The sequence below is a fragment of the Pristiophorus japonicus genome, unplaced genomic scaffold (genome assembly GCF_044704955.1).
Source record: "Pristiophorus japonicus isolate sPriJap1 unplaced genomic scaffold, sPriJap1.hap1 HAP1_SCAFFOLD_217, whole genome shotgun sequence".
Taxonomy (NCBI): domain Eukaryota; kingdom Metazoa; phylum Chordata; class Chondrichthyes; family Pristiophoridae; genus Pristiophorus; species Pristiophorus japonicus.
The window spans coordinates 4,656-148,834 of record NW_027251876.1 but is presented as its reverse complement, the minus strand read 5'-3'; positions in this window follow the sequence as shown (position 1 = coordinate 148,834).

Here is a 144,179-nt window from a genome sequence, read left to right as displayed (position 1 = left end):
CCTGCTCACTGTCCATTACCGTTAATATCCCACCCAGTCTAATCCCAACCTCCTGCTCACTACCATTACTGTAAATATCCCACACAATCTAATCCCAACCTCCTGCTCACTGTCCATTTCCGTTAATATCTCACCCAGTCAAATCCCAAACTCCAGCTCACTGTCCATTACTTTTAATATCCCTCCCAGTCTAATCCCAATCTCCTGCTTACTGTCCATTACCGTTAATATCCCACCCAGTCTAATCCCAACCTCCTGCTCGCTGTCAATTACTGTAAATTTCCCACCCAGTCTAATCCCAACTTCCTGCTCACTGTCCATTACTGTTATTATCCCACCCAGTCTAATCCCAACCTCCTGCTCGCTGTCCATTACTGTAAATTTCCCACCCAGTCTAATCCCAACCTCCTGCTCACTGTCCATTACTGTTATTATCCCACCCAGTCTAATCCCAACCTCCTGCTCACTGCCCATTACTGTTAATATCCCACCCAGTTTAACCTCAACCTCCTGCTCACTATCAATTACTGTTAATATCCCACTCACTCTAATCGCAACCTACTGCTCACTGTCCATTACCGTTAATATCCCACCCAGTCTAATCCCAACCTCCTGCTCACTACCATTACTGTAAATATCCCACCCAATCTAATCCCAACCTCCTGCTCACTGTCCATTTCCGTTAATATCTCACCCAGTCCATTACTTTTAATATCCCTCCCAGTCTAATCCCAATCTCCTGCTTACTGTCCATTACCGTTAATATCCCACCCAGTCTAATCCCAACCTCCTGCTCACTACCATTACTGTAAATATCCCACCCAATCTAATCCCAACCTCCTGCTCACTGTCCATTTCCGTTAATATCTCACCCAGTCAAATCCCAAACTCCAGCTCACTGTCCATTACTTTTAATATCCCTCGCAGTCTAATCCCAATCTCCTGCTTACTGTCCATTACCGTTAATATCCCACCCAGTCTAATCCCAACCTCCTGCTCACTGTCCATTACTGTTATTATCCCACCCAGTCTAATCCCAACCTCCTGCTCGCTGTCCATTACTGTAAATTTCCCACCCAGTCTAATCCCAACCTCCTGCTCACTGTCCATTACTGTTATTATCCCACCCAGTCTAATCCCAACCTCCTGCTCATTGTCCATTAATGTTAATATCCCACCCAGTCTAATCCCAACCTCCTGCTCACTGTCCATTACCGTTAATATCCCACCCAGTCTATTCCCAACCTCCTGCTCACTGTCCATTACCGTCAATATCCCACCCAGTCTAATCCCAACTTCCTGCTCACTACCTATTACTGTTAATATCCCACCCTGTCTCATCCCAACCTCCTGCTCACTGCCCATTACTGTTAATATCCCAGCCAGTCTAATGCCAACCTCCTGCTCACTTCCATTACTATTAATATCCCACCCTGTCTCATCCCAACATCCTGCTCACTGCCCATTACTGTTAATATCCCACCCAGTCTAAACCCAACCTCCTGCTCGCTGCCCATTACTGTTAATATCCCACCCAGTTTAACCTCAACCTCCTGCTCACTATCAATTACTGTTCATATCCCACCCAGTCTAATCCCAAACTCCTGCTCACTGTCCATTACTGTTAATATCCCACCCAGTCTAATCCCAACATCCTGCTCACTGCTCATTCCTATTAATATCTCACCCAGTCTAATCCCAACGTCCTGCTCACTGTCCATTACTGTTAATATCCCACCCAGTCTCATCACAACCTCCTGCTCACTGTCCATTACCGTTAATATACCACCCAGTCTAATCCCAACCTCCTGCTCACTACCATTACTGTAATTATCCCACCCAATCTAATCCCAACCTCCTGCTCACTGTCCATTTCCGTTAATATCTCACCCAGTCAAATCCCAAACGCCAGCTCACTGTCCATTACTTCTAATATCCCTCCCAGTCTAATCCCAATCTCCTGCTTACTGTCCATTACCGTTAATATCCCACCCAGTCTAATCCCAACCTCCTGCTCACTGTCCATTACTGTAAATTTCCCACCCAGTCTAATCCCAACCTCCTGCTCACTGTCCATGACTGTTAATATCCCACCCAGTCGAATCCCAACATCCTGCTCACTGCTCATTCCTATTAATATCCCACCCAGTCTAATCCCAACTTCCTGCTCACTGTCCATTACCGTTAATATACCACCCAGTCTATTCCCAACCTCCTGCTCACTGTCCATTACCGTCAATATCCCACCCAGTCTAATCCCAACCTCCTGCTCACTACCCATTCCTGTTAATACCCCACCCTGTCTCATCCCAACCTCCTGCTCACTGCCCATTACTGTTAATATCCCACCCAGTCTAATCCCAAACTCCTGCACACTTTCCATTACTGTTAATATCCCACCCAGTCTGATCCCAACCTCCTGCTCACTGCTCATTCCTATTAATATCTCACCCAGTCTAATCCCAACGTCCTGCTCACTGTCCATAACTGTTAATATCCCACCCAATCAAATCGGAACCTCCTGCTCACTGTCAATTACTGTTAATATCCCATCCAGTCTAATCCCAAACTCCTGCCCACTGCCCATTACCGTTAATATCCCACCCTGTCTATTCCCAACCTCCTGCTCACTGCCCATTACTGTAAATATCCCACCCAGTCTTATCGCAACCTGCTGCTCACTGCCCATTACTGTTGATATCCCACCCAGTCGAAGCCCAACTTCCTGCTCACGACCCATCACCATTAATATCCCACCATCTAATGCCAACCTGCTCACTGCCCATTACTGTTAATATCCCACGCTTTCTAGTCCCAACCTCCTGCTCACTGCCCATTACTGTAAATATCCCACCCAGTCTTATCCCAACCTGCTGCTCACTGCCCATTACCGTTGATATCCCACCCAGTCTAAGCCCAACTTCCTGCTCACTACCCATCACCGTTAATATCCCACCCAGTCTAATCCCAACCTACTCACTGCCCATTACTGTTAATATCCCACACAGTCGAATGCCAACCTCCTGCTCACTGTCCATTACTGTTAATATCCCACCCAGTCTAATCCCAACCTTCTGTTCACTGTCCATTACTGTAAATATCCCACACAGTCTAATCCCAACCTCCTGCTCACTGTCCATTACTGTTAATATCCCACCCAGTCTAATCCCAATCTCTTGCTCACTGTCCATTACTGTTAATATCCCACCCAGTCTAATCCCAACCTCCTGCTCACTGTCTATTACCGTTAATTTCCCACCCAGTCTAATCCCAACCTCCTGCTCACTGTCCATTACCGTCAATATCCCACCCAGTCTAATCTCAACCGCCTGCTCACTGCCCATTCCTGTTAATATCCCACCCAGTCTAATCCCAAACTGGTCACTGCCCATTACTGTTAATATCCCACCCAGTCGAATGCCAACCTCCTGCTCACTGTCCATTACTGTTAATATCCCACCCAGTCTAATCCCAGCCTCCTGCTCACTGTCCATTACTGTTAATATCCCACCCAGTCTAATCCCAACCTCCTGCTCACTGTCCATTACTGTTAATATCCCACCCAGTCTAATCCCAACCTCCTGCTCACTACCATTACTGTAAATATCCCACCCAGTCAAATCCCAAACTCCTGCTCACTGTCCATTACTATTAATATCCCACCCAGTCTAATCCCAATCTCCTGCTCGCTGTCCATTACCGTCAATATCCCACCCAGTCTAATCCCAACCTCCTGCTCACTGTCCATGACTGTTATTATCCTACCCAGTCTAATCCCAACCTCCTGCTCATTGTGCATTAATGTTGATATCCCACCCAGTCTAATCCCAACCTCCTGCTCACTGCCAATTACTGTTAATATCCCACCCAGTCTAATCCCAACCTCCTGCTCACTGCCCATTACTTTCAATATCCCACCCAGTCGAATCCCAACCTCCTGCTCACTGTCCATTACTGTTAATATCCCACCCAGTCTAATCCCAACTTCCTGCTCACTGTCCATTACCGTCAATATCCCACCCAGTCTAATCCCAACCTCCTGCTCACTACCCATTCCTGTTAATACCCCACCCTGTCTCATCCCAACCTCCTGCTCACTGCCCATTACTGTTAATATCCCACCCAGTCTAATACCAAACTCCTGCACACTTTCCATTACTGTTAATATCCCACCCAGTCTAATCCCAACCTCCTGCTCACTGCTCATTCCTATTAATATCTCACCCAGTCTAATCCCAACGTCCTGCTCACTGTCCATAACTGTTAATATCCCACCCAATCAAATCGGAACCTCCTGCTCACTGTCAATTACTGTTAATAACCCATCCAGTCTAATCCCAAACTCCTGCCCACTGCCCATTACCGTTAATATCCCACCCTGTCTATTCCCAACCTCCTGCTCACTGCCCATTACTGTAAATATCCCACCCAGTCTAATCCCAACCTCCTGCTCACTACCCATTCCTGTTAATACCCCACCCTGTCTCATCCCAACCTCCTGCTCACTGCCCATTACTGTTAATATCCCACCCAGTCTAATACCAAACTCCTGCTCACTGCCCATTACCGTTGATATCCCACCCAGTCTAAGCCCAACTTCCTGCTCACTACCCATCACCGTTAATATCCCACCCAGTCTAATCCCAACCTACTCACTGCCCATTACTGTTAATATCCCACACAGTCGAATTCCAACCTCCTGCTCATTGTCCATTACTGTTAATATCCCACCCAGTCTAATCCCAACCTCCTGTTCACTGTCCATTACTGTAAATATCCCACACAGTCTAATCCCAACCTCCTGCTCACTGTCCATTACTGTTAATATCCCACCCAGTCTAATCCCAATCTCTTGCTCACTGTCCATTACTGTTAATATCCCACCCAGTCTAATCCCAACCTCCTGCTCACTGTCCATTACCGTCAATATCCCACCCAGTCTAATCTCAACCGCCTGCTCACTGCCCATTCCTGTTAATATCCCACCCAGTCTAATCCCAAACTGGTCACTGCCCATTACTGTTAATATTCCACCCAGTCGAATGCCAACCTCCTGCTCACTGTCCATTACTGTTAATATCCCACCCAGTCTAATCCCAACCTCCTGCTCACTGTCCATTACTGTTAATATCCCACCCAGTCTAATCCCAACCTCCTGCTCACTGTCCATTACTGTTAATATCCCACCCAGTCTAATCCCAACCTCCTGCTCACGACCATTACTGTAAATATCCCACCCATTCAAATCCCAAACTCCTGCTCACTGTCCATTACTATTAATATCCCACCCAGTCTAATCCCAATCTCCTGCTCGCTGTCCATTACCGTCAATATCCCACCCAGTCTAATCCCAACCTCCTGCTCACTGTCCATTACTGTTATTATCCTACCCAGTCTAATCCCAACCTCCTGCTCATTGTGCATTAATGTTGATATCCCACCCAGTCTAATCCCAACCTCCTGCTCACTGCCAATTACTGTTAATATCCCACCCAGTCTAATCCCAACCTCCTGCTCACTGCCCATTACTTTCAATATCCCACCCAGTCGAATCCCAACCTCCTGCTCACTGTCCATTACTGTTAATATCCCACCCAGTCTAATCCCAACTTCCTGCTCACTGCCCATTCCTGTTAATATCCCACCCAGTCTAATCCCAAACTGGTCACTGCCCATTACTGTTAATATCCCACCCAGTCGAATGCCAACCTCCTGCTCACTGTCCATTACTGTTAATATCCCACCCAGTCTAATCCCAACCTCCTGCTCACTGTCCATTACTGTTAATATCCCACCCAGTCTAATCCCAACCTCCTGCTCACTGTCCATTACTGTTAATATCCCACCCAGTCTAATCCCAACCTCCTGCTCACTACCATTACTGTAAATATCCCACCCAGTCAAATCCCAAACTCCTGCTCACTGTCCATTACTATTAATATCCCACCCAGTCTAATCCCAATCTCCTGCTCGCTGTCCATTACCGTCAATATCCCACCCAGTCTAATCCCAACCTCCTGCTCACTGTCCATTACTGTTATTATCCTACCCAGTCTAATCCCAACCTCCTGCTCATTGTGCATTAATGTTGATATCCCACCCAGTCTAATCCCAACCTCCTGCTCACTGCCAATTACTGTTAATATCCCACCCAGTCTAATCCCAACCTCCTGCTCACTGCCCATTACTTTCAATATCCCACCCAGTCGAAACCCAACCTCCTGCTCACTGTTCATTACTGTTAATATCCCACCCAGTCTAATCCCAACTTCCTGCTCACTGTCCATTACCGTCAATATCCCACCCAGTCTAATCCCAACCTCCTGCTCACTACCCATTCCTGTTAATACCCCACCCTGTCTCATCCCAACCTCCTGCTCACTGCCCATTACTGTTAATATCCCACCCAGTCTAATACCAAACTCCTTCACACTTTCCATTACTGTTAATATCCCACCCAGTCTAATCCCAACCTCCTGCTCACTGCTCATTCCTATTAATATCTCACCCAGTCTAATCCCAACGTCCTGCTCACTGTCCATAACTGTTAATATCCCACCCAATCAAATCGGAACCTCCTGCTCACTGTCAATTACTGTTAATAACCCATCCAGTCTAATCCCAAACTCCTGCCCACTGCCCATTACCGTTAATATCCCACCCTGTCTATTCCCAACCTCCTGCTCACTGCCCATTACTGTAAATATCCCACCCAGTCTTTTCGCAACCTGCTGCTCACTGCCCATTACTGTTGATATCCCACCCAGTCTTATCCCAACCTGCTGCTCACTGCCCATTACCGTTGATATCCCACCCAGTCTAAGCCCAACTTCCTGCTCACTACCCATCACCGTTAATATCCCACCCAGTCTAATCCCAACCTACTCACTGCCCATTACTGTTAATATCCCACACAGTCGAATGCCAACCTCCTGCTCACTGTCCATTACTGTTAATATCCCACCCAGTCTAATCCCAACCTCCTGTTCACTGTCCATTACTGTAAATATCCCACACAGTCTAATCCCAACCTCCTGCTCGCTGTCCATTACTGTTAATATCCCACCCAGTCTAATCCCAATCTCTTGCTTACTGTCCATTACTGTTAATATCCCACCCAGTCTAATCCCAACCTCCTGCTCACTGTCTATTACCGTTAATTTCCCACCCAGTCTAATCCCAACCTCCTGCTCACTGTCCATTACCGTCAATATCCCACCCAGTCTAATCTCAACCGCCTGCTCACTGCCCATTCCTGTTAATATCCCACCCAGTCTAATCCCAAACTGGTCACTGCTCATTACTGTTAATATTCCACCCAGTCGAATGCCAACCTCCTGCTCACTGTCCATTACTGTTAATATCCCACCCAGTCTAATCCCAACCTCCTGCTCACTGTCCATTACTGTTAATGTCCCACCCAGTCTAATCCCAACCTCCTGCTCACTGTCCATTACTGTTAATATCCCACCCAGTCTAATCCCAACCTCCTGCTCACTACCATTACTGTAAATATCCCACCCAGTCAAATCCCAAACTCCTGCTCACTGTCCATTACTATTAATATCCCACCCAGTCTAATCCCAATCTCCTGCTCGCTGTCCATTACCGTCAATATCCCACCCAGTCTAATCCCAACCTCCTGCTCACTGTCCATTACTGTTATTATCCTACCCAGTCTAATCCCAACCTCCTGCTCATTGTGCATTAATGTTAATATCCCACCCAGTCTAATCCCAACCTCCTGCTCACTGCCAATTACTGTTAATATCCCACCCAGTCTAATCCCAACCTCCTGCTCACTGCCCATTACTTTCAATATCCCACCCAGTCGAATCCCAACCTCCTGCTCACTGTCCATTACTGTTAATATCCCACCCAGTCTAATCCCAACTTCCTGCTCACTGTCCATTACCGTTAATATACCACCCAGTCTATTCCCAACCTCCTGCTCACTGTCCATTACCGTCAATATCCCACCCAGTCTAATCCCAACCTCCTGCTCACTACCCATTCCTGTTAATACCCCACCCTGTCTCATCCCAACCTCCTGCTCACTGCCCATTACTGTTAATATCCCACCCAGTCTAATACCAAACTCCTGCACACTTTCCATTACTGTTAATATCCCACCCAGTCTAATCCCAACCTCCTGCTCACTGCTCATTCCTATTAATATCTCACCCAGTCTAATCCCAACGTCCTGCTCACTGTCCATAACTGTTAATATCCCACCCAATCAAATCGGAACCTCCTGCTCACTGTCAATTACTGTTAATAACCCATCCAGTCTAATCCCAAACTCCTGCCCACTGCCCATTACCGTTAATATCCCACCCTGTCTATTCCCAACCTCCTGCTCACTGCCCATTACTGTAAATATCCCACCCAGTCTTATCGCAACCTGCTGCTCACTGCCCATTACTGTTGATATCCCACCCAGTCGAAGCCCAACTTCCTGCTCACGACCCATCACCATTAATATCCCACCATCTAATGCCAACCTGGTCACTGCCCATTACTGTTACTATCCCACGCTTTCTAGTCCCAACCTCCTGCTCACTGCCCATTCTTGTAAATATCTCACCCAGTCAAATCGCAAACTCCTGCTCACTGTCCATTACTGTTAATATCCCACCCAGTCTAATCCCAACCTCCTGCTCGCTGTCCATTACCGTCAATATCCCACCCAGCCTAATCCCAACCTCCTGCTCACTGTCCATTACTGTTATTATCCCACCCAGTCTAATTCCAACCTCCTGCTCATTGTCCATTAATGTTAATATCCCACCCAGTCTAATCCCAAATCCTGCTCACTGCCCATTACCATTAATATCCCACCCAGTCTAATCCCAACCTCCTGCTCACTGCCCATTACTGTTAATATCCCACCCAGTCTAACCCCCACCTCCTGCTCACTGTCAATTACTGTTAATATCCCACCCAGTCTAATCCCAAACTCCTGCTCATTGTCCATTACTGTTAATATCCCACCCAGTCTAATGCCAACCTCCTGCTCACTGCTCATTCCTATTACTATCTCACCCAGTCTAATCCCAACGTCCTGCTCACTGTCCATTACTGTTAATATCCCACACAGTCTAATCACAACCTCCTGCTCACTGTCCATCACTGTTAATATCCCACTCACTCTAATCGCAACCTCCTGCTCACTGCCCATTACCGTTATTATCCCACCCATTCGAATCCCAACCTCCTGCTCACTGCCCATTCCCATTAATATCCCACCGAATCTGATCCCTACATCCTGCTCACTACCCATTACCGTTAATATCCCACCCAGTCAAATCCCAACCTCCTGCTCACTGCCCATTACTGTAAATATCCCACCCAGTCTAATCCCAACCTCCTGCTCACTGACCATTACCGTTAATATCCCCCCCAGTCTAAGCCCAACTTCCTGCTCACAACCCATCACCGTTAATATCCCACCCTCTAATTTCAAACCTGCTCACTTCCCATTACGGTTAATAGCCCACACTTTCTAATCCCAACCTCCTGCTCACTGCCCATTACTGTTAATATCCCAGCCAGTCAAATCCCAACCGCCTGTTCACTGCCCATTACTGTTAATATCCCACCCAGTCTAATCCCAACCTCCTGCTCACTGCCCATTACTGTTAATATCCCACCCAGTCTAATCCCCACCTCCTGCTCACTGTCAATTACTGTTAATATCCCACCCAGTCTAATCCCAAACTCCTGCTCACTGTCCATCACTGTTAATATCCCACTCACTCTAATCGCAACCTCCTGCTCACTGTCCATTACCGTTAATATCCCACCCAGTCTAATCCCAACCTCCTGCTCACTACCATTACTGTAAATATCCCACCCAATCTAATCCCAACCTCCTGCTCACTGTCCATTTCCGTTAATATCTCACCCAGTCAAATCCCAAACTCCAGCTCACTGTCCATTACTTTTAATATCCCTCCCAGTCTAATCCCAATCTCCTGCTTACTGTCCATTACCGTTAATATCCCACCCAGTCTAATCCCAACCTCCTGCTCGCTGTCAATTACTGTAAATTTCCCACCCAGTCTAATCCCAACCTCCTGCTCACTGTCCATTACTGTTATTATCCCACCCAGTCTAATCCCAACATCCTGCTCGCTGTCCATTACTGTAAATTTCCCACCCAGTCTAATCCCAACCTCCTGCTCACTGTCCATTACTGTTATTATCCCACCCAGTCTAATCCCAACCTCCTGCTCATTGTCCATTAATGTTAATATCCTACCCAGTCTAATCCCAACCTCCTGCTCACTGCCCATTGCCGTTAATATCCCACACAGTCTAATCCCAACCTCCTGCTCACTGCCCATTACTTTCAATATCCCACCCAGTCAAATCCCAACCTCCTGCTCACTGTCCATTACTGTTAATATCCCACCCAGTCTAATCCCAACCTCCTGCTCACTGTCCATTACCGTTAATATCCCACCCAGTCTATTCCCAACCTCTTGCTCACTGTCCATTACCGTCAATATCCCACCCAGTCTAATCCCAACTTCCTGCTCACTACCCATTACTGTTAATATCCCACCCTGTCTCATCCCAACCTCCTGCTCACTGCCCATTACTGTTAATATCCCAGCCAGTCTAATGCCAACCTCCTGCTCACTTCCATTACTATTAATATCCCACCCTGTCTCATCCCAACATCCTGCTCACTGCCCATTACTGTTAATATCCCACCCAGTCTAAACCCAACCTCCTGCTCACTGCCCATTACTGTTAATATCCCACCCAGTTTAACCTCAACCTCCTGCTCACTATCAATTACTGTTAATATCCCACCCAGTCTAATCCCAAACTCCTGCTCACTGTCCATTACTGTTAATATCCCACCCAGTCTAATCCCAACATCCTGCTCACTGCTCACTCCTATTAATATCTCACCCAGTCTAATCCCAACGTCCTGCTCACTGTCCATTACTGTTAATATCCCACCCAGTCTAATCACAACCTCTTGCTCACAGTCCATCACTGTTAATATCCCACTCACTCTAATCGCAACCTCCTGCTCACTGTCCATTACCGTTAATATCCCACCCAGTCTAATCCCAACCTCCTGCTCACTACCATTACTGTAAATATTCCACCCAATCTAATCCCAACCTCCTGCTCACTGTCCATTTCCGTTAATATCCCACCCAACCTAATCCCAACCTCCTGCTCACTGCCCATTACTGTTAATATCCCAGCCAGTCTAATGCCAACCTCCTGCTCACTGCTCATTCCTATTAATATCTCACCCAGTCTAATCCCAACGTCCTGCTCACTGTCCATTACTGTTAATATCCCACCCAGTCTAATCACAACCTCTTGCTCACAGTCCATCACTGTTAATATCCCACTCACTCTAATCGCAACCTCCTGCTCACTGTCCATTACCGTTAATATCCCACCCAGTCTAATCCCAACCTCCTGCTCACTACCCATTCCTGTTAATATCCCACCCTGTCTCATCCCAACCTCCTGCTCAATGCCCATTACTGTTAATATCCCACCCAACCTAATCCCAACCTCCTGCTCACTGCCCATTACTGTTAATATCCCAGCCAGTCTAATGCCAACCTCCTGCTCACTGCTCATTCCTATTAATATCTCACCCAGTCGAATCCCAACGTCCTGCTCACTGTCCATAACTGTTAATATCCCACCCAATCAAATCTGAACCTCCTGCTCACTGTCCATTACCGTTGATATCCCACCCAGTCTAAGCCCAACTTCCTGCTCACTACCCATCACCGTTAATATCCCACCCTCTAATCCCAACCTGATCACTGCCCATTCCTGTTAATATCGCACGCTTTCTAATCCCAACCTCCTGCTCACTGCCCATTACTGTAAATATCCTACCCAGTCTAATCCCAACCACCTGCTCACTGCCCATTACTGTTAATATCCCACCCAGTCTAATCCCAACCTACTCACTGCCCATTACTGTTAATATCCCACACAGTCGAACGCCAACCTCCTGCTCACTGTCCATTACTGTTACTATCCCACCCAGTCTAATCCCAACCTCCTGCTCACTGTCTATTACCGTTAATTTCCCACCCAGTCTAATCCCAACCTCCTGCTCACTGTCCATTACCGTCAATATCCCACCCAGTCTAATCTCAACCGCCTGCTCACTGCCCATGCCTGTTAATATCCCACCAAGTCTAATCCCAAACTGGTCACTGCCCATTTCTGTTAATATCCCACCCAGTCGAATGCCAACCTCCTGCTCACTGTCCATTACTATTAATATCCCACCCTGTCTCATCCCAACATCCTGCTCACTGCCCATTACTGTTAATATCCCACCCAGTCTAAACCCAACCTCCTGCTCACTGCCCATTACTGTTAATATCCCACCCAGTTTAACCTCAACCGCCTGCTCACTATCAATTACTGTTAATATCCCACCCAGTCTAATCCCAAACTCCTGCTCACTGTCCATTACTGTTAATATCCCACCCAGTCTAATCCCAACATCCTGCTCACTGCTCACTCCTATTAATATCTCACCCAGTCTAATCCCAACGTCCTGCTCACTGTCCATTACTGTTAATATCCCACCCAGTCTAATCACAACCTCTTGCTCACAGTCCATCACTGTTAATATCCCACTCACTCTAATCGCAACCTCCTGCTCACTGTCCATTACCGTTAATATCCCACCCAGTCTAATCCCAACCTCCTGCTCACTACCATTACTGTAAATATTCCACCCAATCTAATCCCAACCTCCTGCTCACTGTCCATTTCCGTTAATATCCCACCCAACCTAATCCCAACCTCCTGCTCACTGCCCATTACTGTTAATATCCCAGCCAGTCTAATGCCAACCTCCTGCTCACTGCTCATTCCTATTAATATCTCACCCAGTCTAATCCCAACGTCCTGCTCACTGTCCATTACTGTTAATATCCCACCCAGTCTAATCACAACCTCTTGCTCACAGTCCATCACTGTTAATATCCCACTCACTCTAATCGCAACCTCCTGCTCACTGTCCATTACCGTTAATATCCCACCCAGTCTAATCCCAACCTCCTGCTCACTACCCATTCCTGTTAATATCCCACCCTGTCTCATCCCAACCTCCTGCTCAATGCCCATTACTGTTAATATCCCACCCAACCTAATCCCAACCTCCTGCTCACTGCCCATTACTGTTAATATCCCAGCCAGTCTAATGCCAACCTCCTGCTCACTGCTCATTCCTATTAATATCTCACCCAGTCGAATCCCAACGTCCTGCTCACTGTCCATAACTGTTAATATCCCACCCAATCAAATCCGAACCTCCTGCTCACTGTCCATTACCGTTGATATCCCACCCAGTCTAAGCCCAACTTCCTGCTCACTACCCATCACCGTTAATATCCCACCCTCTAATCCCAACCTGATCACTGCCCATTCCTGTTAATATCGCACGCTTTCTAATCCCAACCTCCTGCTCACTGCCCATTACTGTAAATATCCTACCCAGTCTAATCCCAACCACCTGCTCACTGCCCATTACTGTTAATATCCCACCCAGTCTAATCCCAACCTACTCACTGCCCATTACTGTTAATATCCCACACAGTCGAACGCCAACCTCCTGCTCACTGTCCATTACTGTTACTATCCCACCCAGTCTAATCCCAACCTCCTGCTCACTGTCTATTACCGTTAATTTCCCACCCAGTCTAATCCCAACCTCCTGCTCACTGTCCATTACCGTCAATATCCCACCCAGTCTAATCTCAACCGCCTGCTCACTGCCCATGCCTGTTAATATCCCACCAAGTCTAATCCCAAACTGGTCACTGCCCATTTCTGTTAATATCCCACCCAGTCGAATGCCAACCTCCTGCTCACTGTCCATTACTGTTAATATCCCACCCAGTCTAATCCCAACCTCCAGCTCACTGTCCATTACTGTTAATATCCCACCCAGTCTCATCCCAACCTCCTGCTCACTGTCCATTACTGTTAATATCCCACCCAGTCTAATCCCAACCTCCTGCTCACTACCATTACTGTAAATATCCCACCCAGTCAAATCCCAAACTCCTGCTCACTGTCCATTACTGTTAATATCCCACCCAGTCTCATCACAACCTCTTGCTCACTGTCCATCACTGTTAATATCCCACTCACTCTAATCGCAACCTCCTGCTCACTGTCCATTACCGTTAATATCCCACCCAGTCTAATCCCAACCTCCTGCTCACTAACATTACTGTAAATATCCCACCCAATCTAATCCCAACCTCCTGCTCACTGTCCATTTCCGTTAATATCTCACCCAGTCAAATCCCAAACTCCAGCTCACTGTCCATTACTTCTAATATCCCTCCCAGTCTAATCCCAACATCCTGCTCACTGCTCATTCCTATTAATATCTCACCCAGTCTAATCCCAAACTCCTGCCCACTGCCCATTACCGTTAATATCCCACCCAGTCTATTCCCAACCTCCTGCTCACTGCCCATTACTGTAAATATCCCACCCAGTCTTATCGCAACCTGCTGCTCACTGCCCATTACTGTTGATATCCCACCCAGTCTAAGCCCAACTTCCTGTTCACTACCCATCACCGTTAATATCCCACCCTCTAATGCCAACCTGCTCACTGCCCATTACTGTTAATATCCCACGCTTTCTAGTCCCAACCTCCTGCTCACTGCCCATTCATGTAAATATCCCACCCAGTCTAATCCCAACCACCTGCTCACTGCCCATTACTGTTAATATCCCACCCAGTCTAATCCCAACCTGCTCACTGCCCATTACTGTTAATATCCCACCCAGTCGAATCCCAACCTCCTGCTCACTGCCCATTACTTTCAATATCCCACCCAGTCTAATCCCAAACTCCTGCTCACTGTCCATTACCATTAATATCCCACCCAGTCTAATCCCAACCTCCTGCTCACTGTCCATTACTGTTAATATCCCACCCAGTCTAATCCCAACCTCCTGCTCACTGTCCATTACTGTTAATATCCCACCCAGTCTAATCCCAACCTCTTGCTCACTGTCCATTACTGTTAACATCCCACCCAGTCTAATCCCAACCTCCTGCTCACTGTCCATTACCGTTAATTTCCCACCCAGTCTAATCCCAACCTCCTGCTCACTGTCCATTACTGTAAAAATCCCACCCAGTCTCATCCCAACCTCCTGCTCACTGTCCATTACTGTAAATATCCCACCCAGTCCAATCCCAAGCTCCTGCTCACTGTCCATTACTGTTAATATCCCACCCAGTCTAATCCCAACCTCTTGCTCACTGTCCATTACTGTTAATATCCCACCCAGTCTAATCCCAACCTCCTGCTCACTGTTTATTACCGTTAATTTCCCACCCAGTCTAATCCCAACCTCCTGCTCAATGTCCATTACCGTCAATATCCCACCCAGTCTAATCTTAACCACCTGCTCACTGCCCCTTCCTGTTAATATCGCACCCAGTCTAATCCCAAACTGGTCACTGCCCATTACTGTTAATATCCCACCCAGTCGAATCCCAACCTCCTGCTCACTGTCCATTACTGTTAATATCCCACCCAGTCTAATCCCAACCTCCTGCTCACTGTCCATTACCGTTAATATACCACCCAGTCTATTCCCAACCCCCTGCTCACATTCCATTACCGTCAATATCCCACCCAGTCTAATCCCAACCTTCTGCTCACTACCCATTCCTGTTAATATCCCACCCTGTCTCATCCCAACCTCCTGCTCACTGCCCATTACTGTTAATATCCCACCCAGTCTAATCCCAACCTGCTCACTGCCCATTACTGTTAATATACCACCCAGTCTATTCCCAACCTGCTGCTCACTGTCCATTACCGCTAATAAAGCACCCAGTCTATTCCCAACCTCCTGCTCACTGTCCATTACCGTCAATATCCCACCCAGTCTAATCCCAACCTCCTGCTCACTACCCATTCCTGTTAATATCCCACCCTGTCTCATCCCAACCTCCTGCTCACTGCCCATTACTGTTAATATCCCACCCAACCTAATCCCAACCTCCTGCTCACTGCCCATTACTGTTAATATCCCAGCCAGTCTAATGCCAACCTCCTGCTCACTGCTCATTCCTATTAATATCTCACCCAGTCTAATCCCAAACTCCTGCACACTTTCCATTACTGTTAATATCCCACCCAGTCTAATCCCAACCTCATGCTCACTGCTCATTCCTATTAATATCTCACCCAGTCGAATCCCAACGTCCTGCTCACTGTCCATAACTGTTAATATCCCACCCAATCAAATCCGAACCTCCTGCTCACTGTCCATTACCGTTGATATCCCACCCAGTCTAAGCCCAACTTCCTGCTCACTACCCATCACCGTTAATATCCCACCCTCTAATCCCAACCTGATCACTGCCCATTCCTGTTAATATCCCACACAGTCGAACGCCAACCTCCTGCTCATTGTCCATTACTGTTAATATCCCACCCAGTCTAATCCCAACCTCCTGCTCACTGTCCATTACCGTCAATATACCACCCAGTCTAATCTCAACCGCCTGCTCACTGCCCATGCCTGTTAATATCCCACCAAGTCTACTCCCAAACTGGTCACTGCCCATTTCTGTTAATATCCCACCCAGTCGAATGCCAACCTCCTGCTCACTGTCCATTACTGTTAATATCCCACCCAGTCTAATCCCAACCTCCAGCTCACTGTCCATTACTGTTAATAACCCACCCATTCTAATCCCAACCTCCTGCTCACTGTCCATTACTGTTAATATCCCACCCAGTCTAATCCCAACCTCCTGCTCACTACCATTACTGTAAATATCCCACCCAGTCAAATCCCAAACTCCTGCTCACTGTCCATTACTATTAATATCCCACCCAGTCTAATCCCAATCTCCTGCTCGCTGTCCATTACCGTCAATATCCCACCCAGTCTAATCCCAACCTCCTGCTCACTGTCCATTACTGTTATTATCCCACCCAGTCTAATCCCAACCTCCTGCTCATTGTGCATTAATGTTAATATCCCACCCAGTCTAATCCCAACCTCCTGCTCACTGCCCATTACTTTCAATATCCCACCCAGTCGAATCCCAACCTCCTGCTCACTGTCCATTACTGTTAATATCCCACCCAGTCTAATCCCAACTTCCTGCTCACTGTCCATTACCGTTAATATACCACCCAGTCTATTCCCAACCTCCTGCTCACTGTCCTTTACCGTCAATATCCCACCCAGTCTAATCCCAACCAGTCTAATCCCAACCTCCTGCTCACTACCCATTCCTGTTAATACCCCACCCTGTCTCATCCCAACCTCCTGCTCATTGCCCATTACTGTTAATTTCTCACCCAGTCTAATCCCACCCTCCTGCTCACTGCCCATTACTGTTAATATCCCAGCCAGTCTAATGCCAACCTCCTGCTCACTGCTCATTCCTATTACTATCTCACCCAGTCTAATCTCAAACTCCTGCACACTTTCCATTACTGTTAATATCCCACCCAGTCTAATCCCAACCTCCTGCTCACTGCTCATTCCTATTAATATCTCACCCAGTCTAATCCCAACGTCCTGCTCACTGTCCATTACTGTTAATATCCCACCCAATCAAATCCGAACCTCCTGTTCACTGTCCATTACTATTAATATCCCATCCAGTCTAATCCCAAACTCCTGTCCACTGCCCATTACCGTTAATATCCCACCCTGTCTATTCCCAACCTCCTGCTCACTGCCCATTACTGTAAATATCCCACCCAGTCTTGTCGCAACCTGCTGCTCACTGTCCATTACCGTTGATATCCCACCCAGTCTAAGCCCAACTTCCTGCTCATTACCCATGACCATTAATATCCCACCATCTAATGCCAACCTGCTCACTGCCCATTACTGTTAATATCCCACGCTTTCTCGTCCCAACCTCCTGCTCACTGCCCATTCTTGTAAATATCCCACCCAGTCGAATCCCAACCTCCTGCTCACTGTCCATTACTGTTATTATCCCACCCAGTCTAATTCCAACCTCCTGCTCATTGTCCATTAATGCTAATATCCCACCCAGTCTAATCCCAAATCCTGCTCACTGCCCATTACCATTAATATCCCACCCAGTCTAATCCAAACTCCTGCTCATTGTCCATTACTGTTAATATCCCACCCAGTCTAATGCCAACCTCCTGCTCACTGCTCATTCCTATTAATATCTCACCCAGTCTAATCCCAACGTCCTGCTCACTGTCCATTACTGTTAATATCCCACACAGTCTAATCACAACCTCCTGCTCACTGTCCATCACTGTTAATATCCCACTCACTCTAATCGCAACCTCCTGCTCACTGCCCATTACCGTTAATATCCCACCCAGTCGAATCCCAACCTCCTGCTCACTGCCCATTCCCATTAATATCCCACCGAATCTGATCCCTACATCCTGCTCACTACCCATTACCGTTAATATCCCACCCAGTCAAATCCCAACCTCCTGCTCACTGCCCATTACTGTAAATATCCCACCCAGTCTAATCCCAACCTCCTGCTCACTGCACATTACCGTTAATATCCCCCCAGTCTAAGCCCAACTTCCTGCTCACAACCCATCACCGTTAATATCCCACCCTCTAATCCCAACCTGCTCACTGCCCATTACGGTTAATAGCCCACCCTTTCTAATCCCAACCTCCTGCTCACTGCCCATTACTGTTCATATCCCACCCAGTTAAATCCCAATCGCCTGTTCACTGCCCATTACTGTTAATATCCCACCCAGTCTAATCCCAACCTCCTGCTCACTGCCCATTACTGTTAATATCCCACCCAGTCTAACCCCCACCTCCTGCTCACTGTCAATTACTGTTAATATCCCACCCAGTCTAATCCCAAACTCCTGCTCATTGTCCATTACTGTTAATATCACACCCAGTCTAATCCCAACCTCCTGCTCACTGCTCATTCCTATTAATATCTCACCCAGTCTAATCCCAACGTCCTGCTCACTGTCCATTACTGTTAATATCCCACCCAGTCTAATCACAACCTCTTGCTCACTGTCCATTACTGTTAATATCCCACTCTCTCTAATCGCAACCTCCTGCTCACTGTCCATTACCGTTAATATCCCACCCAGTCTAATCCCAACCTCCTGCTCACTACCATTACTGTAAATATCCCACCCAATCAAATCCCAACCTCCTGCTCACTGTCCATTTCCGTTAATATCTCACCCAGTCAAATCCCAAACTCCAGCTCACTGTCCATTACTTTTAATATCCCTCCCAGTCTAATCCCAATCTCCTGCTTACTGTCCATTACCGTTAATATCCCACCCAGTCTAATCTCAACCTCCTGCTCACTACCATTACTGTAAATATCCCACCCAATCTAATCCCAACCTCCTGCTCACTGTCCATTTCCGTTAATATCTCACCCAGTCAAATCCCAAACTCCAGCTCACTGTCCATTACTTTTAATATCCCTCCCAGTCTAATCCCAATCTCCTGCTTACTGTCCATTACCGTTAATATCCCACCCAGTCTAATCCCAACCTCCTGCTCGCTGTCCATTACTGTAAATTTCCCACCCAGTCTAATCCCAACCTCCTGCTCACTGTCCATTACTGTTATTATCCCACCCAGTCTAATCCCAACCTCCTGCTCGCTGTCCATTGCTGTAAATTTCCCACCCAGTCTAATCCCAACCTCCTGCTCACTGTCCATTACTGTTATTATCCCACCCAGTCTAATCCCAACCTCCTGCTCATTGTCCATTAATGTTAATATCCCACCCAGTCTAATCCCAACCTCCTGCTCACTACCCATTGCCGTTAATATCCCACACAGTCTAATCCCAACCTCCTGCTCACTGCCCATTACTTTCAATATCCCACCCAGTCAAATCCCAACCTCCTGCTCACTGTCCATTACTGTTAATATCCCATCCAGTCTAATCCCAACCTCCTGCTCACTGTCCATTACCGTTAATATCCCACCCAGACTATTCCCAACCTCCTGCTCACTGTCCATTACCGTCAATATCCCACCCAGTCTAATCCCAACTTCCTGCTCACTACCCATTACTGTTAATATCCCACCCTGTCTCATCCCAACCTCCTGCTCACTGCCCATTGCTGTTAATATCCCAGCCAGTCTAATGCCAACCTCCTGCTCACTTCCATTACTATTAATATCCCACCCTGTCTTATCCCAACATCCTGCTCACTGCCCATTACTGTTAATATCCCACCCAGTTTAACCTCAACCTCCTGCTCACTATCAATTACTGTTAATATCCCACCCAGTCTAATCCCAAACTCCTGCTCACTGTCCATTACTGTTAATATCCCACCCAGTCTAATCCCAACGTCCTGCTCACTGTCCATTACTGTTAATATCCCACCCAGTCTAATCCCAACCTCTTGCTCACTGTCCATCACTGTTAATATCCCACTCATTCTAATCGCAACCTCCTGCTCACTGTCCATTACCGTTAATATCCCACCCAGTCTAATCTCAACCTCCTGCTCACTACCATTACTGTAAATATCCCACCCAATCTAATCCCAACCTCCTGCTCACTGTCCATTTCCGTTAATATCTCACCCAGTCAAATCCCAAACTCCAGCTCACTGTCCATTACTTTTAATATCCCTCCCAGTCTAATCCCAATCTCCTGCTTACTGTCCATTACCGTTAATATCCCACCCAGTCTAATCCCAACCTCCTGCTCGCTGTCCATTACTGTAAATTTCCCACCCAGTCTAATCCCAACCTCCTGCTCACTGTCCATTACTGTTAATATCCCACCCAGTCTAATCCCAACATCCTGCTCACTGCTCATTCCTATTAATATCTCACCCAGTCGAATCCCAAACTCCTGCACACTGCCCATTACTGTTAATATCCCACCCAGTCGAATCCCAACCTCCTGCTCAGTGCCCATTACTTTCAATATCCCACCCAGTCTAATCCAAAACTCCTGCTCACTGTCCATTACCATTAATATCCCACCCAGTCTAATCCCAACCTCCTGCTCACTGTCCATTACTGTTAATATCCCACCCAGTCTAATCCCAACCTCCTGCTCACTGTCCATTACTGTTAATATCCCACCCAGTCTAATCCCAACCTCTTGCTCACTGTCCATTACTGTAAATATCCCACCCAGTCTAATCCCAACCTCCTGCTCACTGTCCATTACTGTTAATATCCCACCCAGTCTAATCCCAACCTCTTGCTCACTGTCCATTACTGTTAACATCCCACCCAGTCTAATCCCAACCTCCTGCTCACTGTCCATTACCGTTAATTTCCCACCCAGTCTAATCCCAACCTCCTGCTCATTGTCCATTTAGGTTAATATCTCACCCAGTCAAATCCCAACCTCCTGCTCACTGTCCATTACTGTTAATATCCCACCCAGTCGAATCCCAACCTCCTGCTCACTGTCCATTACCGTTAATATCCCACCCAGTCTAATCCCAACCTCCTGCTCACTACCATTACTGTAAATATCCCACCCAATCTAATCCCAACCTCCTGCTCACTGTCCATTTCCGTTAATATCTCACCCAGTCAAATCCCAAACTCCAGCTCACTGTCCACTACTTTTAATATCCCTCCCAGTCTAATCCCAATCTCCTGCTTACTGTCCATTACCGTTAATATCCCACCCAGTCTAATCCCAACCTCCTGCTCGCTGTCCATTACTGTAAATTTCCCACCCAGTCTAATCCCAACCTCCTGCTCACTGTCCATTACTGTTATTATCCCACCCAGTCTAATCCCAACCTCCTGCTCGCTGTCCATTGCTGTAAATTTCCCACCCAGTCTAATCCCAACCTCCTGCTCACTGTCCATTACCGTCAATATCCCACCCAGTCTAATCCCAACTTCCTGCTCACTACCCATTACTGTTAATATCCCACCCTGTCTCATCCCAACCTCCTGCTCACTGCCCATTGCTGTTAATATCCCAGCCAGTCTAATGCCAACCTCCTGCTCACTTCCATTACTATTAATATCCCAACCTGTCTTATCCCAACATCCTGCTCACTGCCCATTACTGTTAATATCCCACCCAGTTTAAACCCAACCTCCTGCTCACTGCCCATTACTGTTAATATCCCACCCAGTTTAACCTCAACCTCCTGCTCACTATCAATTACTGTTAATATCCCACCCAGTCTAATCCCAAACTCCTGCTCACTGTCCATTACTGTTAATATCCCACCCAGTCTAATCCCAACGTCCTGCTCACTGTCCATTACTGTTAATATCCCACCCAGTCTAATCACAACCTCTTGCTCACTGTCCATCACTGTTAATATCCCACTCATTCTAATCGCAACCTCCTGCTCACTGTCCATTACCGTTAATATCCCACCCAGTCTAATCTCAACCTCCTGCTCACTACCATTACTGTAAATATCCCACCCAATCTAATCCCAACCTCCTGCTCACTGTCCATTTCCGTTAATATCTCACCCAGTCAAATCCCAAACTCCTGCTCACTGCCCATTACTTTCAATATCCCACCCAGTCGAATCCCAACCTCCTGCTCACTGTCCATTACTGTTATTATCCCACCCAGTCTAATCCCAACCTCCTGCTCATTGTGCATTAATGTTAATATCCCACCCAGTCTAATCCCAACCTCCTGCTCACTGCCCATTACTTTCAATATCCCACCCAGTCGAATCCCAACCTCCTGCTCACTGTCCATTACTGTTAATATCCCACCCAGTCTAATCCCAACTTCCTGCTCACTGTCCATTACCGTTAATATACCACCCAGTCTATTCCCAACCTCCTGCTCACTGTCCTTTACCGTCAATATCCCACCCAGTCTAATCCCAACCAGTCTAATCCCAACCTCCTGCTCACTACCCATTCCTGTTAATACCCCACCCTGTCTCATCCCAACCTCCTGCTCATTGCCCATTACTGTTAATTTCTCACCCAGTCTAATCCCACCCTCCTGCTCACTGCCCATTACTGTTAATATCCCAGCCAGTCTAATGCCAACCTCCTGCTCACTGCTCATTCCTATTACTATCTCACCCAGTCTAATCCCAAACTCCTGCACACTTTCCATTACTGTTAATATCCCACCCAGTCTAATCCCAACCTCCTGCTCACTGCTCATTCCTATTAATATCTCACCCAGTCTAATCCCAACGTCCTGCTCACTGTCCATTACTGTTAATATCCCACCCAATCAAATCCGAACCTCCTGTTCACTGTCCATTACTATTAATATCCCATCCAGTCTAATCCCAAACTCCTGTCCACTGCCCATTACCGTTAATATCCCACCCTGTCTATTCCCAACCTCCTGCTCACTGCCCATTACTGTAAATATCCCACCCAGTCTTGTCGCAACCTGCTGCTCACTGTCCATTACCGTTGATATCCCACCCAGTCTAAGCCCAACTTCCTGCTCATTACCCATGACCATTAATATCCCACCATCTAATGCCAACCTGCTCACTGCCCATTACTGTTAATATCCCACGCTTTCTCGTCCCAACCTCCTGCTCACTGCCCATTCTTGTAAATATCCCACCCAGTCGAATCCCAACCTCCTGCTCATTGTCCATTACTGTTATTATCCCACCCAGTCTAATTCCAACCTCCTGCTCATTGTCCATTAATGCTAATATCCCACCCAGTCTAATCCCAAATCCTGCTCACTGCCCATTACCATTAATATCCCACCCAGTCTAATCCAAACTCCTGCTCATTGTCCATTACTGTTAATATCCCACCCAGTCTAATGCCAACCTCCTGCTCACTGCTCATTCCTATTAATATCTCACCCAGTCTAATCCCAACGTCCTGCTCACTGTCCATTACTGTTAATATCCCACACAGTCTAATCACAACCTCCTGCTCACTGTCCATCACTGTTAATATCCCACTCACTCTAATCGCAACCTCCTGCTCACTGCCCATTACCGTTAATATCCCACCCAGTCGAATCCCAACCTCCTGCTCACTGCCCATTCCCATTAATATCCCACCGAATCTGATCCCTACATCCTGCTCACTACCCATTACCGTTAATATCCCACCCAGTCAAATCCCAACCTCCTGCTCACTGCCCATTACTGTAAATATCCCACCCAGTCTAATCCCAACCTCCTGCTCACTGCACATTACCGTTAATATCCCCCCAGTCTAAGCCCAACTTCCTGCTCACAACCCATCACCGTTAATATCCCACCCTCTAATCCCAATCTGCTCACTGCCCATTACGGTTAATAGCCCACCCTTTCTAATCCCAACCTCCTGCTCACTGCCCATTACTGTTCATATCCCACCCAGTTAAATCCCAATCGCCTGTTCACTGCCCATTACTGTTAATATCCCACCCAGTCTAATCCCAACCTCCTGCTCACTGCCCATTACTGTTAATATCCCACCCAGTCTAACCCCCACCTCCTGCTCACTGTCAATTACTGTTAATATCCCACCCAGTCTAATCCCAAACTCCTGCTCATTGTCCATTACTGTTAATATCACACCCAGTCTAATCCCAACCTCCTGCTCACTGCTCATTCCTATTAATATCTCACCCAGTCTAATCCCAACGTCCTGCTCACTGTCCATTACTGTTAATATCCCACCCAGTCTAATCACAACCTCTTGCTCACTGTCCATTACTGTTAATATCCCACTCTCTCTAATCGCAACCTCCTGCTCACTGTCCATTACCGTTAATATCCCACCCAGTCTAATCCCAACCTCCTGCTCACTACCATTACTGTAAATATCCCACCCAATCAAATCCCAACCTCCTGCTCACTGTCCATTTCCGTTAATATCTCACCCAGTCAAATCCCAAACTCCAGCTCACTGTCCATTACTTTTAATATCCCTCCCAGTCTAATCCCAATCTCCTGCTTACTGTCCATTACCGTTAATATCCCACCCAGTCTAATCCCAACCTCCTGCTCACTACCATTACTGTAAATATCCCACCCAATCTAATCCCAACCTCCTGCTCACTGTCCATTTCCGTTAATATCTCACCCAGTCAAATCCCAAACTCCAGCTCACTGTCCATTACTTTTAATATCCCTCCCAGTCTAATCCCAATCTCCTGCTTACTGTCCATTACCGTTAATATCCCACCCAGTCTAATCCCAACCTCCTGCTCGCTGTCCATTACTGTAAATTTCCCACCCAGTCTAATCCCAACCTCCTGCTCACTGTCCATTACTGTTATTATCCCACCCAGTCTAATCCCAACCTCCTGCTCGCTGTCCATTGCTGTAAATTTCCCACCCAGTCTAATCCCAACCTCCTGCTCACTGTCCATTACTGTTATTATCCCACCCAGTCTAATCCCAACCTCCTGCTCATTGTCCATTAATGTTAATATCCCACCCAGTCTAATCCCAACCTCCTGCTCACTACCCATTGCCGTTAATATCCCACACAGTCTAATCCCAACCTCCTGCTCACTGCCCATTACTTTCAATATCCCACCCAGTCAAATCCCAACCTCCTGCTCACTGTCCATTACTGTTAATATCCCATCCAGTCTAATCCCAACCTCCTGCTCACTGTCCATTACCGTTAATATCCCACCCAGACTATTCCCAACCTCCTGCTCACTGTCCATTACCGTCAATATCCCACCCAGTCTAATCCCAACTTCCTGCTCACTACCCATTACTGTTAATATCCCACCCTGTCTCATCCCAACCTCCTGCTCACTGCCCATTGCTGTTAATATCCCAGCCAGTCTAATGCCAACCTCCTGCTCACTTCCATTACTATTAATATCCCACCCTGTCTTATCCCAACATCCTGCTCACTGCCCATTACTGTTAATATCCCACCCAGTTTAACCTCAACCTCCTGCTCACTATCAATTACTGTTAATATCCCACCCAGTCTAATCCCAAACTCCTGCTCACTGTCCATTACTGTTAATATCCCACCCAGTCTAATCCCAACGTCCTGCTCACTGTCCATTACTGTTAATATCCCACCCAGTCTAATCCCAACCTCTTGCTCACTGTCCATCACTGTTAATATCCCACTCATTCTAATCGCAACCTCCTGCTCACTGTCCATTACCGTTAATATCCCACCCAGTCTAATCTCAACCTCCTGCTCACTACCATTACTGTAAATATCCCACCCAATCTAATCCCAACCTCCTGCTCACTGTCCATTTCCGTTAATATCTCACCCAGTCAAATCCCAAACTCCAGCTCACTGTCCATTACTTTTAATATCCCTCCCAGTCTAATCCCAATCTCCTGCTTACTGTCCATTACCGTTAATATCCCACCCAGTCTAATCCCAACCTCCTGCTCGCTGTCCATTACTGTAAATTTCCCACCCAGTCTAATCCCAACCTCCTGCTCACTGTCCATTACTGTTAATATCCCACCCAGTCTAATCCCAACATCCTGCTCACTGCTCATTCCTATTAATATCTCACCCAGTCGAATCCCAAACTCCTGCACACTGCCCATTACTGTTAATATCCCACCCAGTCGAATCCCAACCTCCTGCTCAGTGCCCATTACTTTCAATATCCCACCCAGTCTAATCCAAAACTCCTGCTCACTGTCCATTACCATTAATATCCCACCCAGTCTAATCCCAACCTCCTGCTCACTGTCCATTACTGTTAATATCCCACCCAGTCTAATCCCAACCTCCTGCTCACTGTCCATTACTGTTAATATCCCACCCAGTCTAATCCCAACCTCTTGCTCACTGTCCATTACTGTAAATATCCCACCCAGTCTAATCCCAACCTCCTGCTCACTGTCCATTACTGTTAATATCCCACCCAGTCTAATCCCAACCTCTTGCTCACTGTCCATTACTGTTAACATCCCACCCAGTCTAATCCCAACCTCCTGCTCACTGTCCATTACCGTTAATTTCCCACCCAGTCTAATCCCAACCTCCTGCTCACTGTCCATTTAGGTTAATATCTCACCCAGTCAAATCCCAACCTCCTGCTCACTGTCCATTACTGTTAATATCCCACCCAGTCGAATCCCAACCTCCTGCTCACTGTCCATTACCGTTAATATCCCACCCAGTCTAATCCCAACCTCCTGCTCACTACCATTACTGTAAATATCCCACCCAATCTAATCCCAACCTCCTGCTCACTGTCCATTTCCGTTAATATCTCACCCAGTCAAATCCCAAACTCCAGCTCACTGTCCACTACTTTTAATATCCCTCCCAGTCTAATCCCAATCTCCTGCTTACTGTCCATTACCGTTAATATCCCACCCAGTCTAATCCCAACCTCCTGCTCGCTGTCCATTACTGTAAATTTCCCACCCAGTCTAATCCCAACCTCCTGCTCACTGTCCATTACTGTTATTATCCCACCCAGTCTAATCCCAACCTCCTGCTCGCTGTCCATTGCTGTAAATTTCCCACCCAGTCTAATCCCAACCTCCTGCTCACTGTCCATTACCGTCAATATCCCACCCAGTCTAATCCCAACTTCCTGCTCACTACCCATTACTGTTAATATCCCACCCTGTCTCATCCCAACCTCCTGCTCACTGCCCATTGCTGTTAATATCCCAGCCAGTCTAATGCCAACCTCCTGCTCACTTCCATTACTATTAATATCCCAACCTGTCTTATCCCAACATCCTGCTCACTGCCCATTACTGTTAATATCCCACCCAGTTTAAACCCAACCTCCTGCTCACTGCCCATTACTGTTAATATCCCACCCAGTTTAACCTCAACCTCCTGCTCACTATCAATTACTGTTAATATCCCACCCAGTCTAATCCCAAACTCCTGCTCACTGTCCATTACTGTTAATATCCCACCCAGTCTAATCCCAACGTCCTGCTCACTGTCCATTACTGTTAATATCCCACCCAGTCTAATCACAACCTCTTGCTCACTGTCCATCACTGTTAATATCCCACTCATTCTAATCGCAACCTCCTGCTCACTGTCCATTACCGTTAATATCCCACCCAGTCTAATCTCAACCTCCTGCTCACTACCATTACTGTAAATATCCCACCCAATCTAATCCCAACCTCCTGCTCACTGTCCATTTCCGTTAATATCTCACCCAGTCAAATCCCAAACTCCAGCTCACTGTCCATTACTTCTAATATCCCTCCCAGTCTAATCCCAACATCCTGCTCACTGCTCATTCCTATTAATATCTCACCCAGTCTAATCCCAAACTCCTGCCCACTGCCCATTACCGTTAATATCCCACCCAGTCTATTCCCAACCTCCTGCTCACTGCCCATTACTGTAAATATCCCACCCAGTCTTATCGCAACCTGCTGCTCACTGCCCATTACTGTTGATATCCCACCCAGTCTAAGCCCAACTTCCTGTTCACTACCCATCACCGTTAATATCCCACCCTCTAATGCCAACCTGCTCACTGCCCATTACTGTTAATATCCCACGCTTTCTAGTCCCAACCTCCTGCTCACTGCCCATTCATGTAAATATCCCACCCAGTCTAATCCCAACCACCTGCTCACTGCCCATTACTGTTAATATCCCACCCAGTCTAATCCCAACCTGCTCACTGCCCATTACTGTTAATATCCCACCCAGTCGAATCCCAACCTCCTGCTCACTGCCCATTACTTTCAATATCCCACCCAGTCTAATCCCAAACTCCTGCTCACTGTCCATTACCATTAATATCCCACCCAGTCTAATCCCAACCTCCTGCTCACTGTCCATTACTGTTAATATCCCACCCAGTCTAATCCCAACCTCCTGCTCACTGTCCATTACTGTTAATATCCCACCCAGTCTAATCCCAACCTCTTGCTCACTGTCCATTACTGTTAACATCCCACCCAGTCTAATCCCAACCTCCTGCTCACTGTCCATTACCGTTAATTTCCCACCCAGTCTAATCCCAACCTCCTGCTCACTGTCCATTACTGTAAAAATCCCACCCAGTCTCATCCCAACCTCCTGCTCACTGTCCATTACTGTAAATATCCCACCCAGTCCAATCCCAAGCTCCTGCTCACTGTCCATTACTGTTAATATCCCACCCAGTCTAATCCCAACCTCTTGCTCACTGTCCATTACTGTTAATATCCCACCCAGTCTAATCCCAACCTCCTGCTCACTGTTTATTACCGTTAATTTCCCACCCAGTCTAATCCCAACCTCCTGCTCAATGTCCATTACCGTCAATATCCCACCCAGTCTAATCTTAACCACCTGCTCACTGCCCCTTCCTGTTAATATCGCACCCAGTCTAATCCCAAACTGGTCACTGCCCATTACTGTTAATATCCCACCCAGTCGAATCCCAACCTCCTGCTCACTGTCCATTACTGTTAATATCCCACCCAGTCTAATCCCAACCTCCTGCTCACTGTCCATTACCGTTAATATACCACCCAGTCTATTCCCAACCCCCTGCTCACATTCCATTACCGTCAATATCCCACCCAGTCTAATCCCAACCTTCTGCTCACTACCCATTCCTGTTAATATCCCACCCTGTCTCATCCCAACCTCCTGCTCACTGCCCATTACTGTTAATATCCCACCCAGTCTAATCCCAACCTGCTCACTGCCCATTACTGTTAATATACCACCCAGTCTATTCCCAACCTGCTGCTCACTGTCCATTACCGCTAATAAAGCACCCAGTCTATTCCCAACCTCCTGCTCACTGTCCATTACCGTCAATATCCCACCCAGTCTAATCCCAACCTCCTGCTCACTACCCATTCCTGTTAATATCCCACCCTGTCTCATCCCAACCTCCTGCTCACTGCCCATTACTGTTAATATCCCACCCAACCTAATCCCAACCTCCTGCTCACTGCCCATTACTGTTAATATCCCAGCCAGTCTAATGCCAACCTCCTGCTCACTGCTCATTCCTATTAATATCTCACCCAGTCTAATCCCAAACTCCTGCACACTTTCCATTACTGTTAATATCCCACCCAGTCTAATCCCAACCTCATGCTCACTGCTCATTCCTATTAATATCTCACCCAGTCGAATCCCAACGTCCTGCTCACTGTCCATAACTGTTAATATCCCACCCAATCAAATCCGAACCTCCTGCTCACTGTCCATTACCGTTGATATCCCACCCAGTCTAAGCCCAACTTCCTGCTCACTACCCATCACCGTTAATATCCCACCCTCTAATCCCAACCTGATCACTGCCCATTCCTGTTAATATCCCACACAGTCGAACGCCAACCTCCTGCTCATTGTCCATTACTGTTAATATCCCACCCAGTCTAATCCCAACCTCCTGCTCACTGTCCATTACCGTCAATATACCACCCAGTCTAATCTCAACCGCCTGCTCACTGCCCATGCCTGTTAATATCCCACCAAGTCTACTCCCAAACTGGTCACTGCCCATTTCTGTTAATATCCCACCCAGTCGAATGCCAACCTCCTGCTCACTGTCCATTACTGTTAATATCCCACCCAGTCTAATCCCAACCTCCAGCTCACTGTCCATTACTGTTAATAACCCACCCATTCTAATCCCAACCTCCTGCTCACTGTCCATTACTGTTAATATCCCACCCAGTCTAATCCCAACCTCCTGCTCACTACCATTACTGTAAATATCCCACCCAGTCAAATCCCAAACTCCTGCTCACTGTCCATTACTATTAATATCCCACCCAGTCTAATCCCAATCTCCTGCTCGCTGTCCATTACCGTCAATATCCCACCCAGTCTAATCCCAACCTCCTGCTCACTGTCCATTACTGTTATTATCCCACCCAGTCTAATCCCAACCTCCTGCTCATTGTGCATTAATGTTAATATCCCACCCAGTCTAATCCCAACCTCCTGCTCACTGCCCATTACTTTCAATATCCCACCCAGTCGAATCCCAACCTCCTGCTCACTGTCCATTACTGTTAATATCCCACCCAGTCTAATCCCAACTTCCTGCTCACTGTCCATTACCGTTAATATACCACCCAGTCTATTCCCAACCTCCTGCTCACTGTCCTTTACCGTCAATATCCCACCCAGTCTAATCCCAACCAGTCTAATCCCAACCTCCTGCTCACTACCCATTCCTGTTAATACCCCACCCTGTCTCATCCCAACCTCCTGCTCATTGCCCATTACTGTTAATTTCTCACCCAGTCTAATCCCACCCTCCTGCTCACTGCCCATTACTGTTAATATCCCAGCCAGTCTAATGCCAACCTCCTGCTCACTGCTCATTCCTATTACTATCTCACCCAGTCTAATCTCAAACTCCTGCACACTTTCCATTACTGTTAATATCCCACCCAGTCTAATCCCAACCTCCTGCTCACTGCTCATTCCTATTAATATCTCACCCAGTCTAATCCCAACGTCCTGCTCACTGTCCATTACTGTTAATATCCCACCCAATCAAATCCGAACCTCCTGTTCACTGTCCATTACTATTAATATCCCATCCAGTCTAATCCCAAACTCCTGTCCACTGCCCATTACCGTTAATATCCCACCCTGTCTATTCCCAACCTCCTGCTCACTGCCCATTACTGTAAATATCCCACCCAGTCTTGTCGCAACCTGCTGCTCACTGTCCATTACCGTTGATATCCCACCCAGTCTAAGCCCAACTTCCTGCTCATTACCCATGACCATTAATATCCCACCATCTAATGCCAACCTGCTCACTGCCCATTACTGTTAATATCCCACGCTTTCTCGTCCCAACCTCCTGCTCACTGCCCATTCTTGTAAATATCCCACCCAGTCGAATCCCAACCTCCTGCTCACTGTCCATTACTGTTATTATCCCACCCAGTCTAATTCCAACCTCCTGCTCATTGTCCATTAATGCTAATATCCCACCCAGTCTAATCCCAAATCCTGCTCACTGCCCATTACCATTAATATCCCACCCAGTCTAATCCAAACTCCTGCTCATTGTCCATTACTGTTAATATCCCACCCAGTCTAATGCCAACCTCCTGCTCACTGCTCATTCCTATTAATATCTCACCCAGTCTAATCCCAACGTCCTGCTCACTGTCCATTACTGTTAATATCCCACACAGTCTAATCACAACCTCCTGCTCACTGTCCATCACTGTTAATATCCCACTCACTCTAATCGCAACCTCCTGCTCACTGCCCATTACCGTTAATATCCCACCCAGTCGAATCCCAACCTCCTGCTCACTGCCCATTCCCATTAATATCCCACCGAATCTGATCCCTACATCCTGCTCACTACCCATTACCGTTAATATCCCACCCAGTCAAATCCCAACCTCCTGCTCACTGCCCATTACTGTAAATATCCCACCCAGTCTAATCCCAACCTCCTGCTCACTGCACATTACCGTTAATATCCCCCCAGTCTAAGCCCAACTTCCTGCTCACAACCCATCACCGTTAATATCCCACCCTCTAATCCCAACCTGCTCACTGCCCATTACGGTTAATAGCCCACCCTTTCTAATCCCAACCTCCTGCTCACTGCCCATTACTGTTCATATCCCACCCAGTTAAATCCCAATCGCCTGTTCACTGCCCATTACTGTTAATATCCCACCCAGTCTAATCCCAACCTCCTGCTCACTGCCCATTACTGTTAATATCCCACCCAGTCTAACCCCCACCTCCTGCTCACTGTCAATTACTGTTAATATCCCACCCAGTCTAATCCCAAACTCCTGCTCATTGTCCATTACTGTTAATATCACACCCAGTCTAATCCCAACCTCCTGCTCACTGCTCATTCCTATTAATATCTCACCCAGTCTAATCCCAACGTCCTGCTCACTGTCCATTACTGTTAATATCCCACCCAGTCTAATCACAACCTCTTGCTCACTGTCCATTACTGTTAATATCCCACTCTCTCTAATCGCAACCTCCTGCTCACTGTCCATTACCGTTAATATCCCACCCAGTCTAATCCCAACCTCCTGCTCACTACCATTACTGTAAATATCCCACCCAATCAAATCCCAACCTCCTGCTCACTGTCCATTTCCGTTAATATCTCACCCAGTCAAATCCCAAACTCCAGCTCACTGTCCATTACTTTTAATATCCCTCCCAGTCTAATCCCAATCTCCTGCTTACTGTCCATTACCGTTAATATCCCACCCAGTCTAATCTCAACCTCCTGCTCACTACCATTACTGTAAATATCCCACCCAATCTAATCCCAACCTCCTGCTCACTGTCCATTTCCGTTAATATCTCACCCAGTCAAATCCCAAACTCCAGCTCACTGTCCATTACTTTTAATATCCCTCCCAGTCTAATCCCAATCTCCTGCTTACTGTCCATTACCGTTAATATCCCACCCAGTCTAATCCCAACCTCCTGCTCGCTGTCCATTACTGTAAATTTCCCACCCAGTCTAATCCCAACCTCCTGCTCACTGTCCATTACTGTTATTATCCCACCCAGTCTAATCCCAACCTCCTGCTCGCTGTCCATTGCTGTAAATTTCCCACCCAGTCTAATCCCAACCTCCTGCTCACTGTCCATTACTGTTATTATCCCACCCAGTCTAATCCCAACCTCCTGCTCATTGTCCATTAATGTTAATATCCCACCCAGTCTAATCCCAACCTCCTGCTCACTACCCATTGCCGTTAATATCCCACACAGTCTAATCCCAACCTCCTGCTCACTGCCCATTACTTTCAATATCCCACCCAGTCAAATCCCAACCTCCTGCTCACTGTCCATTACTGTTAATATCCCATCCAGTCTAATCCCAACCTCCTGCTCACTGTCCATTACCGTTAATATCCCACCCAGACTATTCCCAACCTCCTGCTCACTGTCCATTACCGTCAATATCCCACCCAGTCTAATCCCAACTTCCTGCTCACTACCCATTACTGTTAATATCCCACCCTGTCTCATCCCAACCTCCTGCTCACTGCCCATTGCTGTTAATATCCCAGCCAGTCTAATGCCAACCTCCTGCTCACTTCCATTACTATTAATATCCCACCCTGTCTTATCCCAACATCCTGCTCACTGCCCATTACTGTTAATATCCCACCCAGTTTAACCTCAACCTCCTGCTCACTATCAATTACTGTTAATATCCCACCCAGTCTAATCCCAAACTCCTGCTCACTGTCCATTACTGTTAATATCCCACCCAGTCTAATCCCAACGTCCTGCTCACTGTCCATTACTGTTAATATCCCACCCAGTCTAATCCCAACCTCTTGCTCACTGTCCATCACTGTTAATATCCCACTCATTCTAATCGCAACCTCCTGCTCACTGTCCATTACCGTTAATATCCCACCCAGTCTAATCTCAACCTCCTGCTCACTACCATTACTGTAAATATCCCACCCAATCTAATCCCAACCTCCTGCTCACTGTCCATTTCCGTTAATATCTCACCCAGTCAAATCCCAAACTCCAGCTCACTGTCCATTACTTTTAATATCCCTCCCAGTCTAATCCCAATCTCCTGCTTACTGTCCATTACCGTTAATATCCCACCCAGTCTAATCCCAACCTCCTGCTCGCTGTCCATTACTGTAAATTTCCCACCCAGTCTAATCCCAACCTCCTGCTCACTGTCCATTACTGTTAATATCCCACCCAGTCTAATCCCAACATCCTGCTCACTGCTCATTCCTATTAATATCTCACCCAGTCGAATCCCAAACTCCTGCACACTGCCCATTACTGTTAATATCCCACCCAGTCGAATCCCAACCTCCTGCTCAGTGCCCATTACTTTCAATATCCCACCCAGTCTAATCCAAAACTCCTGCTCACTGTCCATTACCATTAATATCCCACCCAGTCTAATCCCAACCTCCTGCTCACTGTCCATTACTGTTAATATCCCACCCAGTCTAATCCCAACCTCCTGCTCACTGTCCATTACTGTTAATATCCCACCCAGTCTAATCCCAACCTCTTGCTCACTGTCCATTACTGTAAATATCCCACCCAGTCTAATCCCAACCTCCTGCTCACTGTCCATTACTGTTAATATCCCACCCAGTCTAATCCCAACCTCTTGCTCACTGTCCATTACTGTTAACATCCCACCCAGTCTAATCCCAACCTCCTGCTCACTGTCCATTACCGTTAATTTCCCACCCAGTCTAATCCCAACCTCCTGCTCATTGTCCATTTAGGTTAATATCTCACCCAGTCAAATCCCAACCTCCTGCTCACTGTCCATTACTGTTAATATCCCACCCAGTCGAATCCCAACCTCCTGCTCACTGTCCATTACCGTTAATATCCCACCCAGTCTAATCCCAACCTCCTGCTCACTACCATTACTGTAAATATCCCACCCAATCTAATCCCAACCTCCTGCTCACTGTCCATTTCCGTTAATATCTCACCCAGTCAAATCCCAAACTCCAGCTCACTGTCCACTACTTTTAATATCCCTCCCAGTCTAATCCCAATCTCCTGCTTACTGTCCATTACCGTTAATATCCCACCCAGTCTAATCCCAACCTCCTGCTCGCTGTCCATTACTGTAAATTTCCCACCCAGTCTAATCCCAACCTCCTGCTCACTGTCCATTACTGTTATTATCCCACCCAGTCTAATCCCAACCTCCTGCTCGCTGTCCATTGCTGTAAATTTCCCACCCAGTCTAATCCCAACCTCCTGCTCACTGTCCATTACCGTCAATATCCCACCCAGTCTAATCCCAACTTCCTGCTCACTACCCATTACTGTTAATATCCCACCCTGTCTCATCCCAACCTCCTGCTCACTGCCCATTGCTGTTAATATCCCAGCCAGTCTAATGCCAACCTCCTGCTCACTTCCATTACTATTAATATCCCAACCTGTCTTATCCCAACATCCTGCTCACTGCCCATTACTGTTAATATCCCACCCAGTTTAAACCCAACCTCCTGCTCACTGCCCATTACTGTTAATATCCCACCCAGTTTAACCTCAACCTCCTGCTCACTATCAATTACTGTTAATATCCCACCCAGTCTAATCCCAAACTCCTGCTCACTGTCCATTACTGTTAATATCCCACCCAGTCTAATCCCAACGTCCTGCTCACTGTCCATTACTGTTAATATCCCACCCAGTCTAATCACAACCTCTTGCTCACTGTCCATCACTGTTAATATCCCACTCATTCTAATCGCAACCTCCTGCTCACTGTCCATTACCGTTAATATCCCACCCAGTCTAATCTCAACCTCCTGCTCACTACCATTACTGTAAATATCCCACCCAATCTAATCCCAACCTCCTGCTCACTGTCCATTTCCGTTAATATCTCACCCAGTCAAATCCCAAACTCCTGCTCACTGCCCATTACTTTCAATATCCCACCCAGTCGAATCCCAACCTCCTGCTCACTGTCCATTACTGTTATTATCCCACCCAGTCTAATCCCAACCTCCTGCTCATTGTGCATTAATGTTAATATCCCACCCAGTCTAATCCCAACCTCCTGCTCACTGCCCATTACTTTCAATATCCCACCCAGTCGAATCCCAACCTCCTGCTCACTGTCCATTACTGTTAATATCCCACCCAGTCTAATCCCAACTTCCTGCTCACTGTCCATTACCGTTAATATACCACCCAGTCTATTCCCAACCTCCTGCTCACTGTCCTTTACCGTCAATATCCCACCCAGTCTAATCCCAACCAGTCTAATCCCAACCTCCTGCTCACTACCCATTCCTGTTAATACCCCACCCTGTCTCATCCCAACCTCCTGCTCATTGCCCATTACTGTTAATTTCTCACCCAGTCTAATCCCACCCTCCTGCTCACTGCCCATTACTGTTAATATCCCAGCCAGTCTAATGCCAACCTCCTGCTCACTGCTCATTCCTATTACTATCTCACCCAGTCTAATCCCAAACTCCTGCACACTTTCCATTACTGTTAATATCCCACCCAGTCTAATCCCAACCTCCTGCTCACTGCTCATTCCTATTAATATCTCACCCAGTCTAATCCCAACGTCCTGCTCACTGTCCATTACTGTTAATATCCCACCCAATCAAATCCGAACCTCCTGTTCACTGTCCATTACTATTAATATCCCATCCAGTCTAATCCCAAACTCCTGTCCACTGCCCATTACCGTTAATATCCCACCCTGTCTATTCCCAACCTCCTGCTCACTGCCCATTACTGTAAATATCCCACCCAGTCTTGTCGCAACCTGCTGCTCACTGTCCATTACCGTTGATATCCCACCCAGTCTAAGCCCAACTTCCTGCTCATTACCCATGACCATTAATATCCCACCATCTAATGCCAACCTGCTCACTGCCCATTACTGTTAATATCCCACGCTTTCTCGTCCCAACCTCCTGCTCACTGCCCATTCTTGTAAATATCCCACCCAGTCGAATCCCAACCTCCTGCTCATTGTCCATTACTGTTATTATCCCACCCAGTCTAATTCCAACCTCCTGCTCATTGTCCATTAATGCTAATATCCCACCCAGTCTAATCCCAAATCCTGCTCACTGCCCATTACCATTAATATCCCACCCAGTCTAATCCAAACTCCTGCTCATTGTCCATTACTGTTAATATCCCACCCAGTCTAATGCCAACCTCCTGCTCACTGCTCATTCCTATTAATATCTCACCCAGTCTAATCCCAACGTCCTGCTCACTGTCCATTACTGTTAATATCCCACACAGTCTAATCACAACCTCCTGCTCACTGTCCATCACTGTTAATATCCCACTCACTCTAATCGCAACCTCCTGCTCACTGCCCATTACCGTTAATATCCCACCCAGTCGAATCCCAACCTCCTGCTCACTGCCCATTCCCATTAATATCCCACCGAATCTGATCCCTACATCCTGCTCACTACCCATTACCGTTAATATCCCACCCAGTCAAATCCCAACCTCCTGCTCACTGCCCATTACTGTAAATATCCCACCCAGTCTAATCCCAACCTCCTGCTCACTGCACATTACCGTTAATATCCCCCCAGTCTAAGCCCAACTTCCTGCTCACAACCCATCACCGTTAATATCCCACCCTCTAATCCCAACCTGCTCACTGCCCATTACGGTTAATAGCCCACCCTTTCTAATCCCAACCTCCTGCTCACTGCCCATTACTGTTCATATCCCACCCAGTTAAATCCCAATCGCCTGTTCACTGCCCATTACTGTTAATATCCCACCCAGTCTAATCCCAACCTCCTGCTCACTGCCCATTACTGTTAATATCCCACCCAGTCTAACCCCCACCTCCTGCTCACTGTCAATTACTGTTAATATCCCACCCAGTCTAATCCCAAACTCCTGCTCATTGTCCATTACTGTTAATATCACACCCAGTCTAATCCCAACCTCCTGCTCACTGCTCATTCCTATTAATATCTCACCCAGTCTAATCCCAACGTCCTGCTCACTGTCCATTACTGTTAATATCCCACCCAGTCTAATCACAACCTCTTGCTCACTGTCCATTACTGTTAATATCCCACTCTCTCTAATCGCAACCTCCTGCTCACTGTCCATTACCGTTAATATCCCACCCAGTCTAATCCCAACCTCCTGCTCACTACCATTACTGTAAATATCCCACCCAATCAAATCCCAACCTCCTGCTCACTGTCCATTTCCGTTAATATCTCACCCAGTCAAATCCCAAACTCCAGCTCACTGTCCATTACTTTTAATATCCCTCCCAGTCTAATCCCAATCTCCTGCTTACTGTCCATTACCGTTAATATCCCACCCAGTCTAATCCCAACCTCCTGCTCACTACCATTACTGTAAATATCCCACCCAATCTAATCCCAACCTCCTGCTCACTGTCCATTTCCGTTAATATCTCACCCAGTCAAATCCCAAACTCCAGCTCACTGTCCATTACTTTTAATATCCCTCCCAGTCTAATCCCAATCTCCTGCTTACTGTCCATTACCGTTAATATCCCACCCAGTCTAATCCCAACCTCCTGCTCGCTGTCCATTACTGTAAATTTCCCACCCAGTCTAATCCCAACCTCCTGCTCACTGTCCATTACTGTTATTATCCCACCCAGTCTAATCCCAACCTCCTGCTCGCTGTCCATTGCTGTAAATTTCCCACCCAGTCTAATCCCAACCTCCTGCTCACTGTCCATTACTGTTATTATCCCACCCAGTCTAATCCCAACCTCCTGCTCATTGTCCATTAATGTTAATATCCCACCCAGTCTAATCCCAACCTCCTGCTCACTACCCATTGCCGTTAATATCCCACACAGTCTAATCCCAACCTCCTGCTCACTGCCCATTACTTTCAATATCCCACCCAGTCAAATCCCAACCTCCTGCTCACTGTCCATTACTGTTAATATCCCATCCAGTCTAATCCCAACCTCCTGCTCACTGTCCATTACCGTTAATATCCCACCCAGACTATTCCCAACCTCCTGCTCACTGTCCATTACCGTCAATATCCCACCCAGTCTAATCCCAACTTCCTGCTCACTACCCATTACTGTTAATATCCCACCCTGTCTCATCCCAACCTCCTGCTCACTGCCCATTGCTGTTAATATCCCAGCCAGTCTAATGCCAACCTCCTGCTCACTTCCATTACTATTAATATCCCACCCTGTCTTATCCCAACATCCTGCTCACTGCCCATTACTGTTAATATCCCACCCAGTTTAACCTCAACCTCCTGCTCACTATCAATTACTGTTAATATCCCACCCAGTCTAATCCCAAACTCCTGCTCACTGTCCATTACTGTTAATATCCCACCCAGTCTAATCCCAACGTCCTGCTCACTGTCCATTACTGTTAATATCCCACCCAGTCTAATCCCAACCTCTTGCTCACTGTCCATCACTGTTAATATCCCACTCATTCTAATCGCAACCTCCTGCTCACTGTCCATTACCGTTAATATCCCACCCAGTCTAATCTCAACCTCCTGCTCACTACCATTACTGTAAATATCCCACCCAATCTAATCCCAACCTCCTGCTCACTGTCCATTTCCGTTAATATCTCACCCAGTCAAATCCCAAACTCCAGCTCACTGTCCATTACTTTTAATATCCCTCCCAGTCTAATCCCAATCTCCTGCTTACTGTCCATTACCGTTAATATCCCACCCAGTCTAATCCCAACCTCCTGCTCGCTGTCCATTACTGTAAATTTCCCACCCAGTCTAATCCCAACCTCCTGCTCACTGTCCATTACTGTTAATATCCCACCCAGTCTAATCCCAACATCCTGCTCACTGCTCATTCCTATTAATATCTCACCCAGTCGAATCCCAAACTCCTGCACACTGCCCATTACTGTTAATATCCCACCCAGTCGAATCCCAACCTCCTGCTCAGTGCCCATTACTTTCAATATCCCACCCAGTCTAATCCAAAACTCCTGCTCACTGTCCATTACCATTAATATCCCACCCAGTCTAATCCCAACCTCCTGCTCACTGTCCATTACTGTTAATATCCCACCCAGTCTAATCCCAACCTCCTGCTCACTGTCCATTACTGTTAATATCCCACCCAGTCTAATCCCAACCTCTTGCTCACTGTCCATTACTGTAAATATCCCACCCAGTCTAATCCCAACCTCCTGCTCACTGTCCATTACTGTTAATATCCCACCCAGTCTAATCCCAACCTCTTGCTCACTGTCCATTACTGTTAACATCCCACCCAGTCTAATCCCAACCTCCTGCTCACTGTCCATTACCGTTAATTTCCCACCCAGTCTAATCCCAACCTCCTGCTCACTGTCCATTTAGGTTAATATCTCACCCAGTCAAATCCCAACCTCCTGCTCACTGTCCATTACTGTTAATATCCCACCCAGTCGAATCCCAACCTCCTGCTCACTGTCCATTACCGTTAATATCCCACCCAGTCTAATCCCAACCTCCTGCTCACTACCATTACTGTAAATATCCCACCCAATCTAATCCCAACCTCCTGCTCACTGTCCATTTCCGTTAATATCTCACCCAGTCAAATCCCAAACTCCAGCTCACTGTCCACTACTTTTAATATCCCTCCCAGTCTAATCCCAATCTCCTGCTTACTGTCCATTACCGTTAATATCCCACCCAGTCTAATCCCAACCTCCTGCTCGCTGTCCATTACTGTAAATTTCCCACCCAGTCTAATCCCAACCTCCTGCTCACTGTCCATTACTGTTATTATCCCACCCAGTCTAATCCCAACCTCCTGCTCGCTGTCCATTGCTGTAAATTTCCCACCCAGTCTAATCCCAACCTCCTGCTCACTGTCCATTACCGTCAATATCCCACCCAGTCTAATCCCAACTTCCTGCTCACTACCCATTACTGTTAATATCCCACCCTGTCTCATCCCAACCTCCTGCTCACTGCCCATTGCTGTTAATATCCCAGCCAGTCTAATGCCAACCTCCTGCTCACTTCCATTACTATTAATATCCCAACCTGTCTTATCCCAACATCCTGCTCACTGCCCATTACTGTTAATATCCCACCCAGTTTAAACCCAACCTCCTGCTCACTGCCCATTACTGTTAATATCCCACCCAGTTTAACCTCAACCTCCTGCTCACTATCAATTACTGTTAATATCCCACCCAGTCTAATCCCAAACTCCTGCTCACTGTCCATTACTGTTAATATCCCACCCAGTCTAATCCCAACGTCCTGCTCACTGTCCATTACTGTTAATATCCCACCCAGTCTAATCACAACCTCTTGCTCACTGTCCATCACTGTTAATATCCCACTCATTCTAATCGCAACCTCCTGCTCACTGTCCATTACCGTTAATATCCCACCCAGTCTAATCTCAACCTCCTGCTCACTACCATTACTGTAAATATCCCACCCAATCTAATCCCAACCTCCTGCTCACTGTCCATTTCCGTTAATATCTCACCCAGTCAAATCCCAAACTCCAGCTCACTGTCCATTACTTTTAATATCCCTCCCAGTCTAATCCCAATCTCCTGCTTACTGTCCATTACCGTTAATATCCCACCCAGTCTAATCCAACCTCCTACTCGCTGTCCATTACTGTAAATTTCCCACCCAGTCTAATCCCAACCTCCTGCTCACTGTCCATTACTGTTAATATCCCACCCAGTCTAATCCCAACATCCTGCTCACTGCTCATTCCTATTAATATCTCACCCAGTCGAATCCCAAACTCCTGCACACTGTCCATTACTGTTAATATCCCACCCAGTCGAATCCCAACCTCCTGCTCAGTGCCCATTACTTTCAATATCCCACCCAGTCTAATCCCAAACTCCTGCTCACTGTCCATTACCATTAATATCCCACCCAGTCTAATCCCAACCTCCTGCTCACTGTCCATTACTGTTAATATCCCACCCAGTCTAATCCCAACCTCCTGCTCACTGTCCATTACTGTTAATATCCCACCCAGTCTAATCCCAACCTCTTGCTCACTGTCCATTACTGTAAATATCCCACCCAGTCTAATCCCAACCTCCTGCTCACTGTCCATTACTGTTAATATCCCACCCAGTCTAATCCCAACCTCTTGCTCACTGTCCATTACTGTTAACATCCCACCCAGTCTAATCCCAACCTCCTGCTCACTGTCCATTACCGTTAATTTCCCACCCAGTCTAATCCCAACCTCCTGCTCACTGTCCATTACTGTTAATATCCCACCCAGTCTAATCCCAACCTCTTGCTCACTGCCCATTACTGTTCATATCCCACCCAGTGTAATCCCAACCTCCTGCTCACTGCCCATTACTGTTAATATCCCACCCAGTCGAATCCCAACCTCCTGCTCACTGTCCATTACTGTTAATATCCCACCCAGTCTGATCCCAACCTCCTGCTCACTGCCCATTACTGTTAATATCCCACCCAGTCTGATCCCAACCTCCTGCTCACTGTCCATTACTGTAAATATCCCACCCAATCTAATCCCAACCTCCTGCTCATTGTCCATTTAGGTTAATATCTCACCCAGTCAAATCCCAACCTCCTGCTCACTGTCCATTACTGTTAATATCCCACCCAGTCGAATCCCAACCTCCTGCTCACTGTCCATTACCGTTAATATACCACCCAGTCTAATCCCAACCTCCTGCTCACTGTCCATTACCGTCAATATCTCACCCAGTCTAATCCCAACCTCCTGCTCACTGTCCATTACTGTTAATATCCCACCCAGGAAAAACCCAACCTCCTGCTCGCTACCCATTACTGTTAATATCCCACCCTGTCTCATCCCAACCTCCTGCTCACTGCCCATTACTATTAATATCCCACCCAGTCGAATCCCAACCTCCTGCTCACTGCCCATTACTGTTAATATCCCACCCAGTCTAATCCCAACCTCCTGCTCACTGCCCATTACTGTTAATATCCCACCCAGTCTAACCCCCACCTCCTGCTCACTGTCAATTACTGTTAATATCCCACCCAGTCTAATCCCAAACTCCTGCTCATTGTCCATTACTGTTAATATCCCACCCAGTCTAATCCCAACCTCCTGCTCACTGCTCATTCCTATTAATATCTCACCCAGTCTAATCCCGACGTCCTGCTCACGATCCATTACTGTTAATATCCCACCCAGTCTAATCACAACTTCTTGCTCACTGTCCATTACTGTTAATATCCCACCGAATCTGATCACAACATCCTGCTCACTGCCCATTACTGTTAATATCCCACCCAGTCTAATCCCAACTCCTGCTCACTGTCCATTACTGTAAATATCCCACCCGGTCTAATCCCAACCTCCTGCTCACTGTCCATTACTGTTAACATCCCATCCAGTCTAATCCCAACCTCCTAGCTCACTGTCCATTACCGTTAATTTCCCACCCAGTCTAATCCCAACCTCCTGCTCACTGTCAATTACCGTCAATATCCCACCCAGTCTAATCCCAACCTCTTGCTCACTGTCCATTACTGTTAATATCCCACCCATTCTCATCCCAACCTCCTCCTCACTGCTCATTCCTATTAATATCTCACCCAGTCTAATCCCAACCTCCTGCTCACTGTCCATTACTGTTAATATCTCACCCAGTCAAATCCCAAACTCCAGCTCACTGTCCATTACTTTTAATATCCCACTCTCTCTAATCGCAACCTCCTGCTCACTGTCCATTACCGTTAATATCCCACCCAGTCTAATCCCAACCTCCTGCTCACTACCATTACTGTAAATATCCCACCCAATCAAATCCCAACCTCCTGCTCACTGTCCATTTCCGTTAATATCTCACCCAGTCAAATCCCAAACTCCAGCTCACTGTCCATTACTTTTAATATCCCTCCCAGTCTAATCCCAATCTCCTGCTTACTGTCCATTACCGTTAATATCCCACCCAGTCTAATCCCAACGTCCTGCTCACTACCATTACTGTAAATATCCCACCCAATCTAATCCCAACCTCCTGCTCACTGTCCATTTCCGTTAATATCTCACCCAGTCAAATCCCAAACTCCAGCTCACTGTCCATTACTTTTAATATCCCTCCCAGTCTAATCCCAATCTCCTGCTTACTGTCCATTACCGTTAATATCCCACCCAGTCTAATCCCAACCTCCTGCTCGCTGTCCATTACTGTAAATTTCCCACCCAGTCTAATCCCAACCTCCTGCTCACTGTCCATTACTGTTATTATCCCACCCAGTCTAATCCCAACCTCCTGCTCGCTGTCCATTGCTGTAAATTTCCCACCCAGTCTAATCCCAACCTCCTGCTCACTGTCCATTACTGTTATTATCCCACCCAGTCTAATCCCAACCTCCTGCTCATTGTCCATTAATGTTAATATCCCACCCAGTCTAATCCCAACCTCCTGCTCACTACCCATTGCCGTTAATATCCCACACAGTCTAATCCCAACCTCCTGCTCACTGCCCATTACTTTCAATATCCCACCCAGTCAAATCCCAACCTCCTGCTCACTGTCCATTACTGTTAATATCCCATCCAGTCTAATCCCAACCTCCTGCTCACTGTCCATTACCGTTAATATCCCACCCAGACTATTCCCAACCTCCTGCTCACTGTCCATTACCGTCAATATCCCACCCAGTCTAATCCCAACTTCCTGCTCACTACCCATTACTGTTAATATCCCACCCTGTCTCATCCCAACCTCCTGCTCACTGCCCATTGCTGTTAATATCCCAGCCAGTCTAATGCCAACCTCCTGCTCACTTCCATTACTATTAATATCCCACCCTGTCTTATCCCAACATCCTGCTCACTGCCCATTACTGTTAATATCCCACCCAGTTTAACCTCAACCTCCTGCTCACTATCAATTACTGTTAATATCCCACCCAGTCTAATCCCAAACTCCTGCTCACTGTCCATTACTGTTAATATCCCACCCAGTCTAATCCCAACGTCCTGCTCACTGTCCATTACTGTTAATATCCCACCCAGTCTAATCACAACCTCTTGCTCACTGTCCATCACTGTTAATATCCCACTCATTCTAATCGCAACCTCCTGCTCACTGTCCATTACCGTTAATATCCCACCCAGTCTAATCTCAACCTCCTGCTCACTACCATTACTGTAAATATCCCACCCAATCTAATCCCAACCTCCTGCTCACTGTCCATTTCCGTTAATATCTCACCCAGTCGAATCCCAAACTCCAGCTCACTGTCCATTACTTTTAATATCCCTCCCAGTCTAATCCCAATCTCCTGCTTACTGTCCATTACCGTTAATATCCCACCCAGTCTAATCCCAACCTCCTGCTCGCTGTCCATTACTGTAAATTTCCCACCCAGTCTAATCCCAACCTCCTGCTCACTGTCCATTACTGTTAATATCCCACCCAGTCTAATCCCAACATCCTGCTCACTGCTCATTCCTATCAATATCTCACCCAGTCGAATCCCAAACTAATGCACACTGCCCATTACTGTTAATATCCCACCCAGTCGAATCCCAACCTCCTGCTCAGTGCCCATTACTTTCAATATCCCACCCAGTCTAATCCCAAACTCCTGCTCACTGTCCATTACCATTAATATCCCACCCAGTCTAATCCCAACCTCCTGCTCACTGTCCATTACTGTTAATATCCCACCCAGTCTAATCCCAACCTCCTGCTCACTGTCCATTACTGTTAATATCCCACCCAGTCTAATCCCAACCTCTTGCTCACTGTCCATTACTGTAAATATCCCACCCAGTCTAATCCCAACCTCCTGCTCACTGTCCATTACTGTTAATATCCCACCCAGTCTAATCCCAACCTCTTGCTCACTGTCCATTACTGTTAACATCCCACCCAGTCTAATCCCAACCTCCTGCTCACTGTCCATTACCGTTAATTTCCCACCCAGTCTAATCCCAACCTCCTGCTCACTGTCCATTACTGTTAATATCCCACCCAGTCTAATCCCAACCTCTTGCTCACTGCCCATTACTGTTAATATCCCACCCAGTGTAATCCCAACCTCCTGCTCACTGCCCATTACTGTTAATATCCCACCCAGTCGAATCCCAACCTCCTGCTCACTGTCCATTACTGTTAATATCCCAGCCAGTCTGATCCCAACCTCCTGCTCACTGTCCATTACTGTAAATATCCCACCCAATCTAATCCCAACCTCCTGCTCATTGTCCATTTAGGTTAATATCTCACCCAGTCAAATCCCAACCTCCTGCTCACTGTCCATTACTGTTAATATCCCACCCAGTCGAATCCCAACCTCCTGCTCACTGTCCATTACCGTTAATATCCCACCCAGTCTAATCCCAACCTCCTGCTCACTACCATTACTGTAAATATCCCACCCAATCTAATCCCAACCTCCTGCTCACTGTCCATTTCCGTTAATATCTCACCCAGTCAAATCCCAAATTCCAGCTCACTGCCCATTACTTTCAATATCCCACCCAGTCTAATCCCAAACTCCTGCTCACTGTCCATTACTGTAAATATCCCACCCAATCTAATCCCAACCTCCTGCTCATTGTCCATTTAGGTTAATATCTCACCCAGTCAAATCCCAACCTCCTGCTCACTGTCCATTACTGTTAATATCCCACCCAGTCGAATCCCAACCTCCTGCTCACTGTCCATTACCGTTAATATCCCACCCAGTCTGATCCCAACCTCCTGCTCACTGTCCGTTACTGTAAATATCCCACCCAATCTAATCCCAACCTCCTGCTCATTGTCCATTTAGGTTAATATCTCACCCAGTCAAATCCCAACCTCCTGCTCACTGTCCATTACTGTTAATATCCCACCCAGTCGAATCCCAACCTCCTGCTCACTGTCCATTACCGTTAATATCCCACCCAGTCTAATCCCAACCTCCTGCTCACTACCATTACTGTAAATATCCCACCCAATCTAATCCCAACCTCCTGCTCACTGTCCATTTCCGTTAATATCTCACCCAGTCAAATCCCAAATTCCAGCTCACTGCCCATTACTTTCAATATCCCACCCAGTCTAATCCCAAACTCCTGCTTACTGTCCATTACCATTAATATCCCACCCAGTCTAATCCCAACCTCCTGCTCACTGTCCATTACTGTTAATATCCCACCCAGTCTAATCCCAACCTCCTGCTCACTGTCCATTACTGTTAATATCCCACCCAGTCTAATCCCAACCTCTTGCTCACTGTCCATTACTGTAAATATCCCACCCAGTCTAATCCCAACCTCCTGCTCACTGTCCATTACTGTTAATATCCCACCCAGTCTAATCCCAACCTCTTGCTCACTGTCCATTACTGTTAACATCCCACCCAGTCTAATCCCAACCTCCTGCTCACTGTCCATTACCGTTAATTTCCCACCCAGTCTAATCCCAACCTCCTGCTCACTGTCCATTACTGTTAATATCCCACCCAGTCTAATCCCAACCTCTTGCTCACTGCCCATTACTGTTAATATCCCACCCAGTGTAATCCCAACCTCCTGCTCACTGCCCATTACTGTTAATATCCCACCCAGTCGAATCCCAACCTCCTGCTCACTGTCCATTACTGTTAATATCCCACCCAGTCTGATCCCAACCTCCTGCTCACTGCCCATTACTGTTAATATCCCACCCAGTCTAATCCCAACCTCCTGCTCACTGTCCATTACTGTAAATATCCCACCCAATCTAATCCCAACCTCCTGCTCATTGTCCATTTAGGTTAATATCTCACCCAGTCAAATCCCAACCTCCTGCTCACTGTCCATTACTGTTAATATCCCACCCAGTCGAATCCCAACCTCCTGCTCACTGTCCATTACCGTTAATATACCACCCAGTCTAATCCCAACCTCCTGCTCACTGTCCATTACCGTCAATATCCCACCCAGTCTAATCCCAACCTCCTGCTCACTGTCCATTACTGTTAATATCCCACCCAGGAAAAACCCAACCTCCTGCTCGCTACCCATTACTGTTAATATCCCACCCTGTCTCATCCCAACCTCCTGCTCACTGCCCATTACTATTAATATCCCACCCAGTCGAATCCCAACCTCCTGCTCACTGCCCATTACTGTTAATATCCCACCCAGTCTAATCCCAACCTCCTGCTCACTGCCCATTACTGTTAATATCCCACCCAGTCTAACCCCCACCTCCTGCTCACTGTCAATTACTGTTAATATCCCACCCATTCTAATCCCAAACTCCTGCTCATTGTCCATTACTGTTAATATCCCACCCAGTCTAATCCCAACCTCCTGCTCACTGCTCATTCCTATTAATATCTCACCCAGTCTAATCCCAACGTCCTGCTCACGATCCATTACTGTTAATATCCCACCCAGTCTAATCACAACCTCTTGCTCACTGTCCATTACTGTTAATATCCCACCGAATCTGATCACAACATCCTGCTCACTGCCCATTACTGTTAATATCCCACCCAGTCTAATCCCAACTCCTGCTCACTGTCCATTACTGTAAATATCCCACCCGGTCTAATCCCAACCTCCTGCTCACTGTCCATTACTGTTAACATCCCACCCAGTCTAATCCCAACCTCCTGCTCACTGTCCATTACCGTTAATTTCCCACCCAGTCTAATCCCAACCTCCTGCTCACTGTCAATTACCGTCAATATCCCACCCAGTCTAATCCCAACCTCTTGCTCACTGTCCATTACTGTTAATATCCCACCCATTCTCATCCCAACCTCCTGCTCACTGCCCATTACTGTTAATATCCCACCCTGTCAGATCCCAACCTCCTCCTCACTGCTCATTCCTATTAATATCTCACCCAGTCTAATCCCAACCTCCTGCTCACTGTCCATTACTGTTAATATCCCACCCAGTCTAATCCCATCCTCCTGCTCACTGCCCATCACCGTTAATATCCCAACCTCTAATCCCAACCTGCTCACTGCCCATTACGGTTAATATCCCACCCTTTCTAATCCCAACCTCCTGCTCATTGTCCATGACTGTTAATATCCCACCCTTTCTAATCCCAACCTCCTGCTCACTGTCCATTACTGTTAATATCCCACCCAGTCTGATCCCAACCTCCTGCTCACTGCCCATTACTGTTAATATCCCACCCAGTCTGATCCCAACCTCCTGCTCACTGTCTATTACTGTTAATATCACACCCAGTCTAATCCCAACCTCCTGCTCACTACCATTACTGTAAATATCCCACCCAATCTAATCCCAACCTCCTGCTCATTGTCCATTTAGGTTAATATCTCACCCAGTCAAATCCCAACCTCCTGCTCACTGTCCATTACTGTTAATATCCCACCCAGTCTAATCCCAACCTCCTGCTCACTGTCCATTACCGTCAATATCCCACCCAGTCTAATCCCAACCTCCTGCTCACTGTCCATTACTGTTAATATCCCACCCTGTATCATCCCAACCTCCTGCTCACTGCCCATTACTATTAATATCCCACCCAGTCTAATCCCAACCTCCTGCTCACTGCCCATTACTGTTAATATCCCACCCAGTCTAATCCCAACCTCCTGCTCACTGTCCATTACTGTTAATATCCCACCCAGTCTAATCCCAACCTCCTGCTCACTGTCCATTACCGTCAATATCCCACCCAGTATAAACCCAACCTCCTGCTCACTACCCATTACTGTTAATATCCCACCCTGTATCATCCCAACCTCCTGCTCACTGCCCATTACTATTAATATCCCACCCAGTCTAATCCCAACCTCCTGCTCACTGCCCATTACTGTTAATATCCCACCCAGTCTAATCCCAAACTCCTGCTCATTGTCCATGACTGTTAATATCCCACCCAGTCTCATCCCAACCTCCTGCTCACTGCTCATTCCTATTAATATCTCACCCAGTCTAATCCCAACGTCCTGCTCACGATCCATTACTGTTAATATCCCACCCAGTCTAGTCACAACCTCTTGCTCACTGTCCATTACTGTTAATATCCCACCGAATCTGATCACAACATCCTGGTCACTGCCCATTACTGTTAATATCCCACCCAGTCTAATCCCAACTCCTGCTCACTGTCCATTACTGTTAACATCCCACCCAGTCTAATCCCAACCTCCTGCTCACTGTCCATTACCGTTAATTTCCCACCCAGTCTAATCCCAACCTCTTGCTCACTGTCCATTACCGTCAATATCCCACCCAGTCTAATCCCAACCTCTTGCTCACTGTCCATTACTGTTAATATCCCACCCATTCTCATCCCAATCTCCTGCTCACTGCCCATTACTGTTAATATCCCACCCTGTCTGATCCCAACCTCCTTCTCACTGCTCATTCCTATTAATATCTCACCCAGTGTAATCCCAACCTCCTGCTCACTGTCCATTACTGTTAATATCCCACCCAGTCTAATCCCATCCTCCTGCTCACTGCCCATCACCGTTAATATCCCACCCTTTCTAATCCCAACCTCCTGCTCATTGTCCATGACTGTTAATATCCCACCCAGTCTAATCCCAACCACCTGCTCACTGCCCATTACTGTTAATATCCCACCCAGTCTAATCCCAAACTGGTCACTGCCCATGACTGTTACTATCCCACCCAGTCGAATGCCAACCTCCTGCTCACTGTCCATTACTGTTAATATCCCACCCAGTCTAATCCCAACCTCCTGCTCACTGTCCATTTAGGTTAATATCTCACCCAATCAAATCCCAACCTCCTGCTCACTGTCCATTACTGTTAATATCCCGCCCAGTCTAATCCCAACCTCCTGCTCACTGTCCATTACCGTTAATATCCACCCAGTCTAATCCCAACCTCCTGCTCACTGTCCATTACCGTCAATATCCCACCCAGTCTAATCCCAACCTCCTGCTCACTGTCCATTACTGTTAATATCCCACTCACTCTAATCGCAACCTCCTGCTCACTGCCCATTACCGTTAATATCCCACCCAGTCGAATCCCAACCTCCTGCTCACTGCCCATTCCCGTTAATATCCCACTGAATCTGATCACAACATCCTGCTCACTGCCCATTACTGTTAATATCCCACCGAGTCTAATCCCAACTCCTGCTCACTGTCCATTACTGTAAATATCCCACCCAGTCTAATCCCAACCTCCTGCTCACTGTCCATTACTGTTAATATCCCACCCAGTCTAATCCCAACCTCTTGCTCACTGTCCATTACTGTTAACATCCCACCCAGTCTAATCCCAATCTCCTGCTCACTGTCCATTAGCGTTAATTTCCCACCCAGTCTAATCCCAACCTCCTGCTCACTGTCCATTACTGTCAATATCCCACCCAGTCTAATCCCAACCTCTTGCTCACTGTCCATTACTGTTAATATCCCACCCTGTCTCATGCCAACCTCCTGCTCACTGCCCATTACTATTAATATCCCACCCAGTCTAATCCCAACCTCTTGCTCACTGTCCATTACTGTTAATATCCCACCGAATCTGATCACAACATCCTGCTCACTGCCCATTACTGTTAATATCCCACCCAGTCTAATCCCAACTCCTGCTCACTGTCCATTACTGTAAATATCCCACCCGGTCTAATTCCAACATCCTGCTCACTGTCCATTACTGTTAACATCCCACCCAGTCTAATCCCAACCTCGTGCTCACTGTCCATTACCGTTAATTTCCCACCCAGTCTAATCCCAACCTCCTGCTCACTGTCCATTACCGTCAATATCCCACCCAATCCAATCCCAACCTCTTGTTCACTGTCCATTACTGTTAATATCCCACCCATTCTCATCCCAACCTCCTGCTCACTGCCCATTACTGTTAATATCCCACCCTGTCTGATCCCAACCTCCTCCTCACTGCTCATTCCTATTAATATCCCACCCAGTCTAATCCCAAACTCCTGCTCACTGTCCATTACTGTTAATATCCCACCCAGTCTAATCCCATCCTCCTGCTCACTGCCCATCACCGTTAATATCCCACCCAATCTAATCCCAACCTCCTGCTTATTGTCCATGACTGTTAATATCCCACCCAGTCTAATCCCAACCACCTGCTCACTGCCCATTACTGTTAATATCCCACCCAGTCTAATCCCAAACTGGTCACTGCCCATGACTGTTACTATCCCACCCAGTCGAATGCCAACCTCCTGCTCACTGTCCATTACTGTTAATATCCCACCCAGTCTAATCCCAACCTCCTGCTCACTGCCCATTACTGTTAATATCCCACCCAGTCTGATCCCAACCTCCTGCTCACTGTCCATTACTGTTAATATCCCACCCAGTCTGATCCCAACCTCCTGCTCACTGTCCATTACTGTTAATATCCCACCCAGTCTGATCCCAACCTCCTGCTCACTGTCCATTACTGTTAATATCCCACCCAGTCTAATCCCAACCTCCTGCTCACTCCCATTACTGTTAATATCCCACCCAGTCTGATCCCAACCTCCTGCTCACTGTCCATTACTGTTAATATCCCACCCAATCTAATCCCAACCTCCTGCTCATTGTCCATTACCGTCAATATCCCACCCAGTCTAATCCCAACCTCCTGCTCACTGTCCATTACTGTTAATATCCCACCCAGTATAAACCCAACCTCCTGCTCACTACCCATTACTGTTAATATCCCACCCTGTCTCATCCCAACCTCCTGCTCACTGCCCATTACTGTTGATATCCCACCCAGTCTCATCCCAACCTCCTGCTCACTGCCCATTACTGTTAATATCCCATCCAGTCTAATCCCAACCTCCTGCTCACTGCGCATTACTGTTAATATCCCACCCAGTCAAACACCCACCTCCTGCTCACTGTCAATTACTGTTAATATCCCACCCAGTCTAATCCCAAACTCCTGCTCATTGTCCATTACTGTTAATATCCCACCCAGTCTAATCCCAACCTCCTGCTCACTGCTCATTCCTATTAATATCTCACCCAGTCTAATCCCAACGTCCTGCTCACTGTCCATTACTGGTAATATCCCACCCAGTCTAATCACAACCTCTTGCTCAATGTCCATCACTGTTAATATCCCACTCACTCTAATCGCAACCTCCTGCTCACTGCCCATTACCGTTAATATCCCACCCAGTCGAATCCCAACCTCCTGCTCACTGCCCCTTCCCGTTAATATCCCACCGAATCTGATCACAACATCCTGCTCACTGCCCATTACTGTTAATATCCCACCCAGTCTAATCCCAACCTCCTGCTCACTGTCCATTACTGTTAATATCCCACCCAGTCTAATCCTAACCTCTTGCTCACTGTCCATTACTGTTAACATCCCACCCAGTCCAATCCCAACCTCCTGCTCACTGTCCATTAGCGTTAATTTCCCACCCAGTCTAATCCCAACCTCCTGCTCACTGTCCATTACTGTCAATATCCCACCCAGTCTAATCCCAACCTCTTGCTCACTGTCCATTACTGTTAATATCCCAACCATTCTAATCCCAACCTCCTGCTCACTGCCCATTACTGTTAATATACCACCCTGTCTGATCCCAACCTCCTCCTCACTGCTCATTCCTATTAATATCCCAACCATTCTAATCCCAACCTCCTGCTCACTGCCCATTACTGTTAATATCCCACCCAGTCTAATCCCAACCTCCTGCTCACTGCCCATTAATGTTAATATCCCAACCAGTCTAATCCCAACCTCCTGCTCACTGCCCATTACTGTTAATATCCCAACCAGTCTAATCCCAACCTCCTGCTCACTGCCCATTACTGTTAATATCCCACCCAGTCTAACCCCCACCTCCTGCTCACTGTCAATTACTGTTAATATCCCACCCAGTCTAATCCCAAACTCCTGCTCATTGTCCATTACTGTTAATATCCCACCCAGTCTAATCCCAACCTCCTGCTCACTGCTCATTCCTATTAATATCTCACCCAGTCTAATCCCAACGTCCTGCTCACTGTCCATTACTGTTAATATCCCACCCAGTCTTATCCCAACCTCCTGCTCATTGTCCATTACTTTTAGTATCCCACCCAGTCTCATCCCAATCACCTGCTCACTGTCGATTACTGTTAATATCCCACTCAGTCTAATCCCAACCTCCTGCTCACTGTCCATTACTGTTAATATCCCACCCAGTCTAATCCCAACCTCTTGCTCACTGTCCATTACTGTTAACATCCCACCCAGTCCAATCCCAACCTCCTGCTCACTGTCCATTAGCGTTAATTTCCCACCCAGTCTAATCCCAACCTCCTGCTCACTGTCCATTACTGTCAATATCCCACCCAGTCTAATCCCAACCTCTTGCTCACTGTCCATTACTGTTAATATCCCAACCATTCTAATCCCAACCTCCTGCTCACTGCCCATTACTGTTAATATACCACCCTGTCTGATCCCAACCTCCTCCTCACTGCTCATTCCTATTAATATCCCAACCATTCTAATCCCAACCTCCTGCTCACTGCCCATTACTGTTAATATCCCACCCAGTCGAATCCCAACCTCCTGCTCACTGTCCATTACTGTTAATATCCAACCCAGTCTGATCCCAACCTCCTGCTCACTGTCTATTACTGTTAATATCCCACCCAGTCTAATCCCAACTTCCTGCTCACTGTCCATTACCGTTAATATCCCACCCAGTCTAATCCCAACCTCCTGCTCACTGTCCATTACCGTCAATATCCCACCCAGTCTAATCCCAACCTCCTGCTCACTGTCCATTACCGTTAATATCCCACCCAGTAGAAACCCAACCTCCTGCTCACTACCCATTACTGTTAATATCCCACCCTGTCTCATCCGAACCTCCTGCTCACTGCCCATTACTGTTAATATCCCAACCAGTCTAATCCCAACCTCCTGCTCACTGCCCATTACTGTTAATATCCCACCCAGTCTTATCCCAACCTCCTGCTCATTGTCCATTACTTTTAGTATCCCACCCAGTCTCATCCCAATCACCTGCTCACTGTCGATTACTGTTAATATCCCACTCAGTCTAATCCCAACCTCCTGCTCACTGTCCATTACTGTTAATATCCCACCCAGTCTAATCCCAACCTCCTGCTCACTGTCCATTACCGTCAATATCCCACCCAATCTAATCCCAACCTCCTGCTCACTGTCCATTACTGTTAATATCCCACCCTCTGATCCCAACCTGCTCACTGCCCATTACGGTTAATATCCCACCCTTTCTAATCCCAACCTCCTGCTCACTGCCCATTACTGTTAATATCCCACCCAGTGTAATCCCAACCTCCTGCTCACTGTCCATTACTGTTAATATCCACCCCAGTCTAATCCCAACTTCCTGCTCACTATCCATTACCGTTAATATCCCACACAGTCTAATCCCAACCTGCTCACTGTCCATTTCCGTTAATATCTCACTCAGTCAAATCCCAAACTCCTACTCACTGTCCATTACTGTTAATATCCCACCCAGTCTAATCCCAATCTCCTGCTCACTGGGGTCGGGGCGGGTGTAGCCACTGAGGGAGTGGTGGGTGCAGACACTGGGGGAAGTGGGGTGCAGACACTGGGGGAGAGGTGGGTGCAGAAATTGGGTAGTGGTGGGTGCATACACTGAGTGAGAGGTGGGTGCAGACACTGGGGGAATGGTGGATGCAGGCACTGGAGTAGAGTCGGCGCAGAAGCTGGGGGAAGTGGGGATGCAGACACTGGGGGAAGGGGGGGTGCAGACACCGGGGAGGGGTGGGTGCAGACACGAGGGGAAGCTGGGTGCAGAAATTGGGGGAGGGGAGGGTGCAGGCACTGGGGGAAGGGGTGCAGACACTGGGGGAGGGGTGGGTGCAGACACTGCGGGAGGTTCGGCTGCCGACACTGGGGGAGGGTGGATGCAGACACTGGGGGAGGGGTGGGTTCAGACACTGGGGGAGGGGTGTGTGCAGAAACTGGGGGAGGGTTGGGTGCAGACACTGGGGGAGCAGTAGGTGCAGACACTGGGGGACGGTTGTGTGCAGACACTGGTGGAGGTGTGGGTGCACACACTGGGGGAGGGGTCGGTGCAGACACTGCAGGAGGGGTGGGTGTGTTAATTCCTGGATTCTTTTACTTCAATCTGGTTCAGTAAAATTACTGAGTCGAATACCTCTTGTGCTTTGAACAAAGCAGTCTTTATTACCGGCCAGTAAGACCTATCAGACAGAAGATATACTCTCTGGATAGAGCGTACACACTCCCTACGGATAGGTGAAGTTACATCGTAAAGCGTTAACAGTTATACAGTTTTGAAATCAGATAACAAAATACAAATGGATTGACAGTCTAACTCAGCCACTCATTAGTCAATCTATATGAGATGTTCTTCTTGAAAGCTCAAGTATTGCCTCTAAATGTTTCAATCTAATGGTGTGACTATTTACTGAGACCTTGCAATTCTGCAGATGTATTTCATGTTACAATTATATATTATTGGCAGGATTAGTGACTTGAAACCTTGAGACAGACTGTTAGCTATGCTGATGTTGCACTATTTGCAATCTGACATTCTCCCAGCTATTCTTCCATGGCTTATACATTTTCATATATCCCGTTTACTTTACTGTCCTTAATTCCATATATTCCGTTCAGATATCCACATCCCCCCTTTTATCATTCTATGATAACATTTAGGATCATTCTATGAGTATTGCATTGTTGAGCAGTTCTCTAGTTTGTTGGATCATAACCCGGGAACCCTTGACCACAAGAGGGTCTGCTAACCTTGTCATTGCTTTACAGCAGAGGTTAAGGCAACCAACAATCAAACAGCAGGTAATTATTATGATGAGAACAATTGCGCCATGTATTAGATAGGATCTCCAAGATCCACCCAGAAACCAATCAAACCTGCTAAGTTCTTTTGCTGGTGTGGATAACTTTTTCACCTCCCTCCTTATGTGATCGGCAAGGTGGGTTATGTTTTCTGAACTATCAGGAATGTAAGTGCAACATTCAGATCCTATCAGGGCACACGTTCCCCCTTTCTCAGCTAACAGGTAATCGAGGGCCATTCGGTTTTGTAATGCTATGGTCCTTATCGCTACCATTTCAGCTGTGATGCCTTCCAGAGCTTCAGCAGTACGGTTAGCTACCTGTTCCAATATCGTTTCTTTGAATCCATCTAACAGTCTCAGTTAGGGTCAGGGGAACGGTGCGCAAAGGAATTCCCCCTTTGGAATGTATAGGGATATGTGAACACACCCAGCATCTAGTGAAGTGCCCTTTTTCCGCATAAACGTAAGACATATACAAAAAGGTGTTTACATGGAGCTCTCGCCTTTGTCTTCCTTCCCGTGCACCAAAACTGTCATATATCAACACTATTATGCAGACAGTAGCATACAGACACAGTCTCATCTTATAAATAGTCCAATTATTTAGCTGATAAAAAGAGTTCTGTTTTCACGTTTCCCTTCAGGTCTCCGTCAGTGTATTTGGCTGTCTGACAGGTAAGAGTTCAAACTGATCCTCCTTCAACTGCCTTGTTCAGCTATAGGGAGGAGGAGATCTGGAACAGAAACAGGAATTAGACTAACCAGCAAAATTTGTTTAAATGGTGATGAGCTTGCTGTGGTGCAGGTGAACCCAGGCACTTTTCCCCTCAACCTTGGCTGCAGTGGGGGTAGTGAGTGACACCTAAAAAGGCCCCTCCTATTGTGGCTCTAATCCCTTCCGAATCCATACTTCCCTGGTGCCACGAGGGACAATTCGGGTAAAACTGGGAGGTCGAGGTGAGCATCTTGAACCTGGTTGTGAACTAGTCGCAGAGCCTGAGTCAGAGAAAGAACATAGGTGGTCATCAGTCTAGCTGAGATCTCATATCTAGGAACAATTTCCCTCATTAACACCTTAACAACAGTCTGAGTCTTATTGTCCAGGTTAGGGTAGGCTTCAATCCATCTGCTAAACACATCTACTATTACTAACACATATCTGTAACACTGAACTTTTTGCAACTCAATGTAGTCCAACTGAAATGTCTCAAAGGGACCTTCGGGTAGGGGCGTTTTACCCCAATCACAGGGGACTCCCTTCCCTGGATTATGTTGCTGGCCAACCAGGCAACGACTACTGATGTTCTGGGTGAGCGCCTGGAGTTTAGGGTGCCACCAAGTAGCCAAAAGTGTGTCACTCGTGGTCCTTGCTCCACAATGAGTAGCAAAATGCAGACATTCTATAACCCATGAGGCCAACTCGTCAGACATGCAAGTCTGTTCCGCGGGAGTGGTCCAGAGTTTAGAAACATTGTCATAAGTACATGCATAATATTTCCACAACAGTTTATCTTTTTCAGGAGCGTCCCCCTGTGCTTTTATAACATCTTGGATGGTTGGCATTGATTTTTCCGAGGCTAACTTATCCTTCGCAGGATTTTTAATCTGACTCATAATTTTGGGCACTACCATCTGTTGGTCACGAGAGGCCTGTTTGGCCTCTTGGTACAATGGCAATGCGTTTGGGGAACATGAGGGCTTGCAACAAATCAGATACTAGCTGTTTCTGAGATATCTCATTCCCCTGTGAGGTTAGGAATCCCCTATTTTTCCATAATTGTCCGAAATCATGCGCCACCCCAAAGGCATACCTAGAGTCGGTATAGATATTGACTTTGAGATCTTTGGCCAAGATACAGGCTTGGGTGAGGGCGAATTGTTGAGCAGAATTCCAAGACCTGATTCTCCTGGTTTACTATGGCGTATCCTGAGATTCGTGTATCTTCTGGATTAATAGAAGTACTTCCGTCAACATACATAAACAATCATGACTGGGTTCTTCCTCATCTTGGGGTGGCTCAGTAAGAATACAGTCTGGATCTTCCATCAACTAAATCTTCCCTGACTGATGTGGCCTCTTAAATTAAAGATAAGCAATCATGACTGGGTTCTTCCTCATCTTGGGGTGGCTCAGTAAGAAAACAGGCCGGATTAATTGCAGTACAGTGCCGAAAAGTCAGTTTAGGATTGCCTGTGATTTCAGTGGGTTCTGTCGGATAGAGGGCCAGTCCACATTGCCCTGCACTGGGATCTCAATTAATGGGAGTATAACCCACTTGGGAGGGGTCCTCTGCCCACACATGAGGATCCACATAGTCAGGTATGTCCGAGCCAGTATGATGCTGTAGAGTCGTTAAGACCTTCTCGGGGTCCCCATGAAATTGGACTGTTCGGCCATGTTTTACGATTTGCACATCCCGGATGGTAGGGTCAGCCTCATCTATGGCCTTACGTACCATAACTCCCAAATCTTTAGCATGGTGAGGGGCTAATACTTCACGAGCAATATGCGGTGCCATTGTTAGGGGCTGTTTCCACAGATTCATATCCACTTCCACAAAATCTGCCTCTCTTTCCAGTCCAGTCACTCTAGCCCTTAATAGAATTCCCTTCACTTCCCCTTCGTGATCCTGATAAAAGTTCTGCAGGTCCTGATTCTTTCCACTGGGATCGTATGCTAGGGTCACGTGATAGGGTGCCTGCGGCAGGTCCAGAGACCACCACTGAGGGGTTCTAGTGGTATAATACTGCCGCTTAAGGGTTTCCTGTTTTACAATAATCCCATTATCTCCACACTCCAAATGCAACTGGAATTTGCAAAGGAGGTCTCTAGCCATCAAGTTACAGTCCAGATTGGTTGTGATAACAACTCGATGTTCCACCGATTCTTCCTGGTAACCCATTTTAACCGGTTCTGACACTGGGAATGTCGAGATTTGTCCCAGGAATCCTGAAAGTTCCTATGTTTCAGTAGAAGCAGGGAGTTTAAGCTTTGATTGTACAGAAGACATGAAGGCTCCCGTATCTATCAAAAAGGGTTGCCACTCATTCAGAATGGGTTCGTCGTCCGGGGAGGATCCCTGCACAATCAAGTTGCGTAGTCAATCGGGGGACAATTGACCAAAGGGGTTGTTCTGGGAGAAGTTAGTGTAAGATCCTCCTCTCCCCACTTGCCCCCCTCCTCTTCCTCCTCTTCCTTTTCCATGCTGACGGTAGGGGCAATTTTTATTCCAATGTCCTTCCTGCCCACAATTAAAACAGTCAATTCCTCTTACCCAGTCCCGGCCTCTTCCCATACCATGCCGGGGACAATAGGGAGGTTTATTAGCAGGGCTCGGGCCGTTTGGTTGTTTAGTATAACCGTATCCTTGCTTATCCATCCAATCCTGTATGCAACACTGCGGTTCTATTGATCCTTCCTCCCGAGATGGCTCTTCCTTTCTAGTCACGTATTCAGTCTTGACCCGGGTTGGGGGCGCACCTCCCCCCTCCCCTTTCTTTTTCTGCTAATAATATCTAACTGCCCTTTCCATCTGTCCGGATAGCGTGAGCAATCAAATAGTTGTTTGAAGATCACAGACATCTATAGAGAGGTGGTCTGCAGCTTGTTGTGCATCAGGGTTTGGCATTGGTCTGACAGGGAATTGGTGTCGGGACTTTGGGATCTTGGAAATCATTTCTAGGCCGGAGGATGTTTCAGAGCTGTCTGACTGCTTGACAGTTCTGCGTCTCGATCGGCGGGGGTGTTTGCTATGTCTTTCACAACTTGGACTGGTAGGTTGACTAGAAAATTTACGGGACTGTTTGTGATGTCGAGATATAGTTCTGCCCTTTCGAGTGTGAGATCTGGTCCTTTCGGCTATATTGCTTGTAAACTGGGGATCCGAATCGCTATCAGAGGATGAGGAGTCAGTTTGGGTTTGTTGCTTTGGTGATATGTGGTTGTTCCTAACTCTTTTTACCGGAGTGTTAGGTGGAGGGTGTTGGGAAGAGGACTGGAGCAAGAGGCCAGGGGGTGCGGGAGGCGCCGTTGGGCGCTGAGTCAGTGGCCACTCATCAATTTCATCATCAGCCTCGGTTAACACAAAGCCAGCCATTTTAACTTGTAGTTGATCAATACCTTTCTCAGAGGTCCCAGAGGATCTCTTAGCAAGTTTCTCGTGCGCACATTCATTCTTTTTTTTTAAAGACGTCTACAGTTTTAACATGTGTTCCCTCTGTCAATGCAAGTCCTAATTTAATAGCATTTGTTTGCCAACTCGATAGAAGTGATGCATCTTTTAATTTCTGACAATAATGTCGCCAGGTTGCAATTAAATTTTTTTATCCCCTTTTCCTCGTCCCCTTCTCCAAATTAATCCCTGTGTTTTTTTTTTTAACCTCTACGCTTCTAGTGTCACCTAGAGGCCACTGGTCATCCCCTAATAATTTGTTCAGGGCTCCTGATAATTTTCTAAAATCTTCAGCTCTTTCAGGGAATTCCTCACATAGCTTTTGTAGCGGATTATCCGCATCCGTGGTTTTATCTAACTGATTACCCATTTTCACACTGCCCCTCGTATTACTGTGTCGCTACGCGTTCGTGTCGTCATGCAATTTAAACAAACTTAAAAATAGACACAGACTTTACAGAACTAACACGGACTTTAACTAACTCCAAATAACCAAACTTTACTAATGCTAACACTTACCCGCGTCGCCGCGCGATTTCAATACTAAACTACCACGTCGCCTCGCAGTTCACGTCGCCGCGCAATCCGCGTTGCCTCGCAGTTCACGTCGCCGCGCAATCCGCGTCGACCCGTGGCTCGCGTCGCCGCGCGAGTTAAGATACTTTAAACTTTAAAAGATAAACAAGGACTTCTAACACTTACCCGCGTCGCCGCGCGGTTCGCGTCACCGCGCGATTTACAAAATAGACAAAGACTTCTAACACTTACCCACGTCGCCGCGCGGTTCGCGTCGCCGCGCGATTTCAATACTTAAAACTTTACTTAAAACTCTAAACACTTTAAGACTTACAGACTTACTGCCATTAGCACTGACTTTCGCGATTCGCGTTGCTGCGCCTCTGCGTCACTACGCGTCGGCGTCACTGCGCGTTTACGTCACCGCGCATCTACGTCACTGCGCGTTGACGTCACTGCGCGTTCGCTTCACTGCGCGTTTACGTCACTGCGCGTTCGCTTCGGCCCTTCTCCTCTCGGCCGCGCGTTCGCGTCGACCCTACCTTCCGAGTTGCTGCGGGTTTTTTTTTAAATTCAATCAGAGCCTAGACGGGCCAAGTGATATACAAGGTCGACGTCGTACCTGAGTTGAACACCTATCTTCTATTTAAATCCCCATTTTATTCCCTGTGAGCCTAATTTTCTAAATTTGATTTCTTATGAGCCTCAATTAATTTCTTTCAGTCTCCAAATTTCCCTATCCTTTTGCGTTACTGCGCAGTTTAAATTCAATCAGTCAATGAAAGCCCTAATTTAATGGAGTTTTTCTGCCAATTGGACAGGAGTGATTTTATATTTTTCATAATTTAAAATCTCAGAACATTTTTTTCTTTCAGCACCTATTTAGTACGTTACTTTTTTTTATAACTAGAGAGAAGTCTGGCACGTAGGCTGTGGACTGCTTTTCGTTATCTCAATTGTTCCAGCCTCAAGGTCGTGTTATTTAATATAATTTTTTTTTAAAAATCCTTTTGAATCCATCTCAGTTGTTTTGCTGTGCCTTCTCTGAATGTTTGCTTTCAACAAGTTTTTCTTTTTTTTTTTAACCACCGGGACCATGTAATTTTTTCTTTTTTAACAAATCTATCCTTTGGGCATTTCCTGGCTCCGCAACTTATCATCCGAATATACGTAATTCAATAAGGTTCACACTCTTAAACTTCCCACATACAGGACAACACTACGAAGGGTTAAAACAAACTTTCATTCTGTTTGAGATAAAACAAACCACAACTCCCCGGCTTTTTTTTTACAGTAAAAGTCACAGAAGCATTTCTCATTTAAACAGACATTCACAAGAGTCTCTTTTCTTTCCTATTAATTTTTTTTGGATCCATGATTGATCATCTATCCCTATCTAGCTCTAACTATCTTTCCAAGTCGCCGCTTGGTTTGCGTCATCGCACAATTTCCCTATCTCTATCCCTATTCTAAGTTTGAAAGGTATTCACCAGATTGTCCTGGATCTCGTTCAGACACTACCTGAGAACCAGCGAGTGGCTAAACTTTCCTCAGACTTTTGAAACCGGGGGAAACTGGAGCAGTATTGAAATCATACTCACTCCAGTGGCCATTTTCCCCTCGTCTCGTCCAAGGCTAGTCTGGCTCTTAATTCGCAAGTTTTCGGCAGTCGTCCGTTGAGATCCCACTTCTGACACCAAATGTTAATTCCTGGATTCTTTTACTTCAATCTGGTTCAGTAAAATTACTGAGTCGAATACCTCTTGTGCTTTGAACAAAGCAGTCTTTATTACCGGCCAGTAAGACCTATCAGACAGAAGATATACTCTCTGGATAGAGCGTACACACTCCCTACGGATAGGTGAAGTTACATCGTAAAGCGTTAACAGTTATACAGTTTTGAAATCAGATAACAAAATACAAATGGATTGACAGTCTAACTCAGCCACTCATTAGTCAATCTATATGAGATGTTCTTCTTGAAAGCTCAAGTATTGCCTCTAAATGTTTCAATCTAATGGTGTGACTATTTACTGAGACCTTGCAATTCTGCAGATGTATTTCATGTTACAATTATATATTATTGGCAGGATTAGTGACTTGAAACCTTGAGACAGACTGTTAGCTATGCTGATGTTGCACTATTTGCAATTTGACATTCTCCCAGCTATTCTTCCATGGCTTATACATTTTCATATATCCCGTTTACTTTACTGTCCTTAATTCCATATATTCCGTTCAGATATCCACAGGTGCAGACACTGCGGGAGGGTCGGCTGCCGACACTGTGGGAGGGTGGATGCAGACACTGGGGGAGGGGTGGGTTCAGGCACTGGGGGAGGGGTGTGTGCAGAAACTGGGGGCGGGTGTGTGCAGACACTGGGGGAGGGGTGGGTGCAGACACTGGGCGAGGGGTGGGAGCAGACAATGGGGGAGGGGTGGGTGCAGACACTGAGTGAGGGGTGGGTGCTGACACTGGGAGAGGGGTGTGTGCAGACACTGGGGGAGGGGTGTGTGCAGTCATTGGTGGAAGGTGGGTTCAGACACTGGGGGAGGGTGGGTGCAGACACTGCGGCAGGTGTGGGTGCAGACACTGGCGGAGGAGTGCATGCAGACACTGAGGGAGGGGTGGGTGCACGCACTGGGGGAGGGGTCGATGCAGACACTGGGGGAGGGGTGGGTGCAGACACTGGGGGAAGGGGGGTGCAGACACTGGGAGAGGGGTGGGTGCAGACACTGGGGGAGCGGTGTGTGCAGACACTGAGTGAGAGGTGGGTGCAGACACTGGGGGAATGGTGGATGCAGGCACTGGAGTAGAGTCGGCGCAGAAACTGGGGGAAGTGGGGATGCAGACACTGGTGGAAGGGGGGGTGCAGACACTGGGGAGTGGTGGGTGCAGACACTAGGGGAAGGTGGGTGCAGAAACTGGGGGAGGGGAGGGTGCAGACATTGGGGGAAGGGGGGTGCAGACACTGTGGGAGGGGTGGGTGCACACTCTGGGGGAGTGTTAGGTGCACACACTGGGGGAATGCGGGTGCAGATACTTGGGGAATGGGGGTGCAGGTACTGGGGGAAGGGGTGCAGACACTGGGGGAGGGGTGGGTGCAGACACTGGGGGAGGGTGGGTGCAGACACTGGGTGAGGGGTGGGTGTACGCACTGGGCGAGGGATGTGTGCTGACACTGGGGGAAGGGGGGTGCAGATACTGCGGGAAGGCGTGGGTGCAGACACTGGAGGAGGGGTGGATGCAGACACTGGGGTAAGTGTGGGTGCAGACACTGGGGGAGTTGTGGGTGCAGATACTGGGGGAAGGGTGTGTGCAGACACTGGGGGAGGGGTGTATGCATATTCTGGCGTAAGTGTGGGTGCAGATACTGGGGGAGGGGTGGGTGCAGACACTGCGGGAGGTGTGGGTGCAGACACTGCGGGAGGTATAGGTGCAGACACTGGGTGTGGTGTGGGTACAGACACTGGGGGAACGGTGGGTGCAGACACTGGGGAAGTGTAGGTGCAGACACTGGGGGAAGTGTGGGTGCAGACACTGGAGTAGGTTATGTGCAGACACTGGGGGAATGGGCTGCAGGCACTGGGGAGAGATGGTGCAGAAACTGGGGGAGGTGTAGGTGCAGACACTGGGGGAAGGGGATGCAGACACTGGGGGAAGGGGGTGCAGACACTGGGGGAAGAGGGGTACAGACACTTTGGGATGGGGATGCAGACACTGGGGGATGGGTGGGTGCAGACACAGGGGGAAGGGTGAGTGCAGACACTGGGTGAGGGTGGGTGCAGACACTGGGGGAGGGATAGGTGCAGACATTGGGGGAAGGGGGGGTGCAGACACTGGGGGAAGGTGGGTGCAGACACTGAGGAGGGGTGGGTGCAGACACTGGGGGAAGGGGTGGATGCAGACACTGGGGGAAAGGGGCGTGCAGACAGTGTGGGAAGTGCTTGCAGACACTGGGCGAAGGTTGGGTGCAGACACTGGCGGAGGAGTGGGTGCAGACAGTGGGGAGGGTTGGGTGTGGACACTGTGGGAGATTGTGGGTGCAGTCACTGGTGGAGGGTGGGTGCAGCCACTGGGTGATGGGTGGTTGCAGACACTGGGGGAGGGTTGGGTGCCGACACTGGGGCAGGGGTGGGTGCGGACACTGGGGGAAGGGAGTGCAGACACTGGTGGAGGGGTGGGTGCAGACACTGGGTGAGGGGTGGGTGCAGTCACTGGTGGAAGGTGGGTTCAGACACTGGGGGAGGGTGGGTGCAGACACTGCGGCAGGTGTGGTTGTAGACACTGGCGGAGGAGTGCGTGCAGACACTGAGGGAGAGGTGGGTGCAGACACTGGGGAAGGGGTGGGTGCAGACACTGGGGAAGGGGTGGGTGCAGACACTGGGGGAAGAATAGATTCAGACACTGGGGGACGGGTGGGTGCAGAAACTTGGGGAGGGGTGGGTGCAGACACTAGGGGAGCGGTGGATGCAGACACTGGGGGAGGGTGGGTGCAGACACTGGGGGAGGGTTGGGAGCAGACACAGGGGAAGAGTCCGGTGCACGCACTGGGGGAGGGGTCGATGCAGACACTGGGGGAGAGGTGGGTGCAGACACTGGGGGAGGGGTGGGTGCAGACACTGGGGGAGCGGTGTGTGCAGACACTGAGTGAGAGGTGGGTGCAGACACTGGGGGAATGGTGGATGCAGGCACTGGAGTAGAGTCGGCGCAGAAACTGGGGGAAGTGGGGATGCAGACACTGGGGGAAGGGAGGGTGCAGACACTGGGGAGTGGTGGGTGCAGACACTAGGGGAAGGTGGGTGCAGAAACTGGGGGAGCGGAGGGTGCAGACATTGGGGGAAGGGGGGTGCAGACACTGTGGGAGGGGTGGGTGCACACACTGGGGGAGTGGTAGGTGCACACACTGGGGGAATGCGGGTGCAGATACTTGGGGAATGGGGGTGCAGGTACTGGGGGAAGGGGTGCAGACACTGGGGGAGTGGTGGGTGCAGACACTGGTGGAAGGGTGGGTGCAGACACTGGGGGAGGGTGGGTGCAGACACTGGGTGAGGGGTGGGTGTACGCACTGGGCGAGGGATGTGTGCTGACACTGGGGGAAGGGGGGTGCAGACACTGCGGGAAGGGGTGAGTGCAGACACTGGAGGAGGGGTGGATGCAGACACTGGGGTAAGTGTGGGTGCAGACACTGGGGGAGTTGTGGGTGCAGATACTGGGGCAAGGATGTGTGCAGACACTGGGGGAGGGGTATATGCATATTCTGGCCTAAGTGTGGGTGCAGATACTGGGGGAGGGGTGGGTGCAGAAACTGAGGGAGGTGTGGGTGCAGACACTGCGGGAGGTATGGGTGCAGACACTGGGTGAGGGTGAGTGTAGACACTGGGGGAGGGGGTGGGTGCAGACACTGGATGTGGTGTGGGTACAGACACTGGGGGAAGGGTGGGTGCAGACACTGGGGAAGTGTAGGTGCAGACACTGGGGGAAGTGTACGTGCAGACACTGGAGTAGGTTATGTGCAGACACAGGGGGAATGGGCTGCAGGCACTGGGGAGAGATGGTGCAGAAACTGGGGGAGGTGTGGGTGCAGACACTGGGGGAAGGGGATGCAGACACTGGGGGAAGGGGGTGCAGACACAGGGGGAAGAGGGGTACAGACACTGTGGGACGGGGATGCAGACACTGGGGGATGGGTGGGTGCAGACACGGGGAGGGGTGGGTGCAGACACTCGGTGAAGGTGGGTGCAGACACTGGGGGAGGGTTAGGTGCAGACATTGGGGGAAGGGGGGGGTGCAGACACTGGGGGAAGGTGGGTGCAGACACTGGGGAGGGGTGGGTGCAGACACTGAGGAAAGGGGTGGATGCAGACACTGGGGGAAAGGGGCGTGCAGACAGTGTGGGAAGTGCTTGCAGACACTGGGCGAAGGTTGGGTGCAGACACTGGCGGAGGAGTGGGTGCAGACAGTGGGGAGGGTTGGGTGTGGACACTGTGGGAGATTGTGGGTGCAGTCACTGGTGGAGGGTGGGTGCAGCCACTGGGTGATGGGTGGTTGCAGACACTGGGGGAGGGTTGGGTGCCGACACTGGGGCAGGGGTGGGTGCGGACACTGGGGGAAGGGAGTGCAGACACTGGTGGAGGGGTGGTTGCAGACACTGGGGGAGGGGTGGGTGCCGACACTGGGGGAGGGGTGGGTGCAGACACTGGGGGAAGGGAGTGCAGACACTGGTGGAGGGGTGGTTGCAGACACTGGGGGAGGGGTGGGTGCCGACACTGGGGGAGGGGTGGGTGCCGACACTGGGGCAGGGGTGGGTGCAGACACTGGGGGAAGGGAGTGCAGACACTGGTGGAGGGGTGGATGCAGACACTGGGTGAGGGGTGGGTGCAGTCACTGGTGGAAGGTGGGTTCAGACACTGGGGGAGGGTGGGTGCAGACACTGCGGCAGGTGTGGTTGCAGACACTGGCGGAGGAGTGCGTTCAGACACTGAGGGAGGGGTGGGTGCAGACACTGGGGGAGGGGTGGGCACAGAAACTGGGGGAGGGGTGGGTGCAGACACTGGGGAAGGGGTGGGTGCAGACACTGGGAAAAGGTCGGCTGCCGACACTGGGGGTGGGTGGATGCAGACACTGGGGGAAGGATAGGTTCAGACACTAGGGGACGGGTGGGTGCAGAAACTGGGGGAGGGGTGGGTGCAGACACTAGGGGAGCGGTGGATGCAGACACTGGGGGAGGGTGGGTGCAGACACTGGGGGAGCGGTGGGTGCAGACACTGGGGGAGAGGTGGGTGCAGACACTGGGGGAGAGGTGGGTGCAGACACTGGGGGAAGGGGGGTGCAGACACTGGGAGAGGGGTGGGTGCAGACACTGGGGGAGCGGTGTGTGCAGACACTGAGTGAGAGGTGGGTGCAGACACTGGGGGAATGGTGGATGCAGGCACTGGAGTAGAGTCGGCGCAGAAACTGGGGGAAGTGGGGATGCAGACACTGGGGGAAGGGAGGGTGCAGACATTGGAGGAAGGGGGGTGCAGACACTGTGGGAGGGGTGGGTGCAGACACTGGGGGAGTGGTGGGTGCAGACACTGGGGGAGGGGTGGGTGCAGACACTGGGTGAGGGGTGGGTGTACGCACTGGGCGAGGGATGTGTGCTGACACTGGGGGAAGGGGGGTGCAGACACTGCGGGAAGGGGTGGATGCATATTCTGGCGTAAGTGTGGGTGCAGATACTGGGGGAGGGGTGGGTGCAGACATTGGGGGAAGGGGGGGTGCAGACACTGGGGGAAGGTGGGTGCAGACACTGGGGAGGGGTGGGTGCAGACACTGGGGGAAGGGGTGGATGCAGACACTGGGGGAAGGGGGCGTGCAGACAGTGTGGGAAGTGCTTGCAGACACTGGGCGAAGGTTGGGTGCAGACACTGGCGGAGGAGTGCGTGCAGACAGTGGGGAGGGGTGGGTGCAGACACTGTGGGAGGGTGTGGGTGCAGTCACTGGTGGAGGGTGGTTGCAGCCACTGGGTGATGGGTGGTTGCAGACACTGGGGGAGGGTTGGGTAATGACACTGGTGGAGGGGTGGTTGCAGACACTGGGGGAGGGGTGGGTGCCGACACTGGGGCAGGGGTGGGTGCAGACACTGGGGGAAGGGAGTGCAGACACTGGTGGAGGGGTGGGTGCAGACACTGGGTGAGGGGTGGGTGCAGTCACTGGTGGAAGGTGGGTTCAGACACTGGGGGAGGGTGGGTGCAGACACTACGGCAGGTGTGGTTGCAGACACTGGCGGAGGAGTGCGTGCAGACACTGAGGGAGGGGTGGGTGCAGAAACTGGGGGAGGGGTGGGTGCAGACACTGGGGAAGGGGTGGGTGCAGACACTGGGAAAAGGTCGGCTGCCGACACTGGGGGTGGGTGGATGCAGACACTGGGGGAAGGATAGGTTCAGACACTGGGGGACGGGTGGGTGCAGAAACTGAGGGAGGGGTGGGTGCAGACACTCGGGGAGCGGTGGATGCAGACAGTGGGGGAGGGTGGGTGCAGACACTGGGGGAGCGGTGGGTGCAGAAACTGGGGGAGGGGAGGGTGCAGACATTGGGGGAAGGGTGGGTGCAGACACTGCGGGAAGGGGTGGATGCATATTCTGGCGTAAGTGTGGGTGCAGATACTGGGGGAGGGGTGGGTGCAGACATTGGGGGAAGGGGGGGTGCAGACACTGGGGGAAGGTGGGTGCAGACACTGGGGAGGGGTGGGTGCAGACACTGGGGGAAGGGGTGGATGCAGACACTGGGGGAAGGGGGCGTGCAGACAGTGTGGGAAGTGCTTGCAGACACTGGGCGAAGGTTGGGTGCAGACACTGGCGGAGGAGTGCGTGCAGACAGTGGGGAGGGGTGGGTGCAGACACTGTGGGAGGGTGTGGGTGCAGTCACTGGTGGAGGGTGGTTGCAGCCACTGGGTGATGGGTGGTTGCAGACACTGGGGGAGGGTTGGGTAATGACACTGGTGGAGGGGTGGTTGCAGACACTGGGGGAGGGGTGGGTGCCGACACTGGGGCAGGGGTGGGTGCAGACACTGGGGGAAGGGAGTGCAGACACTGGTGGAGGGGTGGGTGCAGACACTGGGTGAGGGGTGGGTGCAGTCACTGGTGGAAGGTGGGTTCAGACACTGGGGGAGGGTGGGTGCAGACACTACGGCAGGTGTGGTTGCAGACACTGGCGGAGGAGTGCGTGCAGACACTGAGGGAGGGGTGGGTGCAGAAACTGGGGGAGGGGTGGGTGCAGACACTGGGGAAGGGGTGGGTGCAGACACTGGGAAAAGGTCGGCTGCCGACACTGGGGGTGGGTGGATGCAGACACTGGGGGAAGGATAGGTTCAGACACTGGGGGACGGGTGGGTGCAGAAACTGAGGGAGGGGTGGGTGCAGACACTCGGGGAGCGGTGGATGCAGACAGTGGGGGAGGGTGGGTGCAGACACTGGGGGAGCGGTGGGTGCAGAAACTGGGGGAGGGGAGGGTGCAGACATTGGGGGAAGGGTGGGTGCAGACACTGGGGGAGGGTTGGGAGCAGACACAGGGGGAATGGTGGATGCAGGCACTGGAGTAGAGTCGGCGCAGACACTGGGGGAAGTGGGGATGCAGACACTGGGGGAAGTGGGGTGCAGACACTGGGGGAGGGGTGGGTGCAGACACTGGGGGAGCGGTGGGTGCAGACACTGAGTGAGAGGTGGGTGCAGACACTGGGGGAATGGTGGATGCAGACACAGGGCAAGAGTCCGGTGCAGACACTGGGGCAAGGGGGGATGCAGACTCTGGTTGATGGTGGGTGCAGACACTGAGGGATTGGTGGGTGCACGCACTGGGGGTGTGGTCGATGCAGACACTGGGGGAGAGGTGGGTGCAGACACTGGGGGAGGGGTGGGTGCAGACACTGGGGGAAGGGGGGTGCAGACATTGGGGGAGGGGTGGGTGCAGACACTGGGGGAGCGGTGTGTGCAGACAATGAGTGAGAGGTGGGTGCAGACACTGGGGGAATGGTGGATGCAGGCACTGGAGTAGAGTCGCGCAGAAACTGGGGGAAGTGGGGATGCAGACACTGGGGGAAGGGAGGGTGCAGACACTGGGGAGTGGTGGGTGCAGACACTAGGGGAAGGTGGGTGCAGAAACTGGGGGAGGGGAGGGTGCAGACATTGGGGGAAGGGGGGTGCAGACATTGTGGGAGGGGTGGGTGCACACACTGGGGGAGTGGTAGGTGCACAAACTGGGGGAATGCGGGTGCAGATACTTGGGGAATGGGGGTGCAGGTACTGGGGGAAGGGGTGCAGACACTGGGGGAGGGGTGGGTGCAGACACTGGGGGAGGGTGGGTGCAGACACTGGGTGAGGGGTGGGTGTACGCACTGGGCGAGTGATGTGTGCTGACACTGGGGGAAGGGGGGTGCAGACACTGCGGGATGGGGTGGATGCATATTCTGGCGTAAGTGTGGGTGCAGATACTGGGGGAGGGGTGGGTGCAGACATTGGGGGAAGGGGGGGTGCAGACACTGGGGGAAGGTGGGTGCAGACACTGGGGAGGGGTGGGTGCAGACACGGGGGGAAGGGGTGGATGCAGACACTGGGGGAATGGGGCGTGCAGACAGTGTGGGAAGTGCTTGCAGACACTGGGCGAAGGTTGGGTGCAGACACTGGCGGAGGAGTGGGTGCAGACAGTGGGGAGGGGTGGGTGTAGACACTGTGGGAGGGTGTGGGTGCAGTCACTGGTGGAGGGTGGTTGCAGCCACTGGGTGATGGGTGGTTGCAGACACTGGGGGAGGGTAGGGTAACGACACTGGGGCAGGGGTGGGTGCGGTCACTGGGGGAAGGGAGTGCAGACACTAGGGTAAGGGGGTGCAGACACTGGGGGAAGAGGGGTACAGACACTGTGGGACGGGGATGCAGACACTGGGGGATGGGTGGGTGCAGACACGGGGAGGGCTGGGTGCAGACACTGGGTGAGGGTGGGTGCAGACACTGGGGGAGGGGGAGGTGCAGACATTGGGGGAAGTGGGGGTGCAGACACTGGGCGAAGGTGGGTGCAGACACTGGGGAGGGGTGGGTGCAGACACTGGGGGAAGGGGTGGATGTCGACACTGGGGGAAGGGGGCGTGCAGACAGTGTGGGAAGTGCTTGCAGACACTGGGCGAAGGTTGGGTGCAGACACTGGCGGAGGAGTGGGTGCAGACAGTGGGGAGGGTTGGGTGTAGACACTGGGTGTGGTGTGGGTACAGACACTGGGGCAAGGGTGGGTGCAGACACTGGGGAAGTGTAGGTGCAGACACTGGGGGAAGTGTGGGTGCAGACACTGGAGTAGGTTATGTGCAGACACTGGGGGAATGGGCTGCAGGCACTGGGGAGAGATGGTGCAGAAACTGGGGGAGGTGTGGGTGCAGACACTGGGGGAAGGGGATGCAGACAGTGGGGGAAGTGGGTGCAGACACTGGGGGAGGAGGGGTACAGACACTGTGGGACGGGGATGCAGACGCAGGGGAAGGGGTGGGTACAGACACAGGGGGAGGGGTGGGTGCAGACACTGGGTGAGGGTGGGTGCAGACACTGGGGGAAGGGGTGGATGCAGACACTGGGGGAAGGGAGCGTGCAGACAGTGTGGGAAGTGCTTGCAGACACTGGGCGAAGGTTGGGTGCAGACACTGGCGGAGGAGTGGGTGCACACAGTGGGGAGGGGTGGGTGTAGACACTGTGGGATGGTGTGGGTGCAGTCACTGGTGGAGGGTGGGTGCAGCCACTGGGTGATGGGTGGTTGCAGACACTGGGGGAGGGTTGGGTGCCGACACTGGGGCAGGGGTGGGTGCGGACACTGGGGGAAGGGAGTGCAGACACTAGTGGAGGGGTGGTTGCAGACACTGGGGGAGGGGTGGGTGCCGACACTGGGGGAGGGGTGGGTGCAGACACTGGGGGAAGGGAGTGCAAACACTGGTGGAGGGGTGGTTGCAGACACTGGGGGAGGGGTGGGTGCCGACACTGGGGCAGGGGTGGGTGCAGACACTGGGGGAAGGGAGTGCAGACACTGGTGGAGGGGTGGGTGCGGACACTGGGGGAGGGGTGGGTGCAGTCACTGGTGGAAGGTGGGTTCAGACACTGGTGGAGGGTGGGTGCAGACACTGGCGGAGGAGTGCGTGCAGACACTGAAGGAGGGGTGGGTGCAGACACAGGAGTAGGTTATGTGCAGACACTGGGGGAATGGGCTGCAGGCACTGGGGAGAGATGGTGCAGAAACTGGGGGAGGTGTGGGTGCAGACACTGGGGGAAGGGGATGCAGACACTGGGGGAAGGGGCTGCAGACACTGGGGGAAGAGGGGTACAGACACTGTGGGACGGGGATGCAGACACTGGGGGATGGGTGGGTGCAGACACAGGGGGAAGGGTGGGTGCAGACACTGGGTGAGGGTGGGTGCAGACACTGGGGGAGGGGTAGGTGCAGACATTGGGGGAAGTGGGGGTGCAGACACTGGGGGAAGGTGGGTGCAGACACTGGGGAGGGGTGGGTGCAGACACTGGGGGAAGGGGTGGATGCAGACACTGGGGGAAGGGGGCGTGCAGACAGTGTGGGAAGTGCTTGCAGACACTGGGCGAAGGTTGGGTGCAGACACTGGCGGAGGAGTGGGTGCAGACAGTGGGGAGGGGTGGGTGTAGACACTGTGGGAGGGTGTGGGTGCAGTCACTGGTGGAGGGTGGGTGCAGCCACTGGGTGATGGGTGGTTGCAGACACTGGGGGAGGGTTGGGTGCCGACACTGGGGCAGGGGTGGGTGCGGACACTGGGGGAAGGGAGTGCAGACACTGGGGGAGGGGTGGGTGCAGACACTGGGGGAGGGGTGGGTGCAGACACTGGGGAAGGGGTCGGTGCAGACACTGGGAAAAGGTCGGCTGCCGACACTGGGGGTGGGTGGATGCAGACACTGGGGGAATGATAGGTTCAGACACTGGGGGACGGGTGGGTGCAGAAACTGGGGGAGGGGTGGGTGCAGACACCAGGGGAGCGGTGGATGCAGACACTGGGGGAGGGTGGGTGCAGACACTGGGGGAGCGGTGGGTGCAGAAACTGGGGGAGGGGAGGGTGCAGACACTGGGGGAAGGGTGGGTGCAGACACTGGGGGAGGGTTGGGAGCAGACACAGGGGAAGAGTCCGGTGCAGACACTGGGGCAAGGGGGATGCAGACTCTGGTTGAGGGTGGGTGCAGACACTGAGGGAGGGGTGGGTGCACGCACTGGGGGAGGGGTCGATGCAGACACTGGGGGAGAGGTGGGTGCAGACACTGGGGGAGGGGTGGGTGCAGACACTGGGGGAAGGGGGGTGCAAACACTGGGGGAGGGGTGGGTGCAGACACTGGGGGAGCGGTGTGTGCAGACACTGAGTGAGAGGTGGGTGCAGACACTGGGGGAATGGTGGATGCAGGCACTGGAGTAGAGTCGGCGCAGAAACTGGGGGAAGTGGGGATGCAGACACTGGGGGAAGGTGGGGTGCGGACACTGGGGAGTGGTGGGTGCAGACACTAGGGGAAGGTGGGTGCAGAAACTGGGGATGGGGAGGGTGCAGACATTGGGGGAAGGGGGTGCAGACACTGTGGGAGGGGTGGGTGCACACACTGGGGTAGTGGTAGGTGCAGACACTGGGGGAGGGGTGGGTGCAGACACTGGGGGAGGGTGGGTGCAGACACTGGGTGAGGGGTGGGTGTACGCACTGGGCGAGGGATGTGTGCTGACACTGGGGGAAGGGGGGTGCAGACACTGCGGGAAGGGGTGGGTGCAGACACTGGAGGAGGGGTGGATGCAGACACTAGGGTAAGTGTGGGTGCTGACACTGGGGGAGGTATGGGTGCAGACACTGGGTGTGGTGTGGGTACAGACACTGGGGGAAGGGTGGGTGCAGACACTGGGAAAGTGTAGGTGCAGACACTGGGGGAAGTGTGGGTGCAGACACTGGAGTAGGTTATGTGCAGACACTGGGGGAATGGGCTGCAGGCACTGGGGAGAGATGGTGCAGAAACTGGGGGAGGTGTGGGTGCAGACACTGGGGGAAGGGGATGCAGACACTGGGGGAAGGGGCTGCAGACACTGGGGGAAGAGGGGTACAGACACTGTGGGACGGGGATGCAGACACTGGGGGATGGGTGGGTGCAGACACTGGGGGATGGGTGGGTGCAGACACAGGGGGAGGGGTGGGTGCAGACACTGGGGGAGGGGTAGGTGCAGACATTGGGGGAAGTGGGGGTGCAGACACGGGGGAAGGTGGGTTCAGACACTGGGGGAGGGTGCGTGCAGACACTACGGCAGCTGTGGTTGCAGACACTGGCGGAGGAGTGCGTGCAGACACTGAGGGAGGGGTGGGCACAGAAACTGGGGGAGGGGTGGGTGCAGACACTGGGGAAGGGGTGGTGCAGACACTGGGAAAAGGTCGGCTGCCGACACTGGGGGTGGGTGGATGCAGAGACTGGGGGAAGGATAGGTTCAGACACTGGGGGACGGGTGGGTGCAGAAACTGGGGGAGGGGTGGGTGCAGACACTCGGGGAGCGGTGGATGCAGACACTGGGGGAGGGGAGGGTGCAGACACAGGGGAAGGGTCCGGTGCAGACACTGGGGCAAGGGGGGATGCAGACTCTGGTTGAGGGTGGGTGCAGACACTGAGGGAGGGGTGGGTGCATGCACTGGGGGAGGGGTCGATGCAGACACTGGGGGAGAGGTGGGTGCAGACACTGGGGGAGGGGTGGGTGCAGACACTGGGGGAAAGGGGGAGCAGACACTGGGGGAGGGGTGGGTGCAGACACTGGGGGAGCGGTGTGTACAGACACTGAGTGAGAGGTGGGTGCAGACACTGGGGGAATGGTGGATACAGGCACTGGAGTTGAGTCGGCGCAGAAACTGGGGGAAGTGGGGATGCAGACACTGGGGGAAGGGGGGGTGCAGACACTGGGGAGTGGTGGGTGCAGACACTAGGGGAAGGTGGGTGCAGAAACTGGGGGAGGGGAGGGTGCAGACATTGGGGGAAGGGGGGTGCAGACACTGTGGGAAGGTGGGTGCAGACACTGGGGAGGGGTGGGTGCATATTCTGGCGTAAGTGTGGGTGCAGATACTGGGGGAGGGGTGGGTGCAGACATTGGGGGAAGGGGGGGTTCAGACACTGGCGGAAGGTGGGTGCAGACACTGGGGAGGGGTGGGTGCAGACACTGGGGGAAGTGGTGGATGCAGACACTGGGGGAAGGGGGCGTGCAGACAGTATGGGAAGTGCTTGCAGACACTGGGCGAAGGTTGGGTGCAGACACTGGCGGAGGAGTGGGTGCACACAGTGGGGAGGGGTGGGTAACGACACTGTGGGAGGGTGTGGGTGCAGTCACTGGTGGAGGGTGGTTGCAGCCACTGGGTGATGGGTGGTTGCAGACACTGGGGGAGGGTTGGGTAACGACACTGGGGCAGGGGTGGGTGCGGACACTGGGGGAAGGGAGTGCAGACACTGGTGGAGGGGTGGTTGCAGACACTGGGGGAGGGGTGGGTGCCGACACTGGGAGAGGGGTGGGTGCAGACACTGGGGGAAGGGAGTGCAGACACTGGTGGAGGGGTGGGTGCAGACACTGGGTGAGGGGTGGGTGCAGTCACTGGTGGAAGGTGGGTTCAGACACTGGGGGAGGGTGGGTGCAGACACTACGGCAGGTGTGGTTGCAGACACTGGCGGAGGAGTGCGTGCAGACACTGAGGGAGGGGTGGGCACAGAAACTGGGGGAGGGGTGTGTGCAGAAACTGGGGGAGGGGTGTGTGCAGAAACTGGGGGAGGGGTGGGTGCAGACACTCGGGGAGCGGTGGATGCAGACACTGGGGGAGGGGAGGGTGCAGACACTGGGGGAAGGGTGGGTGCAGACACTGTGGGAGGTATGGGTGCAGACACTGGGTGTGGTGTGGGTACAGACACTGGGGGAAGGGTGGGTGCAGACACTGGGGAAGTGTCGGTGCAGACACTGGGGGAAGTGTGGGTGCAGACACTGGAGTCGGTTATGTGCAGACACTGGGGGAATGGGCTGCATGCACTGGGGAGAGATGGTGCAGAAACTGGGGGAGGTGTGGGTGCAGACACTGGGGGAAGGGGATGCAGACACTGGGGGAAGGGGCTGCAGACACTGGGGGAAGAGGGGTACAGACACTGTGGGACGGGGATGCAGACACTGGGGGATGGGTGGGTGCAGACACAGGGGGAGGGGTGGGTGCAGACACTGGGTGAGGGTGGGTGCAGACATTGGGGGAGGGGTAGGTGCAGACATTGGGGGAAGTGGGGGTGCAGACACTGGGGGAAGGTGGGTGCAGACACTGGGGAGGGGTGGGTGCAGACACTGGGGGAAGGGGTGGATGCAGACACTGGGAGAAGGGGGCGTGCAGACAGTGTGGGAAGTGCTTGCAGACACTGGGCGAAGGTTGGGTGCAGACACTGGCGGAGGAGTGGGTGCAGACAGTGGGGAGGGGTGGGTGTAGACACTGTGGGAGGGTGTGGGTGCAGTCACTGGTGGAGGGTGGGTGCAGCCACTGGGTGATGGGTGGTTGCAGACACTGGGGGAGGGTTGGGTGCCGACACTGGGGCAGGGGTGGGTGCAGACACTGGGGGATGGGTGGGTGCAGACACAGGGGGAGGGGTGGGTGCAGACACTGGGGGAGGGGTAGGTGCAGACATTGGGGGAAGTGGGGGTGCAGACACTGGGGGAAGGTGGGTTCAGACACTGGGGGAGGGTGCGTGCAGACACTACGGCAGCTGTGGTTGCAGACACTGGCGGAGGAGTGCGTGCAGACACTGAGGGAGGGGTGGGCACAGAAACTGGGGGAGGGGTGGGTGCAGACACTGGGGAAGGGGTGGTGCAGACACTGGGAAAAGGTCGGCTGCCGACACTGGGGGTGGGTGGATGCAGAGACTGGGGGAAGGATAGGTTCAGACACTGGGGGACGGGTGGGTGCAGAAACTGGGGGAGGGGTGGGTGCAGACACTCGGGGAGCGGTGGATGCAGACACTGGGGGAGGGGAGGGTGCAGACACAGGGGAAGGGTCCGGTGCAGACACTGGGGCAAGGGGGGATGCAGACTCTGGTTGAGGGTGGGTGCAGACACTGAGGGAGGGGTGGGTGCATGCACTGGGGGAGGGGTCGATGCAGACACTGGGGGAGAGGTGGGTGCAGACACTGGGGGAGGGGTGGGTGCAGACACTGGGGGAAAGGGGGAGCAGACACTGGGGGAGGGGTGGGTGCAGACACTGGGGGAGCGGTGTGTACAGACACTGAGTGAGAGGTGGGTGCAGACACTGGGGGAATGGTGGATACAGGCACTGGAGTTGAGTCGGCGCAGAAACTGGGGGAAGTGGGGATGCAGACACTGGGGGAAGGGGGGGTGCAGACACTGGGGAGTGGTGGGTGCAGACACTAGGGGAAGGTGGGTGCAGAAACTGGGGGAGGGGAGGGTGCAGACATTGGGGGAAGGGGGGTGCAGACACTGTGGGAAGGTGGGTGCAGACACTGGGGAGGGGTGGGTGCATATTCTGGCGTAAGTGTGGGTGCAGATACTGGGGGAGGGGTGGGTGCAGACATTGGGGGAAGGGGGGGTTCAGACACTGGCGGAAGGTGGGTGCAGACACTGGGGAGGGGTGGGTGCAGACACTGGGGGAAGTGGTGGATGCAGACACTGGGGGAAGGGGGCGTGCAGACAGTATGGGAAGTGCTTGCAGACACTGGGCGAAGGTTGGGTGCAGACACTGGCGGAGGAGTGGGTGCACACAGTGGGGAGGGGTGGGTAACGACACTGTGGGAGGGTGTGGGTGCAGTCACTGGTGGAGGGTGGTTGCAGCCACTGGGTGATGGGTGGTTGCAGACACTGGGGGAGGGTTGGGTAACGACACTGGGGCAGGGGTGGGTGCGGACACTGGGGGAAGGGAGTGCAGACACTGGTGGAGGGGTGGTTGCAGACACTGGGGGAGGGGTGGGTGCCGACACTGGGAGAGGGGTGGGTGCAGACACTGGGGGAAGGGAGTGCAGACACTGGTGGAGGGGTGGGTGCAGACACTGGGTGAGGGGTGGGTGCAGTCACTGGTGGAAGGTGGGTTCAGACACTGGGGGAGGGTGGGTGCAGACACTACGGCAGGTGTGGTTGCAGACACTGGCGGAGGAGTGCGTGCAGACACTGAGGGAGGGGTGGGCACAGAAACTGGGGGAGGGGTGTGTGCAGAAACTGGGGGAGGGGTGTGTGCAGAAACTGGGGGAGGGGTGGGTGCAGACACTCGGGGAGCGGTGGATGCAGACACTGGGGGAGGGGAGGGTGCAGACACTGGGGGAAGGGTGGGTGCAGACACTGTGGGAGGTATGGGTGCAGACACTGGGTGTGGTGTGGGTACAGACACTGGGGGAAGGGTGGGTGCAGACACTGGGGAAGTGTCGGTGCAGACACTGGGGGAAGTGTGGGTGCAGACACTGGAGTCGGTTATGTGCAGACACTGGGGGAATGGGCTGCATGCACTGGGGAGAGATGGTGCAGAAACTGGGGGAGGTGTGGGTGCAGACACTGGGGGAAGGGGATGCAGACACTGGGGGAAGGGGCTGCAGACACTGGGGGAAGAGGGGTACAGACACTGTGGGACGGGGATGCAGACACTGGGGGATGGGTGGGTGCAGACACAGGGGGAGGGGTGGGTGCAGACACTGGGTGAGGGTGGGTGCAGACATTGGGGGAGGGGTAGGTGCAGACATTGGGGGAAGTGGGGGTGCAGACACTGGGGCAAGGTGGGTGCAGACACTGGGGAGGGGTGGGTGCAGACACTGGGGGAAGGGGTGGATGCAGACACTGGGAGAAGGGGGCGTGCAGACAGTGTGGGAAGTGCTTGCAGACACTGGGCGAAGGTTGGGTGCAGACACTGGCGGAGGAGTGGGTGCAGACAGTGGGGAGGGGTGGGTGTAGACACTGTGGGAGGGTGTGGGTGCAGTCACTGGTGGAGGGTGGGTGCAGCCACTGGGTGATGGGTGGTTGCAGACACTGGGGGAGGGTTGGGTGCCGACACTGGGGCAGGGGTGGGTGCGGACACTGGGGGAAGGGAGTGCAGACACTGGTGGAGGGGTGGTTGCAGACACTGGGGGAGGTGTGGGTGCCGACACTGGGGGAGGGGTGGGTGCAGACACTGCGGGAAGGGAGTGCAGACACTGGTGGAGGGGTGGGTGCAGACACTGGGTGAGGGGTGGGTGCAATCACTGGGGCAGGGGTGGGTGCAGACACTGGGGGAAGGGAGTGCAGACACTGGTGGAGGGGTGGGTGCATACACTGGCGGAGGAGTGTGTGCAGACACTGAGGGAGGGGCTGCAGACATTAGGGGAAGGGGTGGGTGAAGACACTGGGGGAGGGGTAGGTGCAGACATTGGGGGAAGGGGGGGTGCAGACACTGGGAGAGGGGTGGGTGCAGACACTGGGGGAGCAGTGTGTGCAAACACTGCGGGAGGGGAGGGTGCAGACATTGGGGGAAGTGGGGTGCAGACACTGTGGGAGGGGTGGGTGCACACACTGGGGGAGTGGTAGGTGCACACACTGGGGGAATGCGGGTGCAGATACTTGGGGAATGGGGGTGCAGGTACTGGGGGAAGGGGTGCAGACACTGGGGGAGTGGTGGGTGCAGACACTGGGGGAGGGGTGGGTGCAGACACTGGGGGAGGGTGGGTGCAGACACTGGGTGAGGGGTGGGTGTACGCACTGGGCGAGGGATGTGTGCTGACACTGGGGAAAGGGGGCTGCAGACACTGCGGGAAGGGGTGGGTGCAGACACTGGAGGAGGGGTGGTTGCAGACACTGGGGTAGGTGTGGGTGCAGACACTGGGGGAGTTGTGGGTGCAGATACTGGGGGAAGGGTGTGTGCAGACACTGGGGGAGGGGTGTATGCATATTCTGGCGTAAGTGTGGGTGCAGATACTGGGGGAGGGGTGGGTGCAGAAACTGAGGGAGGTGTGGGTGCAGATACTGCGGGAGGTATGGGTGCAGACACTGGGTGAGGGTGGGTGCAGACACTGGGGGAAGGGGTGGATGCAGACACTGGGAGAAGGGGGCGTGCAGACAGTGTGGGAAGTGCTTGCACACACTGGGCGAAGGTTGGGTGCAGACACTGGCGGAGGAGTGGGTGCAGACAGTGGGGAGGGTTGGGTGCAGAAACTGGGGGAGGGGAGGGTGCAGACACTGGGGGAGGGGTGGGTGCAGACACTGGGGGAGGGGTAGGTGCAGACACTAGGGGAGCGGTGGGTGCAGACACTGGGAGAGGGGTGGGTGCAGACACTGGGGGAAGGGTACGTGCAGACACTGGGGGAGGGGTGGGTGCAGTGTGGGAGGGTGTGGGTGCAGTCACTGGTAGAGGGTGGGTGCAGCCACTGGGTGATGGGTGGTTGCAGACACTGGGGGAGGGTTGGGTGCCGACACTGGGGGAGGGGTGGGTGCAGACACTGGGGGAAGGGAGTGCGGAGACTGGTGGAGGGGTGGTTGCAGACACTGGGGGAGGGGTGGGTGCCGACACTGGGGGAGGAATGTGTGCAGACACTGAGGGAGGGGCTGCAGACATTAGGGGAAGGGGTGGGTGAAGACACTGGGGGAGGGGTGGGTGCAGACACTGAGGGAGGTGTGGGTGCAGACACTGAGGGAGGTGTGGGTGCAGACACTGCGCGAGGTATGGGTGCAGATACTGGGTGAGGGTGGGTGCAGACACGAGGGGAAGGTGGGTGCAGAAACTGGGGGAGGGGAGGGTGCAGGCACTGGGGGAAGGGGTGCAGACACTGGGGGAGGGGTGGGTGCAGACACTGCGGGAGCTTCGGCTGCCGACACTGGGGGAGGGTGGATGCAGACACTGGGGGAGGGGTGGGTTCAGACACTGGGGGAGGGGTGTGTGCAGAAACTGGGGGAGGGTTGGGTGCAGACACTGGGGGAGCAGTAGGTGCAGACACTGGGGGAGCAGTAGGTGCAGACACTGGGGGAGGGGTCGGTGCAGACACTGCAGGAGGGCTGGGTGCAGACACTACGGGAGGGTCGGCTGCCGACACTGTGGGAGGGTGGATGCAGACACTGGGGGAGGGGTAGGTTCAGGCACTGGGGGAGGGGTGTGTGCAGAAACTGGGGGCGGGTGTGTGCAGACACTGAGGGAGGGGTGGGTGCACGCACTGGGGGAGGGGTGGTTGCAGACACTGGGGGAGAGGTGGGTGCAGACACTGGGGGAGGGGTGGGTGCAGACACTGGGGGAAGTGGGGTGCAGACACTGGGGGAGGGGTGGGTGCAGACACTGGGGGAGCGGTGTGTGCAGACACTGAGTGAAAGTTGGGTGCAGACACTGGGGGAATGGTTGATGCAGGCACTGGAGTAGAGTCGGCGCAGAAACTGGGGGAAGTGGGGATGCAGACACTGGGGGAAGGGGTGGTGCAGACACTGGGGAGTGGTGGGTGCAGACACTCGGGGAAGGTGATTGCAGAAACTGGGGGAGGGGAGGGTGCAGACATTGGGGGAATGGGGGTGCAGACACTGTGGGAGGGGTGGGTGCACACACTGGGGGAGTGGTAGGTGCACACACTGGGGGAATGGGGGTGCAGGTACTGGGGGAAGGGGTGCAGACACTGGGGGAGTGGTGGGTGCAGACACTGGGGGAGGGGTGGGTGCAGACACTGGGTGAGGGGTGGGTGTACGCACTGGGCGAGGGATGTGTGCTGACACTGGGGGGAAAGGGGGTGCAGACACTGGAGGAGGGGTGGATGCAGACACTGGGGTAAGTGTGGGTGCAGACACTGGGGGAGTTGTGGGTGCAGATACTGGGGGAAGGGTGTATGCATATTCTGGCGTAAGTGTGGGTGCAGATACTGGGGGAGGGGTGTGTGCAGAAACTGAGTGAGGTGTGGTTGCAGACACTGCGGGAGGTATGGGTGCAGACACTGGGGGAGGGGGTGGGTGCAGACACTGGGCGAAGTGTGGGTGCAGACACTGGAGTAGGTTATGTGCAGACACTGGGGGAATGGGCTGCAGGCACTGGGGAGAGATGGTGCAGAAACTGGGGGAGGGGTGGGTGCAGACACTGGGGGAAGGGGATGCAGACACTGGGGGAAGGGGGTGCAGTAACTGGGGGAAGAGGGGTACAGACACTGTGGGAAGGGGATGCAGACACTGGGGGATGGGTGGGTGCAGACACAGGGGGCGGGGTGGGTGCAGATACTGGGTGAGGGTGGGTGCAGACACTGGGGGTGGGGTAGGTGCAGACATTGGGGGAAGGCGGGGTACAGACACTGGGGGAAGGTGGGTGCAGACACTGGGGAGGGGTGGGTGCAGACACTGAGGGAAGGGGTGGATGCAGACACTGGGGGAAGGGGGCGTGCAGACAGTGTGGGAAGTGCTTGCAGACACTGGGCGAAGGTTGGGTGCAGACACTGGCGGAGGAGTGGGTGCAGACAGTGGGGAGGGATTGCAGACACTGGTGGAGGGGTGGTTGCAGACACTGGGGGAGGGGTGGGTGCAGACACTGGGGGAAGGGAGTGCAGACACTGGTGGAGGGGTGGGTGCATACACTGGGGGAGGAGTGTGTGCAGACACTGAGGGAGGGGCTGCAGACATTAGGGGAAGGGGTGGGTGAAGACACTGGGGGGAGGGGTGGGGGCAGACACTGGGTGAGGGGTGGTTGCAGACACTGGGGGAGGGGTGGTTGCAGACACTGGGGGAGGGGTGGGTGCAGACACTGGGGGAGGGGTGGGTGCAGACAATGGGGGAGGGGTAGGTGCAGACACTGGGGGAAGGTGGATGCAGACACTGGGGGAGGGGTGGGTGCAGACACTGGGGGAGGGGTGGGTGCAGACAATGGGAAAGGCGTGGGTGTAGACACTGGTGGAGGGTGGGTGTAGACACTGGTGGAGGGTGGGTGCAGACACTGGATGAGGGGTGGATGCAGACACTGGGGGAGCGGTGTGTGCAGACACTGGGGGAGGGATGGATGCAGACACTTGGGGAGGGGTGGGTGCCGACACCTGGGCAGGGGTGGGTCCCGACACTGGGGCAGGGGTGGGTGCAGACACTAGGGGAGGGTTGGGAGCAGACACAGGGCAAGAGTCCGGTGCAGACACTGGGGCAAGGGGGGATGCAGACTCTGGTTGAGGGTGGGTGTAGGCACTGAGGGAGGGGTGGGTGCACGCACTGGGGGAGGGGTCGATGCAGACACTGGGGGAGGGGTGGGTGCAGACACTGGGGGAATGGTGGATGCAGGCACTGGAGTAGAGTCGGCGCAGAAACTGGGGGAAGTGGGGATGCAGACACTGGGGGAAGGGAGGGTGCAGACACTGGGGAGTGGTGGGTGCAGACACTGTGGGAGGGGTGGGTGCACACACTGGGGGAGTGGTAGGTGCACAAACTGGGGGAATGCGGGTGCTGATACATGGGGAATGGGGGTGCAGGTACTGGGGGAAGGGGTGCAGACACTGGGGGAGTGGTGGGTGCAGACACTGGGGGAGGGGTGGGTGCAGACACTGGGGGAGGGTGGGTGCAGACACTGGGTGAGGGGTGGGTGTACGCACTGGGCGAGGGATGTGTGCTGACACTGGGGAAAGGGGGTGCAGACACTGCGGGAGGGGGTGGGTGCAGACACTGGAAGAGGGGTGGATGCAGACACTGGGGTAAGTGTGGGTGCAGACACTGGGGGAGTTGTGGGTGCAGATACTGGGGCAAGGGTGTGTGCAGACACTGGGGGAGGGGTGTATGCATATTCTGGCGTAAGTGTGGGTGCAGATACTGGGGGAAGGGGGCGTGCAGACAGTGTGGGAAGTGCTTGCAGACACTGGGCGAAGGTTGGGTGCAGACACTGGCGGAGGAGTGGGTGCAGACAGTGGGGAGAGGTGGGTGTAGACACTGTGGGAGGGTGTGGGTGCAGTCACTGGTGGAGAGTGTTTGCAGCCACTGGGTGATGGGTGGTTGCAGACACTGGGGGAGGGTTGGGTAACGACACTGGGACAGGGGTGGGTGCGGACACTGGGGGAAGGGAGTGCAGACACTGGTGGAGGTGTGGTTGCAGACACTGGGGGAGGGGTGGGTGCAGACATTGGGGGAAAGGGGGGTGCAGACACTGGGGGAAGGGAGTGCAGACACTGGTGGAGGGGTGGGTGTAGACACTTGGGGAGGGATGGGTGCAGACACTTGGGGAGGGGTGGGTGCCGACACCTGGGCAGGGGTGGGTACCGACACTGGGGCAGTGGTGGGTGCAGACACTGGGGGAGGGGTTGGTGCAGAAACTGGGGGAGGGGAGGGTGCAGACACTGGATGAAGGGTGGGTGCAGACACGAGGGGAGGGTTGGGAGCAGACACTGGGGAAGAGTCCGGTGCAGACACTGGGGCAAGGGGGGATGCAGACTCTGGTTGAGGGTGGGTGCAGACACTGAGGGAGGGGTGGGTGCAGACACTGGGGGAATGGTGGATGCAGGCACTGAAGTAGAGTCGGCGCAGAAACTGGGGGAAGTGGGGATGCAGACACTGGGGGAAGGGAGGGTGCAGACACTGGGGAGTGGTGGGTGCAGACACTAGGGGAAGGTGGGTGCAGAAACTGGGGGAGGGGAGGGTGCAGACATTGGGGGAAGGGGGGTGCAGACACTGTGGGAGGGGTGGGTGCAGACACTGGGGTAAGTGTGGGTGCAGAGACTGGGGGAGTTGTGGGTGCAGATACTGGGGGAGAGGTGTATGCATATTCTGGCGTAAGTGTGGGTGCAGATACTGAGGGAGGGGTGGGTGCAGACATTGGGGGAAGGGGGGGTGCGGACACTGGGGGAAGGTGGGTGCAGACACTGGGGAGGGGTGGGTGCAGACACTGGGGGAAGGGGTGGATGCAGACACTGGGGGAAGGGGGCGTGCAGACAGTGTGGGAAGTGCTTGCAGACACTGGGCGAAGGTTGGGTGCAGACACTGGCAGAGGATTGGGTGCAGACAGTGGGGAGGGGTGGGTGTAGACACTGTGGGAGGGTGTGGGTGCAGTCACTGGTGGAGGGTGGTTGCAGCCACTGGGTGATGGGTGGTTGCAGACACTGGGGGAGGGTTGGGTGCGGACACTGGGGGAAGGGAGTGCAGACACTGGTGGAGGGGTGGTTGCAGACACTGGGGGAGGGGTGGGTGCCGACACTGGGGGATGGGTGGGTGCAGACACTGGGGGAAGGGAGTGCAGACACTGGTGGAGGGGTGGTTGCAGACACTAGGGGAGGGGTGGGTGCCGACAATGGGGCAGGTGTGGGTGCAGTCACTGGTGGAAGGTCGGTTCAGACACTGGGGGAGGGTGGGTGCAGGCACTACGGCAGGTGTGGTTGCAGACACTGGGGGAGGGGTGGGCACAGAAACTGGGGGAGGGGTGGATGCAGACACTGAGGAAGGGGTGGGTGCAGACACTGGGAAAAGGTCGGCTGCCGACACTGGGGGTGGGTGGATGCAGACACTGGGGGAAGGATAGGTTCAGACACTGGGGGACGGTTGAGTGCAGACACTGGGGGAGGGTGGGTGCAGACACTGGGGGAGCGGTGGGTGGAGAAACTGGGGGAGGGGAGGGTGCAGACACTGGGGGAAGGGTGGGTGCAGACACTGGGGGAGGGTTGGGAGCAGACACAGGGGAAGAGTCCGATGGAGACACTGGGGCAAGGGGGGATGCAGACTCTGGTTGAGGGTGGGTGCAGACACTGAGGGAGGGTTGGGTGCACGCACTGGGGGAGGGGTCGATGCAGACACTGGGGTAGAGGTGTGTGCAGACACTGAGTGAGAGGTGGGTACAGACACTGGGGGAATGGTGGATGCAGGCACTGGAGTAGAGTCGGCGCAGAAACTGGGGGAAGTGTGGATGCAGACACTGGGGGAAGGGGGGGTGCAGACACTGGGGGAGGAGTGTGTGCAGACACTGAGGGAGGGGCTGCAGACATTAGGAGAAGGGGTGGGTGAAGACACTGGGGGAGGGTTAGGTGCAGACATTGGGGGAAGAGGGGGTGCAGACACTGGAAGAGGGGTGGGTGCAGACACTGGGGGAGCGGTGTGTGCAGACACTGGGGGAGGGGAGGGTGCAGACATTGGGGGAAGGGGTGTGCAGACACTGTGGGAGGGATGGGTGCACACACTGGGGGAGTGGTAGGTGCACACACTGGGGGAATGCGGGTGCAGATACTTGGGGAATGGGGGTGCAGGTACTGGGGGAAGGGGTGCAGACACTGGGGGTGTGGTGGGTGCAGACACTGGGGGAGGGGTGGGTGCAGACACTGGGGGAGGGTGGGTGCAGACACTGGGTGAGGGGTGGGTGCCAACACTGGGGGAGGGGTGGGTGCAGACACTGGGGGAAGGGAGTGCAGACACTGGGTGAGGGGTGGGTGTACGCACTGGGCGAGGGATGTGTGCTGACACTGGGGGAAGGGGGCTGCAGATACTGCGGGAAGGGGTGTGTGCAGACACTGGGGGAGGGGTGTATGCATATTCTGGCGTAAGTGTGGGTGCAGATACTGGGGGAGGGGTGGGTGCAGAAACTGAGGGAGGTGTGGGTGCAGACACTGCGGGAGGTATGGGTGCAAACACTGGGTGAGGGTGGGTGCAGACACTGGGGGAAGGGGTGGATGCAGACACTGGGGGAAGGGGGCGTGCAGACAGTGTGGGAAGTGCTTGCAGGCACTGGGCGAAGGTTGGGTGCAGACACTGGCGGAGGAGTGGGTGCAGACAGTGGGGAGGGTTGGGTGACGACACTGTGGGAGGGTGTGGGTGCAGTCACTGGTGGAGGGTGGGTGCAGCCACTGGGTGATGGGTGGTTGCAGACACTGGGGGAGGGTTGGGTGCGGACACTGGGGGAAGGGAGTGCAGACACTGGTGGAGGGGTGGGTGCCGACACTGGGGGATGGGTGGGTGCAGACACTGGGGGAAGGGAGTGCAGACACTGGTGGAGGGGTGGTTGCAGACACTGGGGGAGGGGTGGGTGCCGACAATGGGGCAGGTGTGGGTGCAGTCTCTGGTGGAAGGTCGGTTCAGACACTGGGGGAGGGTGGGTGCAGGCACTACGGCAGGTGTGGTTGCAGACACTGGGGGAGGGGTGGGCACAGAAACTGGGAAAAGGTCGGCTGCCGACACTGGGGGTGGGTGGATGCAGACACTGGGGGAAGGATAGGTTCAGACACTGGGGGACGGTTGAGTGCAGAAACTGGGGGAGGGGTGGGTGCAGACACTAGGGGAGCGGTGGATGCAGACACTGGGGGAGGGTGGGTGCAGACACTGGGGGAGCGGTGGGTGCAGAAACTGGGGAAGGGGAGGGTGCAGACACTGGGGGAAGGGTGGGTGCAGACACTGGGGGAGGGTTGGGAGCAGACACAGGGGAAGAGTCCGATGGAGACACTGGGGCAAGGGGGGATGCAGACTCTGGTTGAGGGTGGGTGCAGACACTGAGGGAGGGTTGGGTGCACGCACTGGGGGAGGGGTCGATGCAGACACTGGGGGAGAGGTGGGTGCAGACACTGGGCGAGGGGAGGGTGCAGACATTGGGGGAAGGGGGGTGCAGACACTGTGGGAGGGGTGGGTGCACACACTGGGGGAGTGGTAGGTGCACACACTGGGGGAATGCGGGTGCAGATACTTGGGGAATGGGGGTGCAGGTACTGGGGGAAGGGGTGCAGACACTGGGGGAGTGGTGTGTGCAGACACTGGGGGAGGGGTGGGTGCAGACACTGGGGGAGGGTGGGTGCAGACACTGTGTGAGGGTTGGGTGTACACACTGGGCGAGGGATGTGTGCTGACACTGGCGGAGTTGTGGGTGCAGATACTGGGGGAAGGGTGTGTGCAGACACTGGGGGAGGGGTGTATGCATATTCTGGCCGAAGTGTGGGTGCAGATACTGGGGGAGGGGTGGGTGCAGAAACTGAGGGAGGTGTGGGTGCAGACACTGCGTGAGGTATGGGTGCAGACACTGGGTGAGGGTGGGTGCAGACACTGGGGGGAAGCGTGGGTGCAGACACTGGGGTGCGGGTGAGTGCAGACACTGGGGGAGGGGTTGGGTGCAGACACTGGGTGTGGTGTGCGTACAGACACTGGAGTAGGTTATGTGCAGACACTGGGGGAATGGGCTGCAGGCACTGGGGAGAGATGGTGCAGAAACTGGGGGAGGTGTGGGTGCAGACACTGGGGGAAGGGGATGCAGACACTGGGGGAAGGGGGTGCAGACACTGGGGGAAGAGGGGTACAGACACTGTGGGACGGGGATGCAGACACTGGGGGATGGGTGGGTGCAGACACAGGGGGAGGGGTGGGCACAGAAACTGGGGGAGGGGTGGGTGCAGACACTGGGGGAATGGTGGATGCAGACACTGGAGTAGAGTCGGCGCAGAAACTGGGGGAAGTGGGGATGCAGACACTGGGGGAAGGTGGGGTGCAGCCACTGGGGAGTTGTGGGTGCAGACACTCGTGGAAGGTGGGTGCAGAAACTGGGGATGGGGAGGGTGCAGACATTGGGGGAAGTGGGGTGCAGACACTGTGGGAGGGGTGGGTGCACACACTGGAGGAGTGGTAGGTGCAGACACTGGGGGAGGGGTGGGTGCAGACACTGGGGGAGGGTGGGTGCAGACACTGGGTGAGGGGTGGGTGTACGCACTGGGCGAGGGATGTGTGCTGACACTGGGGGAAGGGGTGTGCAGACACTGCGGGAAGGGGTGGGAGCAGACACTGGAGGAGGGGTGGATGCAGACACTGGGGTAAGTGTGGGTGCAGATACTGGGGGAGGGGTGGGTGCAGAAACTGAGGGAGGTGTGGGTGCAGACACTGTGGGAGGTATGGGTGCAGACACTGGGTGTGGTGTGGGTACAGACACTGGGGGAAGGGTGGGTGCAGACACTGGGGAAGTGTAGGTGCAGACACTGGGGGAAGTGTGGGTGCAGACACTGGAGTAGGTTATGTGCAGACACTGGGGGAATCGGCTGCAGGCACTGGGGAGAGATGGTGCAGAAACTGGGGGAGGTGTAGGTGCAGACACTGGGGGAAGGGGATGCAGACACTGGAGGAAGGGGCTGCAGACACTGGGGGAAGAGGGGTACAGACACTGTGGGACGGGGATGCAGACACTGGGGGATGGGTGGGTGCAGACACAGGGGGAGGGCTGGGTGCAGACACTGGGTGAGGGTGGGTGCAGACACTGGGGGAGGGGTAGGTGCAGACATTGGGGAAAGTGGGGGTGCAGACAGTGTGGGAAGTGCTTGCAGACACTGGGCGAAGGTTGGGTGCAGACACTGGTGGAGGAGTGGGTGCAGACAGTGGGGAGGGGTGGGTGTAGACACTGTGGGAGGGTGTGGGTGCAGTCACTGGTGGAGGGTGGGTGCAGCCACTGGGTGATGGGTGGTTGCAGACACTGGGGGAGGGTTGGGTGCCGACACTGGGGCAGGGGTGGGTGCGGACACTGGGGGAAGGGAGTGCAGACACTGGTGGAGCGGTGGTTGCAGACACTGGTGGAGGGGTGGGTGCAGACACTGGGTGAGGAGTGGGTGCAGTCACTGGGGCAGGGGTGGGTGCAGACACTGGGGGAAGGGAGTGCAGACACTGGTGGAGGGGTGGGTGCATACACTGGCGGAGGAGTGTGTGCAGACACTGAGGGAGGGGCTGCAGACATTAGGGGAAGGGGTGGGTGAAGACACTGGGGGAGGGGTAGGTGCAGAGATTGGGGGAAGGGGGGGTGCAGACACTGGGAGAGGGGTGGGTGCAGACACTGGGGGAGCGGTGTGTGCAGACACTGGGGGAGGGGAGGGTGCAGACATTGGGGGAAGGGGGGTGCAGACACTGTGGGAGGGGTGGGTGCACACACTGGGGGAGTGGTAGGTGCACACACTGGGGGAATGCGGGTGCAGATACTTGGGGAATGGGGGTGCAGGTACTGGGGTAAGCGGTGCAGAAACTGGGGGAGTGGTGGGTGCAGACACTGGGGGAGGGGTGAGTGCAGACACTGGGGGAGGGTGGGTGCAGACACTGGGTGAGGGGTGGGTGTACGCACTGGGCGAGGGATGTGTGCTGACACTGGGGGAAGGGGGGTGCAGACACTGTGGGAAGGGGTGGGTGCAGACACTGGGGGAGTTGTGGGTGCAGATACTGGGGGAAGGGTGTGTGCAGACACTGGGGGAGGGTTGTATGCATATTCTGGCGTAAGTGTGGGTGCAGATACTGGGGGAGGGGTGGGTGCAGAAACTGAGGGAGGTGTGGGTGCAGAAACTGCGGGAGGTATGGGTGCAGACACTGGGTCAGGGTGGGTGCAGACACTGGGGGAAGGGGTGGATGCAGACACTGGGGGAAGGGGGCGTGCAGACAGTGTGGGAGGGTTGGGTGTAGACACTGTGGGAGGGTGTGGGTGCCGACACTGGGGCAGGGGTGGGTGCGGACACTGGGGGAAGGGAGTGCAGACACTGGTGGAGGGGTGGTTGCAGACACTGGGGGAGGGGTGGGTGCCGACACTGGTGGAAGGTGGGTTCAGACACTGGGGGAGGGTGGGTGCAGACACTGCGGCAGGTGTGGTTGCAGACACTGGCGGAGGAGTGCATGCAGACACTGAGCGAGGGGTGGGTGCAGGCACTGGGGGAGGGGTGGGCACAGAAACTGGGGGAGGGGTGGGTGCAGACACTGGGGAAGGGGTGGGTGCAGACACTGGGAAAAGGTCGGCTGCCGACACTGGGGGTGGGTGGATGCAGACACTGGGGGAAGGATAGGTTCAGACACTGGGGGACGGGTGGGTGCAGAAACTGGGGGAGGGGTGGGTGCAGATACTAGGGCAGCGGTGGATGCAGACACTTGGGGAGGGTGGGTGCAGACACTGGGGGAGCGGAGGGTGCAGAAACTGGGGGAGGGGAGGGTGCAGACACTGGGGGAAGGGTGGGTGCAGACACTGGGGGAGGGTTCGGAGCAGACACAGGCGAAGAGTCCGGTGCAGACACTGGGGCAAGGGGGGATGCAGACTCTGGTTGAGGGTGGGTGCAGACACTGAGGGGGGGGTGGGTGCACACACTGGGGGAGGGGTCGATGCAGACACTGGGGGAGAGGTGGGTGCAGACACTGGGGGAGGGGTGGGTGCAGACACTGGGGGAAATGGGGATGCAGACACTGGGGGAAGGGGGGGTGCAGACACTGGGGAGTGGTGGGTGCAGACACTAGGGGAAGGTGGGTGCAGAAACTGGGGGAGGGGAGGGTGCAGACATTGGGGGAAGGGGGGTGCAGGCACTGTGGGAGGGGTGGGTGCACACACTGGGGGAGTGGTAGGTGCACACACTGGGGGAGTGCGGGTGCAGATACTTGGGGAATGGGGGTGCAGGTACTGGGGTAGGGGTGCAGACAATGGGGGAGTGGTGGGTGCAGACACTGGGGGAGGGGTGGGTGCAGACACTGGGGGAGGGTGGGTGCAGACACTGGGTGAGGGGTGGGTGTACGCACTGGGCGAGGGATGTGTGCTGACACTGGGGGAAGGGGGGTGCAGATACTGCGGGAAGGGGTGGGTGCAGACACTGGAGGAGGTGTGGAAGCAGACACTGGGGTAAGTGTGGGTGCAGATAATGGGGGAGTTGTGGGTGCAGATACTGGGGGAAGGGTGTGTGCAGACACTGGGGGAGGGGTGTATGCATATTCTGGCATAAGTGTGGGTGCAGATACTGGGGGAGGGGTGGGTGCAGAAACTGAGGGAGGTGTGGGTGCAGACACTGCGGGAGGTATGGGTGCAGACACTGGGTGAGGGTGGGTGCAGACACTGGGGGAAGCGTGGGTGCAGACACTGGGGTGCGGGTGAGTGCAGACACTGGGGGAGGGGGTGGGTGCAGACACTGGGTGTGGTGTGGGTACAGACACTGGGGGAAGGGTGGGTGCAGACACTGGGGAAGTGTAGGTGCAGACACTGGGGCAAGTGTGGGTGCAGACACTGGAGTAGGTAATGTTCAGACACTGGGGGAATGGGCTGCAGGCACTGGGGAGAGATGGTGCAGAAACTGGGGGAGGTGTGGGTGCAGACACTGGGGGAAGGGGATGCAGACACTGGGGGAAGGGGGTGCAGACACTGGGGGAAGAGGGGTACAGACACTGTGGGACGGGGATGCAGACACTGGGGGATGGGTGGGTGCAGACACAGGGGGAAGGGTGGGTGCAGACACTGGGTGAGGGTGGGTGCAGACACTGGGGGAGGGGTAAGTGCAGACATTAGGGGAAGGCGGGGTGCAGACACTGGGGGAAAGTGGGTGCAGACACTGGGGAGGGGTGGGTGCAGACACTGGGGGAAGGGGTGGATGCAGACACTGGGGGAAGGGGGCGTGCAGACAGTGTGGGAAGTGCTTGCAGACACTGGGCGAAGGTTGGGTGTAGACACTGGCGGAGGAGTGGGTGCAGACAGTGGGGAGGGGTGGGTGTAGACACTGTGGGAGGGTGTGGGTGCAGTCACTGGTGGAGGGTGGGTGCAGCCACTGGGTGATGGGTGGTTGCAGACACTGGGGGAGGGTTGGGTGCCGACACTGGGGCAGGGGTGGGTGCGGACACTGGGGGAAGGGAGTGCAGACACTGGTGGAGGGGTGGTTGCAGACACTGGGGGAGGGGTGGGTGCCGACACTGGGGGAGGGGTGGGTGCAGACACTGGGGGAAGGGAGTGCAGACACTGGTGGAGGGGTGGTTGCAGACACTGGGGGAGGGGTGGGTGCCGACACTGGGGCAGGGGTGGGTGCAGACACCGGGGGAAGGGAGTGCAGACACTGGTGGAGGGGCGGGTGCATAAACTGGCGGAGGAGTGTGTGCAGACACTGAGGGAGGGGCTGCAGACATTCGGAGAAGGGGTGGGTGAAGACACTGGGGGAGGGGTAGGTGCAGACATTGGGGGAAGGGGGGGTGCAGACACTGGGAGAGGGGTGGGTGCAGACACTGGGGGAAGGGGGGTGCAGACACTGTGGGAGGGATGGGTGCACACACTGGGGGAGTGGTAGGTGCACACACTGGGGGAATGCGGGTGCAGATACTTGGGGAATGGGGGTGCAGGTACTGGGGAAAGGGGTGCAGACACTGGGGGAGTGGTGGGTGCACACACTGGGGGAGGGGTGGGTGCAGACACTGGGGGAGGGTGGGTGCAGACACTGGGTGAGGGGTGGGTGTACGCACTGGGCGAGGGATGTGTGCTGACACTGGGGGAAGGTGTGTGCAGACCACTGGGGGAAGTGGGGATGCAGACACTGGGGAAGGCGGGGTGCAGACACCGGGGAGTGGTGGGTGCAGACAGTGGGGAGGGGTGGGTGTAGACACTGTGGGAGGGTGTGGGTGCAGTCACTGGTGGAGGGTGGGTGCAGCCACTGGGTGATGGGTGGTTGCAGACACTGGGGGAGGGTTGGGTGCCGACACTGGGGCAGGGGTGGGTGCGGACACTGGGGGAAGGGAGTGCAGACACTGGTGGAGGGGCGGTTGCAGACACTGGGGGTGGGGTGGGTGCCGACACTGGGGCAGGGGTGGGTGCAGACACTGGGGGAAGGGAGTGCAGACACTGGTGGAGGGGTGGGTGCAGACACTGGGTGAGGGGTGGGTGCAGTCACTGGTGGAAGGTGGGTTCAGACACTGGGGGAGGGTGGGTGCAGACACTGCGGCAGGTGTGGTTGCAGACACTGGCGGAGGAGTGCGTGCAGACACTGAGGGAGGGGTGGGTGCAGACACTGGGGGAGGGGTGGGCACAGAAGGGGTGGGTGCAGACACTGGGAAAAGGTCGGCTGCCGACACTGGGGGTGGGTGGATGCAGACACTGGGGGAAGGATAGGTTCAGACACTGGGGGACGGGTGGGTGCAGAAACTGGCGGAGGGGTGGGTGCAGACACTAGGGGAGCGGTGGATGCAGACACTGGGGGAGGGTGGGTGCAGACACTGGGGGAGCGGTGGGTGCAGAAACTGGGGGAGTGGAGGGTGCAGACACTGGGGGAAGGGTGGGTGCAGACACTGGGGGAAGGGTGGGTACAGACAATGGGGGAGGGTTGGGAGCAGACACAGGGGAAGAGTCCGGTGCAGACACTGGGGCAAGGGGGGATGCAGACTCTGGTTGAGGGTGGGTGCAGACACTGAGGGAGGGGTGGGTGCACGCACTGGGGGAGGGGTCGATGCAGACACTGGGGGAGAGGTGGGTGCAGACACTGGGGAAGGGGTGGGTGCAGACACTGGGGGAAGAGGGGTGCAGACACTGGAGGAGGGGTGGGTGCAGACACTGGGGGATCGGTGTGTGCAGACACTGAGTGAGAGGTGGGTGCAGACACTGGGGGAATGGTGGATGCAGGCACTGGAGTAGAGTCGGCGCAGAAACTGGGGGAAGTGGGGATACAGACACTGGGGGAAGGGGGGGTGCAGACACCGGGGAGTGGTGGGTGCAGACACTAGGGGAAGGTGGGTGCAGAAACTGGGGGAGGGGAGGGTGCAGACATTGGGGGAAGGGGGTTGCAGACACTGTGGGAGGGGTGGGTGCACACACTGGGGGAATGGTAGGTGCACACACTGGGGGAATGCGGGTGCAGATACTTGGGGAATGGGGGTGCAGGTACTGGGGGAAGGGGTGCAGACACTGGGGGAGTGGTGGGTGCAGACACTGGGGGAGGGGTGGGTGCAGACACTGGGGGAGGGTGGGTGCAGACACTGGGTGAGGGGTGGGTGTACGCACTGGGCGAGGGATGTGTGCTGACACTGGGGGAAGGGGGGTGCAGACACTGCGGGAAGGGGTGGGTGCAGACACTGGAGGAGTTGTGGGTGCAGACACTGCGGGAGGTATGGGTGCAGACACTGGGTGAGGGTGGGTGCAGACACTGGGGGAAGTGTGGGTGCAGACACTGGGGTGGGGGTGAGTGCAGACACTGGGGGAGGGGGTGGGTGCAGACACTGGGTGTGGTGTGGGTACAGACACTGGGGGAAGGGTGGGTGCAGACACTGGGGGAAGTGTGAGTGCAGACACTGGAGTAGGTTATGTGCAGACACTGGGGGAATGGGCTGCAGGCACTGGGGAGAGATGGTGCAGAAACTGGGGGAGGTGTGGGTGCAGACACTGGGGGAAGGGGATGCAGACACTGGGGGATGGGTGGGTGCAGACACAGGGGGAGGGGTGGGTGCAGACACTGGGTGAGGGTGGGTGCAGACACTGGCGGAGGAGTGGGTGCAGACAGTGGGGAGGGGTGGGTGTAGACACTGTGGGAGGGTGTGGGTGCAGTCACTGGTGGCGGGTGGGTGCAGCCACTGGGGGAGGGTTGGGTGCCGACACTGGGGCAGGGGTGGGTGCGGACACTGGGCGAAGGGAGTGCAGACACTGGTGGAGGGGTGGTTGCAGACACTGGGGGAGGGGTGGGTGCCGACACTGGGGGAGGGGTGGGTGCAGATACTGGGGGAAGGGAGTGCAGACACTGGTGGAGGGGTGGTTGCAGACACTGGGGGAGGGGTGGGTGCCGACACTGGGGCAGGGGTGGGTGCAGACACTGGGGGAAGGGAGTGCAGACACTGGTGAATAGGTGGGTGCAGACACTGGGTGATGGGTGGGTGCAGTCACTGGTGGAAGGTGGGTTCGGACACTGGGGGAGGGTGGGTGCAGACACTGCGGCAGGTGTGGTTGCAGACACTGGCGGAGGAGTGCGTGCAGACACTGAGGGAGGGCTGGTTGCAGACACTGGGGGAGGGGTGGGCACAGAAACTGGGGGAGGGGTGGGTGCAGACACTGGGGAAGGGGTGGGTGCAGACACTGGGAAAAGGTCAGCTGCCGACACTGGGGGTGGGTGGATGCAGACACTGGGGGAAGGATAGGTTCAGACACTGGGGGACGGGTGGGTGCAGAAACTGGGGGAGGGGTGGGTGCAGACACTAGGGGAGCGGCGGATGCAGACACTGGGGGAGGCTGGGTGCAGACACTGGGGGAGCGGTGGGTGCAGACAATGAGGGAGGGGTGGGTGCACGCACTGGGGGAGGGGTCGATGCAGACACTGGGGGAGAGGTGGGTGCAGACACTGGGGGAGAGGTGGGTGCAGACACTGGGGGAGGGGTGGGTGCAGACACTGGGGGAGGGGTGGGTGCAGACACTGGGGGAAGGGGGGTGCAGACACTGGGGGAGGGGTGGGTGCAGACACTGGGGGAGCGGTGTGTGAAGACACTGAGTGAGAGGTGGGTGCAGACACTGGGGGAATGGTGGATGCAGGCACTGGAGTAGAGTCGGCGCAGAAACTGGGGGAAGTGGGGATGCAGAGACTGGGGGAAGGGAGGGGTGCAGACACTGGGGAGTGGTGGGTGCAGACACTCGGGGAAGGTGGGTGCAGAAACTGGGGGAATGGGGGTGCAGACATTGGGGGAAGGGGGGTGCAGACACTGTGGGAGGGGTGGGTGCACACACTGGGGGAGTGGTAGGTGCACACACTGGGGGAATGCGGGTGCAGATACTTGGGGAATGGGGGTGCAGATACTGGGGGAAGGGTGGGTGCAGACACTGGGGGAGTGGTGGGTGCAGACACTGGGTGAGGGGTGGGTGGACGCATTGGGCGAGGGATGTGTGCTGACACAGGGGGAAGGGGGATGCAGACACTGCGGGAAGGGGTGGGTGCAGACACTGGAGGAGGGGTGGATGCAGACACTGGGGTAAGTGTGGGTGCAGACACTGGGGGAGTTGTGGGTGCAGATACTGGGGGAAGCGTGTGTGCAGACACTGGGGGAGGGGTGTATGCATATTCTGGCGTAAGTGTGGGTGCAGAAACTGAGGGAGGTGTGGGTGCAGATACTGCGGGAGGTATGGGTGCAGACACTGGGTGAGGGTGGGTGCAGACACTGGGGGAGGGGGTGGGTGCAGAAACTGGGTGTGGTGTGGGTACAGACACTGGGGGAAGGGTGGGTGCAGACACTGGGGAAGTGTAGGTGCAGATACTGGGGGAAGTGTGGGTGCAGACACTGGAGTAGGTTATGTGCAGACACTGGGGAAATGGCTGCAGGCACTGGGGAGAGATGGTGCAGAAACTGGTGGAGGTGTGGGTGCAGACACTGGGGGAAGGGGATGCAGACACTGGGGGAAGGGGGTGCAGACACTGGGGGAAGAGGGGTACAGACACTGTGGGAAGGGGATGCAGACACTGGGGGATGGGTGGGTGCAGACACAGGGGTAAGTGTGGGTGCAGACACTGGGGGAGTTGTGGGTGCAGATACTGGGGGAAGTGTGGGTGCAGACACTGGAGTAGGTTATGTGCAGACACTGGGGGAATGGGCTGCAGGCACTGGGGAGAGATGGTGCAGAAACTGGTGGAGGTGTGGGTGCAGACACTGGGGGAAGGGGATGCAGACACTGGGGGAAGGGGGTGCAGACACTGGGGGAAGAGGGGTACAGACACTGTGGGAAGGGGATGCAGACACTGGGGGATGGGTGGGTGCAGACACAGGGGGAGGGGTGGGTGCAGACACTGGGTGAGGGTGGGTGCAGACACTGGGGGAGGGGTAGGTGCAGACATTGGGGGAAGGTGGGTGCAGACACTGGGGAGTGGTGGGTGCAGACACTGGGGGAAGGGGTGGATGCAGACACTGGGGGAAGGGGGCGTGCAGACAGTGTGGGAAGTGCTTGCAGACACTGGGGGAGGGGTGGGTGCAGACACTGGGGGAAGGGAGTGCAGACACTGGTGGAGGGGTGTGTGCAGATACTGAGGGAGGGGCTGCAGACATTAGGGGAAGGGGTGGGTGAAGACACTGGGGGAGGGATGGGTGCAGACACTGGGTGATGGGTGGTTGCAGACACTGGGGGAGGGGTGGTTGCAGACACTGGGGGAGGGGTGGGTGCAGACACTGGGGGAGGAGTGGGTGCAGACAATTGGGGAGGGGTAGGTGCAGACACTGGATGAGGGGTGGATGCAGACACTGGGGGAGCGGTGGGTGCAGACACTGGGGGAGGGATGGGTGCAGACACTTGGGGAGGGGTGGGTGCTGACACCTGGGCCGGGGTGGGTGCCGACACTGGGGCAGGGATGGGTGCAGACACTGGGGGAAGGGAGTGTAGCCACTGGGGGAGGGGCTGCAGAAACTGGGGGAGTGGTGGGTGCAGACACTGGGGGAGGGGTGGGTGCAGACACTGGGGGAGGGGTGAGTGCAGACTCTGGGGGTGGGTGGGTGCAGACAATGGGAAAGGCGTTGGTGTAGACACTGGTGGAGGGTGGGTGCAGACACTGGATGAGGGGTGGATGCAGACACTGGGGGAGCGGTGGGTGCAGACACTGGGGGAGGGATGGGTGCAGACACTTGGGGAGGGGTGGGTGCTGACACCTGGGCCGGGGTGGGTGCCGACACTGGGGCAGGGATGGGTGCAGACACTGGGGGAAGGGAGTGTAGCCACTGGGGGAGGGGCTGCAGAAACTGGGGGAGTGGTGGGTGCAGACACTGGGGGAGGGGTGGGTGCAGACACTGGGGGAGGGGTGGGTGCAGACACTGGGGGAGGGTTGGGTGCTGAAACTGGGGGAGTGGTGGATGCAGACACTGGGGGAGGGGTGGGTGCAGAGACTGGGGGAGGGGTGGATGCACACACTGCGGGAGGGGTGGGTGCAGACACTGGGGTAGGGGTGGTTGCAGACATTGGGGGAGGGTTGGGTGCAGACACTGGGGCAAGGTCGGCTGCCAACACTGGGGGAAGGTGGATGCAGACACTGCGGGAGGGGTGGGTGCAGACAATGGGGGAATGATGGGTGCAGACACTGGGGGAGGCAAGTTGCAGACACTGGATGAGGAGTGGGTGCAGACACTGGGGGAGCGGTGGGTGCAGACACTGGGGGATGGGCTGCAGGCACTGGGGAGAGATGGTGCAGAAACTGAGGGAGGGGTGGGTGCAGACACTGGGGAAGGGGATGCAGACACTGCAGGAAGGGGGTGCAGACACTGGGGGAAGAGGGGTACAGAAACAGTGGGAAGGGGATGCAGACACTGGGGGATGGGTGCGTGCAGACACAGGGGGAGGGGTGGGTGCAGACACTGGGGGAAGGGTACGTGCAGAAACTGGGGGAGGGGTAGGTGCAGACACTAGGGGAGCGGTGGATGCAGACACTGGGGGAGGGTGGGTGCAGACACTGGGGGAGGGTTGGGAGCAGACACAGGGGAAGAGTCCGGTGCAGACACTGGAACAAGGGGGGATGCAGACCCTGGTTGAGGGAGGGGTGGGTGCACGCACTGGGGGAGGGGTCGGTGCAGACACTGGTGGAGAGGTGGGTGCAGACACTGGGGGAGGTGTGGGTGCAGACACTGGGGGAAGGGTGGTGCAGACACTGGGGGAGGGGTGGGTGTAGACACTGTGGGAGGTTGTGGGTGCAGTCACTGGTGGAGGGTGGGTGCAGCCACTGGGTGATGGGTGGTTGCAGACACTGGGGGAGGGTTGGGTGCCGACACTGGGGGAGGGGTGGGTGCAGACACTGGGGGAAGGGAGTGCGGACACTAGGGGAGGGTTGGGAGCAGACACAGGGCAAGAGTCCGGTGCAGACACTGGGGCAAGGGGGGATGCAGACTCTGGTTGAGGGTGGGTGCAGACACTGAGGGAGGGGTGGGTGCACGCACTGGGGGAGGGGTCGATGCAGACACTGGGGGAGAGGTGGGTGCAGACACTGGGGGAGGGGTGGGTGCAGACACTGGGGGAAGGGGGGTGCAGACACTGGGGGAGGGGTGGGTGCAGACACTGGGGGAATGGTGGATGCAGGCACTGGAGTAGAGTCGGCGCAGAAACTGGGGGAAGTGGGGATGCAGACACTGGGGGAAGGGAGGGTGCCGACACTGGGGAGTGGTGGGTGCAGACACTGTGGGAGGGGTGGGTGCACACACTGGGGGAGTGGTAGGTGCACAAACTGGTGGAATGCGGGTGCTGATACATAGGGAATGGGGGTGCAGGTACTGGGGGGAAGGGGTGCAGACACTGGGGGAGTGGTGGGTGCAGACACTGGGGGAGGGGTGGGTGCAGACACTGGGGGAGGGTGGGTGCAGACACTGGGTGAGGGGTGGGTGTACGCACTGGGCGAGGGATGTGTGCTGACACTGGGGAAAGGGGGTGCAGACACTGCGGGAAGGGGTGGGTGCAGACACTGGAAGAGGGGTGGATGCAGACACTGGGGTAAGTGTGGGTGCAGACACTGGGGGAGTTGTGGGTGCAGATACTGGGGCAAGGGTGTGTGCAGACACTGGGGGAGGGGTGTATGCATATTCTGGCGTAAGTGTGGGTGCAGATACTGGGGGAAGGGGGCGTGCAGACAGTGTGGGAAGTGCTTGCAGACACTGGGCGAAGGTTGGGTGCAGACACTGGCGGAGGAGTGGGTGCAGACAGTGGGGAGAGGTGGGTGTAGACACTGTGGGAGGGTGTGGGTGCAGTCACTGGTGGAGAGTGTTTGCAGCCACTGGGTGATGGGTGGTTGCAGACACTGGGGGATGGTTGGGTAACGACACTGGGACAGGGGTGGGTGCGGACACTGGGGGAAGGGAGTGCAGACACTGGTGGAGGTGTGGTTGCAGACACTGGCGGAGGGGTGGGTGCAGACATTGGGGGAAGGGGGGGTGCAGACACTGGGGGAAGGGAGTGCAGACACTGGTGGAGGGGTGGGTGTAGACACTGGGGGAGGGATGGGTGCAGACACTTGGGGAGGGGTGGGTGCCGACACCTGGGCAGGGGTGGGTACCGACACTGGGGCAGTGGTGGGTGCAGACACTGGGGGAGGGGTTGGTGCAGAAACTGGGGGAAGGGAGGGTGCAGACACTGGATGAAGGGTGGGTGCAGACACGAGGGGAGGGTTGGGAGCAGACACAGGGGAAGAGTCCGGTGCAGACACTGGGGCAAGGGGGGATGCAGACTCTGGTTGAGGGTGGGTGCACGCACTGGGGGAGGGGTCGATGCAGACACTGGAGGAGAGGTGGGTGCAGACACTGGGCGAGGGGTGGGTGCAGACACTGGGGGAAGGAGGGTGCAGACACTGGGGGAGGGGTGGGTGCAGACACTGGGGGAGTGGTGTGTGCAGACACTGAGTGAGAGGTGGGTGCAGACACTGGGGGAATGGTGGATGCAGGCACTGGAGTAGAGTCGGCGCAGAAACTGGGGGAAGTGGGGATGCAGACACTGGGGGAAGGGAGGGTGCAGACACTGGGGAGTGGTGGGTGCAGACACTAGGGGAAGGTGGGTGCAGAAACTGGGGGAGGGGAGGGTGCAGACATTGGGGGAAGTGGGGTGCAGACACTGTGGGAGGGGTGGGTGCAGACACTGGGGTAAGTGTGGGTGCAGAGACTGGGGGAGTTGTGGGTGCAGATACTGGGGGAGAGGTGTATGCATATTCTGGCGTAAGTGTGGGTGCAGATACTGAGGGAGGGGTGGGTGCAGACATTGGGGGAAGGGGGGGTGCGGACACTGGGGGAAGGGGGGGTGCGGACACTGGGGGAAGGTGGGTGCAGACACTGGGGAGGGGTGGGTGCAGACACTGGGGGAAGGGGTGGATGCAGACACTGGGGGAAGGGGGCGTGCAGACAGTGTGGGAAGTGCTTGCAGACACTGGGCGAAGGTTGGGTGCAGACACTGGCAGAGGATTGGGTGCAGACAGTGGGGGGGGGTGGGTGTAGACACTGTGGGAGGGTGTGGGTGCAGTCACTGGTGGAGGGTGGTTGCAGCCACTGGGTGATGGGTGGTTGCAGACACTGGGGGAGGGTTGGGTGCGGACACTGGGGGAAGGGAGTGCAGACACTGGTGGAGGGGTGGTTGCAGACACTGGGGGAGGGGTGGGTGCCGACACTGGGGGATGGGTGGGTGCAGACACTGGGGGAAGGGAGTGCAGACACTGGTGGAGGGGTGGTTGCAGACACTGGGGGAGGGGTGGGTGCCGACAATGGGGCAGGGGTGGGTGCAGTCACTGGTGGAAGGTCGGTTCAGACACTGAGAAAGGGGTGGGTGCAGACACTGGGGGAGGGGTGGGCACAGAAACTGGGGGAGGGGTGGATGCAGACACTGAGGAAGGGGTGGGTGCAGACACTGGGAAAAGGTCGGCTGCCGACACTGGGGGTGGGTGGATGCAGACACTGGGGGAAGGATAGGTTCAGACACTGGGGGACGGTTGAGTGCAGAAACTGGGGGAGGGGTGGATGCAGACACTGGGGGAGGGTTGGGAGCAGACACAGGGGAAGAGTCCGATGGAGACACTGGGGCAAGGGGGGATGCAGACCCTGGTTGAGGGTGGGTGCAGACACTGAGGGAGGGGTTATGTGCACGCACTGGGGGAGGGGTCGGTGCAGACACTGGGGGAGAGGTGGGTGCAGACACTGGGGGAGGTGTGGGTGCAGACACTGGGGGAACGGGGGTGCAGACACTGGGGGAGGGGTGGGTGCAGACACTGGGGGAGCGGTGGGTGCAAACACTGAGTGAGAGGTGGATGCAGACACTGGGGGAATGGTGGGTGCAGGAACTGGAGTAGAGTCGGCGCAGAAACTGGGGGAAGTGGGGATGCAGACACTGGGGGAAGGGGGGTGCAGACATCGGGGAGTGGTGGGTGCAGGCAGTGGGGAGGGGTGGGTGTAGACACTGTGGGAGGGTGTGGGTGCAGTCACTGGTGGAGGGTGGGTGCAGCCACTGGGTGATGGGTGGTTGCAGACACTGGGGGAGGGTTGGGTGCCGACACTGGGGCAGGGGTGAGTGCGGACACTGGGGGAAGAGAGTGCAGACACTGCTGGAGGGGTGGTTGCAGACACTGGGGGAGAGGTGGGTGCCGACAGTGGGTGCAGACACTGGGGACAGTGGGTGCAGACACTGGGGGAGGGGTGGTTGCAGACACTGGAGGAGGGATGGGTGCAGACACTGGGGGAGGAGTGGGTGCAGATAATGGGGGAGGGGTGGGTGCAGACAGTGGATGAGGGGTGGATGCAGACACTGGGGGAGCGGTGGGTGCAGACACTGGGGGTGGGTGGGTGCAGACTCTGGGGGAGGGGTGGGTGCTGACACCTGGGCAGGGGTGGGTGCCGATACTGGGGCAGGGGTGGGTGCAGACACTGGGGGAAGGGAGTGCAGCCACTGGGGGAGTGGTGGGTGCAGACACTGGGGGAGGGTTGGGTGCTGAAACTGGGGGAGTGGTGGATGCAGACACTGGGGGAGGGGTGGGTGCAGCGACTGGGGGAGGGGTGGATGCACACACTGCGGGAGGGGTGAGTGCAGACACTGGGTGAGGGGTGGGTGCAGACACTGGGGTAGGGGTGGTTGCAGACACTGGGGGCGGGTTGGGTGCAGACACTGTGGCAAGGTCAGCTGCCAACAGTGGGGGAAGGTGGATGCAGACACTGCGGGAGGGGTGAGTGCAGACTCTAGGGGAGGGTGGGTGCAGATACTGGGGGAGGGGTAGGTGCAGACACTGGGGGAAGGTGGATGCAGACTCTGCGGGAGGGGTGAGTGCACACTCTGGGGGTGGGTGGGTGCAGACACTGGGGAGGGGTGGGTGCAGACACTGGGGGAGGGGTGGGTGCAGACAATGGGAAACGCGTGGGTGTAGACACTGGTGGAGGGTGGGTGCAGACACTGGATGAGGGGTGGATGCAGACACTGGGGGAGCGGTGGGTGCAGACACTGGGGGAGGGATGGGTGCAGACACTTGGGCAGGGGTGGGTGCAGACACTGGGGGAAGGGAGTGCAGACACTGGTGGAGGGGTGGTTGCGGACACTGGGGGAGGGGTGGGTGCCGACACTGGGGGAGGAGTGTGTGCAGACACTGAGGGAGGGGCTGCAGACATTAGGGGAAGGGGTGGGTGAAGACACAAGGGGAGGGGTGGATGCAGACACTGGGTGAGGGGTGGTTGCAGACACTGGGGGAGGGGTGGTTGCAGACACTGGGGGAGGGGTGGGTGCAGACACTGGGGGAGGAGTGGGTGCAGATAATGGGGGAGGGGTGGGTGCAGACAGTGGATGAGGGGTGGATGCAGACACTGGGGGAGCGGTGGGTGCAGACACTGGGGGTGGGTGGGTGCAGACTCTGGGGGAGGGGTGGGTGCTGACACCTGGGCAGGGGTGGGTGCCGACACTGGGGCAGGGGTGGGTGCCGACACTGGGGGAGGGTGGGTGCAGACACTGGGTGTGGGGTGGATGCAGTCACTGGGGGAGGGGCTGCAGACTCTGCGGGAGGGGTGAGTGCAGACTCTGGGGGTGGATGGGTGCAGACACTGAGGAGGGATGGGTGCAGACACTGGGGGAAGGGAGTGCAGCCACTGGGGGAGGGGCTGCAGAAACTGGGGGAGTGGTGGGTGCAGACACTGGGGGAGGGGTGGGTGCAGACACTGGGGGAGGGGTGGTTGCAGACACTGGGGGAGGGGTGGGTGCAGAAACTGTGGGAGGGTTGGGTGCTGAAACTGGGGGAGTGGTGGATGCAGACACTGGGGGAGGGGTGGGTGCAGAGACTGGGGGAGGTGTGGATGCACAGACTGCGGGAGGGGTGAGTGCAGACACTGGGGGAGGGGTGGGTGCAGTCACTGGTGGAGGGTGGGTGCAGACACTGGATGAGGGGTGGGTGCAGACACTGGGGTAGGGGTGGTTGCAGACACTGGGGGAGGGTTGGGTGCAGACACTGGGGCAAGGTCGGCTGCCAACACTGGGGGAAGGTGGATGCAGACACTGCGGGAGGGGTGAGTGCAGACTCTAGGGGAGGGTGGGTGCAGACACTGGGGGAGGAGTGGGTGCAGACAATGGGGGAGGGGTAGGTGCAGACACTGGAGGAAGGTGGATGCAGACTCTGCGGGAGGGGTGAGTGCAGACTCTGGGGGTGGATGGGTGCAGACACTGGGGAGGGATGGGTGCAGACACTGGGGGAGGGGTGGGTGCTGACACCTGGGCAGGGGTGGGTACCGACACTGGAGATGGGTGTGGGTGCCGACAATGGGGAAGGGTGTGAGCAGACACTGGGTGAGGGGTGGGTGCAGACACTGGGGGAAGGGAGTGCAGCCACTGGGGGAGGGGCTGCAGAAACTGGGGGAGTGGTGGCTGCAGACACTGGGGGAGGGGTGGGTGCAGACACTCGGGGAGATGGGTGTGGGTGCCGACAATGGGGAAGGGTGTGAGCAGACACTGGGTGAGGGGTGGTTGCAGACACTGGGGCAGGGGTAGGTGCAGACACTGGATGAGGGGTGGATGCAGACACTGGGGGAGCGGTGGGTGCAGAAACTGGGGGAGTGGTGGATGCACACACTGCGGGAGTGATGAGTGCAGACACTGGGGGAGGGGTGGGTGCAGTCACTGGTGGAGGGTGGGTGCAGACACTGGGTGAGGGGTGGGTGCAGACACTGGGGGAGGCAGGTTGAAGACACTGGATGAGGAGTGGGTGCAGACACTGGGGGAGCGGTGGGTGCAGACACTGGGGGAATGGGCTGCTGGCACTGGGGAGAGATGGTGCAGAAACTGGGGGAGGGGTGGGTGCAGACACTGGGGAGGGGATGCAGACACTGGGGGAAGAGGGGTACAGACACTGTGGGAAGGGGATGCAGACACTGGGGGATGGGTGGGTGCAGACACAGGGGGAGGGGTGGGTGCAGACACTGGGGGAAGGGTACGTGCAGAAACTGGGGGAGGGGTGGGTGCAGACACCAGGGGAGCGGTGGATGCAGACACTGGGGGAGGGTGGGTGCAGACACTGGGGGAGCGGTGGGTGCAGACACTGGGGGAGGGGTGGGTGCAGACACTGGGGGAGGAGTGGGTGCAGATAATGGGGAGGGGTGGGTGCAGACACTGGATGATGGGTGGATGCAGACACTGGGGGAGCGGTGGGTGCAGACACTGGGGGTGGGTGGGTGCAGACTCTGGGGGAGGGGTGGGTGCTGACACCTGGGCAGGGGTGGGTGCCGACACTGGGGCAGGGGTGGGTGCAGACACTGGGGGAGGGTGGGTGCAGACACTGGGTGTGGGGTGGGTGCAGCCACTGGGTGAGGGGTGGGTGCAGTCACTGGTGGAAGGTGGGTTCAGACACTGGGGGAGGGTGGGTGCAGACACTGCGGCAGGTGTGGTTGCAGACACTGACGGAGGAGTGCATGCAGACACTGAGGGAGGGGTGGGTGCAGACACTGGGGGAGGGGTGGGCACAGTAACTGGGGGAGGGGTGGGTGCAGACACTGGGGAAGGGGTGGGTGCAGACACTGGGAAAAGGTCGGCTGCCGACACTGGGGGTGGGTGGATGCAGACACTGGGGGAAGGATAGGTTCAGACACTGGGGGACGGGTGGGTGCAGAAACTGGGGGAGAGGTGGGTGCAGACACTAGGGGAGCGGTGGATGCAGACACTTGGGGAGGGTGGGTGCAGACACTGGGGGAGCGGTGGGTGCAGAAACTGGGGGAGGGGAGGGTGCAGACACTGGGGGAGGGGTGGGTGCAGACACTGGGGGAGGGGTAGGTGCAGACACTAGGGGAGCGGTGGATGCAGACACTGGGGGATGGGTGCGTGCAGACACAGGGGGAGGGGTGGGTGCAGACACTGGGGGAAGGGTACGTGCAGAAACTGGGGGAGGGGTAGGTGCAGACACAGGGGGAGGGGTGGGTGCAGACACTGGGAGAGGGGTGGGTGCAGACACTGGGGGAAGGGTACGTGCAGACACTGGTGGATGGGTGGGTGCAGTGTGGGAGGGTGTGGGTGCAGTCACTGGTAGAGGGTGGGTGCAGCCACTGGGTGATGGGTGGTTGCAGACACTGGGGGAGGGTTGGGTGCCGACACTGGGGGAGGGGTGGGTGCAGACACTGGGGGAAGGGAGTGCGGACACTGGTGGAGGGGTGGTTGCAGACACTGGGGGAGGGGTGGGTGCCGACACTGGGGGAGGAATGTGTGCAGACACTGAGGGAGGGGCTGCAGACATTAGGGGAAGGGGTGGGTGAAGACACTGGGGGAGGGGTGGGTGCAGACACTGAGGGAGGTGTGGGTGCAGACACTGCGCGAGGTATGGGTGCAGACACTGCGCGAGGTATGGGTGCAGATACTGGGTGAGGGTGGGTGCAGACACGAGGGGAAGGTGGGTGCAGAAACTGGGGGAGGGGAGGGTGCAGGCACTGGGGGAAGGGGTGCAGACACTGGGGGAGGGGTGGGTGCAGACACTGCGGGAGCTTCGGCTGCCGACACTGGGGGAGGGTGGATGCAGACACTGGGGGAGGGGTGGGTGCAGACACTGGGGGAGGGGTGTGTGCAGAAACTGGGGGAGGGTTGGGTGCAGACACTGGGGGAGCAGTAGGTGCAGACACTGGGGGAGGGGTCGGTGCAGACACTGCAGGAGGGGTGGGTGCAGACACTACGGGAGGGTCGGCTGCCGACACTGTGGGAGGGTGGATGCAGACACTGGGGGAGGGGTAGGTTCAGGCACTGGGGGAGGGGTGTGTGCAGAAACTGGGGGCGGGTGTGTGCAGACACTGAGGGAGGGGTGGGTGCACGCACTGGGGGAGGGGTGGTTGCAGACACTGGGGGAGAGGTGGGTGCAGACACTGGGGGAGGGGTGGGTGCAGACACTTGGGGAGGGTGGGTGCAGACACTGGGGGAGCGGTGGGTGCAGAAACTGGGGGAGGGGAGGGTGCAGACACTGGGGGAGGGGTGGGTGCAGACACTGGGGGAGGGGTAGGTGCAGACACTAGGGGAGCGGTGGATGCAGACACTGGGGGATGGGTGCGTGCAGACACAGGGGGAGGGGTGGGTGCAGACACTGGGGGAAGGGTACGTGCAGAAACTGGGGGAGGGGTAGGTGCAGACACAGGGGGAGGGGTGGGTGCAGACACTGGGAGAGGGGTGGGTGCAGACACTGGGGGAAGGGTACGTGCAGACACTGGGGGAGGGGTGGGTGCAGTGTGGGAGGGTGTGGGTGCAGTCACTGGTAGAGGGTGGGTGCAGCCACTGGGTGATGGGTGGTTGCAGACACTGGGGGAGGGTTGGGTGCCGACACTGGGGGAGGGGTGGGTGCAGACACTGGGGGAAGGGAGTGCGGACACTGGTGGAGGGGTGGTTGCAGACACTGGGGGAGGGGTGGGTGCCGACACTGGGGGAGGAATGTGTGCAGACACTGAGGGAGGGGCTGCAGACATTAGGGGAAGGGGTGGGTGAAGACACTGGGGGAGGGGTGGGTGCAGACACTGAGGGAGGTGTGGGTGCAGACACTGCGCGAGGTATGGGTGCAGATACTGGGTGAGGGTGGGTGCAGACACGAGGGGAAGGTGGGTGCAGAAACTGGGGGAGGGGAGGGTGCAGGCACTGGGGGAAGGGGTGCAGACACTGGGGGAGGGGTGGGTGCAGACACTGCGGGAGCTTCGGCTGCCGACACTGGGGGAGGGTGGATGCAGACACTGGGGGAGGGGTGGGTTCAGACACTGGGGGAGGGGTGTGTGCAGAAACTGGGGGAGGGTTGGGTGCAGACACTGGGGGAGCAGTAGGTGCAGACACTGGGGGAGGGGTCGGTGCAGACACTGCAGGAGGGGTGGGTGCAGACACTACGGGAGGGTCGGCTGCCGACACTGTGGGAGGGTGGATGCAGACACTGGGGGAGGGGTAGGTTCAGGCACTGGGGGAGGGGTGGTTGCAGACACTGGGGGAGAGGTGGGTGCAGACACTGGGGGAGGGGTGGGTGCAGACACTTGGGGAGGGTGGGTGCAGACACTGGGGGAGCGGTGGGTGCAGAAACTGGGGGAGGGGAGGGTGCAGACACTGGGGGAGGGGTGGGTGCAGACACTGGGGGAGGGGTAGGTGCAGACACTAGGGGAGCGGTGGATGCAGACACTGGGGGATGGGTGCGTGCAGACACAGGGGGAGGGGTGGGTGCAGACACTGGGGGAAGGGTACGTGCAGAAACTGGGGGAGGGGTAGGTGCAGACACAGGGGGAGGGGTGGGTGCAGACACTGGGAGAGGGGTGGGTGCAGACACTGGGGGAAGGGTACGTGCAGACACTGGGGGAGGGATGGGTGCAGTGTGGGAGGGTGTGGGTGCAGTCACTGGTAGAGGGTGGGTGCAGCCACTGGGTGATGGGTGGTTGCAGACACTGGGGGAGGGTTGGGTGCCGACACTGGGGGAGGGGTGGGTGCAGACACTGGGGGAAGGGAGTGCGGACACTGGTGGAGGGGTGGTTGCAGACACTGGGGGAGGGGTGGGTGCCGACACTGGGGGAGGAATGTGTGCAGACACTGAGGGAGGGGCTGCAGACATTAGGGGAAGGGGTGGGTGCAGACTCTGGGGGAGGGGTGGGTGCTGACACCTGGGCAGGGGTGGGTGCCGACACTGGGGCAGGGGTGGGTGCCGACACTGGGGGAGGGTGGGTGCAGACACTGGGTGTGGGGTGGATGCAGTCACTGGGGGAGGGGCTGCAGACTCTGCGGGAGGGGTGAGTGCAGACTCTGGGGGTGGATGGGTGCAGACACTGAGGAGGGATGGGTGCAGACACTGGGGGAAGGGAGTGCAGCCACTGGGGGAGGGGCTGCAGAAACTGGGGGAGTGGTGGGTGCAGACACTGGGGGAGGGGTGGGTGCAGACACTGGGGGAGAGGTGGTTGCAGACACTGGGGGAGGGGTGGGTGCAGAAACTGTGGGAGGGTTGGGTGCTGAAACTGGGGGAGTGGTGGATGCAGACACTGGGGGAGGGGTGGGTGCAGAGACAGGGGGAGGTGTGGATGCACAGACTGCGGGAGGGGTGAGTGCAGACACTGGGGGAGGGGTGGGTGCAGTCACTGGTGGAGGGTGGGTGCAGACACTGGATGAGGGGTGGGTGCAGACACTGGGGTAGGGGTGGTTGCAGACACTGGGGGAGGGTTGGGTGCAGACACTGGGGCAAGGTCGGCTGCCAACACTGGGGGAAGGTGGATGCAGACACTGCGGGAGGGGTGAGTGCAGACTCTAGGGGAGGGTGGGTGCAGACACTGGGGGAGGAGTGGGTGCAGACAATGGGGGAGGGGTAGGTGCAGACACTGGAGGAAGGTGGATGCAGACTCTGCGGGAGGGGTGAGTGCAGACTCTGGGGGTGGATGGGTGCAGACACTGGGGAGGGATGGGTGCAGACACTGGGGGAGGGGTGGGTGCTGACACCTGGGCAGGGGTGGGTACCGACACTGGAGATGGGTGTGGGTGCCGACAATGGGGAAGGGTGTGAGCAGACACTGGGTGAGGGGTGGGTGCAGACACTGGGGGAAGGGAGTGCAGCCACTGGGGGAGGGGCTGCAGAAACTGGGGGAGTGGTGGCTGCAGACACTGGGGGAGGGGTGGGTGCAGACACTCGGGGAGATGGGTGTGGGTGCCGACAATGGGGAAGGGTGTGAGCAGACACTGGGTGAGGGGTGGTTGCAGACACTGGGGCAGGGGTAGGTGCAGACACTGGATGAGGGGTGGATGCAGACACTGGGGGAGCGGTGGGTGCAGAAACTGGGGGAGGGGTGGATGCACACACTGCGGGAGTGGTGAGTGCAGACACTGGGGGAGGGGTGGGTGCAGTCACTGGTGGAGGGTGGGTGCAGACACTGGGTGAGGGGTGGGTGCAGACACTGGGGGAGGCAGGTTGAAGACACTGGATGAGGAGTGGGTGCAGACACTGGGGGAGCGGTGGGTGCAGACACTGGGGGAATGGGCTGCTGGCACTGGGGAGAGATGGTGCAGAAACTGGGGGAGGGGTGGGTGCAGACACTGGGGAGGGGATGCAGACACTGGGGGAAGAGGGGTACAGACACTGTGGGAAGGGGATGCAGACACTGGGGGATGGGTGGGTGCAGACACAGGGGGAGGGGTGGGTGCAGACACTGGGGGAAGGGTACGTGCAGAAACTGGGGGAGGGGTGGGTGCAGACACTGGGGGAGGGTGGGTGCAGACACTGGGGGAGCGGTGGGTGCAGACACTGGGGGAGGGGTGGGTGCAGTCACTGGTGGAAGGTGGGTTCAGACACTGGGGGAGGGTGGGTGCAGACACTGCGGCAGGTGTGGTTGCAGACACTGACGGAGGAGTGCATGCAGACACTGAGGGAGGGGTGGGTGCAGACACTGGGGGAGGGGTGGGCACAGTAACTGGGGGAGGGGTGGGTGCAGACACTGGGGAAGGGGTGGGTGCAGACACTGGGAAAAGGTCGGCTGCCGACACTGGGGGTGGGTGGATGCAGACACTGGGGGAAGGATAGGTTCAGACACTGGGGGACGGGTGGGTGCAGAAACTGGGGGAGAGGTGGGTGCAGACACTAGGGGAGCGGTGGATGCAGACACTTGGGGAGGGTGGGTGCAGACACTGGGGGAGCGGTGGGTGCAGAAACTGGGGGAGGGGAGGGTGCAGACACTGGGGGAGGGGTGGGTGCAGACACTGGGGGAGGGGTAGGTGCAGACACTAGGGGAGCGGTGGATGCAGACACTGGGGGATGGGTGCGTGCAGACACAGGGGGAGGGGTGGGTGCAGACACTGGGGGAAGGGTACGTGCAGAAACTGGGGGAGGGGTAGGTGCAGACACAGGGGGAGGGGTGGGTGCAGACACTGGGAGAGGGGTGGGTGCAGACACTGGGGGAAGGGTACGTGCAGACACTGGTGGATGGGTGGGTGCAGTGTGGGAGGATGTGGGTGCAGTCACTGGTAGAGGGTGGGTGCAGCCACTGGGTGATGGGTGGTTGCAGACACTGGGGGAGGGTTGGGTGCCGACACTGGGGGAGGGGTGGGTGCAGACACTGGGGGAAGGGAGTGCGGACACTGGTGGAGGGGTGGTTGCAGACACTGGGGGAGGGGTGGGTGCCGACACTGGGGGAGGAATGTGTGCAGACACTGAGGGAGGGGCTGCAGACATTAGGGGAAGGGGTGGGTGAAGACACTGGGGGAGGGGTGGGTGCAGACACTGAGGGAGGTGTGGGTGCAGACACTGCGCGAGGTATGGGTGCAGATACTGGGTGAGGGTGGGTGCAGACACGAGGGGAAGGTGGGTGCAGAAACTGGGGGAGGGGAGGGTGCAGGCACTGGGGGAAGGGGTGCAGACACTGGGGGAGGGGTGGGTGCAGACACTGCGGGAGCTTCGGCTGCCGACACTGGGGGAGGGTGGATGCAGACACTGGGGGAGGGGTGGGTTCAGACACTGGGGGAGGGGTGTGTGCAGAAACTGGGGGAGGGTTGGGTGCAGACACTGGGGGAGCAGTAGGTGCAGACACTGGGGGAGGGGTCGGTGCAGACACTGCAGGAGGGGTGGGTGCAGACACTACGGGAGGGTCGGCTGCCGACACTGTGGGAGGGTGGATGCAGACACTGGGGGAGGGGTAGGTTCAGGCACTGGGGGAGGGGTGGTTGCAGACACTGGGGGAGAGGTGGGTGCAGACACTGGGGGAGGGGTGGGTGCAGACACTTGGGGAGGGTGGGTGCAGACACTGGGGGAGCGGTGGGTGCAGAAACTGGGGGAGGGGAGGGTGCAGACACTGGGGGAGGGGTGGGTGCAGACACTGGGGGAGGGGTAGGTGCAGACACTAGGGGAGCGGTGGATGCAGACACTGGGGGATGGGTGCGTGCAGACACAGGGGGAGGGGTGGGTGCAGACACTGGGGGAAGGGTACGTGCAGAAACTGGGGGAGGGGTAGGTGCAGACACAGGGGGAGGGGTGGGTGCAGACACTGGGAGAGGGGTGGGTGCAGACACTGGGGGAAGGGTACGTGCAGACACTGGGGGAGGGATGGGTGCAGTGTGGGAGGGTGTGGGTGCAGTCACTGGTAGAGGGTGGGTGCAGCCACTGGGTGATGGGTGGTTGCAGACACTGGGGGAGGGTTGGGTGCCGACACTGGGGGAGGGGTGGGTGCAGACACTGGGGGAAGGGAGTGCGGACACTGGTGGAGGGGTGGTTGCAGACACTGGGGGAGGGGTGGGTGCCGACACTGGGGGAGGAATGTGTGCAGACACTGAGGGAGGGGCTGCAGACATTAGGGGAAGGGGTGGGTGAAGACACTGGGGGAGGGGTGGGTGCAGACACTGAGGGAGGTGTGGGTGCAGACACTGCGCGAGGTATGGGTGCAGATACTGGGTGAGGGTGGGTGCAGACACGAGGGGAAGGTGGGTGCAGAAACTGGGGGAGGGGAGGGTGCAGGCACTGGGGGAAGGGGTGCAGACACTGGGGGAGGGGTGGGTGCAGACACTGCGGGAGCTTCGGCTGCCGACACTGGGGGAGGGTGGATGCAGACACTGGGGGAGGGGTGGGTTCAGACACTGGGGGAGGGGTGTGTGCAGAAACTGGGGGAGGGTTGGGTGCAGACACTGGGGGAGCAGTAGGTGCAGACACTGGGGGAGGGGTCGGTGCAGACACTGCAGGAGGGGTGGGTGCAGACACTACGGGAGGGTCGGCTGCCGACACTGTGGGAGGGTGGATGCAGACACTGGGGGAGGGGTAGGTTCAGGCACTGGGGGAGGGGTGTGTGCAGAAACTGGGGGCGGGTGTGTGCAGACACTGAGGGAGGGGTGGGTGCACGCACTGGGGGAGGGGTGGTTGCAGACACTGGGGGAGAGGTGGGTGCAGACACTGGGGGAGGGGTGGGTGCAGACACTGGGGGAAGTGGGGTGCAGACACTGGGGGAGGGGTGGGTGCAGACACTGGGGGAGCGGTGTGTGCAGACACTGAGTGAAAGTTGGGTGCAGACACTGGGGGAATGGTGGATGCAGGCACTGGAGTAGAGTCGGCGCAGAAACTGGGGGAAGTGGGGATGCAGACACTGGGGGAAGGGGTGGTGCAGACACTGGGGAGTGGTGGGTGCAGACACTAGGGGAAGGTGATTGCAGAAACTGGGGGAGGGGAGGGTGCAGACATTGGGGGAATGGGGGTGCAGACACTGTGGGAGGGGTGGGTGCACACACTGGGGGAGTGGTAGGTGCACACACTGGGGGAATGGGGGTGCAGGTACTGGGGGAAGGGGTGCAGACACTGGGGGAGTGGTGGGTGCAGACACTGGGGAGGGGTGGGTGCAGACACTGAGGGAAGGGGTGGATGCAGACACTGGGGGAAGGGGGCGTACAGACAGTGTGGGAAGTGCTTGCAGACACTGGGCGAAGGTTGGGTGCAGACACTGGCGGAGGAGTGGGTGCAGACAGTGGGGAGGGATTGCAGACACTGGTGGAGGGGTGGTTGCAGACACTGGGGGAGGGGTGGGTGCCGACACTGGGGCAGGGGTGGGTGCAGACACTGGGGGAAGGGAGTGCAGACACTGGTGGAGGGGTGGGTGCATACACTGGGGGAGGAGTGTGTGCAGACACTGAGGGAGGGGCTGCAGACATTAGGGGAAGGGGTGGGTGAAGACACTGGGGGGAGGGGTGGGGGCAGACACTGGGTGAGGGGTGGTTGCAGACACTGGGGGAGGGGTGGTTGCAGACACTGGGGGAGGGGTGGGTGCAGACACTGGGGGAGGGGTGGGTGCAGACACTGGGGGAGGGGTGGGTGCAGACAATGGGGGAGGGGTAGGTGCAGACACTGGGGGAAGGTGGATGCAGACACTGGGGGAGGGGTGGGTGCAGACACTGGGGGAGGGGTGGGTGCAGACAATGGGAAAGGCGTGGGTGTAGACACTGGTGGAGGGTGGGTGTAGACACTGGTGGAGGGTGGGTGCAGACACTGGATGAGGGGTGGATGCAGACACTGGGGGAGCGGTGTGTGCAGACACTGGGGGAGGGATGGATGCAGACACTTGGGGAGGAGTGGGTGCCGACACCTGGGCAGGGGTGGGTCCCGACACTGGGGCAGGGGTGGGTGCAGACACTAGGGGAGGGTTGGGAGCAGACACAGGGCAAGAGTCCGGTGCAGACACTGGGGCAAGGGGGGAAGCAGACTCTGGTTGAGGGTGGGTGCAGGCACTGAGGGAGGGGTGGGTGCACGCACTGGGGGAGGGGTGGGTGCAGACACTGGGGGAGGGTGGGTGCAGACACTGGGTGAGGGGTGGGTGTACGCACTGGGCGAGGGATGTGTGCTGACACTGGGGAAAGGGGGTGCAGACACTGCGGGAGGGGGTGGGTGCAGACACTGGAAGAGGGGTGGATGCAGACACTGGGGTAAGTGTGGGTGCAGACACTGGGGGAGTTGTGGGTGCAGATACTGGGGCAAGGGTGTGTGCAGACACTGGGGGAGGGGTGTATGCATATTCTGGCGTAAGTGTGGGTGCAGATACTGGGGGAAGGGGGCGTGCAGACAGTGTGGGAAGTGCTTGCAGACACTGGGCGAAGGTTGGGTGCAGACACTGGCGGAGGAGTGGGTGCAGACAGTGGGGAGAGGTGGGTGTAGACACTGTGGGAGGGTGTGGGTGCAGTCACTGGTGGAGAGTGTTTGCAGCCACTGGGTGATGGGTGGTTGCAGACACTGGGGGAGGGTTGGGTAACGACACTGGGACAGGGGTGGGTGCGGACACTGGGGGAAGGGAGTGCAGACACTGGTGGAGGTGTGGTTGCAGACACTGGGGGAGGGGTGGGTGCAGACATTGGGGGAAGGGGGGGTGCAGACACTGGGGGAAGGGAGTGCAGACACTGGTGGAGGGGTGGGTGTAGACACTTGGGGAGGGATGGGTGCAGACACTTGGGGAGGGGTGGGTGCCGACACCTGGGCAGGGGTGGGTACCGACACTGGGGCAGTGGTGGGTGCAGACACTGGGGGAGGGGTGGTGCAGAAACTGGGGGAGGGGAGGGTGCAGACACTGGATGAAGGGTGGGTGCAGACACGAGGGGAGGGTTGGGAGCAGACACAGGGGAAGAGTCCGGTGCAGACACTGGGGCAAGGGGGGATGCAGACACTGGGGGAGTGGTGTGTGCAGACACTGAGTGAGAGGTGGGTGCAGACACTGGGGGAATGGTGGATGCAGGCACTGGAGTAGAGTCGGTGCAGAAACTGGGGGAAGTGGGGATGCAGACACTGGGGGAAGGGAGGGTGCAGACACTGGGGAGTGGTGGGTGCAGACACTAGGGGAAGGTGGGTGCAGAAACTGGGGGAGGGGAGGGTGCAGACATTGGGGGAAGGGGGGTGCAGACACTGTGGGAGGGGTGGGTGCAGACACTGGGGTAAGTGTGGGTGCAGAGACTGGGGGAGTTGTGGGTGCAGATACTGGGGGAGAGGTGTATGCATATTCAGGCGTAAGTGTGGGTGCAGATACTGAGGGAGGGGTGGGTGCAGACATTGGGGGAAGGGGGGGTGCGGACACTGGGGGAAGGTGGGTGCAGACACTGGGGAGGGGTGGGTGCAGACACTGGGGGAAGGGGTGGATGCAGACACTGGGGGAAGGGGGCGTGCAGACAGTGTGGGAAGTGCTTGCAGACACTGGGCGAAGGTTGGGTGCAGACACTGGCAGAGGATTGGGTGCAGACAGTGGGGAGGGGTGGGTGTAGACACTGTGGGAGGGTGTGGGTGCAGTCACTGGTGGAGGGTGGTTGCAGCCACTGGGTGATGGGTGGTTGCAGACACTGGGGGAGGGTTGGGTGCGGACACTGGGGGAAGGGAGTGCAGACACTGGTGGAGGGGTGGTTGCAGACACTGGGGGAGGGGTGGGTGCCGACACTGGGGGATGGGTGGGTGCAGACACTGGGGGAAGGGAGTGCAGACACTGGTGGAGGGGTGGTTGCAGACACTAGGGGAGGGGTGGGTGCCGACAATGGGGCAGGTGTGGGTGCAGTCACTGGTGGAAGGTCGGTTCAGACACTGGGGGAGGGTGGGTGCAGGCACTACGGCAGGTGTGGTTGCAGACACTGGGGGAGGGGTGGGCACAGAAACTGGGGGAGGGGTGGATGCAGACACTGAGGAAGGGGTGGGTGCAGACACTGGGAAAAGGTCGGCTGCCGACACTGGGGGTGGGTGGATGCAGACACTGGGGGAAGGATAGGTTCAGACACTGGGGGACGGTTGAGTGCAGAAACTGGGGGAGGGGTGGGTGCAGACACTAGGGGAGCGGTGGATGCAGACACTGGGGGAGGGTGGGTGCAGACACTGGGGGAGCAGTGGGTGCAGAAACTGGGGGAGGGGAGGGTGCAGACACTGGGGGACGGGTGGGTGCAGACACTGGGGGAGGGTTGGGAGCAGACACAGGGGAAGAGTCCGATGGAGACACTGGGGCAAGGGGGGATGCAGACTCTGGTTGAGGGTGGGTGCAGACACTGAGGGAGGGTTGGGTGCACGCACTGGGGGAGGGGTCGATGCAGACACTGGGGGAGAGGTGTGTGCAGACACTGAGTGAGAGGTGGGTACAGACACTGGGGGAATGGTGGATGCAGGCACTGGAGTAGAGTCGGCGCAGAAACTGGGGGAAGTGTGGATGCAGACACTGGGGGAAGGGGGGGTGCAGACACTGGGGGAGGAGTGTGTGCAGACACTGAGGGAGGGGCTGCAGACATTAGGAGAAGGGGTGGGTGAAGACATTGGGGGAGGGTTAGGTGCAGACATTGGGGGAAGGGGGGGTGCAGACACTGGAAGAGGGGTGGGTGCAGACACTGGGGGAGCGGTGTGTGCAGACACTGGGGGAGGGGAGGGTGCAGACATTGGGGGAAGGGGTGTGCAGACACTGTGGGAGGGATGGGTGCACACACTGGGGGAGTGGTAGGTGCACACACTGGGGGAATGCGGGTGCAGATACTTGGGGAATGGGGGTGCAGGTACTGGGGGAAGGGGTGCAGACACTGGGGGTGTGGTGGGTGCAGACACTGGGGGAGGGGTGGGTGCAGACACTGGGGGAGGGTGGGTGCAGACACTGGGTGAGGGGTGGGTGCCAACACTGGGGGAGGGGTGGGTGCAGACACTGGGGGAAGGGAGTGCAGACACTGGGTGAGGGGTGGGTGTACGCACTGGGCGAGGGATGTGTGCTGACACTGGGGGAAGGGGGCTGCAGACACTGCGGGAAGGGGTGTGTGCAGACACTGGGGGAGGGGTGTATGCATATTCTGGCGTAAGTGTGGGTGCAGATACTGGGGGAGGGGTGGGTGCAGAAACTGAGGGAGGTGTGGGTGCAGACACTGCGGGAGGTATGGGTGCAAACACTGGGTGAGGGTGGGTGCAGACACTGGGGGAAGGGGTGGATGCAGACACTGGGGGAAGGGGGCGTGCAGACAGTGTGGGAAGTGCTTGCAGGCACTGGGCGAAGGTTGGGTGCAGACACTGGCGGAGAAGTGGGTGCAGACAGTGGGGAGGGGTGGGTGTCGACACTGTGGGAGGGTGTGGGTGCAGTCACTGGTGGAGGGTGGGTGCAGCCACTGGGTGATGGGTGGTTGCAGACACTGGGGGAGGGTTGGGTGCGGACACTGGGGGAAGGGAGTGCAGACACTGGTGGAGGGGTGGTTGCAGACACTGGGGGAGGGGTGGGTGCCGACACTGGGGCAGGGGTGGGTGCAGACACTGGGGGAAGGGAGTGCAGACACTGGTGGAGGGGTGGGTGCAGCCACAGGGTGAGGGGTGGGTGCAGTCACTGGTGGAAGGTGGGTTCAGACACTGGGGGAGCGTGGGTGCAGACACTGCGGCAGGTGTGGTTGCAGACACTGACGGAGGAGTGCATGCAGACACTGAGGGAGGGGTGGGTGCAGACACTGGGGGAGGGGTGGGCACAGTAACTGGGGGAGGGGTGGGTGCAGACACTGGGGAAGGGGTGGGTGCAGACACTGGGAAAAGGTCGGCTGCCGACACTGGGGGTGGGTGGATGCAGACACTGGGGGAAGGATAGGTTCAGACACTGGGGGACGGGTGGGTGCAGAAACTGGGGGAGGGGTGGGTGCAGACACTAGGGGAGCGGTGGATGCAGACACTTGGGGAGGGTGGGTGCAGACACTGGGGGAGCGGTGGGTGCAGAAACTGGGGGAGGGGAGGGTGCAGACACTGGGGGAGGGGTGGGTGCAGACACTGGGGGAGGGGTAGGTGCAGACACTAGGGGAGCGGTGGATGCAGACACTGGGGGATGGGTGCGTGCAGACACAGGGGGAGGGGTGGGTGCAGACACTGGGGGAAGGGTACGTGCAGAAACTGGGGGAGGGGTAGGTGCAGACACAGGGGGAGGGGTGGGTGCAGACACTGGGAGAGGGGTGGGTGCAGACACTGGGGGAAGGAGGGTGCAGACACTGGGGGAGGGGTGGGTGCAGACACTGGGGGAGTGGTGTGTGCAGACACTGAGTGAGAGGTGGGTGCAGACACTGGGGGAATGGTGGATGCAGGCACTGGAGTAGAGCCGGCGCAGAAACTGGGGGAAGTGGGGATGCAGACACTGGGGGAAGGGAGGGTGCAGACACTGGGGAGTGGTGGGTGCAGACACTAGGGGAAGGTGGGTGCAGAAACTGGGGGAGGGGAGGGTGCAGACATTGGGGGAAGGGGGGTGCAGACACTGTGGGAGGGGTGGGTGCAGACACTGGGGTAAGTGTGGGTGCAGAGACTGGGGGAGTTGTGGGTGCAGATACTGGGGGAGAGGTGTATGCATATTCTGGCGTAAGTGTGGGTGCAGATACTGAGGGAGGGGTGGGTGCAGACATTGGGGGAAGTGGGGGTGCGGACACTGGGGGAAGGTGGGTGCAGACACTGGGGAGGGGTGGGTGCAGACACTGGGGGAAGGGGTGGATGCAGACACTGGGGGAAGGGGGCGTGCAGACAGTGTGGGAAGTGCTTGCAGACACTGGGCGAAGGTTGGGTGCAGACACTGGCAGAGGATTGGGTGCAGACAGTGGGGAGGGGTGGGTGTAGACACTGTGGGAGGGTGTGGGTGCAGTCACTGGTGGAGGGTGGTTGCAGCCACTGGGTGATGGGTGGTTGCAGACACTGGGGGAGGGTTGGGTGCGGACACTGGGGGAAGGGAGTGCAGACACTGGTGGAGGGGTGGTTGCAGACACTGGGGGAGGGGTGGGTGCCGACACTGGGGGATGGGTGGGTGCAGACACTGGGGGAAGGGAGTGCAGACACTGGTGGAGGGGTGGTTGCAGACACTAGGGGAGGGGTGGGTGCCGACAATGGGGCAGGTGTGGGTGCAGTCACTGGTGGAAGGTCGGTTCAGACACTGGGGGAGGGTGGGTGCAGGCACTACGGCAGGTGTGGTTGCAGACACTGGGGGAGGGGTGGGCACAGAAACTGGGGGAGGGGTGGATGCAGACACTGAGGAAGGGGTGGGTGCAGACACTGGGAAAAGGTCGGCTGCCGACACTGGGGGTGGGTGGATGCAGACACTGGGGGAAGGATAGGTTCAGACACTGGGGGACGGTTGAGTGCAGAAACTGGGGGAGGGGTGGGTGCAGACACTAGGGGAGCGGTGGATGCAGACACTGGGGGAGAGTGGGTGCAGACACTGGGGGAGCGGTGGGTGCAGAAACTGGGGGAGGGGAGGGTGCAGACACTGGGGGAGGTGTGGGTGCAGACACTGGGGGAAGGGGGGTGCAGACACTGGGGGAGGGTTGGGAGCAGACACAGGGGAAGAGTCCGGTGCAGACACTGGAACAAGGGGGGATGCAGACCTTGGTTGAGGGTGGGTGAAGACACTGAGGGAGGGGTGGGTGCACGCACTGGGGGAGGGGTCGGTGCAGACACTGGGGGAGAGGTGGGTGCTGACACTGGGGGAGGTGTGGGTGCAGACACTGGGGGAAGGGGGGTGCAGACACTGGGGGACGGGTGGGTGCAGACACTGGGGGAGCGGTGGGTGCAGACACTGAGTGAGAGGTGGGTGCAGACACTGGGGGAATGGTGGGTGCAGGCACTGGAGTAGAGTCGGCGCAGAAACTGGGGGAAGTGGGGATGCAGACACTGGGGGAAGCGGGGGTGCAGACACCGGGAAGTGGTGGGTGCAGACAGTGGGGAGGGGTGGGTGTTGACACTGTGGGAGGGTGTGGGTGCAGTCACTGGTGGAGGGTGGGTGCAGCCACTGGGTGATGGGTGGTTGCAGACACTGGGGGAGGGTTGGGTGCATACACTGGGGGAGGAGTGTGTGCAGACACTGGGGGAAGGGAGTGCAGCCACTGGGGGAGGGGCTGCAGAAACTGTGGGAGGGTTGGGTGCTGAAACTGGGGGAGTGTGTGGATGCAGACACTGGGGGAGGGGTGGGTGCAGAGACTGGGGGAGGGGAGTGCAGACACTGGTGGAGGGGTGGTTGCCGACACTTGGGCAGGTGTGGGTACCGACACTGGGGCAGGGGTGGGTGCAGACACTGGGGGAAGGGAGTGCAGCCACTGGGGGAGGGGCTGCAGAAACTGGGGGAGTGGTGGGTGCAGACACTGGGGGAGGGGTCGGTGCAGACACTGGGGGAGGGGTGGGTGCAGACACTGCAGATGGGTGTGGGTGCCGACAATGGGGAAGGGTGTGAGCAGACACTGGGTGAGGGGTGGTTGCAGACACTGGGGGAGGGGTGGGTGCAGAAACGGTGGGAGGGTTGGCTGCTGAAACTGGGGGAGTGGTGGATGCAGACACTGGGGGAGGGGTGGGTGCAGAGACTGGGGGAGGAGTGGATGCACACACTGCAGAAGGGGTGAGTGCAGACACTGGCGGAGGGGTGGGTGCAGTCACTGGGGGAGCGGTGGGTGCAGACACTGAGTGAGAGGTGGTTGCAGACACTGGGGGAATGGTGGGTGCAGGCACTGGAGTAGAGTCGGCGCAGAAACTGGGGGAAGTGGGGATGCAGACACTGGGGGAAGGTGGGGTGCAGACACCGGGGAGTGGTGGGTGCAGACAGTGGGGAGCGGTGGGTGTAGACACTGTGGGAGGGTGTGGGTGCAGTCACTGGTGGAGGGTGGGTGCAGCCACTGGGTGATGGGTGGTTGCAGACACTGGGGGAGGGTTGGGTGCCGACACTGGGGCAGGGGTGGGTGCGGACACTGGGGGAAGGGAGTGCAGACACTGCTGGAGGTGTGGTTGCAGAGACTGGGGGAGGGTTGGATGCACACACTGCAGGAGGGGTGAGTGCAGACACTGGGGGAGGGGTGGGTGCAGTCACTGGTGGAGGGTGGGTGCAGACACTGGGTGAGGGGTGGGTGCAGACACTGGGGTAGGGGTGGTTGCAGACACTGGGGGAGGGGTGGGTGCAGAGACTGGGGGAGGGGTGGATGCACACACTGCAGGAGGGGTGAGTGCAGACACTGGGGGAGGGGTGGGTGCAGTCACTGGGGGAATGGGCTGCAGGCACTGGGGAGAGATGGTGCAGAAACTGGGGGAGGGTTGGGTTCAGACACTGGGGTAGTGGTGGTTGCAGACACTGGGGGAGGGTTGGGTGCAGACACTGGGGCAAGGTCGGCTGCCAACACTGGGGGAGGCAGGTTGCAGACACTGGATGAGGAGTGGGTGCAGACACTGGGGGAGCGGTGGGTGCAGACACTGGGGGAATGGGCTGCAGGCACGGGGGAGAGATGGTGCAGAAACTGGGGGAGGGGTGGGTGCAGACAGTGGGGAAGGGGGTGCAGACACTGGGGGAAGAGGGGTACAGACTCTGTGGGAAGGGGATGCAGACACTGGGGGATGGGTGGGTGCAGAAACTGGGGGAGGGGTGGGTGCAGACACTGGGGGAGGGTGAGTGCAGACACTGGGGGAGGGGAGGGTGCAGACACTGGGGGAGGAGTGAGTGCAGACACTGGGGGAAGGGTGGGTGCAGACACTGGGGGAAGGGGGGTGCAGACACTGGGGGAGTGGTGGGTGCAGACACTGGGGGAGCCTTGGGTGCAGACACTGGAGTAGAGTCGGCGCAGAAACAGGGGCAAGTGGGGATGCAGACACTGGGGGAAGGGTGGGTGCAGACACCGGGGAGTGGTGGGTGCAGACAGTGGGGAGGGGTGGGTGTAGACACTGTGGGAGGGTGTGGGTGCAGTCACTGGTGGAGGGTGGGTGCAGCCACTGGGTGATGGGTGGTTGCAGACACTGGGGGAGGGTTGGGTGCCGATACTGGGGCAGGGGTGGGTGCGGACACTGGGGGAAGGGAGTGCAGACACTGGTGGAGGGGTGGTTGCAGACACTGGGGGAGGGGTGGGTGCCGACACTGGGGGAGGGGTGGGTGCAGACACTGGGGGAAGGGAGTGCAGACACTGGTGGAGGGGTGGTTGCGGACACTGGGGGAGGGGTGGGTGCCGACACTGGGGGAGGAGTGTGTGCAGACACTGAGGGAGGGGCTGCAGACATTAGGGGAAGGGGTGGGTGAAGACACTGGGGGAGGGGTGGTTGCAGACACTGGGGGAAGGGTGGGTGCAGACTCTGGGGGAGAAGTAGGTGCAGATAATGGGGGAGGGGTGGGTGCAGACACTGGATGAGGGGTGGATGCAGACACTGGGGGAGCGGTGGGTGCAGAAACTGGGGGTGGGTAGGTGCAGACTCTGGGGGAGGGGTGGGTGCTGACACCTGGGCAGGGGTGGGTGCCGACACTGGGGCAGGGGTGGGTGCAGACACTGGGGGAGGGGTGGGTGCAGACACTGGGGGAGGGGTGGTTGCAGACACTGGGGGAGGGGTGGGTGCAGAAACTGTGGGAGGGTTGGGTGCTGAAACTGGGGGAGTGGTGGATGCAGACACTGGGGGAGGGGTGAGTGCAGACTCTGGGGGTGGGTGGGTGCAGACATTGGGGAGGGGTGGGTGCAGACACTGGGGGAGGGTTGGGTGCACACAATGGGAAAGGCGTGGGTGTAGACACTGGTGGAGGGTGGGTGCAGACACTGGATGAGGGGTGGATGCAGACACTGGGGGAGCGGTGGGTGCAGACACTGGGGGAGGGATGGGTGCAGACACTTGGGGAGGGGTGGGTGCCGACACCTGGGCAGGGGTGGGTACCGACACTGGGGCAGGGGTGGGTGCAGACACTGGGGGAAGGGAGTGCAGCCACTGGGGGAGGGGCTGCAGAAACTGGGGGAGTGGTGGATGCAGACACTGGGGGAGGGGTGGGTGCAGAGACTGGGGGAGGTGTGGGTGCAGACACTGGGGGTAGGGGGGTGCAGACACTGGGGGAGCGGTGGGTGCAGACACTGGAGTAGAGTCGGGTGCAGACACTGGGGGAAGTGGGGATGGAGACACTGGGGGAAGGGGGGGGTGCAGACACTGGGGGAAGGGGGGGGTGCAGACACCGGGGAGTGGTGGGTGCAGACAGTGGGGAGGGGTGGGTGTAGACACTGTGGGAGGGTGTGGGTGCAGTCACTGGTGGAGGGTGGGTGCAGCCACTGGGTGATGGGTGGTTGCAGACACTGGGGGAGGGTTGGGTGCCGATACTGGGGCAGGGGTGGGTGCGGACACTGGGGGAAGGGAGTGCAGACACTGGTGGAGGGGTGGTTGCAGACACTGGGGGAGGGGTGGGTGCCGACACTGGGGGAGGGGTGGGTGCAGACACTGGGGGAAGGGAGTGCAGACACTGGTGGAGGGGTGGTTGCGGACACTGGGGGAGGGGTGGGTGCCGACACTGGGGGAGGAGTGTGTGCAGACACTGAGGGAGGGGCTGCAGACATTAGGGGAAGGGGTGGGTGAAGACACTGGGGGAGGGGTGGTTGCAGACACTGGGGGAAGGGTGAGTGCAGACTCTGGGGGAGAAGTAGGTGCAGATAATGGGGGAGGGGTGGGTGCAGACACTGGATGAGGGGTGGATGCAGACACTGGGGGAGCGGTGGGTGCAGACACTGGGGGTGGGTAGGTGCAGACTCTGGGGGAGGGGTGGGTGCTGACACCTGGGCAGGGGTGGGTGCCGACACTGGGGCAGGGGTGGGTGCAGACACTGGGGGAGGGGTGGGTGCAGACACTGGGGGAGGGGTGGTTGCAGACACTGGGGGAGGGGTGGGTGCAGAAACTGTGGGAGGGTTGGGTGCTGAAACTGGGGGAGTGGTGGATGCAGACACTGGGGGAGGGGTGAGTGCAGACTCTGGGGGTGGGTGGGTGCAGACATTGGGGAGGGGTGGGTGCAGACACTGGGGGAGGGTTGGGTGCACACAATGGGAAAGGCGTGGGTGTAGACACTGGTGGAGGGTGGGTGCAGACACTGGATGAGGGGTGGATGCAGACACTGGGGGAGCGGTGGGTGCAGACACTGGGGGAGGGATGGGTGCAGACACTTGGGGAGGGGTGGGTGCCGACACCTGGGCAGGGGTGGGTACCGACACTGGGGCAGGGGTGGGTGCAGACACTGGGGGAAGGGAGTGCAGCCACTGGGGGAGGGGCTGCAGAAACTGGGGGAGTGGTGGATGCAGACACTGGGGGAGGGGTGGGTGCAGAGACTGGGGGAGGTGTGGGTGCAGACACTGGGGGAAGGGGGGTGCAGACACTGGGGGAGCGGTGGGTGCAGACACTGGAGTAGAGTCGGGTGCAGACACTGGGGGAAGTGGGGATGGAGACACTGGGGGAAGGGGGGGGTGCAGACACTGGGGGAAGGGGGGGTGCAGACACCGGGGAGTGGTGGGTGCAGACAGTGGGGAGGGGTGGGTGTAGACACTGTGGGAGGGTGTGGGTGCAGTCACTGGTGGAGGGTGGGTGCAGCCACTGGGTGATGGGTGGTTGCAGACACTGGGGGAGGGTTGGATGCCGACACAGGGGCAGGGGTGGGTGCAGACACTGGGGGAAGGGAGTGCAGACACTGCTGGAGGGCTGGTTGCAGACACTGGGGGAGGGGTGGGTGCCGACACTGGGGGAGGGGTGGGTGCAGACACTGGGGGAAGGGAGTGCAGACACTGGTGGAGGGGTGGTTGCGGACACTGGGGGAGGGGTGGGTGCCGACACTGGGGGAGGAGTGTGTGCAGACACTGAGGGAGGGGCTGCAGACATTAGGGGAAGGGGTGGGTGAAGACACTGGGGGAGAAGTAGGTGCAGACAATGGTGGAAGGATGGGTGCAGACACTGGGGGAGGCAGGTTGCAGACACTGGATGAGGAGTGGGTGCAGACACTGGGGGAGCGGTGGGTGCAGACACTGGGGGAATGGGCTGCTGGCACTGGGGAGAGATGGTGCAGAAACTGGGGGAGGGGTGGGTGCAGACACTGGGGAAGTGGATGCAGACACTGTGGGAAGTGGGTGCAGACACTGGGGGATGGGTGGGTGCAGACACAGGGGGAGGGGTGGGTGCAGACACTGGGGGAAGGGTACGTGCAGAAATTGGGAAGGGGTGGGTGCAGACACTAGGGGAGCGGTGGATGCAGACACTGGGGGAGAGTGGGTGCAGACACTGGGGGAGCGGTGGGTGCAGAAACTGGAGGAGGGGAGGGTGCAGACACTGGGGGAAGGGTGGGTGCAGACACTGGGGGAGGGTTGGGAGCAGACACAGGGGAAGAGTCCGGTGCAGACACTGGAACAAGGGGGGATGCAGACCCTGGTTGAGGGTGGGTGAAGACACTGAGGGAGGGGTGGGTGCACGCACTGGGGGAGGGGTCGGTGCAGACACTGGGGGAGAGGTGGGTGCTGACACTGGGGGAGGTGTGGGTGCAGACACTGGGGGAAGGGGGGTGCAGACACTGGGGGACGGGTGGGTGCAGACACTGGGGGAGCGGTGGGTGCAGACACTGAGTGAGAGGTGGGTGCAGACACTGGGGGAATGGTGGGTGCAGGCACTGGAGGAGAGTCGGCGCAGAAACTGGGGGAAGTGGGGATGCAGACACTGGGGGAAGCGGGGGTGCAGACACCGGGAAGTGGTGGGTGCAGACAGTGGGGAGGGGTGGGTGTTGACACTGTGGGAGGGTGTGGGTGCAGTCACTGGTGGAGGGTGGGTGCAGCCACTGGGTGATGGGTGGTTGCAGACACTGGGGGAGGGTTGGGTGCAGACACTGAGTGAGAGGTGGGTGCAGACACTGGGGGAATGGTGGGTGCAGGCACTGGAGTAGAGTTGGCGCAGAAACTGGGGGAAGTGGGGATGCAGACACTGGGGGAAGCGGGGGTGCAGACACCGGGAAGTGGTGGGTGCAGACAGTGGGGAGGGGTGGGTGTTGACACTGTGGGAGGGTGTGGGTGCAGTCACTGGTGGAGGGTGGGTGCAGCCACTGGGTGATGGGTGGTTGCAGACACTGGGGGAGGGTTGGGTGCATACACTGGGGGAGGAGTGTGTGCAGACACTGGGGGAAGGGAGTGCAGCCACTGGGGGAGGGGCTGCAGAAACTGGGGGAGTGGTGGGTGCAGAAACTGTGGGAGGGTTGGGTGCTGAAACTGGGGGAGTGTGTGGATGCAGACACTGGGGGAGGGGTAGGTGCAGAGACTGGGGGAGGGGTGGATGCACACACTGCGGGAGGGGTGAGTGCAGACACTGGGGGAAGGGTGGATGCAGTCACTGGTGGAGGGTGGGTGCAGACACTGGGTGAGGGGTGGGTGCAGACACTGGGGTAGGGATGGTTGCAGACACTGGGGAGGGTTGGGTGCAGACACTGGGGCAAGGTCGGCTGCCAACACTGCGGGAAGGTGGATGCAGACACTGCGGGAGGGGTGAGTGCAGACTCTAGGGGAGGGTGGGTGCAGACACTGGGGGAAGGGTGGGTGCAGACAATGGGGGAAGGATGGGTGCAGACACTGGTGTAGGCAGGTTGCAGACACTGGATGAGGAGTGGGTGCAGACACTGGGGGAGCGGTGGGTGCAGACACTGGGGGAGGGTTGGGTGCAGACACTGAGTGAGAGGTGGGTGCAGAAACTGGGGGAGGGGTTGGTGCAGACACTGGGGAAGGGGATGCAGACACTGGGGAAGGGGATGCAGACACTGGGGGAAGGGGGTGCAGATACTGGGGGAAGAGAGGTACAGACACTGTGGGAAGGGGATGCAGACACTGGGGGAAGGGTACGTGCAGAAACTCGGGGAGGGGTGGGTGCAGACACTAGGGGAGCGGTGGATGCAGACACTGGGGGAGGGTGGGGAGCAGACACAGGGGAAGAGTCCGGTGCAGACACTGGAACAAGGGGGGATGCAGACCCTGGTTGAGGGTGGGTGCAGACACTGAGGGAGGGGTGGGTGCACGCACTGGGGGAGGGGTCGGTGCAGACACTGGGGGAGAGGTGGGTGCAGACACTGGGGGAGGTGTGGGTGCAGACACTGGGGGAGGGTGGGGAGCAGACACAGGGGAAGAGTCCGGTGCAGACACTGGAACAAGGGGGGATGCAGACCCTGGTTGAGGGTGGGTGCAGACACTGAGGGAGGGGTGGGTGCACGCACTGGGGGAGGGGTCGGTGCAGACACTGGGGGAGAGGTGGGTGCAGACACTGGGGGAGGTGTGGGTGCAGACACTGGGGGAACGGGGGTGCAGACACTGGGGGAGGGGTGGGTGCAGACACTGGGGGAGGGGTGGGTGCAGACAATGGGGGAAGGATGTGTGCGGACACTGGGGGAGGCAGGTTGCAGACACTGGATGAGGAGTGGGTGCAGACACTGGGGGAGCGGTGGGTGCAGACACTGGGGGACTGGGCTGCAGGCACTGGGGAGAGATGGTGCAGAAACTGGGGGAGGGGTGGGTGAAGACACTGGGGAAGGGGGTGCAGACACTGGGGGAAGAGGGGTACAGACACTGTGGGAAGGGGATGCAGACACTGGGGGATGGGTGGGTGCAGACACTGGGGGAAGGGTACGTGCAGAAACTGGGGGAGGGGTGGGTGCAGACACTAGGGGAGCGGTGAATGCAGACACTGGGGGAGCAGTGGGTGCAGAATCTGGGGGAGGGGTGGGTGCAGACACTGGGGGAAGGGTACGTGCAGAAACTGGGGGAGGGGTGGGTGCAGACACTAGGGGAGCGGTGGATGCAGACACTGGGGGAGCGGTGGGTGCAGAATCTGGGGGAGGGGAGGGTGCAGACACTGGGGGAGGGTGGGTGCAGAAATTGGGGGAGGGGAGGGTGCAGACACTGGATGAAGGGTGGGTGCAGACACTGGGGGAGCGGTGGGTGCAGACACTGGGGGAGGGGTGGGTGCAGACACTGGGGGAGGAGTGGGTGCAGATAATGGGGAGGGGTGGGTGCAGACACTGGATGATGGGTGGATGCAGACACTGGGGGAGCGGTGGGTGCAGACACTGGGGGTGGGTGGGTGCAGACTCTGGGGGAGGGGTGGGTGCTGACACCTGGGCAGGGGTGGGTGCCGACACTGGGGCAGGGGTGGGTGCAGACACTGGGGGAGGGTGGGTGCAGACACTGGGTGTGGGGTGGGTGCAGCCACTGGGTGAGGGGTGGGTGCAGTCACTGGTGGAAGGTGGGTTCAGACACTGGGGGAGGGTGGGTGCAGACACTGCGGCAGGTGTGGTTGCAGACACTGACGGAGGAGTGCATGCAGACACTGAGGGAGGGGTGGGTGCAGACACTGGGGGAGGGGTGGGCACAGTAACTGGGGGAGGGGTGGGTGCAGACACTGGGGAAGGGGTGGGTGCAGACACTGGGAAAAGGTCGGCTGCCGACACTGGGGGTGGGTGGATGCAGACACTGGGGGAAGGATAGGTTCAGACACTGGGGGACGGGTGGGTGCAGAAACTGGGGGAGAGGTGGGTGCAGACACTAGGGGAGCGGTGGATGCAGACACTTGGGGAGGGTGGGTGCAGACACTGGGGGAGCGGTGGGTGCAGAAACTGGGGGAGGGGAGGGTGCAGACACTGGGGGAGGGGTGGGTGCAGACACTGGGGGAGGGGTAGGTGCAGACACTAGGGGAGCGGTGGATGCAGACACTGGGGGATGGGTGCGTGCAGACACAGGGGGAGGGGTGGGTGCAGACACTGGGGGAAGGGTACGTGCAGAAACTGGGGGAGGGGTAGGTGCAGACACAGGGGGAGGGGTGGGTGCAGACACTGGGAGAGGGGTGGGTGCAGACACTGGGGGAAGGGTACGTGCAGACACTGGGGGAGGGGTGGGTGCAGTGTGGGAGGGTGTGGGTGCAGTCACTGGTAGAGGGTGGGTGCAGCCACTGGGTGATGGGTGGTTGCAGACACTGGGGGAGGGTTGGGTGCCGACACTGGGGGAGGGGTGGGTGCAGACACTGGGGGAAGGGAGTGCGGACACTGGTGGAGGGGTGGTTGCAGACACTGGGGGAGGGGTGGGTGCCGACACTGGGGGAGGAATGTGTGCAGACACTGAGGGAGGGGCTGCAGACATTAGGGGAAGGGGTGGGTGAAGACACTGGGGGAGGGGTGGGTGCAGACACTGAGGGAGGTGTGGGTGCAGACACTGCGCGAGGTATGGGTGCAGATACTGGGTGAGGGTGGGTGCAGACACGAGGGGAAGGTGGGTGCAGAAACTGGGGGAGGGGAGGGTGCAGGCACTGGGGGAAGGGGTGCAGACACTGGGGGAGGGGTGGGTGCAGACACTGCGGGAGCTTCGGCTGCCGACACTGGGGGAGGGTGGATGCAGACACTGGGGGAGGGGTGGGTTCAGACACTGGGGGAGGGGTGTGTGCAGAAACTGGGGGAGGGTTGGGTGCAGACACTGGGGGAGCAGTAGGTGCAGACACTGGGGGAGGGGTCGGTGCAGACACTGCAGGAGGGGTGGGTGCAGACACTACGGGAGGGTCGGCTGCCGACACTGTGGGAGGGTGGATGCAGACACTGGGGGAGGGGTAGGTTCAGGCACTGGGGGAGGGGTGTGTGCAGAAACTGGGGGCGGGTGTGTGCAGACACTGAGGGAGGGGTGGGTGCACGCACTGGGGGAGGGGTGGTTGCAGACACTGGGGGAGAGGTGGGTGCAGACACTGGGGGAGGGGTGGGTGCAGACACTTGGGGAGGGTGGGTGCAGACACTGGGGGAGCGGTGGGTGCAGAAACTGGGGGAGGGGAGGGTGCAGACACTGGGGGAGGGGTGGGTGCAGACACTGGGGGAGGGGTAGGTGCAGACACTAGGGGAGCGGTGGATGCAGACACTGGGGGATGGGTGCGTGCAGACACAGGGGGAGGGGTGGGTGCAGACACTGGGGGAAGGGTACGTGCAGAAACTGGGGGAGGGGTAGGTGCAGACACAGGGGGAGGGGTGGGTGCAGACACTGGGAGAGGGGTGGGTGCAGACACTGGGGGAAGGGTACGTGCAGACACTGGGGGAGGGGTGGGTGCAGTGTGGGAGGGTGTGGGTGCAGTCACTGGTAGAGGGTGGGTGCAGCCACTGGGTGATGGGTGGTTGCAGACACTGGGGGAGGGTTGGGTGCCGACACTGGGGGAGGGGTGGGTGCAGACACTGGGGGAAGGGAGTGCGGACACTGGTGGAGGGGTGGTTGCAGACACTGGGGGAAGGGGTGGGTGCCGACACTGGGGGAGGAATGTGTGCAGACACTGAGGGAGGGGCTGCAGACATTAGGGGAAGGGGTGGGTGAAGACACTGGGGGAGGGGTGGGTGCAGACACTGAGGGAGGTGTGGGTGCAGACACTGCGCGAGGTATGGGTGCAGATACTGGGTGAGGGTGGGTGCAGACACAAGGGGAAGGTGGGTGCAGAAACTGGGGGAGGGGAGGGTGCAGGCACTGGGGGAAGGGGTGCAGACACTGGGGGAGGGGTGGGTGCAGACACTGCGGGAGCTTCGGCTGCCGACACTGGGGGAGGGTGGATGCAGACACTGGGGGAGGGGTGGGTTCAGACACTGTGGGAGGGGTGTGTGCAGAAACTGGGGGAGGGTTGGGTGCAGACACTGGGGGAGCAGTAGGTGCAGACACTGGGGGAGGGGTCGGTGCAGACACTGCAGGAGGGGTGGGTGCAGACACTACGGGAGGGTCGGCTGCCGACACTGTGGGAGGGTGGATGCAGACACTGGGGGAGGGGTAGGTTCAGGCACTGGGGGAGGGGTGTGTGCAGAAACTGGGGGCGGGTGTGTGCAGACACTGAGGGAGGGGTGGGTGCACGCACTGGGGGAGGGGTGGTTGCAGACACTGGGGGAGAGGTGGGTGCAGACACTGGGGGAGGGGTGGGTGCAGACACTTGGGGAGGGTGGGTGCAGACACTGGGGGAGCGGTGGGTGCAGAAACTGGGGGAGGGGAGGGTGCAGACACTGGGGGAGGGGTGGGTGCAGACACTGGGGGAAGGGGTGGATGCAGACACTGGGGGAAGGGGGCGTGCAGACAGTGTGGGAAGTGCTTGCAGACACTGGGCGAAGGTTGGGTGCAGACACTGGCAGAGGATTGGGTGCAGACAGTGGGGAGGGGTGGGTGTAGACACTGTGGGAGGGTGTGGGTGCAGTCACTGGTGGAGGGTGGTTGCAGCCACTGGGTGATGGGTGGTTGCAGACACTGGGGGAGGGTTGGGTGCGGACACTGGGGGAAGGGAGTGCAGACACTGGTGGAGGGGTGGTTGCAGACACTGGGGGAGGGGTGGGTGCCGACACTGGGGGATGGGTGGGTGCAGACACTGGGGGAAGGGAGTGCAGACACTGGTGGAGGGGTGGTTGCAGACACTGGGGGAGGGGTGGGTGCCGACAATGGGGCAGGGGTGGGTGCAGTCACTGGTGGAAGGTCGGTTCAGACACTGAGAAAGGGGTGGGTGCAGACACTGGGGGAGGGGTGGGCACAGAAACTGGGGGAGGGGTGGATGCAGACACTGAGGAAGGGGTGGGTGCAGACACTGGGAAAAGGTCGGCTGCCGACACTGGGGGTGGGTGGATGCAGACACTGGGGGAAGGATAGGTTCAGACACTGGGGGACGGTTGAGTGCAGAAACTGGGGGAGGGGTGGATGCAGACACTGGGGGAGCGGTGGGTGCAGAAACTGGGGGAGGGGAGGGTGCAGACACTGGGGGAAGGGTGGGTGCAGACACTGGGGGTGGGTTGGGAGCAGACACAGGGGAAGAGTCCGATGGAGACACTGGGGCAAGGGGGGATGCAGACTCTGGTTGAGGGTGGGTGCAGACACTGAGGGAGGGTTGGGTGCACGCACTGGGGGAGGGGTCGATGCAGACACTGGGGGAGAGGTGTGTGCAGACACTGAGTGAGAGGTGGGTACAGACACTGGGGGAATGGTGGATGCAGGCACTGGAGTAGAGTCGGCGCTGAAACTGGGGGAAGTGTGGATGCAGACACTGAGGAAGGGGTGGGTGCAGACACTGGGAAAAGGTCGGCTGCCGACACTGGGGGTGGGTGGATGCAGACACTGGGGGAAGGATAGGTTCAGACACTGGGGGAGGAGTGGGTGCAGATAATGGGGAGGGGTGGGTGCAGACACTGGATGATGGGTTGATGCAGACACTGGGGGAGCGGTGGGTGCAGACACTGGGGGTGGGTGGGTGCAGACTCTGGGGGAGGGGTGGGTGCTGACACCTGGGCAGGGGTGGGTGCCGACACTGGGGCAGGGGTGGGTGCAGACACTGGGGGAAGGGAGTGCAGCCACTGGGGGAGTGGTGGGTGCAGACACTGGGGGAGGGTTGGGTGCTGAAACTGGGGGAGTGGTGGGTGCAGAGACTGGGGGAGGGGTGGATGCACACACTGCGGGAGGGTTGGGTGCAGACACTGTGGCAAGGTCGGCTGCCAACACTGGGGGAAGGTGGATGCAGACACTGCGGGAGGGGTGAGTGCAGACTCTAGGGGAGGGTGGGTGCAGACACTGGGGAAGGAGTAGGTGCAGACAATTGGGGAGGGGTAGGTGCAGACACTGGGGGAAGGTGGATGCAGACTCTGCGGGAGGGGTGAGTGCACACTCTGGGGATGGGTGGGTGCAGACACTGGGGAGGGGTGGGTGCAGACACTGGGGGAGGGGTGGGTGCTGACACCTGGGCAGGGGTGGGTGCCGACACTCGGGCAGAGGTGGGTGCAGACACTGGGGGAAGGGAGTGCAGCCACTGGGGGAGGGGCTGCAGAAACTGGGGGAGGGCTGAGTGTAGACACTGGGGGAGGGGTGGGTGCAGTCACTGGTGGAGGGTGGGTGCAGACACTGGGTGAGGGGTGGGTGCAGACACTGGGGTAGGGGTGGTTGCAGACACTGGGGGAGGGTTGGGTGCAGACACTGGGGCAAGGTCGGCTGCCAACACTGGGGGAAGGTGCAGACACTGCGGGAGGGGTGAGTGCAGAATCTAGGGGAGGGTGGGTGCAGACAATGGGGGAGGGGTAGGTGCAGACACTGGGGGAGGGGTGGGTGCACACAATGGGAAAGGCGTGGGTGTAGACACTGGTGGAGGGTGGGTGCAGACACTGGATGAGGGGTGGATGCAGACACTGGGGGAGCGGTGGGTGCAGACACTGGGGGAGGGATGGGTGCAGACACTTGGGGAGGGGTGGGTGCTGACACTGGGGGAAGGTGGATGCAGACACTGCGGGAGGGGTGAGTGCAGACTCTAGGGGAGGGTGGGTCTGCACACTGGGGGAGGAGTGGGTGCAGACAATGGGGGAGGGGTAGGTGCAGACACTGGAGGAAGGTGGATGCAGACTCTGCGGGAGGGGTGAGTGCAGACTCTGGGGGTGGATGGGTGCAGACACTGGGGAGGGATGGGTGCAGACACTGGGGGAGGGGTGGGTGCTGACACCTGGGCAGGGGTGGGTACCGACACTGGAGATGGGTGTGGGTGCCGACAATGGGGAAGGGTGTGAGCAGACACTGGGTGAGGGGTGGGTGCAGACACTGGGGGAAGGGAGTGCAGCCACTGGGGGAGGGGCTGCAGAAACTGGGGGAGTGGTGGCTGCAGACACTGGGGGAGGGGTGGGTGCAGACACTCGGGGAGATGGGTGTGGGTGCCGACAATGGGGAAGGGTGTGAGCAGACACTGGGTGAGGGGTGGTTGCAGACACTGGGGCAGGGGTAGGTGCAGACACTGGATGAGGGGTGGATGCAGACACTGGGGGAGCGGTGGGTGCAGAAACTGGTGGAGGGGTGGATGCACACACTGCGGGAGTGGTGAGTGCAGACACTGGGGGAGGGGTGGGTGCAGTCACTGGTGGAGGGTGGGTGCAGACACTGGGTGAGGGGTGGGTGCAGACACTGGGGGAGGCAGGTTGAAGACACTGGATGAGGAGTGGGTGCAGACACTGGGGGAGCGGTGGGTGCAGACACTGGGGGAATGGGCTGCTGGCACTGGGGAGAGATGGTGCAGAAACTGGGGCAGGGGTGGGTGCAGACACTGGGGGAGGGGTGGGTGCAGACACTGGGGGAGGGGTGGTTGCACACAATGGAAAAGGCGTGGGTGTAGACACTGGTGGAGGGTGGGTGCAGACACTGGATGAGGGGTGGATGCAGACACTGGGGGAGCGGTGGGTGCAGACACTGGGGGAGGGATGGGTGCAGACACTTGGGGAGGGGTGGGTGCCGACACCTGGGCAGGGGTGGGTACCGACACTGGGGCAGGGGTGGGTGCAGACACTGGGGGAAGGGAGTGCAGCCACTGGGGGAGGGGCTGCAGAAACTGGGGGAGTGGTGGATGCAGACACTGGGGGAGGGGTGGGTGCAGAGACTGGGGGAGGTGTGGGTGCAGACACTGGGGGAAGGGGGGTGCAGACACTGGGGGAGCGGTGGGTGCAGACACTGGAGTAGAGTCGGGTGCAGACACTGGGGGAAGTGGGGATGGAGACACTGGGGGAAGGGGGGGGTGCAGACACTGGGGGAAGGGGGGGGTGGAGACACCGGGGAGTGGTGGGTGCAGACAGTGGGGAGGGGTGGGTGTAGACACTGTGGAAGGGTGTGGGTGCAGTCACTGGTGGAGGGTGGGTGCAGCCACTGGGTGATGGGTGGTTGCAGACACTGGGGGAGGGTTGGATGCCGACACAGGGGCAGGGGTGGGTGCGGACACTGGGGGAAGGGAGTGCAGACACTGCTGGAGGGCTGGTTGCAGACACTGGGGGAGGGGTGGGTGCCGACACTGGGGGAGGGGTGGGTGCAGACACTGGGGGAAGGGAGTGCAGACACTGGTGGAGGGGTGGTTGCGGACACTGGGGGAGGGGTGGGTGCCGACACTGGGGGAGGAGTGTGTGCAAACACTGAGGGAGGGGCTGCAGACATTAGGGGAAGGGGTGGGTGAAGACACTGGGGGAGAAGTAGGTGCAGACAATGGTGGAAGGATGGGTGCAGACACTGGGGGAGGCAGGTTGCAGACACTGGATGAGGAGTGGGTGCAGACACTGGGGGAGCGGTGGGTGCAGACACTGGGGGAATGGGCTGCTGGCACTGGGGAGAGATGGTGCAGAAACTGGGGGAGGGGTGGGTGCAGACACTGGGGAAGTGGATGCAGACACTGTGGGAAGTGGGTGCAGACACTGGGGGATGGGTGGGTGCAGACACAGGGGGAGGGGTGGGTGCAGACACTGGGGGAAGGGTACGTGCAGAAATTGGGAAGGGGTGGGTGCAGACACTAGGGGACCGGTGGATGCAGACACTGGGGGAGAGTGGGTGCAGACACTGGGGGAGCGGTGGGTGCAGAAACTGGGGGAGGGGAGGGTGCAGACACTGGGGGAAGGGTGGGTGCAGACACTGGGGGAGGGTTGGGAGCAGACACAGGGGAAGAGTCCGGTGCAGACACTGGAACAAGGGGGGATGCAGACCTTGGTTGAGGGTGGGTGAAGACACTGAGGGAGGGGTGGGTGCACGCACTGGGGGAGGGGTCGGTGCAGACACTGGGGGAGAGGTGGGTGCTGACACTGGGGGAGGTGTGGGTGCAGACACTGGGGGAAGGGGGGTGCAGACACTGGGGGACGGGTGGGTGCAGACACTGGGGGAGCGGTGGGTGCAGACACTGAGTGAGAGGTGGGTGCAGACACTGGGGGAATGGTGGGTGCAGGCACTGGAGTAGAGTCGGCGCAGAAACTGGGGGAAGTGGGGATACAGACACTGGGGGAAGCGGGGGTGCAGACACCGGGAAGTGGTGGGTGCAGACAGTGGGGAGGGGTGGGTGTTGACACTGTGGGAGGGTGTGGGTGCAGTCACTGGTGGAGGGTGGGTGCAGCCACTGGGTGATGGGTGGTTGCAGACACTGGGGGAGGGTTGGGTGCAGACACTGAGTGAGAGGTGGGTGCAGACACTGGGGGAATGGTGGGTGCAGGCACTGGAGTAGAGTCGGCGCAGAAACTGGGGGAAGTGGGGATGCAGACACTGGGGGAAGCGGGGGTGCAGACACCGGGAAGTGGTGGGTGCAGACAGTGGGGAGGGGTGGGTGTTGACACTGTGGGAGGGTGTGGGTGCAGTCACTGGTGGAGGGTGGGTGCAGCCACTGGGTGATGGGTGGTTGCAGACACTGGGGGAGGGTTGGGTGCATACACTGGGGGAGGAGTGTGTGCAGACACTGGGGGAAGGGAGTGCAGCCACTGGGGGAGGGGCTGCAGAAACTGTGGGAGGGTTGGGTGCTGAAACTGGGGGAGTGTGTGGATGCAGACACTGGGGGAGGGGTGGGTGCAGAGACTGGGGGAGGGGAGTGCAGACACTGGTGGAGGGGTGGTTGCCGACACTTGGGCAGGTGTGGGTACCGACACTGGGGCAGGGGTGGGTGCAGACACTGGGGGAAGGGAGTGCAGCCACTGGGGGAGGGGCTGCAGAAACTGGGGGAGTGGTGGGTGCAGACACTGGGGGAGGGGTCGGTGCAGACACTGGGGGAGGGGTGGGTGCAGACACTGCAGATGGGTGTGGGTGCCGACAATGGGGAAGGGTGTGAGCAGACACTGGGTGAGGGGTGGTTGCAGACACTGGGGGAGGGGTGGGTGCAGAAACGGTGGGAGGGTTGGCTGCTGAAACTGGGGGAGTGGTGGATGCAGACACTGGGGGAGGGGTGGGTGCAGAGACTGGGGGAGGAGTGGATGCACACACTGCAGAAGGGGTGAGTGCAGACACTGGCGGAGGGGTGGGTGCAGTCACTGGGGGAGCGGTGGGTGCAGACACTGAGTGAGAGGTGGTTGCAGACACTGGGGGAATGGTGGGTGCAGGCACTGGAGTAGAGTCGGCGCAGAAACTGGGGGAAGTGGGGATGCAGACACTGGGGGAAGGTGGGGTGCAGACACCGGGGAGTGGTGGGTGCAGACAGTGGGGAGCGGTGGGTGTAGACACTGTGGGAGGGTGTGGGTGCAGTCACTGGTGGAGGGTGGGTGCAGCCACTGGGTGATGGGTGGTTGCAGACACTGGGGGAGGGTTGGGTGCCGACACTGGGGCAGGGGTGGGTGCGGACACTGGGGGAAGGGAGTGCAGACACTGCTGGAGGGGTGGTTGCAGAGACTGGGGGAGGGGTGGATGCACACACTGCAGGAGGGGTGAGTGCAGACACTGGGGGAGGGGTGGGTGCAGTCACTGGTGGAGGGTGGGTGCAGACACTGGGTGAGGGGTGGGTGCAGACACTGGGGTAGGGGTGGTTGCATACACTGGGGGAGGGGTGGGTGCAGAGACTGGGGGAGGGGTGGATGCACACACTGCAGGAGGGCTGAGTGCAGACACTGGGGGAGGGGTGGGTGCAGTCACTGGGGGAATGGGCTGCAGGCACTGGGGAGAGATGGTGCAGAAACTGGGGGAGGGTTGGGTTCAGACACTGGGGTAGTGGTGGTTGCAGACACTGGGGGAGGGTTGGGTGCAGACACTGGGGCAAGGTCGGCTGCCAACACTGGGGGAGGCAGGTTGCAGACACTGGATGAGGAGTGGGTGCAGACACTGGGGGAGCGGTGGGTGCAGACACTGGGGGAATGGGCTGCAGGCACGGGGGAGAGATGGTGCAGAAACTGGGGGAGGGGTGGGTGCAGACAGTGGGGAAGGGGGTGCAGACACTGGGGGAAGAGGGGTACAGACTCTGTGGGAAGGGGATGCAGACACTGGGGGATGGGTGGGTGCAGAAACTGGGGGAGGGGTGGGTGCAGACACTGGGGGAGGGTGAGTGCAGACACTGGGGGAGGGGAGGGTGCAGACACTGGGGGAGGAGTGAGTGCAGACACTGGGGGAAGGGTGGGTGCAGACACTGGGGGAAGGGGGGTGCAGACACTGGGGGAGTGGTGGGTGCAGACACTGGGGGAGCCTTGGGTGCAGACACTGGAGTAGAGTCGGCGCAGAAACAGGGGCAAGTGGGGATGCAGACACTGGGGGAAGGGTGGGTGCAGACACCGGGGAGTGGTGGGTGCAGACAGTGGGGAGGGGTGGGTGTAGACACTGTGGGAGGGTGTGGGTGCAGTCACTGGTGGAGGGTGGGTGCAGCCACTGGGTGATGGGTGGTTGCAGACACTGGGGGAGGGTTGGGTGCCGATACTGGGGCAGGGGTGGGTGCGGACACTGGGGGAAGGGAGTGCAGACACTGGTGGAGGGGTGGTTGCAGACACTGGGGGAGGGGTGGGTGCCGACACTGGGGGAGGGGTGGGTGCAGACACTGGGGGAAGGGAGTGCAGACACTGGTGGAGGGGTGGTTGCGGACACTGGGGGAGGGGTGGGTGCCGACACTGGGGGAGGAGTGTGTGCAGACACTGAGGGAGGGGCTGCAGACATTAGGGGAAGGGGTGGGTGAAGACACTGGGGGAGGGGTGGTTGCAGACACTGGGGGAAGGGTGGGTGCAGACTCTGGGGGAGAAGTAGGTGCAGATAATGGGGGAGGGGTGGGTGCAGACACTGGATGAGGGGTGGATGCAGACACTGGGGGAGCGGTGGGTGCAGACACTGGGGGTGGGTAGGTGCAGACTCTGGGGGAGGGGTGGGTGCTGACACCTGGGCAGGGGTGGGTGCCGACACTGGGGCAGGGGTGGGTGCAGACACTGGGGGAGGGGTGGGTGCAGACACTGGGGGAGGGGTGGTTGCAGACACTGGGGGAGGGGTGGGTGCAGAAACTGTGGGAGGGTTGGGTGCTGAAACTGGGGGAGTGGTGGATGCAGACACTGGGGGAGGGGTGAGTGCAGACTCTGGGGGTGGGTGGGTGCAGACATTGGGGAGGGGTGGGTGCAGACACTGGGGGAGGGTTGGGTGCACACAATGGGAAAGGCGTGGGTGTAGACACTGGTGGAGGGTGGGTGCAGACACTGGATGAGGGGTGGATGCAGACACTGGGGGAGCGGTGGGTGCCGACACTGGGGGAGCGGTGGGTGCAGACACTGGGGGAAGGGAGTGCAGCCACTGGGGGAGGGGCTGCAGAAACTGGGGGAGTGGTGGATGCAGACACTGGGGGAGGGGTGGGTGCAGAGACTGGGGGAGGTGTGGGTGCAGACACTGGGGGAAGGGGGGTGCAGACACTGGGGGAGCGGTGGGTGCAGACACTGGAGTAGAGTCGGGTGCAGACACTGGGGGAAGTGGGGATGGAGACACTGGGGGAAGAGGGGGGTGCAGACACTGGGGGAAGGGGGGGGTGCAGACACCGGGGAGTGGTGGGTGCAGACAGTGGGGAGGGGTGGGTGTAGACACTGTGGGAGGGTGTGGGTGCAGTCACTGGTGGAGGGTGGGTGCAGCCACTGGGTGATGGGTGGTTGCAGACACTGGGGGAGGGTTGGGTGCCGATACTGGGGCAGGGGTGGGTGCGGACACTGGGGGAAGGGAGTGCAGACACTGGTGGAGGGGTGGTTGCAGACACTGGGGGAGGGGTGGGTGCCGACACTGGGGGAGCGGTGGGTGCAGACACTGGGGGAAGGGAGTGCAGACACTGGTGGAGGGGTGGTTGCGGACACTGGGGGAGGGGTGGGTGCCGACACTGGGGGAGGAGTGTGTGCAGACACTGAGGGAGGGGCTGCAGACATTAGGGGAAGGGGTGGGTGAAGACACTGGGGGAGGGGTGGTTGCAGACACTGGGGGAAGGGTGGGTGCAGACTCTGGGGGAGAAGTAGGTGCAGATAATGGGGGAGGGGTGGGTGCAGACACTGGATGAGGGGTGGATGCAGACACTGGGGGAGCGGTGGGTGCAGACACTGGGGGTGGGTAGGTGCAGACTCTGGGGGAGGGATGGGTGCTGACACCTGGGCAGGGGTGGGTGCCGACACTGGGGCAGGGGTGGGTGCAGACACTGGGGGAGTGGTGGATGCAGACACTGGGGGAGGGGTGAGTGCAGACTCTGGGGGTGGGTGGGTGCAGACATTGGGGAGGGGTGGGTGCAGACACTGGGGGAGGGTTGGGTGCACACAATGGGAAAGGCGTGGGTGTAGACACTGGTGGAGGGTGGGTGCAGACACTGGATGAGGGGTGGATGCAGACACTGGGGGAGCGGTGGGTGCAGACACTGGGGGAGGGATGGGTGCAGACACTTGGGGAGGGGTGGGTGCCGACACCTGGGCAGGGGTGGGTACCGACACTGGGGCAGGGGTGGGTGCAGACACTGGGGGAAGGGAGTGCAGCCACTGGGGGAGGGGCTGCAGAAACTGGGGGAGTGGTGGATGCAGACACTGGGGGAGGGGTGGGTGCAGAGACTGGGGGAGGTGTGGGTGCAGACACTGGGGGAAGGGGGGTGCAGACACTGGGGGAGCGGTGGGTGCAGACACTGGAGTAGAGTCGGGTGCAGACACTGGGGGAAGTGGGGATGGAGACACTGGGGGAAGGGGGGGGTGCAGACACTGGGGGAAGGGGGGGGTGCAGACACCGGGGAGTGGTGGGTGCAGACAGTGGGGAGGGGTGGGTGTAGACACTGTGGGAGGGTGTGGGTGCAGTCACTGGTGGAGGGTGGGTGCAGCCACTGGGTGATGGGTGGTTGCAGACACTGGGGGAGGGTTGGATGCCGACACAGGGGCAGGGGTGGGTGCAGACACTGGGGGAAGGGAGTGCAGACACTGCTGGAGGGCTGGTTGCAGACACTGGGGGAGGGGTGGGTGCCGACACTGGGGGAGGGGTGGGTGCAGACACTGGGGGAAGGGAGTGCAGACACTGGTGGAGGGGTGGTTGCGGACACTGGGGGAGGGGTGGGTGCCGACACTGGGGGAGGAGTGTGTGCAGACACTGAGGGAGGGGCTGCAGACATTAGGGGAAGGGGTGGGTGAAGACACTGGGGGAGAAGTAGGTGCAGACAATGGTGGAAGGATGGGTGCAGACACTGGGGGAGGCAGGTTGCAGACATTGGATGAGGAGTGGGTGCAGACACTGGGGGAGCGGTGGGTGCAGACACTGGGGGAATGGGCTGCTGGCACTGGGGAGAGATGGTGCAGAAACTGGGGGAGGGGTGGGTGCAGACACTGGGGAAGTGGATGCAGACACTGTGGGAAGTGGGTGCAGACACTGGGGGATGGGTGGGTGCAGACACAGGGGGAGGGGTGGGTGCAGACACTGGGGGAAGGGTACGTGCAGAAATTGGGAAGGGGTGGGTGCAGACACTAGGGGAGCGGTGGATGCAGACACTGGGGGAGAGTGGGTGCAGACACTGGGGGAGCGGTGGGTGCAGAAACTGGAGGAGGGGAGGGTGCAGACACTGGGGGAAGGGTGGGTGCAGACACTGGGGGAGGGTTGGGAGCAGACACAGGGGAAGAGTCCGGTGCAGACACTGGAACAAGGGGGGATGCAGACCCTGGTTGAGGGTGGGTGAAGACACTGAGGGAGGGGTGGGTGCACGCACTGGGGGAGGGGTCGGTGCAGACACTGGGGGAGAGGTGGGTGCTGACACTGGGGGAGGTGTGGGTGCAGACACTGGGGGAAGGGGGGTGCAGACACTGGGGGACGGGTGGGTGCAGACACTGGGGGAGCGGTGGGTGCAGACACTGAGTGAGAGGTGGGTGCAGACACTGGGGGAATGGTGGGTGCAGGCACTGGAGTAGAGTCGGCGCAGAAACTGGGGGAAGTGGGGATGCAGACACTGGGGGAAGCGGGGGTGCAGACACCGGGAAGTGGTGGGTGCAGACAGTGGGGAGGGGTGGGTGTTGACACTGTGGGAGGGTGTGGGTGCAGTCACTGGTGGAGGGTGGGTGCAGCCACTGGGTGATGGGTGGTTGCAGACACTGGGGGAGGGTTGGGTGCAGACACTGAGTGAGAGGTGGGTGCAGACACTGGGGGAATGGTGGGTGCAGGCACTGGAGTAGAGTTGGCGCAGAAACTGGGGGAAGTGGGGATGCAGACACTGGGGGAAGCGGGGGTGCAGACACCGGGAAGTGGTGGGTGCAGACAGTGGGGAGGGGTGGGTGTTGACACTGTGGGAGGGTGTGGGTGCAGTCACTGGTGGAGGGTGGGTGCAGCCACTGGGTGATGGGTGGTTGCAGACACTGGGGGAGGGTTGGGTGCATACACTGGGGGAGGAGTGTGTGCAGACACTGGGGGA